The sequence below is a fragment of the Drosophila miranda genome (genome assembly GCF_003369915.1).
Source record: "Drosophila miranda strain MSH22 chromosome Y unlocalized genomic scaffold, D.miranda_PacBio2.1 Contig_Y1_pilon, whole genome shotgun sequence".
Lineage (NCBI taxonomy): Eukaryota > Metazoa > Arthropoda > Insecta > Diptera > Drosophilidae > Drosophila > Drosophila miranda.
Window position 1 is genome coordinate 28010288 of NW_022881603.1, and position 114726 is coordinate 28125013.

Below are 114726 nucleotides of genomic sequence, written 5' to 3' on the forward strand. Positions count from 1 at the left end.
TGTCCGCAGCAACTCACAACGTTCCACATCGTTCGATTCTTGTGTCCCGATTTCTTGTCCGACTAGATCTGGAAAACCCCCTTGGTTTACCAAAGAGTTATCCAGTCTAAAAAACTTAAAATCAAGACTTTATAAAAAATTTCAAGAAGTGGATCTCCTACTTCTCACTCTCGCTATGTATTAGCTCGGTCAAACTTTTCAGTTCTTAATGCTCAATGCTATAAGAACTACCTATCTCGATGCAGGATACGTTTTTCTCAGGACCCTAAACAGTTTTACAGCTTCGTAAACAGTAAGAGTAGAACGTCCGCACACCCATCCTCGCTATCATTTTGTAATACGTCGGCAAATAATGATCCGGCAATTGCCGATCTTTTTGCCCAATTCTTCCAAACCACCTATTCTGAGGAAAGCTACTCTGGTCATCCGTACCCATACGGTTTACCGAGGTCGAACGGCATTTTCAGTCCCTTGTTAAATGAATGTTCCCTACTTCATGATCTTCGACTAGTTAAGCCGGTGTTTTCACCGGGTCCAGACGTGGTTCCAGGTTGTGTACTCAGGTACTGCGCCGAGGCTCTGTGTGGACCTTTGCTTAAACTGTTCACCCTGTCCATTGATTCTTCTTGCTTCCCCCGATCTGGAAGGAATCGTTTATAATTCCTCTCCATAAAAAAGGTAGCAAGTCTGATGCAAAAAATTATAGAGGTATAGCAAAGTTATCCGCTATTCCTAAAATGTTTGAGAAGGTTTTAACTCCGCACTTGCAACATCTCTGCAAGTCACTTATATCTCCAACTCAGCATGGATTTATAAGGCGGCGATCAACCACCACGAACTTGTTAGAGTTTACCTCTTTCATTATTAAAGGCTTTCAATGTAACTTACAGACGTATGTTATTTACACCGACTTTAGTAAAGCATTCGACTCTGTAAACCATTCCCTTTTAGCGCATAAACTTGACCTTTTAGGGTTTCCGCCCAACCTCCTGAGATGGATTTCTAGCTATCTTTGTTCTAGGTCTCAAAGAGTCCTCTTCAAAAACTCCCTCTCTTTACCAGTAAAGGTTTCTTCGGGAGTACCACAAGGCAGCCATCTAGGCCCCTTACTCTTCACACTCTTTACCTACAGTATTAACATACTCTCGAGTACTTATGTATGCGGATGATGTTAAACTCTGTGTCCAGTACAAGGACATTTCATTTCATTCTCGCTTGCAATCCGATCTCAATAACTTTCAGTCATGGTGTTGTGCAAACTTGTTACACCTTAATGCCTCGAAATGCAAAGTTATGACATTTCATCGTTCTAGCCCTTTGTTGGCTCCCTACACCATATTTGGTGGTTCTCTTGAGAGAATTACCCTGGTGGATGATCTGGGTGTTATGTTAGACCCCAAGTTAAAGTTTTCCGAACACATTTCTACCATGGTAACTAAGGCCATGGGCGTGCTTGGGCTTATAAAGAGGTGGTCAAAGGAATTTGACGACCCCTATATAAAAAAGACTCTCTATACCTCGCTTGTTCGTCCGATCTAAGAATACGGCTCCTGTGTATGGTGCCCTCAGTACAAAGTACAGCAGGACCGTATAGAATCAGTACAGAAAAACTTTTTATTCTTTGCTCTGCGGGGCCTTAACTGGGATGCGGGTGTAAGACTCCCATCTTACTCTAGTAGACTACTATTAGTAAACCTCCCATCCTTAGTTAACCGTAGAAAAATGCTTGGTGTGATATTTATGCACAACTTGATTAGGGGTGACATAGACAGCCCTGATCTGTTGAGCCGCATAAAATTCACGATTCCTATTAGACTGACTAGAAATTTTATACCGTTGTTCCTTCCACTTTGTAGATCGAATTATTCCTTGCATGAACCGTTTAGGGTCTTATGCTCGGATTATAATTCCCTCTACCATATTATATCCACCACTAATTCTCTTCCTCTTATTAAATTATTAATCCTTACACACCTTTCTATTAATTAGTAACTGTAGTGGTATTTGTATTTTGATTGCATGCTTAGTTTCTTAGTAAGTTTAGTACTAATTTTCCTCGAATGTTAGTCAAATAGCTATCTTTCTTGCATGTTCGCGTTTGGTTCGGCTACGCACCGCGCGTCATGCGGCAGCGCCCCTCGGTCGGTTGGGCGGGAGGAGGGCTGCGTTTTGCCTGGGATCCGCGCGTAACAGCCTTCTGCTGGTGTCACACGGGCCACTTGACGGTGCAGTAACTGCATCGCCTCTTGAAAGATGCAGTCATTGCATGTCAACGTCCAAAGTAAAAGCGGTTATTAAATTAATTAAATGTGATGTCAGCTGGACGTGTGTGCGCTCTGTGGCACAGTGTACGAGCGGGAGTACGACTCTGAGCACACACGGATGCGAGTACGGACGCGGACTATTGTATTTTAAATATTTATGCTGGACATTGGCATTTTAGCGCTACTTTTTGCTTATTTATTTTTCACAAATTAATTGAATTGGAGCGTCGCGAGCGGAGTGGCAGCTTAATATCGTTCACCTGTCAAATTAGTTGCCACAGGCACCAGACATCAGACATCCATGAAATTGTTATGGAAATAGCCGTCGAAAACGGTCAAACACCACATCCAAGTCGGGCACAGACCACCACAGGACATTTCTAGCTGCCCTACTCCTTTGGAGCTCCCATTAACAATCGATATATTTGCATTGGCCCCAGCCGCAGCCGCGGCCCCAGCCCCAGCCTTGGGAGGGGTCATGCAAGCAATTTGTGGGCAAAGTTTTATGTTTGGTTAGCCCTTTGCTTTGTCTGCTGCCCCAAGGGCAGGAGGAGCTTGAGTGCAGGAGACAGAAGACAGGACTGCAGCTCCTTCGATCCCCCGACTTGCCTGCAGTTTGTGGCTCCTTCCGATGCCGGCTGCAGCTTAGCATAAAATCAAATTTCGTTCTTTAATTAATATGCATTCAGTATCGGGGCCAGAACAAGGATCAAATTATGTAATAGCCGCATTAAAATTGAATTTCTCGAATGCGTGCCTCGTGGATAGTCGTAGCTCTCTCCATCTATATCTATATCTATGCTTGTGTGTTTTTTCATACCCGATACTCAAAATGAGTATTGGGGTATATTAGATTTGTGGTAAAAGTGGATGTGTGTAACGTCCAAAAGGAATCGTTTCCGACCCCATAAAGTATATATATTCTTGATCAGCATCAATAGCCGAGTCGATTGAGCCATGTCTGTCTGTCCGTCTGTCCGTCCGTCCGTCTGTCCGTCTGTCCGTCCCCTTCAGCGCCTAGTGCTCAAAGACTATAAGAGTGAGAGCAACGATGTTTTGGACCCAGACTTCTGTGATATGTCACTGCTACAAGAATATTTCAAAACTTTGCCCCGCCCACTTCCGCCCCACAAAGGGCGAAAATCTGTGGCATCCACAATTTCGACGATACGAGAAAACTAAAAACGCAGAATCGTAGAAGACGACTATATCTTCTAGAGTGCAAAATCTGAACCAGATCGTATAATTATTATAGCCAGCATCAAGAAAACAATTTCATTTTTTCTCGCCCTGTCTCTCTCTAACACACACGTAGCATAGCCGGCTTTGAGTAAAACATTATCGCCTAGATCTCAGAGACTATAAAAGCTAGAGCAACCAAATTTGGTATCCACACTCCTAATATATCGGACCGAGACGAGTTTGTTTCAAAATTTCGCCACACCCCCTTCCGCCCCCGCAAAGGATGAAAATCTGGGGATATTCACAAATCTCAGAGACTATTAAGGCTAGAGTAACCAAATTTGGTATCCGCACTCCTGTTAGATCTCACTATGAAACGTATATCTCAAAGTTTCGCCCCACCCCCTTCCGCCCCCACAAAGGACGAAAATATGTTGCATCCACAATATTGAGGATACGAGAAAACTAAAAACGCAGAATCATAGATAATGATCATATATATCAGATTGCTGAATCTGGATCAGATCAGATCATTTCTATAGCCAAAAGGAACAAATCAATTTGCACTGGCTACGCAGCACCCGACGTCACGCTCAGACTGATTTTCTGTCTCTCTCGCACGCACTCCTTGTCGTGTCGTTTAATATTAGCGGCGTCTGCCGGAGGAGAGCCATACTGACTTAGTATCGGGTATAACTGTAGAGTTGCGGTCTCCGCAGCAACTCACAACGTTCCCCCTCGTTTTATATTTATATACCTATTTATTTGCTCTATAATATATACTATACAATTTATATTTAACTTAATTTAACGGACAAGAGTACTGTTGGGACTAGGGGCCCCGCGGACTGCGGTACTGCCGCAAAGCATTGCTTCGCAGTGGCGTGGATACCTACTCCGTCTGCTCCTTCCGCCTTCTCTCCAAGGACCTAAGCGTTCGCATCACGCTAGAGGCGAACTCCGCGGCCGCTTCCCACACCTTCGGGTCTGCCAGCATCAGCGCCACCAGAGTCTCGGTGCTGACCCTAGACCCTGCTGCTGTCTCCAATGTCTGACGCTCGAGGTCAAACCTGTGGCAGTCGAAGAGGACGTGGCGAGCGTCCTCCTCTACGCCTGTGCCACACTCGGGGCACCAGTCCTCTGTCTCGTGGCCGAAGCGCTTGAGGTAGCCGCGGAAGCAGCCATGTCCGCTCAGTGCCTGGGTAAGGTAGAAATCCACCTGGCCGTGCTTCCTTTCAACCCAGCATGCTATGCTTGGGATGAGGGTGTGGGTCCAACGGCCTTTGGGTGAGTGGTCCCATCGAGTCTGCCATCTGTCCATGCTGGTCCTTCTGGCGGGGTCCTTTATTTCTGCTTTGGAGCGTACCTCGGCTGCACTGTCCATCATGGCATCATGGATCTCCTTCCTCTCCCTTATCAGCTCCCTGAGCGGAACTTGCCCGGCAATGACTAACGCAGCTTCGTCTGAGATGGTCCGGAACGAGCACGCGATCCTAATGGCGCACAGACTGTACGTTGCCTCCACTCCTCGCATGTAGTTCCTCACCTTCGCGGCTTCTGCCCACACCAGTGCGGCGTAGAGCATCTGCGACGTCACGACGCTCGTCAGCAGTTTCCTCGTTGCCTGCTTTTGCCCTCTGGTGTTTAGCAGCATCCTGGATAGCGCTCTTTGAAGGACAGGCGCGTGTCGATGAGGACTCCTAGGTACTTGATGGACCTCTGCGATTGGATCGCGGTCCCACCAACCTGCACTCTGGCGGTCTCGACCACTTTACGGCTGGATATCAGGACCGCCTCCGTTTTTTGGGCCGCCAGCTCCAGCCCCGCGGCGGCTAGCCACGCCTCAACGGCTTGTATGGCGACGTTGGCAAGCTCCTTCACTGCGGCAAGTTCCTTCGCTACCGCCACTATTGCGACGTCGTCAGCGAAACCCCCAGGTTAGTGTTGGCTGGCATCGGGAGCCGTAGGAGCCCGTCGTACATGGCGTTCCAGAGCAGAGATCCCAAAACGGAGCCCTGCGGGACTCCGGCTGAGACTTCGTATGCCCTAGAGCCCTGACACGTGTCCATTGTCAGCACCCTATTGCTGAAATAGCTGCGCGCTATATTCAGTAGGTAGCCCGGGATGTTGAAGGACCTCAGTGCCTCCAGCGTCCGGGTCCAGTCGGCCGAGTTGAAGGCGTTCCTTATGTCCAGTGTCACCACCAGACAATAGGACTTGGTTCCGCCTCTCCACCTAGTCCCAACAATGGCTTCCTCCGCCGTTTGTACGACCCTCAAGATGGCGTCCAGCGTCGACCTCCCTTTCCTGAACCCGTATTGGTTCTGGGAGAGACCGCCTGCTGCTTCGATGGCTGCGCGCAGCCTCGCACCGATCACCCTTTCGAAGACCTTTCCCATGGAGTCCAGAAGGCAGATGGGCCTGTAGGAAGAGGCCACCCCTGGCGGCTTGCCCGGCTTGGTTAATAGTAGCAGCCGTTGCCTTTTCCACCTCTCGGGGAATGTCCCCTCCTGGAGGCATTTGTTGAAAAGGCCCGCAACTTCCCTCGGGAGTAGAAGAAGTGCCAGTTTCAGCGCGCTGTTGGGGATCGCATCCGGACCCGGAGCCTTCCTAGGTATCAGGTTTCTGCCTGCCTGCAACACCTCGGCTTCCGTAACCTCGCAGATGTCGCTCGGGCTATGCTCGAACCGCAGGGAGCTAGGGATCTGCCGTCCTCGAGGAAACAGTGCGCTGACTATTCCCTCCAGTGCCTCTGGATCTGTTGGGGCTTTGCTGCCCGCGTTCAGCCTCTTCACCACCATCCTGTACGCGCCTCCCCAGGGGTCCTATTCGGCGGCATCACACAGCTTAAGGAAGCATTCCCTCTTGCTGTTCCTTATGGCGGTCTTCAGATCCTTCCTCGCCGCTTTGTAGGTCTCGCTGCATCGGGACAAGCGCGGTGTGCCTCTGGCTCGCTGGAGCAGCCTTCTGGCCCGGTGGCAGGTTCTACGGAGAACCGCAATCGCTTCGCTCCACCAGAAAACTGGATCCTTGTGCTTCCGGAACGTCCCTCTCGGTAGCATGCTCTGGTCGCAGGCGCCTTCAAGTGCGTCCGCCAATTTGGTCGCCATATCGTTGGCTCCGTCTGCATCGTTTGCAGAATAGCTCTCAAGGGCGCTTGCGAAGGCTTGGGCCCTCAGCGTGTCCTGGCGGTACGCCTTCCCATGCCGGAACGGGGTACCTCTCGATCGGGCAAGGGTGCCCAGGGTGCATAGTATGGCCTCGTGGTCGCTGGCAGTGTATACGTCGCTGATCCTCCATCGGGCGTGCCGGGCCAGCGTGCTGCTGGCATAGGTGAGATCGATGATCGACCCTACACCTGCCCTGCTGAAAGTGTGTTGGGACTATCGTTCAGAAGGACGACGTCCAGAGAGGCAAAAGCCTCCAACACCGTGCGGCCTCTGGCGTTTGTACGGGAGGACCCCCATTCCAGGGCCCAGGCGTTGAAGTCGCCTCCGACTACGACGTTGTTCCGTCCTCGCAGATCGCAGCTCAGCTCGTCCATAATGCGGCTGAAAGTCTCCAGTGAGAGGCTGGGTGCCAGGTAGCAGCTGTAGAACCATATGCCGCCAACATACCCTCGGACGAACCCGTCTGCCGACTTGGTGTCGCGCAATTGTGGCGCGTCGACGCCACAGAGCCACAGGGCCGCTTTGCCAGTAAGGTCCGTGGTCCAATCGCTGCTGCTGCCCACCTTATGTGGTTCGCTGAGGAGTGCCACATCGCCAAGCTCGCGCGTCTGCGTCAGGAGATCCTGTGCGGCCCTGCAGTGATTCAGGTTGAGTTGGATCAACTGCATGTCGTCCTGGTTTTGCCGACCCTGCTTCGCGTGGCTGGGCAGTTTTTAGTACCTGCCTGGTGCGTGACCTCCTTCTTTCCAGCTGCTGAGCAGATGAAGCACGCAGGCTCTTTTTTGCATTCGGCAACTTTGTGCCCTTTCTCCCCGCATTTGATACAGCAGCCACTCCTGTTCCAGGCATCGGTAGCACCTTGGGAGTCCATCTCTTTCCCGGATACTACATATGGTCCAGCCGATCCTCACCTTGCCGCCTTTCAGGACCGCTTGGCCCAGGGAGAAGGGCAAGCTGACCACCGCCAGCTGGGACTCCGCGTATCCGCGGCGCAGACTGCGGACTCTTACTCGACCCTCGTCAATGTTGAATTGGCGAGTTAGAGCGGCACAGATCTCCTGCTCCGTCGCGATGGAGTCGATGTCCCGTATCTCCAATATGACCACCTTCGAGTCTTCCGTCATGGCGCGCACAGACGCTCCATCGCCGAGGACACGTGCGATGCTGGCTTTCATGCCCTCAGCACTCTCCACGCTGTCTTTTGCCACCTCCAGCAGAAGGTTGCCGTTTATGGTGCGGCTTACCTTGGAGACGCAGCTTCCCAGGTCGGAAAGCTGGTTGTCGTGTCGTCTGGTGACCATTGCCAGAACATCGCTGTACGACTTCCCAGAGGCCTGAACTATGACCGCGTCTGGGCGAGCGCGGCGTGCTGCTCTCGGCCTCTTGGCCACCACGCTCCATTCGCTGTCCGGGATTCCGGGGCTCTTGGGCTGCCTCATGGCGCTGGTCGTCGCCACGTCTCCGTGTGGCCGCAACGGGGCCTTTTTAAGGGTCCTCTTGGTTGGAAAACCTCCTTTGGAAAACCATTGATGATGAAACCACAAAGAGAATCGTTGGGCATACATATGAAAGCCAATAAAAGTTCGAGTATATGTACAGTGTACACACTACATGCATATGTGTACATAGTTTCTTCATTGCATTCATAAATGCAAATGAAAAGTGGCGCTGTCCTGTCAAATAAGTTAACGCTATTAATGCTTGTTAAAAGCGGCTATTAAATTAATTAAATGTGATGTCAGCTGGACGTGTGTGCGCTCTGTGGCACAGTGTACGAGCGGGAGTACGGCTCTGAGCACACACGGATGCGAGTACGGACGCGGACTATTGTATTTTAAATATTTATGCTGGACATTTAGGCATTTTAGCGCTACTTTTTGCTTATTTATTTTTCACAAATTAATTGAATTGGAGCGTCGCGAGCGGAGTGGCAGCTTAATATCGTTCACCTGTCAAATTAGTTGCCACAGGCACCAGACATCAGACATCAGACATCCATGAAATTGTTATGGAAATAGCCGTCACCTGTCAAATTAGTTGCCACAGGCACCAGACATCAGACATCAGACATCCATGAAATTGTTATGGAAATAGCCGTCGAAAACGGTCAAACACCACATCCAAGTCGGGCACAGACCACCACAGGACATTTCTAGCTGCCCTACTCCTTTGGAGCTCCCATTAACAATCGATATATTTTCATTGGCCCCAGCCGCAGCCGCAGCCCCAGCCCCAGCCTTGGGAGGGGTCATGCAAGCAATTTGTGGGCAAAGTTTTATGTTTGGTTAGCCCTTTGCTTTGTCTGCTGCCCCAAGGGCAGGAGGAGCTTGAGTGCAGGAGACAGAAGACAGGATTGCAGCTCCTTCGATCCCCCGACTTGCCTGCAGTTTGTGGCTCCTTCCGATGCCGGCTGCAGCTTAGCATAAAATCGAATTTCGTTGCTTAATTAATATTCATTCAGTATCGGGGCCAGAACAAGGATCAAATTATGTAATAGCCGCATTAAAATTGAATTTCTCGAATGCGTGCCTCGTGGATAGTCGTAGCTCCCTCCATCTATATCTATATCTATGCTTGTGTGTTTTTTTTTATATTCATATACTTATTTATTTGCTCTATAATATATACTATACAATTTATATTTAACTTAATTTAACGGACAAGAGTACTATTGGGACTAGGGGCCCCGCGGACTGCGGTACTGCCGCAAAGCATTGCTTCGCAGTGGCGTGGACACCTACTCCGTCTGCTCCTTCCGCCTTCTCTCCAAGGACCTAAGCGTTCGCATCACGCTAGAGGCGAACTCCGCGGCTGCTTCCCACACCTTCGGGTCTGCCAGCATCAGCGCCACCAGAGTCTCGGTGCTGACCCTAGACCCTGCTGCTGTCTCCAATGTCTGACGCTCGAGGTCAAACCTGTGGCAGTCGAAGAGGACGTGGCGAGCGTCCTCCTCTATGCCTGTGCCACACTCGGGGCACCAGTCCTCTGTCTCGCGGCCGAAGCGCTTGAGGTAGCCGCGGAAGCAGCCATGTCCGCTCAGGTAAGGTAGAAATCCACCTGGCCGTGCTTCCTTTCAACCCAGCATGCTATGCTTGGGATGAGGGTGTGGGTCCAACGGCCTTTGGGTGAGTGGTCAAATCGAGTCTGCCATCTGTCCATGCTGGTACTTCTGGCGGGGTCCTTTATTTCTGATTTGGAGCGTACCTCGGCTGCACTGTCCATCATGGCACCATGGATCTTCTTCCTCTCCCTTATCAGCTCCCTGAGCAGAACTTGCCCGGCAATGACTAACGCAGCTTCGTCTGAGATGGTCCGGAACGAGCACGCGATCCTAATGGCGCACAGACTGTACGTTGCCTCACTCCTCGCATGTAGTTCCTCACCTTCGCGGCTTCTGCCCACATCGGTGCGGCGTAGAGCATCTGCGACGTCACGACGCTCGTCAGCAGTTTCCTCGTTGCCTGCTTTTGCCCTCTGGTGTTTAGCAGAATCCTGGATAGCGCTCCCGCGGTCCCACCGGCCTTCGTGTGGACGTATTCCAGATGCTCTTTGAAGGACAGGCGCGTGTCGATGAGGACTCCTAGGTAGGTCCTTGATGGACCTCTGCGATTGGATCGTGGTCCCACCAACCTGCACTCTGGCGGTCTTGACCACTTTACGGCTGGATATCAGGACCGCCTCCGTTTTTTGAGCCGCCAGCTCCAGCCCCGCGGCGGCTAGCCACGCCTCAACGGCTTGTATGGCGACGTTGGCAAGCTCCTCCACTGCGGCAAGTTCCTTCGCTACCGCCACTATTGCGACGTCGTCAGCGAAACCCCCAGGTTAGTGTTGGCTGGCATCGGGAGCCGTAGGACCCCGTCGTACATGGCGTTCCAGAGCAAAGATCCCAAAACGGAGCCCTGCGGGACTCCGGCTGAGACTTCGTATGCCCTAGAGCCCTGACACGTGTCCATTGTCAGCACCCTATTGCTGAAATAGCTGCGCGCTATATTCAGTAGGTTGCCCGGGATGTTGAAGGACCTCATTGCCTCTAGCGTCCGGGTCCAGTCGGCCGAGTTGAAGGCGTTCCTTATGTCCAGTGTCACCACCAGACAATAGGACTTGGTTCCGCCTCTCCACCTAGTCCCAACAATGGCTTCCTCCGCCGTTTGTACGACCCTCAAGATGGCGTCCAGCTTCGACCTCCCTTTCCTGAACCCGTATTGGTTCTGGGAGAGACCGCCTGCTGCTTCGATGGCTGCGCTCAGCCTCGCACCGATCACCCTTTCGAAGACCTTTCCCATGGAGTCCAGAAGGCAGATGGGCCTGTAGGAAGAGACCACCCCTGGCGGCTTGCCCGGCTTGGTTAATAGTAGCAGCCGTTGCCTTTTCCACCTCTCGGGGAATGTCCCCTCCTGGAGGCATTTGTTGAAAAGGCCCGCAACTTCCCTCGGGAGTAGAAGAAGTGCCAGTTTCAGCGCGCTGTTGGGGATCGCATCCGGACCCGGAGCCTTCCTAGGTATCAGGTTTCTGCCTGCCTGCAACACCTCGGCTTCCGTAACCTCGCAGATGTCGTTTGGGCTATGCTCGAACCGCAGGGAGCTAGGGATCTGCCGTCCTCGAGGAAACAGTGCGCTGACTATTCCCTCCAGTGCCTCTGGATCTGTTGGGGCTTTGCTGCCCGCGTTCAGCCTCTTCACCACCATCCTGTACGCGCCTCCCCAGGGGTCCTCTTCGGCGGCATCACACAGCTTAAGGAAGCATTCCCTCTTGCTGTTCCTTATGGTGGTCTTCAGATCCTTCCTCGCCGCTTTGTAGGTCTCGCTGCATCGGGCCAAGTGCGGTGTGCCTCTGGCTCGCTGGAGCAGCCTTCTGGCCCGGTGGCAGGTTCTACGGAGAACCGCAATCGCTTCACTCCACCAGAAAACTGGATCCTTGTGCTTCCGGAACGTCCCTCTCGGTAGCATGCTCTGGTCGCAGGCGCCTTCAAGTGCGTCCGCCAATTTGGTCGCCATATCGTTGGCTCCGTCTGCATCGTTTGCAGAGTAGCTCTCAAGGGCGCTTGCGAAGGCTTGGGCCCTCAGCGTGTCCTGGCGGTACACCTTCCCATGCCGGAACGGGGTACCTCTCGATCGGTCAAGGGTGCCCAGGGTGCATAGTATGGCCTCGTGGTCGCTGGCAGTGTATACGTCGCTGATCCTCCATCGGGCGTGCCGGTCCAGCGTGCTGCTGGCATTGGTGAGATCGATGATCGACCCTACACCTGCCCTGCTGAAAGTGTGTTGGGACCCTTCGTTCAGAAGGACGACGTCCAGAGAGGCAAAAGCCTCCAACACCGTGCGGCCTCTGGCGTTTGTACGGGAGGACCCCCATTCCAGGGCCCAGGCGTTGAAGTCGCCTCCGACTACGACGTTGTTCCGTCCTCGCAGATCGCAGCTCAGCTCGTCCATAATGCGGCTGAAAGTCTCCAGTGAGAGGCTGGGTGCCAGGTAGCAGCTGTAGAACCATATGCCGCCAACATACCCTCGGACGAACCCGTCTGCCGACTTGGTGTCGCGCAATTGTGGCGCGTCGACGCCACAGAGCCACAGGGCCGCTTTGCCAGTAAGGTCCGTGGCCCAATCGCTGCTGCTGCCCACCTTATGTGGTTCGCTGAGGAGTGCCACATCGCCAAGCTCGCGCGTCTGCGTCAGGAGATCCTGTGCGGCCCTGCAGTGATTCAGGTTGAGTTGGATCAACTGCATGTCGTCCTGGTTTTGCCGACCCCGCTTCGCGTGGCTGGGCAGTTTTTAGTACCTGCCTGGTGCGTGACCTCCTTCTTTCCAGCTGCTGAGCAGATGAAGCACGCAGGCTCTTTTTTGCATTCGGCAACTTTGTGCCCTTTCTCCCCGCATTTGAGGCAGCAGCCACTCCTGTCCACTGTACTCTTGCAGTTCCGTGCGATATGCCCGGTTTCCAGGCATCGGTAGCACCTTGGGAGTCCATCTCTTTCCCGGATCCTACATATGGTCCAGCCGGTCCTCACCTTGCCGCCTTTCAGGACCGCTTGGCCCAGGAAGAAGGGCAAGCTGACCACCGCCAGCTGGGACTCCGCGTATCCGCGGCGCAGACTGCGGACTCTTACTCGACCCTCGTCAATGTTGAATTGGCGAGTTAGAGCGGCACAGATCTCCTGCTCCGTCGCGAGGGAGTCGATGTCCCGTATCTTCAATATGACCACCTTCGAGTCTTCCGTCATTGCGCGCACAGACGCTCCATCGCCGAGGACACGTGCGATGCTGGCTTTCATGCCCTCAGCACTCTCCACGCTGTCTTTTGCCATCTCCAGCAGAAGGTTGCCGTTTATGGTGCGGCGTACCTTGGAGACGCAGCTTCCCAGGTCGGAAAGCTGGTTGTCGTGTCGTCTGGTGACCATTGCCAGAATATCGCTGTACGACTTCCCGGAGGCCTGAACTATGACCGCGTCTGGGCGAGCGCGGCGTGCTGCTCTCGGCCTCTTGGCCACCACGCTCCATTCGCTGTCCGGGATTCCGGGGCTCTTGGGCTGCCTCATGGCGCTGGTCGTCGCCACGTCTCCGTGTGGCCGCAACGGGGCCTTTTTAAGGGTCCTCTTGGTTGCGATAGCTCCTTTTCGCTGCCTTGGGCGCGTAGGTGGGGTTCCCGGCTCCCCTATTGGACCTTCGGCCACGGATGGCTGGCTAAGTCTACGCCACGGTTCGGTTTGCGCTGCGGCATCTTTCCTCCAGACGGTCGTTGTCTGCTGCTCCTTGTCTGCGCTCCGCGTGCTCTGTGAGCATTTCGGGCACAGGCCTTGGGCGTCGGAGCCTTCCTGCAGCGCGCTTCTACCCGCTGCAGCCTCTTGGCTCGATTCGATGATGTTCGAGTGCAGCTCCTTCATGCGCACGAACAGTGCTCTGGTGGCCATGTTGATGTGGCGCGTATTTTTGTCCATCATCCTGGTCTGAACCTCGTCAAGGATTTTTCCCAGCTCCGAGAGGTTCTCTAGGCAGGTAGTCTCCTGGTGGGCCTTGCTCTTCTTGGGCGGCGTTTGCCTCTGGGAACTTCCCGGGCTGGCTGGGTCCCGAACCCTCTTGGGGGTCTCCCTAGAGTCAAGGTCCCGACTCTGCGCCGCTGCTGCTGGAGATGGCTCGGGTGCCGGCGATCGGCACCTTTCCTTTTTTCCCTCCACCAACAATGTGGAAAGTGGAAGTGGAAGGCGCCAAAACAAGGGTTCACCCCCCCTTCCCCTGCTGCCTGGAGCGCACTGATTGTGCCCCTGCAACAGAGCGGGATGCCGGTGGGGCCGGTTTTTATACGCAGTACGTACCGGCGCGACAGCAACCTGCTCTCAAAAGCTTTTCTTCCAGGTAACACGCTCAGCGCGGATGCTAAAAACGGAAATCAGGAGCCCGTGATTCAAAACAACCGCACTTGAAAACGCTCAACTCTGTTGAGCTCTATGCTTGTGTGTGTGTGTGTGGGTGTGTGTGGGTGGAATTGTATTTCTGTGCACGTGGCACGAATGCAGGCACCACCATCATAACATGGAGAGCAGTAGTCCATTGGAAAATGGTCTAATTATCCGTAATTGAATACGACATGGTTAGTCGGTAGTCGGCAGTGGGTGGTCGACAGTCGGTTGCCCCCCGCCCCGCTCTCTAAGTGGTGGCAATGATTTGTCTGTAGCTTCGATTGCAATTCAATTCAAGTGTTTAGATTATCAATTCCTTCCGTCGATTGTCGATTACGCAGTGCGGTCCTAGTGGCAATCAGTGTTCAAGCAATCGTTGCTCTATAATACCCAGCAAGTGCCAGTGCACTCCGTGCACACTTATTGATAGTTTTCGATGATATCAGAAATGAGATTTTTCGGTTTTCATCCGCATGCAAATGAAAAATGTGCAAATATTTATGTACGAGTATTTTGGCTAAAACTGCATGTTTCAATTGGACACTCGAACCGAATCGATTTGCTGACCAAATGAGTACATCTCTCTATCTGCTTTCCACCGGCCTTTTTCCCTTTATCATAATCAGAATGAAAACTTTGCCTTACTTTTACATTTATTGCTTCCTGCCCAGGCAGCCCTTTTGCCTGGCTGCAGTTTTCTTTGAATTTTATGAAAAAGAAATAGAACGTGAAAACTATTTCTTGTTTTCCACTTTTCCGGCTGCTTCTGCTACCTGTGCTCCCTGTGCTGGTGCCGCCAGGCAAGGAGACATTCAAGAAAGTTCTCAGGAATCGCCACAGAAGTAGATGCTATGCTGCACCACCAGAGGCGGGGGGCCCAGAAACCCAAAAACTTCCACTTGTCCGGCGATTGGGCAGTGGGCAGAGGAGGAGGCTGCAACTGCCAGGATTTCCAGAGGCCATCTCTCTTACATATTTAGATAACGAGCGAACACAATTGCCACAAATGTTTGCACAAATGCTGGCAAGATTGTTTAATTTCGTTTAATCAAAGACTATACAATACCAAGATGTCGCATGAGGAACAAATGCTTTTTCAATTTTCGCTTTGACGCTTCAAGGTACGGGCGCGCGGGGCTAGTACTTCAATTCTCTTTTACGCTACCTTCGCCTCCGAAGTGCTACTTGGCTTCGGTCAGCACGAGCTCGAGCCAACCCAGAAATATGCTTGTAGTTGTGTATATGTGTGTATGTCCTAGGTCGGCACGGCCATAAGCCGGTTTCGCCCGCAGCATATACGGCTTTTAGCATCACACACAAGCGCACTGAAAGCATGTCAGTGTTGCGTGCCGAAACCGTAGGGCAGCGTGGTCGCTGATGTCTTTGGCGCGGCACAGTGGGGACTCAGCCGAAATAGTCAAAAAATTGTATGAGTGCTTTAGATAAATTTAATGTACGCATCTAATAGAGAATTTGCCAATCGAATTTTCAAGATAGTTTTAGTTTAGGAGATATAAGCACTAAAAGTTTAACATTTTTTCAGTGTGCAAATATTTATTGACTTACTAACTAATTTAGCAAGCTGAGAGGGCCAAAGGTCCCACTGTGCCGCTCCAAAGACATCGGCGATCCGCGACCACCGCTTCGACGGTGAAGGCATTTCCGAACAGACGAAACCGATGGGCAGCGTGGTCACGGTAGAGACGAAGTACAGGCGAAATGGGAATTGAAACCCCGCGCGCTCCCTCGTGCCTTTTGGGTCCTAATGTTAGGACCCGCCATAGAACAGCTTTTTGGTCGCTCATGCAACATCTTGGTATTGTATAGTCTTTGGTTTAATTAAATTGAAAATATTTTATTGTTGCAACAGCATTTTCCCCTTCTGTACGAGTACGAGTACATATATGCAAATTAAACAGACCGCTTTTATTCGACGGCACATTCTGACATCAAATTTGATTGTCTGCACTGTGCTCCCATCCCATCCCATCCCATCCCATGTATAGTCCCATTCTCTCCATCATTCTATTCCATCCATCCACGGCTTTCCCACAGCCGTATTCAAGCCGGAGTCCCAACCTCTGTGCGAAATCCATACGTGAATGCATATGCATGAAACGGCATTATTTCGATGCTGCAAACAATAGAGAGAAAGATCCGAATCTCTGCTGCCTGGCACCTTCCTGTTCCTACTCCTGGTGCTGCTCCTCCTCCTGCTGGGACATGGACAAAACAACGCGTCATCCTGCCATTGTGCTAAACGCAACGGGTGGTCCACAACCCCATCTCCCCCAGGATGCCTGGGTGGCGGAGTGGAGTGGAGGATTTGGCCACAATTCATACGGCTGCATTTGCCTAAGCGCCAAATATTAATGACGATGCGACGGCGTTGACGAAGTCTGAAATATCATCTTTGAATGCGACGTCGGGTGTTAATTTTAATGAGGGACGGACAGACAAGCACCAGGGATCTCAAGGAGGAGTATGCCGATGGGGACACGACAGGCGACAGGCGACAGGGTAATGCAACCAATTTTTCTTTCTAGTCCTCAAAATTAGGGGTGTTTATTATTTTTGATTGCCGGCACGCGTCTCGTCTGACAATAATAAAGGACGGCGAAAAATAGCCCCTGGAAGGGCTGAAGTGTCCCATTGTTGGGCTTCAAATTGATAGCGCGTGTGCAAATTTCTTGCCTTTTCTTCCTGTGGTACCCTGCCCTCGCCGAGGGTATACTGAAACGGAATAAAGGACGCTGCAAGTAGCCGAAATGCTCTGATGATTGTATCGAAGGGTATCCAAAGTCTCGACCCTTGGCCATCAACGTTCCCTGTCGTTTTTATTGCCTTTGTTTTGTAGGCCTTCGAGGGCTTTGTTTATTGCCTAATGACTAATTTCTTGTCTGCAGAGCCAGCCTTTTGTTTCGCTCACAGACACCTCCTCGCGGAAGCGGACAAGTTGCTGGTGTGAAAAGCCAAACAAACACGCAGCAAATTATTTTGGACCCTGAAAAGCGAACGAGGAGCAAGGGACAGGGACTGCGACTGGGTGCATTGTCTGAGAGTGCCCGAGTATCTGGCCAAATGGCACGTTCTGATTTCTTTCGAGTGGAGTCAGAGCTGACGGTGGAAGTGGACTTCAGTCCACTCACTTGACGACCCTGTCGCCTGTCGTGTCCCCATCGGCATACTCCTCCCTGAGATCCCTGGTGCTTGTCTGTCCGTCCCTCATTAAAATTAACACCCGACGTCGCATTCAAAGATGATATTTCAGACTTCGTCAACGCCGTCGCATCGTCATTAATATTTGGCGCTTAGGCAAATGCAGCCGTATGAATTGTGGCCAAATCCTCCACTCCACTCCGCCACCCAGGCATCCTGGGGGAGATGGGGTTGTGGACCACCCGTTGCGTTTAGCACAATGGCAGGATGACGCGTTGTTTTGTCCATGTCCCAGCAGGAGGAGGAGCAGCACCAGGAGTAGGAACAGGAAGGTGCCAGGCAGCAGAGATTCGGATCTTTCTCTCTATTGTTTGCAGCATCGAAATAATGCCGTTTCATGCATATGCATTCACGTATGGATTTCGCACAGAGGTTGGGACTCCGGCTTGAATACGGCTGTGGGAAAGCCGTGGATGGATGGAATAGAATGATGGAGAGAATGGGACTATACATGGGATGGGATGGGATGGGATGGGAGCACAGTGCAGACAATCAAATTTGATGTCAGAATGTGCCGGCGAATAAAAGCGGTCTGTTTAATTTGCATATACTCGTACTCGTACTCGTACTCGTGTGTGTGCAGCACAGTTCCAGTTTTCATGTTATTCTCCGGCACTCCGACTCTCCCACTGACATCCACCCAGCCATTTGGGCCATCCATTTGCCAAAGCGCATCAAAATAATGAGCAGCCGACCGTAAATATGCTTTAAAATTTGATGAGTTGTCATGAGTCATGACGGATTCATGAGAATATGGGAAGAGTGTGGAAGTAGTGCCACCCCTACACTCCACACAGAGGGAGGGAATGGGTAATTACCAGAACATGTTGCAAGCAGAAGAGTGCCTGTTGGCAGGAACGATTATAGCCACCATCTTCACAAATAGTAATCCTTTTTGGTCATTGAATTGTGAGCAGGACAGTTCCTTAGAGGCCATGCCAGAAGATACCACGAAGGCTCGAAAGGTAGATGGGCAGATGGGATTTATTGAGTGGCTCTTTGGGGTCTGGTCTGTACTGCTATATTGGTTTTCCTCCTCGATGCGTGCTAAAAGTGTTTTTTTTTTTTGGTTCTGTTCTGTTGCCAGAGAAGCCAGAGCAAACACAAATAACGACAACGGCAACAACTACAAGGGGCACTTAAAAGAAGCACGAAGAAAGAGGCGGAGAAACTCAACAAGGAAGAGGGGGAGAAGGGAGACCATCTCCCTCCAACCAAATCCGATGCCGGGGGATTTGTTTTGCACTGCCAAGGTCGTGCCAGGGAGATGACTCTGCTATTCCAGCCACCCCCCCCCCCCCCCCCCCCCCCCCCCCCCCCCCCCCCCATCAGTGCCCCACTCAGAGCGGAGCCAATCAAGTGCTCGTTGAGGTGGTCAAGTGAATTATTGAGGCATGGGGTTACGGACATGGCTGGCAGCGAACTGAATTTGCATTAGCATCAAGTGCCTGACACTCTCAATATTTATAGAGGTGTCGAGGAGTGCCATTTCGATGATTGCTTATCGATTTAGTGGGAATTAGCCATAACCATAACCATAACAGTACTTTTATTAATCACTCGAGTGGATCAAATTCCTGCGTGCATCCTCCCTTTTGTCCCTTATTTTACTTCTATTGGACCTACATTCGAAACTCTTGGACATCTTTGGACTTGGGCTCTCGATATCCCAACCCTTGAATATATCCCCCCAAATCGCAATCGATTCGAGCCCATTCAACCGTGGCAAAGCCTTTCAATATTCAACTTTAACAAGCAGCCTGAAAACTGTTTTAAATGCCACGTGTGCCACACACACACACACACACACACACACACGGCAATTGCAACTGCAACAGCAGCTGTGGTAGTGGCAGTGGTAGTGGCAATGGCAGTGGTGGTGGTGGTGGCATGGGGTGGTGCATATGTTGCCACAGAAAATTTAAGGTCTACAAGGGGAAAATGCTGTTGCAACAATAAAATATTTTCAATTTAATTAAACCAAAGACTATACAATACCAAGATGTTGCATGAGCGACCAAAAAGCTGTTCTATGGCGGGTCCTAACATTAGGACCCAAAAGGCACGAGGGAGCGCGCGGGGTTTCAATTCCCATTTCGCCTGTACTTCGTCTCTACCGTTACCACGCTGCCCATCGGTTTCGTCTGTTCGGAAATGCCTTCACCGTCGAAGCGGTGGTCGCGGATCGCCGATGTCTTTGGAGCGGCACAGTGGGACCTTTGGCCCTCTCAGCTTGCTAAATTAGTTAGTAAGTCAATAAATATTTGCACACTGAAAAAATGTTAAACTTTTAGTGCTTATATCTCCTAAACTAAAACTATCTTGAAAATTCGAATGGCAAATTCTCTATTAGATGCGTACATTAAATTTATCTAAAGCACTCATACAATTTTTTGACTATTTCGGCTGAGTCCCCACTGTGCAGCGCCAAAGACATCAGCGACCACGCTGCCCTACGGTTTCGGCACGCAACACTGACATGCTTTCAGTGCGCTTGTGTGTGATGCTAAAAGCCGTATATGCTGCGGGCGAAATCGGCTTATGGCCGTGCCGACCTAGGACATACACACATATACACAACTACAAGCATATTTTTGGGTTGGCTCGAGCTCGTGCTGACCGAAGCCAAGTAGCACTTCGGAGGCGAAGGTAGCGTAAAAGAGAATTGAAGTACTAGCCCCGCGCGCCCGTACCTTGAAGCGTCAAAGCGAAAATTGAAAAAGCATTTGTTCCTCATGCGACATCTTGGTATTGTATAGTCTTTGATTAAACGAAATTAAACAATCTTGCCAGCATTTGTGCAAACATTTGTGGCAATTGTGTTCGCTCGTTATCTAAATATGTAAGAGAGATGGCCTCTGGAAATCCTGGCAGTTGCAGCCTCCTCCTCTGCCCACTGCCCAATCGCCGGACAAGTGGAAGTTTTTGGGTTTCTGGTCCCCCGCCTCTGGTGGTGCAGCATAGCATCTACTTCTGTGGCGATTCCTGAGAACTTTCTTGAATGTCTCCTTGCCTGGCGGCACCAGCACAGGGAGCACAGGTAGCAGAAGCAGCCGGAAAAGTGGAAAACAAGAAATAGTTTTCACGTTCTATTTCTTTTTCATAAAATTCAAAGAAAACTGCAGCCAGGCAAAAGGGCTGCCTGGGCAGGAAGCAATAAATGTAAAAGTAAGGCAAAGTTTTCATTCTGATTATGATAAAGGGAAAAAGGCCGGTGGAAAGCAGATAGAGAGATGTACTCATTTGGTCAGCAAATCGATTCGGTTCGAGTGTCCAATTGAAACATGCAGTTTTAGCCAAAATACTCGTACATAAATATTTGCACATTTTTCATTTGCATGCGGATGAAAACCGAAAAATCTCATTTCTGATATCATCGAAAACTATCAATAAGTGTGCACGGAGTGCACTGGCACTTGCTGGGTATTATAGAGCAACGATTGCTTGAACACTGATTGCCACTAGGACCGCACTGCGTAATCGACAATCGACGGAAGGAATTGATAATCTAAACACTTGAATTGAATTGCAATCGAAGCTACAGACAAATCATTGCCACCACTTAGAGAGCGGGGCGGGGGGCAACCGACTGTCGACCACCCACTGCCGACTACCGACTAACCATGTCGTATTCAATTACGGATAATTAGACCATTTTCCAATGGACTACTGCTCTCCATGTTATGATGGTGGTGCCTGCATTCGTGCCACGTGCACAGAAATACAATTCCACCCACACACACACACACACACAAACACACAAGCATAGAGCTCAACAGAGTTGAGCGTTTTCAAGTGCGGTTGTTTTGAATCACGGGCTCCTGATTTCCGTTTTTAGCATCCGCGCTGAGCGTGTTACCTGGAAGAAAAGCTTTTGAGAGCAGGTTGCTGTCGCGCCGGTACGTACTGCGTATAAAAACCGGCCCCACCGGCATCCCGCTCTGTTGCAGGGGCACAATCAGTGCGCTCCAGGCAGCAGGGGAAGGGGGGTGAACCCTTGTTTTGGCGCCTTCCACTTCCACTTTCCACATTGTTGGTGGAGGGAAAAAAGGAATTTTTACTCAACTTTTCTTCTTTCTTCTTCTTCTCGTCCGGAGCTTCACACACAGCAGATGATCGCGCCGCCAGACAGGTGATCGCGTGGAGCTGCCACACGGACGGTGCTGCCAGACAGCCCCGATTGACCCAGGGCTGCCAGAGTGCTGGAGAGAGCTGGAGTTGCGCGCTAACGGAGGGAGATTTTAATTTCGAAATTCAAATTCTAAAGTAAACAATAGGAATGGAGAAGGATGAAAAGCTCGCCTTCAGGAAGGATAGCATGCTCGCCCGATCGCCGGCACCCGAGCCATCTCCAGCAGCAGCGGCGCAGAGTCGGGACCTTGACTCTAGGGAGCCCCCCAAGAGGGTTCGGGACCCAGCCAGCCCGGGAAGTTCCCAGAGGCAAACGCCGCCCAAGAAGAGCAAGGCCCACCAGGAGGCTACCTGCCTAGAGAACCTCTCGGAGCTGGGAAAAATCCTTGACGAGGTTCAGACCAGGATGATGGACAAAAATACGCGCCACATCAACATGGCCACCAGAGCACTGTTCGTGCGCATGAAGGAGCTGCACTCGAACATCATCGAATCGAGCCAAGAGGCGGCGGCGGGTAGAAGCGCGCTGCAGGAAGGCTCCGACGCCCAAGGCCTGTGCCCGAAATGCTCACAGAGCACGCGGAGCGCAGACAAGGAGCAGCAGACAACGACCGTCTGGAGGAAAGATGCCGCAGCGCAAACCGAACCGTGGCGTAGACTTAGCCAGCCATCCGTGGCCGAAGGTCCAATAGGGGAGCCGGGAACCCCACCTACGCGCCCAAGGCAGCGAAAAGGAGCTATCGCAACCAAGAGGACCCTTAAAAAGGCCCCGTTGCGGCCACACGGAGACGTGGCGACGACCAGCGCCATGAGGCAGCCCAAGAGCCCCGGAATCCCGGACAGCGAATGGAGCGTGGTGGCCAAGAGGCCGAGAGCAGCACGCCGCGCTCGCCCAGACGCGGTCATAGTTCAGGCCTCCGGGAAGTCGTACAGCGATGTTCTGGCAATGGTCACCAGACGACACGACAACCAGCTTTCCGACCTGGGAAGCTGCGTCTCCAAGGTACGCCGCACCATAAACGGCAACCTTCTGCTGGAGATGGCAAAAGACAGCGTGGAGAGTGCTGAGGGCATGAAAGCCAGCATCGCACGTGTCCTCGGCGATGGAGCGTCTGTGCGCGCAATGACGGAAGACTCGAAGGTGGTCATATTGAAGATACGGGACATCGACTCCCTCGCGACGGAGCAGGAGATCTGTGCCGCTCTAACTCGCCAATTCAACATTGACGAGGGTCGAGTAAGAGTCCGCAGTCTGCGCCGCGGATACGCGGAGTCCCAGCTGGCGGTGGTCAGCTTGCCCTTCTCCCTGGGCCAAGCGGTCCTGAAAGGCGGCAAGGTGAGGACCGGCTGGACCATATGTAGGATCCGGGAAAGAGATGGACTCCCAAGGTGCTACCGATGCCTGGAACCCGGGCATATCGCACGGAACTGCAAGAGTACAGTGGACAGGAGTGGCTGCTGCATCAAATGCGGGGAGAAAGGGCACAAAGTTGCCGAATGCAAAAAAGAGCCGGCGTGCTTCATCTGCTCAGCAGCTGGAAAGAAGGAGGTCACGCACCAGGCAGGTACTAAAAACTGCCCAGCCACGCGAAGCAGGGTCGGCAAAACCAGGACGACATGCAGTTGATCCAACTCAACCTGAATCACTGCAGGGCCGCACAGGATCTCCTGACGCAGACGCGCGAGCTTGGCGATGTGGCACTCCTCAGCGAACCACATAAGGTGGGCAGCAGCAGCGATTGGGCCACGGACCTTACTGGCAAAGCGGCCCTGTGGCTCTGTGGCGTCGACGCGCCACAATTGCGCGACACCAAGTCGGCAGACGGGTTCGTCCGAGGGTATGTTGGCGGCATATGGTTCTACAGCTGCTACCTGTCACCCAGCCTCTCACTGGAGACTTTCAGCCGCATTATGGACGAGCTGAGCTGAGATCTGCGAGGACGGAACAACGTCGTAGTCGGAGGCGACTTCAACGCCTGGGCCCTGGAATGGGGGTCCTCCCGTACAAACGCCAGAGGCCGCACGGTGTTGGAGGCTTTTGCCTCTCTGGACGTCGTCCTTCTGAACGAAGGGTCCCAACACACTTTCATCAGGGCAGGTGTAGGGTCGATCATCGATTTCACCTATGCCAGCAGCACGCTGGACCGGCACGCCCGATGGAGGATCAGCGACGTATACACTGCCAGCGACCACGAGGCCATACTATGCACCCTGGGCACCCTTGCCCGATCGAGAGGTACCCCGTTCCGGCATGGGAAGGCGTACCGCCAGGACACGCTGAGGGCCCAAGCCTTCGCAAGCGCCCTTGAGAGCTACTCTGCAAACGATGCAGACGGAGCCAACGATATGGCGACCAAATTGGCGGACGCACTTGAAGGCGCCTGCGACCAGAGCATGCTACCGAGAGGGACGTTCCGGAAGCACAAGGATCCAGTTTTCTGGTGGAGTGAAGCGATTGCGGTTCTCCGTAGAACCTGCCACCGGGCCAGAAGGCTGCTCCAGCGAGCCAGAGGCACACCGCGCTTGTCCCGATGCAGCGAGACCTACAAAGCGGCGAGGAAGGATCTGAAGACCGCCATAAGGAACAGCAAGAGGGAATGCTTCCTTAAGCTGTGTGATGCCGCCGAATAGGACCCCTGGGGAGGCGCGTACAGGATGGTGGTGAAGAGGCTGAACGCGGGCAGCAAAGCCCCAACAGATCCAGAGGCACTGGAGGGAATAGTCAGCGCACTGTTTCCTCGAGGACGGCAGATCCCTAGCTCCCTGCGGTTCGAGCATAGCCGAGCGACATCAGCGAGGTTACGGAAGCCGAGGTGTTGCAGGCAGGCAGAAACCTGATACCTAGGAAGGCTCCGGGTCCGGATGCGATCGCCAACAGCGCGCTGAAACTGGCACTTCTTCTACTCCCGAGGGAAGTTGCGGGCCTTTTCAACAAATGCCTCCAGGAGGGGACATTCCCCGAGAGGTGGAAAAGGCAACGGCTGCTACTATTAACCAAGCCGGGCAAGCCGCCAGGGGTGGCCTCTTCCTACAGGCCCATCTGCCTTCTGGACTCCATGGGAAAGGTCTTCGAAAGGGTGATCGGTGCGAGGCTGAGCGCAGCCATCGAAGCAGCAGGCGGTCTCTCCCAGAACCAATACGGGTTCAGGAAAGGGAGGTCGACGCTGGACGCCATCTTGAGGGTCGTACAAACGGCGGAGGAAGCCATTGTTGGGACTAGGTGGAGAGGCGGAACCAAGGCCTATTGTCTGGTGGTGACACTGGACATAAGGAACGCCTTCAACTCGGCCGACTGGACCCGGACGCTGGAGGCACTGAGGTCCTTCAACATCCCGGGCTACCTACTGAATATAGCGCGCAGCTATTTCAGCAATAGGGTGCTGGCAATGGACACGTGTCAGGGCTCTAGGGCATACGAAGTCTCAGCCGGAGTCCCGCAGGGCTCCGTTTTGGGATCTCTGCTCTGGAACGCCATGTACGACGGGCTCCTACGGCTCCCGATGCCAGCCAACACTAACCTGGGGGTTTCGCTGACGACGTCGCAATAGTGGCGGTAGCGAAGGAAATTGCCGCAGTGAAGGAGCTTGCCAACGTCGCCATACAAGCCGTTGAGGCGTGGCTAGCCGCCGCGGGGCTGGAGCTGGCGGCCCAAAAAACGGAGGCGGTCCTGATATCCAGCCGTAAAGTGGTCGAGACCGCCAGAGTGCAGGTTGGTGGGACCGCGATCCAATCGCAGAGGTCCATCAAGTACCTAGGAGTCCTCATCGACACGCGCCTGTCCTTCAAAGAGCATCTGGAATACGTCCACACGAAGGCCGGTGGGACCGCGGGAGCGCTATCCAGGATGCTGCTAAACACCAGAGGGCAAAAGCAGGCAACGAGGAAACTGCTGACGAGCGTCGTGACGTCGCAGATGCTCTACGCCGCACCGGTGTGGGCAGAAGCCGCGAAGGTGAGGAACTACATGCGAGGAGTGGAGGCAACGTACAGTCTGTGCGCCATTAGGATCGCGTGCTCGTTCCGGACCATCTCAGACGAAGCTGCGTTAGTCATTGCCGGGCAAGTTCCGCTCAGGGAGCTGATAAGGGAGAGGAAGGAGATCCATGATGCCATGATGGACAGTGCAGCCGAGGTACGCTCCAAAGCAGAAATAAAGGACCCCGCCAGAAGGGCCAGCATGGACAGATGGCAGACTCGATGGGACCACTCACCCAAAGGCCGTTGGACCCACACCCTCATCCCAAGCATAGCATGCTGGGTTGAAAGGAAGCACGGCCAGGTGGATTTCTACCTTACCCAGGCACTGAGCGGACATGGCTGCTTCCGCGGCTACCTCAAGCGCTTCGGCCACGAGACAGAGGACTGGTGCCCGAGTGTGGCACAGGCATAGAGGAGGACGCTCTCCACGTCCTCTTCGACTGCCACAGGTTTGACCTCGAGCGTCAGACATTGGAGACAGCAGCAGGGTCTAGGGTCAGCACCGAGACTCTGGTGGCGCTGATGCTGGCAGACCCGAAGGTGTGGGAAGCGGCCGCGGAGTTCGCCTCTAGCGTGATGCGAACGCTTAGGTCCTTGGAGAGAAGGAGGAAGGAGCAGACGGAGTAGGTATCCACGCCACTGCGAAGCAATGCTTTGCGGCAGTACCGCAGTCCGCGGGGCCCCTAGTCCCAACAGTACTCTTGCCCGTTAAATTAAGTTAAATATAAATTGTATAGTATATATTATAGAGCAAATAAATAAGTATATAAATATAAAACGAGGGGGAACGTTGTGAGTTGCTGCGGAAACCGCAACTCTACAGTTATACCCGATACTAAGTCAGTATGGCTCTCCTCCGGCAGACGCCGCTAATATTAAACGACACGACAAGGACTGCGTGCGAGAGAGACAGAAAATCAGTCTGAGCGTGACGTCGGGTGCTGCGTAGCCAGTGCAAATTGATTTGTTCCTTTTGGCTATAGAAATGATCTGATCTAATCCAGATTCAGCAATCTGATATATATGATCATTATCTATGATTCTGCGTTTTTAGTTTTCTCGTATCCTCAATATTGTGGATGCAACATATTTTCGTCCTTTGTGGGGGCGGAAGGGGGTGGGGCGAAATATTGAGATATACGTTTTATAGTGAGATCTAACAGGAGTGCGGATACCAAATTTAGTTACTCTAGCCTTAATAGTCTCTGAGATTTGTGAATATCCCCAGATTTTCATCCTTTGCGGGGGTTGCTCTAGCTTTTATAGTCTCTGAGATCTAGGCGATAATGTTTTACTCTAAGCAAAGCCGGCTATGCTACGTGTGTGTTAGAGAGAGACAGGGCGAGAAAAAATGAAATTGTTTTCTTGATTCTGGCTATAATAATTATACGATCTGGTTCAGATTTTGCACTCTAGAAGATATAGTCGTCTTCTACGATTCTGCGTTTTTAGTTTTCTCGTATCGTCGAAATTGTGGATGCCACAGATTTTCGCCCTTTGTGGGGGCGGAATTGGGCGGGGCAAAGTTTTGAAATATTCTTGTAGCAGTGACATATCAGAGAAGTCTGGATCCAAAACGTCGTTGCTCTCACTCTTATAGTCTTTGAGCACTAGGCGCTGAAGGGGACGGACAGACGGACAGACGGACGGACGGACAGACGGACAGACAGACATGGCTCAATCGACTCGGCTATTGATGCTGATCAAGAATATATATACTTTATGGGGTCGGAAACGATTCCTTTTGGACGTTACACACATCCACTTTTACCACAAATCCAATATACCCCAATACTCATTTTGAGTATCGGGTATAAAAAAACACACAAGCATAGATATAGATATAGATGGAGGGAGTTACGACTATCCACGAGGCACGCATTCGAGAAATTCAATTTTAATGAGGCTATTACATAATTTGATCCTTGTTCTGGCCCCGATACTGAATGCATATTAATTAAGCAACGAAATTTGATTTTATACTAAGCTGCAGCCGGCATCGGAAGGAGCCACAAACTGCAGGCAAGTCGGGGGATCGAAGGAGCTGCAGTCCTGTCTTCTGTCTCCTGCACTCAAGCTCCTCCTGCCCTTGGGGCAGCAGACAAAGCAAAGGGCTAACCAAACATAAAACTTTGCCCACAAATTGCTTGCATGACCCCTCCCAAGGCTGGGGCTGGGGCTGCGGCTGCGGCTGCGGCTGGGGCCAATGAAAATATATCGATTGTTAATGGGAGCTCCAAAGGAGTAGGGCAGCTAGAAATGTCCTGTGGTGGTCTGTGCCCGACTTGGATGTGGTGTTTGACCGTTCGACGGCTATTTCCATAACAATTTCATGGATGTCTGATGTCTGATGTCTGGTGCCTGTGGCAACTAATTTGACAGGTGAACGATATTAAGCTGCCACTCCGCTCGCGACGCTCCAATTCAATTAATTTGTGAAAAATAAATAAGCAAAAAGTAGCGCTAAAATGCCAATGTCCAGCATAAATATTTAAAATACAATAGTCCGCGTCCGTACTCGCATCCGTGTGTGCTCAGAGCCGTACTCCCGCTCGTACACTGTGCCACAGAGCGCACACACGTCCAGCTGACATCACATTTAATTAATTTAATAACCGCTTTTACTTTGGACGTTGACATGCAATGACTGCATCTTTCAAGAGGCGATGCAGTTACTGCACCGTCAAGTGGCCCGTGTGACACCAGCAGAAGGCTGTTACGCGCGGATCCCAGGCAAAACGCAGCCCTCCTCCCGCCCAACCGACCGAGGGGCGCTGCCGCATGACGCGCGGTGCGTAGCCGAACCAAACGCGAACATGCAAGAAAGATAGCTATTTGACTAACATTCGAGGAAAATTAGTACTAAACTTACTAAGAAACTAAGCATGCAATCAAAATACAAATACCACTACAGTTACTAATTAATAGAAAGGTGTGTAAGGATTAATAATTTAATAAGAGGAAGAGAATTAGTGGTGGATATAATATGGTAGAGGGAATTATAATCCGAGCATAAGACCCTAAACGGTTCCATGCAAGGAATAATTCGATCTACAAAGGGGAGGGAACAACGGTATAAAATTTCTAGTCAGTCTAATAGGAATCGTGAAGTTTATGCGGCTCAACAGATCAGGGCTGTCTATGTCACCCCTAATCAAGTTGTGCATAAATATCACACCAAGCATTTTTCTACGGTTAACTAAGGATGGGAGGTTTACTAATAGTAGTCTACTAGAGTAAGATGGGAGTCTTACACCCGCATCCCAGTTAAGGCCCCGCAGAGCAAAGAATAAAAAGTTTTTCTGTACTGATTCTATACGGTCCTGGTGTACTTTGTACTGAGGGCACCATACACAGGAGCCGTATTCTTAGATCGGACGAACAAGCGAGGTATAGAGAGTCTTTGTTATATAGGGGTCGTCAAATTCCTTTGACCACCTCTTTATAAACCCAAGCACGCCCATGGCCTTATTTACCATGGTAGAAATGTGTTCGGAAAACTTTAACTTGGGGTCTAACATAACACCCAGATCATCCACCAGGGTAATTCTCTCAAGAGAACCACCAAATATGGTGTAGGGAGCCAACAAAGGGCTAGAACGATGAAATGTCATAACTTTGCATTTCGAGGCATTAAGGTGTAACAAGTTTGCACAACACCATGACTGAAAGTTATTGAGATCGGATTGCAAGCGATTGAAATGAAATGTCCTTGTACTGGACACAGAGTTTAACATCATCCGCATACATAAGTACTCGATAGTATGTTAATACTGAAGGTAAGTCATTAATAAAGAGTGTGAAGAGTAAGGGGCCTAGATGGCTGCCTTGTGGTACTCCCGAAGAAACCTTTACTGGTAAAGAGAGGGAGTTTTTGAAGAGGACTCTTTGAGACCTAGAACAAAGATAGCTAGAAATCCATCTCAGGAGGTTGGGCGGAAACCCTAAAAGGTCAAGTTTATGCGCTAAAAGGGAATGGTTTACAGAGTCGAATGCTTTACTAAAGTCGGTGTAAATAACATCCGTCTGTAAGTTACATTGAAAGCCTTTAATAATGAAAGAGGTAAACTCTAACAAGTTCGTGGTGGTTGATCGCCGCCTTATAAATCCATGCTGAGTTGGAGATATAAGTGACTTGCAGAGATGTTGCAAGTGCGGAGTTAAAACCTTCTCAAACATTTTAGGAATAGCGGATAACTTTGCTATACCTCTATCATTTTTTGCATCAGACTTGCTACCTTTTTTATGGAGAGGAATTATAAACGATTCCTTCCAGATCGGGGGAAGCAAGAAGAATCAATGGACAGGGTGAATAGTTTAAGCAAAGGTCCACACAGAGCCTCGGCGCAGTACCTGAGTACACAACCTGGAACCACGTCTGGACCCGGTGAAAACACCGGCTTAACTAGTCGAAGATCATGAAGTAGGGAACATTCATTTAACAAGGGACTGAAAATGCCGTTCGACCTCGGTAAACCGTATGGGTACGGATGACCAGAGTAGCTTTCCTCAGAATAGGTGTTATGGAAGAATTGGGCAAAAAGATCGGCAATTGCCGGATCATTATTTGCCGACGTATTACAAAATGATAGCGAGGATGGGTGTGCGGACGTTCTACGCTTACTGTTTACGAAGCTGTAAAACTGTTTAGGGTCCTGAGAAAAACGTATCCTGCATCGAGATAGGTAGTTCTTATAGCATTGAGCATTAAGAACTGAAAAGTTTGACCGAGCTAATACATAGCGAGAGTGAGAAGTAGGAGAACCCACTTCTTGAAATTTTTTATAAAGTCTTGATTTTAAGTTTTTTAGACTGGATAACTCTTTGGTAAACCAAGGGGGTTTTCCAGATCTAGTCGGACAAGAAATCGGGACACAAGAATCGAACGAGGTGGAACGTTGTGAGTTGCTGCGGACACCGCAACTTTACAGTTATACCCGATACTAAGTCAGTATGGCTCTCTCCGGCAGACGCCGCTAATATTGAACGACACGACAAAGAGTGCGTGCGAGAGAGACAGAAAATCAGTCTGAGCGTGACGTCGGGGGCTGCGTAGCCACTGCAAATTGATTTGTTCCTTTTGGCTATAAAAATGATCTGATCTGATCCAGATTCAGCAATCTGATATATATGGTCATTATCTATGATTCTACGTTTTTAGTTTTCTCGAATGTGCAATATTGCAACAGATTTTCGTCTTTTGTGGGGGCGGAAGAGGGTGGGGCGAAATTCTGAGATATACGTTTTATAGTGAGATCTAACAGAAGTGCGGATACCAAATTTGGTTACTCTAGCCTTAAAAGTCTCTGAGATTTAGGGGATGCCCCAGATTTTCGTCCTTTGCGTGGTCGGAAGGGGGTGTGGCGAAATTTGGACACGAAACGGTCAAGGTCCGATATCACAGGAGTGTGGATACCAAATTTGGTTGCTCTAGCTCTTATAGGTTCTGAGATCCTTGAACTAATATTTTGCAATTGGCAAAACCGACCATGAAACCTGTGTGTTAGAGAGAGACAGAGCGAGAAAGAATTAAATTGTTTTCTTGATTCTGGCTATAATAATTATACGATCTGGTTCAGATTTTGCACTCTAGAAGATATAGTCATCTTCTACGGTTCTGCGCTTTTAGTTTTATACTATCTTTAAAAATGTAGATGCCACAGATTTTCGTCCTTTGTGGGGCGGAAGTGGGCGGGGCGAAGTTTTAAAATATTTTTGTAGCAGTGACATATCACAGAAGTCTGGATACAAAACATCGTTGCTCTAGCTCTTATAGTCTTTGAGCACTAGGCGCTGAAGGGGACGGACAGACGGACAGACGGACGGACGGACAGACGGACAGACAGACATGGCTCAATCGACTCGGCTATTGATGCTGATCAAGAATCTATATACTTTATGGGGTCGGAAACGATTCCTTCTGGAACTAACACACATCCACTTTTACCACAAATCTAATATACCCCAATACTCATTTTGAGTATCGCGTATAAAAATGTGCCAAGAGCATTGTAAACGAGGGGGAACGTTGTGAGTTGCTGGGGACACCGCAACTCTACAGTTATACCCGATACTAAGTCAGTATGGCTCTCCTCCGGCAGACGCCGCTAATATTAAACGACACGACAAGGAGTGCGTGCGAGAGAGACAGAAAATCAGCCTGAGCGTGACGTCGGGTGCTGCGTAGCCAGTGCAAATTGATTTGTTCCTTTTGGCTATAAAAATGATCTGATCTGATCCAGATTCAGCAATCTGATATATATGGTCATTATCTATGATTCTGCGTTTTTAGTTTTCTCGTATCCTCAATATTGTGGATGCAACAGATTTTCGTCCTTTGTGGGGGCGGAAGGGGGTGGGGCGAAATTTTGAGATATACGTTTTATAGTGAGATCTAACAGGAGTGCGGATACCAAATTTGGTTACTCTAGCCTTAATAGTCTCTGAGCTTTTAGAATATCCCCAGATTTTCATCCTTTGCGGGGGCGGAAGGGGTGTGGCGAAATTTTGAAACAAACTCATCTCGGTCCGATATATTAGGAGTGTGGATACCAAATTTGGTTGCTCTAGCTTTTGTAGTCTCTGAGATCTAGACGCTAATGTTTTACTCTAAGCAAAGCCGCCTATGCTACGTGTGTGTTAAAGAGAGACAGGGCGAGAAAAAATGAAATTGTTTTCTTGATGCTGGCTATAATAATTATACGATCTGGTTCAGATTTTGCATTCTAGAAGATATAGTCGTCTTCTACGATTCTGCGTTTTTAGTTTTCTCGTATCGTCGAAATTGTGGATGCCACAGATTTTCGCCCTTTGTGGGGGCGGAAGTGGGCGGGGCAAAGTTTTGAAATATTCTTTTAGCAGTGACATATCACAGAAATCTGGATCCAAAACATCGTTGCTCTAGCTCTTATAGTCTTTGAGCACTAGGCGCTGAAGGGGACGGACAGACGGACAGACAGACATAGCTCAATCGACTCGGCTATTGATGCTGATCAAGAATATATATACTTTTGGACGTTACACACATCCACTTTTACCACAAATCTAATATACCCCAATACTTATTTTGAGTATCGGGTATAAAAATGTTTGTGCCTTTTATGATATCAGTGCACAAGTACAAAGCGGACCAATCAAAATCCCTAATGAGGTTATTAAGCTTCGCAAACTCGGCTTTACGAAAGCAGCGGACACGTTCGGGCAGCCTACTCGACCGATCCAATACAGTTGGTCCTATATCTAGCGACACCTCGAAAGTAGGGTGGTAGGCGTCTTCAGGTATAGTGAGCGGAAGGGCTCGGGTTAACAACACTATGGCCGGATCCGATACAAAGCACAGATCAAGCAATCGACCCAAGGAATTTTTCACATGGTTGACTTGAGACAGGGATAGGTCAAGCAAGCCGTCAACAAAGTCATGTCGTGACATGGGCACTAGGATACTAGACTCGTTTACCGAAGACCAAACAGTTCCTGGCAAGTTGAAGTCACCAAGAACTATCATACGATCTTTATCAAATAGCGAGGAAGAAACAGCGGTTAAAGCGGACAAGTGCTGCTCATAAATTGAAATATCCGAAGAAGGTGGGATATACGAGCAAGTAATGAATATAGCGAAAGCGGGAAGAATCAGTTTTACACACAGGAATTCCAGTTCCTGTTGAACTTGGACTGTGAAGTGTTCCGACGTGAAGTAAGAGTCCACTGCAATTATAACCCCCCCTGCACGTCGAGACGAACGGTCCTTTCTAAAAGTTGTGTACCGACCTGCCAAAACCTCGGAACTAAGAATGTCCGGCTTTAACCAGGTTTCAGTAAACACAATAACGTGGGAAGCAAATGCAACACTATCCCGGAAAAGAATGCTGAGCTTACTACGCAAGCCTCTTACATTCTGATAGGTTACTAAAAGAGAAGTTAGTTTTTTGGAAAGGTGGAAGCAAGACGGGAAGTTGAGGAAGAGGAAGTTGAGGTTGAGGGGGGCACACTGGAAAGATTTGGAAGGGATATGGGGGCCTATTCTTCTTCTTAGCCTTAAAGTCCTTCACCACCAAATGCTCCGGCCAAAATTTGGCGGAGCAAATGGTGTCAAATTGAGTTGGGGAGGTGCTTATCTTAAACGAGGCTATCTCCCTGGCATAAGAGAAGTTAAATTTCTCCACCTTTAAACCCACGGCTTTTATTTTGCTTTGAATAAAATTACAAAATTACAATTACATCATTAGATGTGAGGTCAGGGGCCAGCCGTGAGACAAAAACTTGTCGTTTTGGTGGGACTCCCACCAGTGGCTTAGTCACCACAGGCCTAGTACCTGTGGTGGCAATATCCGGAGGTCCGGAACGTCTATTTACTGGTGGGATCGGGATAGACGGGACAACTAGCGAACTTACGGACACCACGGACACGGACGCTGCAGATGTACTTGGCTGCACATTCTCCGAGGCGATGAATTCGGCTACCGAATCTGCATCGCCAGCAGCTGTCGTTGCCCTTGGAGTGGCAAACGAGATCAACTGCTGCACACTTGGAGTGGTCGGAGTCAGTTTTTCGGCGGCGCACGGCTGAGTGACGGTTGGCAATTGCAGATCCCGCGGAATGACCTTTTTGCGCCTCGGAGACTCATTCAGCAGTTTTAAACCGCTAAACTGAGCCTCCATGGCTAGGAGCCGATCGTATTGGTTTTTAAAACCAACGGTCAGCTCCTTAAAGCCACTCCGCGTCTGCCTCATGAAAGCCACCATGTCTTTCTCCACCGCACGGCATGCCTCGCAACTGTAATGCAAGCCATTACGTTTGGCTATAGCATCACTCACGAGGCCAGAAAATCCAGCGCATTTTGCGTGCACTACGCTGTCGCAGAGCCAGCAGGGGACATTCGGCTGATCGTGGATGATCTGCTTCTTACAGCTTTTTTTGGCACAGACCACAGCGTATTCCATTTTATTATTTATTTATTTACTATTATTTGCAAAACAAATTGGTATCAGACCAGTCTATCAGACCAATTTTAACAAGCATTAATAGCGTTAATTTATTTGACAGGACAGCGCCACTTTTCATTTGCATTTATGAATGCAATGAAGAAACTATGTACACATATGCATGTAGTGTGTACACTGTACATATACTCGAACTTTTATTGGCTTACATATGTATGCCCAACGATTCTCTTTGTGGTTTCATCATCAATGGTTTTCCAATGAGTACTCGAAGGCATTTGCTTTAAAGCGAAAGCAGTAGGACTCCTCTAGGATTACCGAATCTACAATTATCTCTTTGGGCAGGAATCCCTTCAATGTCAATCTATATCCATTTAGTTCAGTCAATTGTTCCTAATTGCCTGCTTATACGCGCAGTAGTAGCCGGGATCCGTTGTCAAATGCATTGTGATATGTAATTGATACAAGATTGCACAATGCCCTCATAATAGTAGAAGCTGACAGATACTTTCAACTGATTGATGCCCTAAGTCTCGTCTCCTGTTGCCAGTGCCATCCATTTATCCCTTTGGCACATCAATTGCAAACGATTAATTTCACTAATTGGCAGCCGTCGATGGAGTAGCTCCAAGCCAAACAAAAGGGATAAGTAAATGGCGGGGACAACTTTTTCCCATTGTTCATCTCCTGATCCAGTGCCCACGTTTATTGGACCCCGTTTCCTCGTTTATTGGACATGGGCTGTGTATGGTTCTTAGATATGCCTCCCCAGAGCCTGGCTGAAATCGCCGGAACAATCCCTTTGCCATTGCTGGTTCACCTTGACCATATCGAGGGCTTTCTGGAGGGGCTCCTCGAACTGGTTCAGGTCCCTCAATTGCTCCTACAGTCTTGCCGAATCTTCGGGTCTGTGCAGATTTCCAGCCAGGGTCTGCAGGAGGCTCGTCAGCTGCCGTTTCTTGAACTTTTCGCTGTCATCAATTATTCGGTTTTCTTTTGGCTTAATTTACCCCCAACTTACGTGAGTCTTTTGGCGTGGGACAGAATGTGGTCGGCCGCCTCGATGGCCACGTGCTCACGTGTCAATGCGGTCTTCACGGCCAGCAAGTAGCAATCGCTGACTTCTTCCTTCTCCGACTGGAGCGTGTAGTCGAGGAACTCCCCAGCAGACTGATGTTGCGGCAGCATCCAAGAGCCGAGTTCCTGAAGAGCTGCATCACATGCTGGAAGTCCGCTTCGCCGCCCTGCTGGATGGCGGTGCAGTAGGCCACCTCCTGCAAGTCGGCGGAAAGCTCCAGGAAACCATTTGAATCTCGCAAAAAGGCCTGCCTGGCCTGGGGCACGCAGTCGTCCACGCGGTAGCGACAAGCGTGAGCGTAGATCAGCCGCGTTAAGGACACCTCCCTGATGGTCGAGGACATACTCGTGATGGCGCCCAGCTTGGGCAGGCGGCTATATGGCGCTGTGAGGAGCTTTGCCATGTAAACCTGGAAGAAACGGTGATAGAATAAAGTCCTAAAATGCCCCCCTTCGAGCCTACCTTGAACTCTGTTGCCTGCCGACCACTCAATAACGTTCCAAGGCGGTCTAAGAGGCTTCTCTTCCAGGGCAGGAACTCCTCCTCCCTCTGCAGATACTCGAAAAGGTCGAATGCCCAGTCGTAGCTGAGGAGTTTTCCCTCACCCAAGGCCATCAGATCATCCATTAGCTGGACTCTGTTGTACACGGGGATGCCCCCAAAGCTTGAATCATCTGCCAGAGTACTGATGATCATCCTCCAGTTGTGCTCGTCATAGTTCACCCGATAGATGACACTGACCTGGGGATTCAGAATGAACCACTCACTGCGTGCTGTACTGAGGGGTAGTTCCACTGTGTGTGCAGAAGTGGGACACTCCAGCCAAGACTGGGGACGAGGGCGCTCAAAGTCGGGATGGTTTTGGGAGACAAAGCTCAGCGGCACCCACCAGCAGTTGCCTCCCCTCTGGCCTCTGGCGCCTCCCCTCAGGCCTTTCTCCAGGTAAAATCTCGTTTGATTGAGGCTCACGCTGCCCGTTTCGTAGTCCCGAACAGCGGTGACCAGTGGATAGCCCCCTGCAGCGTCCACGAGTCCATGGCTCGACCAAGATTGAAGTCAGGGGTAGCACCTTCTCCTCCACGGCTGCCGCCTGCATGGACTGCCACAGATGAGCCTGCTCCACATTCCCGAAGGAGTGTACGGAGATATAGGAGCGAATGGCCAGCAAGAAGGCCTCCTCGCCGATCATCTTGTGCAGCATGCGCATGATCAGGGCGCCCTTCTCATAGACGTACTCTGAGAACTGCCCGAGGATCTGCGCAGGATCCTTCACCTCTCGGGAAATGGCGCGCGCCGGGCTGGCCGAATCCTGAAGAAAGAAACGTTCCAAGTCCTCGCCTATAAATCGCTCGCCGCAACCCCAATCGGGCTGCACGGCCAGATAGGCGAAGTACGTGGATGGGCCCTCCTTCAGCCAGAGATCGTTCCACCATTTCATGGTCACGAGGTTGCCAAACCACTGATTCGCATACTCGTGGGCCAACGTCTTGGCCTTGCCATCCCTTGCCACCTGCAGATCATTCGGGCTGTGCACGAACTTGGCCTCTTTGAAGGTGACCAGTCCCCAGTTCTCCATGGCCGAGAACCTGTGGGTGGGCGCTGCCAGCTGGTCGATCTTTCTCAGCGAAAAGTCCAGCCGAAAGAGATCCTCAAAGTAGCCGATAACTCTTGGGGCCATGGCGATGGAGAAGTTGGCCTGATCCACCGCCTTGGGCTGCAACCAATTGCGGAAGATCACCCTGTTCTTGGTGTCGCTCTGCACGGTGGCCGCGTTGGTCAGATCGTGGACCGCATAGGCCACCAGGTAGGTGGATGTCCTCGACAGTTGTTCGTGCTCGCACCAGACATAGTCAAGGAGGCTTTCACTGAGACGATGAAAAGAAGAGAGAGGCTTAGTGGATCAGTATGATCGTATACTTACTGCTGTCGGCACTGAAGGATCGGCATGTTGCTGAGGCCCGTGTAGCGTTTGTGGTAGCCCAGGGTCACGTTAAAAGTGGCCTTCCATGGGGGTTCATCAAAGCAGGGAAACGCCTGGCGGGCAAACGTCGGAGAGAACTGTGTGACTGCCAAGTAACTAATGAATGAAACGTGTGATCAGGAAACCGGCCATCGTTTGTCAAAGATCCGCAATACTTACTGTTTCTCTTGGGATGCCGCGTCCGTGTAGGAGCTGTTGTAGTAGCCTGACTCTGTTGCATTCAGCGACGACTCAAAGTGCATCGTCAGCTGGTAGGTCTGCCCCAACTCCGGATCCCTACACAGGTGCAGCGTGTAGTAGTCGTATACCTCGTTCAGCTCGATATCCATGTCGGTGAGGCACTGCCTCTCCCCTCCACCAGTAAGCGAAATGCCAGACTTGTCTATCCGCAAATTCCGCGCATGCATCGTGATGTTTCTAGTGGGCTGGAGGACAAGCAGATCGATCCTCACAGCCCCTCGAAGCGCAGGTCGGAGGCATTCAGGTGGGTCAGGATGCGTATATCATAGTGCTGTGGCTCCAGGGCGGTGGGCAGGCGATAGTGATCGTAGACAGCCAGGCTGGCAGAAGGCATCAGCAGTAAAAGGAGGCAGTAAATGGATGTAGATCCGAGCATGCTGTGGCAATGAAACTGGGAGAACATACAGTCAGTCAAACATACTTACATACAGGATTCCCACTGATATAGTCTTTAATAATTGTCCCCAAAATGTTCCTAAATGTTCTACGTGCCCCCACCAAAATTATTCTTGCAGGGAAGCAACCATTTACCCCAACCCCGGCCCCGTGCTGCCGACAGCTTAGCCACGAGCCACCTGTAAAGATGAGCCAGCTCAAGGACCACCTGAACCTGGCTCGGCTATACCTCCTCGGGCCGGACTTCAGCGCAGAGGAATTCCTGGAGGGAACGTGTCAGGCAACCCTCGCGATGCTGGAGGCAGTGCGTCGCATAGACTGGAAGCGCATTCGAAGCTTCTGCACGGAGGAATTCTCCCTGACCATGTACGGAATCGCCCAGAGGGAAAGTGTGTACGCCAACCTGATGGGACCAGAGGGCTTGGAGCTATCGAAACCCGTACATTTGAAGACGAAAGAATGCGACGATGGCAGAAGCTTCTTGCACGTGCACCTGGAGATTGTGTTGCTGCGCTGTTTGGCGCCTAAGCCGGATGAGCTGGTGGAGACTGGGCTCCAAGTGCCTGACCACCAAAAGATTCCCGTAGCCTCTTATAAGATCGCATTGCGCAGGGAGCTGTCCGGTCCAGACGGCACTGATCCTGAAGACGAGGATTGGTTCTTTAGTTCCTTCCAGATGCAATACATGTCTTTGCTGGGCTTCTGCCCCAAAAGTGGCACATGTTGGTTCATTCGGGCCTTAAAACCGTATTAGACATTGAGTGCGCTGGTACCCCGGTTACCGGTTTTTCGATCGACTGCAGTCACGTCCCAGTTCAACGATCGCCCTCTGTCAGCAGCTTCAAATAATCATAACGTTGACGCCGCTCAAAATTCTACCTGCGATCACGTATATACATACATATGTACTCTCCACTGTTCGCAGTCGAAATAAACTGAAAATGCTCTGTTCTTCACGTTCCAATAATGTTCACCATACTGAACGCACTCCGGGGCAGACGGCTTCATTTATGGCCATGCCGTCAGTTGGCGCTCTCTTGCAACGAACGATTGGAGCGGCTCAGGCATGATCAGCGATCACCGATCAGTAATCGGACATTTGTGTATAAGAACCTAAAAAAACCTTTCCTAATTTTGCCATGGCAGGGGAATTGTAATACAAAGTTCACCGAAAAGATATGATAGAACTGAAATCAGACTTGCGTCAAAGTTTTGTTCTTTAATTTTACTTTAACAAGAACATATAAAACGAAGGGGAACGTTGTGAGTTGCTGCGGAGACCGCAACTCTACAGTTATACCCGATACTAAGTCAGTATGGCTCTCCTCCGGCAGACGCCGCTAATATTAAACGACACGACAAGGAGTGCGTGCGAGAGAGACAGAAAATCAGTCTGAGCGTGACGTCGGGTGCTGCGTAGCCAGTGCAAATTGATTTGTTCCTTTTGGCTATAGAAATGATCTGATCTGATCCAGATTCAGCAATCTGATATATATGATCATTATCTATGATTCTGCGTTTTTAGTTTTCTCGTATCCTCAATATTGTGGATGCAACAGAGTTTCGTCCTTTGTGGGGGCGGAAGGGGGGGGGGCGAAATTTTGAGATATACGTTTTATAGTGAGATCTAACAGGAGTGCGGATACCAAATTTGGTTACTCTAGCCTTCATAGTCTCTGAGATTTGTGAATATCCCCAGATTTTCATCCCTTGTGGGGGCGGAAGGGGTGTGGCGAAATTTTGAAACAAACTCGTCTCGTTTGGTTGCTCTAGCTTTTATAGTCTCTGAGATCTAGGCGATAATGTTTTACTCTAAGCAAAGCCGGCTATGCTACGTGTGTGTTAGAGAGAGACAGGGCGAGAAAAAATGAAATTGTTTTCTTGATTCTGGCTATAATAATTATACAAACTACCAGTGTCATTTGTACTGGATGTCCTCCTGTTGTCCTGTACAACGGGACTTGTACTATTGTCCCGAATCAGGGCAATTGCAGCGCTTTAAAGTGCACCACAGCAGGCCACATAAATAAATGCTTGCACATTTACTTTGCCCCGCCTCGCATCGCCATGCCAGAGATCCCTCTGCCAAGGTCCTTCCCTTCCCGCCTCCAGTATGTTCCGGGTGTTGTGTACGCTTCGGTTCCTGCTCCCAGCACGTCCATAACTCAACTCTGGCGTGGGAGGTGTTTCTGCTGTCTGCCAGACGCTTTATTTACTTGCAATTTGAAACGGACTCCATTGCAATTCCGATACAAATCCCGAGCAACTTCTTCGCTCGGATTCTGCACTGTTCCGCCTGTGATTCGCCATTCTCTGGAGAGACATTGCCATAACTTTATATATTGTAATGGCAATGAAATTGGATAAATTTCAGCAGCACACATCACCGGGGAACGAGAACACTTACCTACCCAAAAGGACAGACGATTCTGAGTCAAGTCCAAGCCCATTGCACCCATTAGATGATGGAGGAAGGGACCTCCCTCTTATAGAAACATCGAAATAACCTATAGAAAATAGATCATATATCGCTGTTGCAAACAACTTCCATAGAGAACGATGGATTGACAGACCGCTGTGTAATCGAGACATTGCCGTCCCTGACGAGCAGCCGCAGTCGCAGCTGGAGTGGACTATGCCATGACAATGGTCCAAGTGCGGCAGCGGCATTCGCTCCATTTTCTGGGCAGTTAGCAAAATGTCACGTAGCAAAATGCGACAGCGTGGTCAACATAATGAATGGGGCCTGCCACCCAGTGCGAAGAGTGTACCAACAGCAAGAGCAGAAGCAGCAGCAGCAGCAGCAAAGAGAGCAGGTGCCCATGCCCGTGTTCGTCCTGCCCCTCCGTGATATTCGTGCTTACCGTGCTATCCGCTCCAACACATGCACCCCGGGAGTTCATGTCTGGCGTCCATTGATTGCTTTGGCGGAGACTATTGCAATAACCTTTCTTCATGTCGGGCCCAAACAGGCGTTGTGCTAAACCAAATGTCACGACATCTCCGCTCGGTCTCCGCTCGGTCTGGCCCGGCTTTGGAAGAGGGACAAAGGAACACAGGGAGACAGGGAGACACAGTTGCCTCCAAAAAATGTGTCGATGCACGTGACATTTTCAGTTGCAATTTGCAATCTGATTTTGTTCTCTAAAACGGCTGCAATGCCCCCCCTCAAAGGCATTGCGATGCCAAGTTTCAGTTTGCTGGCTGCATAAGTTCAAGGATCAAATTGATTCCCCCGGATGGCAGCAGGTGTGAGACGGTAACTGGCGTGTGGCACCGCCCCAACCCCCCTCCGAGTCCGAGTGTGGCCAGGCGAGGCGTCTTCACATTGTTACACTTGACCAATTCGGATTGCAATTACACACCTGACTGTTCCCCCCATCGAACATGACTTTGATAGTGTCTCAGTGTAGCCGGGCCAAAAGTGGCCCAGCAACGATTTCGTTTTCCAATCTTCTCCTTGTGCGCCCCACTCTCGGGATTACTAGAGCGGGTACTGAGGCTGTGCCTGGCTTTTAGCTCCTGTAGCCCAACTTCTGGGTAGATGTTTATTAGTATCGTTTCATTCTTCATTAACATTTCTCTATGGCCTGGACTCACTTATATCTTACCTGCTTATTCACTTATCCCCATCCTGTGGCTGTTCCTCTTAAGTAGCTCATTTGATGGACCTTCACTAGAGTGTTCGGTGTCAGTCCTCTACGCCATTTGTTGGATAGTGGTTTATTGATTGGCAGACTTGGAAAAAAAACCCTTCAAGAAGGCTTAGAGAAGATTGTCTGACAGGGTACAACAGTATTTCATCGATTCGATATTGAGTAAACGTGTTCCAGTGCCAGCTAAAATCCGGAATACAAAGATGCCTGCTGATTTGTAAGTGACTTAAGGGGATTAACCATTTGGGCAGCTTATCCGTCGCTTACCTCCGTGCACAGTCTTTCGCTGCTCAACAGCCGCGACTCGTCGCTAATCTCCTCGAACAATCCCATCATCAATGATCTGGTAAAGCCCATGAGCCTGGAGCTGAGCACCGCCGTGCAGTTGATCGTCAAGACGCGACGCCAGCGAATGCAGGAGCTGTTCGACCAGGAGTACGAGTGGGAGCAAGAGGAACTGTCTCGCCTGGGACTGAGTCGTATCAATGACACTTACAACTGCTGCACTCCCGATGGATTGCGCAAGGTTAAGCTATAGGCTTGCTCTGCAGATTTCCCCTCCAAGGATACCAAATTTCTAAGTCTAATCTTTCCGAGAACCCTCCCTGCTGGGGAATTAAATTCATTTTGCTCGTTATGTTCCCCGCAAGCCTTCCGCTTTTGTTTCGGTTTCTCAGTTTTTCCTGCGGTCAACTGTCGGCCGTATAATAAATTGATTTCGTCGGCTTTGTTTGCGGCCATTAATCTATCTATGTGGAGGCAGGCTCCACGGCCACGCCCCCAGCTCAGATTTGTTGTTCATTGTTTAATGAATGGCAGGCAAATTTGGCCGCCTTTGTGTCTGTGCCTGTGGTCGGGTAAAACCCTTTAGAACGGTGGAGATTTGTGAATGGCTTTTTTCGCAGTTTCCCAGATATTTGTGTCTGTTTTTTTCTGGCATGCTCGCTTCGTTGGACAAAACACAACTGATAATCAGGGGCCTACAAGGCCTAGGCTCAATAAAAGCGCCACTTGGCCGGAAAGCCAAAAGCGAGAGAACTTTTTATCCAAAGAGCGAGGCATGTCCTCTGGTCCTCTGCTCCATCATCATTTGTCATTGTCAGCCAACGGAGTGTGATGGCCCGCTCCATTTTGCATTGGGCCTCTAAGTAGATGAGGGATAAGGACGAGAATGGTGCCCGATTCAGATTCTGTGCCGATTTCCGCTCTCGTCTCCATCCCGCGCTGAGTGCACTCGGCTGACTTTTGAGCGCAATTCGACGGCATTATACGAGGGCCGCTCCCTCGTTTTCGTGTGCATTCAGCGATGCGCTAATCAAATTATAAATCGCACCCATTGGAAAGTCGTTCGTTGCAGTTCCCAAAATTGTCATCATCAGCCCAGAGAATCATAATTCTCACAAAAGAAGCAGCGAGTGCCTGTCCAGCCCTGTCCCCCATTTGAGTTGCTGCGGGGCTGCCATAATGGATGTCAGTGGGGCTGCATCTGGGTCGCAGGTCCATTTGCCCCTTAGTTTTTGCCAAATTTTTGTTTTTTCAGCACGTAATTGTGGGGCACAGCCGAGGACTGTGGGCTGTTGAGGTGTTGGCCCGGAACATGCCACATTGGGCGCATAACAATGCCATTTCTTTAATTAACAATTTGCATTTGCTGTTTTTCCCCCTGATATACGAGTATTCATTACTGTTTGCTGTCGGTCGGGCTTTTGTTTCGCTTAATTGCTGTTTACTTTGGGCAACTACGAACACTTGCCGAAATATAGTAGAGTTCCACTTCCACCGAAGTAATGGTGGAAGACGCATGTGCATAAGCAGATCTTTCGATTCCTTTCCGACTATGTGGTCTGCTCCTTTGCTAATGAATCAAAATCCCATCAAATCTTGCAAGCTGGATAGAAATCTGTTTGCGGTGGTTCTTCCTCTTGCTAGCCACTGGCTTCTTTGCAGACCTGAGATAGAAATTTATTTCTTAAAAAGTGAAATCCATTAACACAAATTCTTTTCTTTCTCCCTCTTCCTCGCTGCACCCACTCAGGGATAACTCTTCTCCGTTTTTCTCCCAACACGAAAGAGAGAAATTGCAATCACCTTTGTAATTGTGCTCTGCTACTTTTCAGCTTTATCGCAATGGCAATGCCAACAGCTTTGCTTTGTGCACTAAAAGTATTAAATTTCCTCAAATATTCCGGGCATACACACATACAGACACACTCGTACATAAGCCAGAATGCAACAACGGGGCTAGCAGCCTTTTGTGGGGATTCCCCTTTATGGCTTTCGTTCGGTCATCGTCGTCGCCGTACCGCAGTAAGGCACAACTAAATGCTTTCAATTCCTTTTGCTGCCATTTTCTGCCTTTATCGTGGCCAGCGCTTAACTTTAAAAATAGTTTTGTATTGTTGCTATTCCCATTGTTAATGGAATCGCACGAGTGCACCCAGGAAACCATTTAGTGCTGAAACATCGCTGCAAAGAGAATGTTAGCTACAATGTTGGATAACAGGCCATGTAGAGTGGAACGGATCCTGCCCGTGCCCGTTCATTCCTATGCTAACGATCTTCCAATATACATATGTATCTACCATATATTACGAACTATTTGTGTACCCTCTCATGTGCCCTCTCATCCTCTCGCATCATTCTGTTATGTTAAAAATATTGTTTTCAGTGTATCGTATTTCTCATCTTCCTTTTCTGTCAGCTAAAACAATAACAATGACAGAGTGCAGAACGCAATCGTTTGCCATCTCCTTCCAGCAGTGTTGCCAGATTTTGAGCGCCAAAGTAAGCTAGATTTTACAAAAATACAAGCTAGAACAAGCTAAAAATTGTAAAAAACAGGCTAAAAAATAGGCTAAAATAAAACAACACATAGATATATACATTTATACTTGTGTTATTATTTCATCCAATTCGCTATTGCTTGAATCGGTATATTTATCGCTGGAACGTATTAAATTTAAATATTTCTCCGGTAATTGATAGTTGTGACAACATTTTCCATGACGGCGCAATCCATATCTGTAAAATTCAAAAGAATTTTAGTCATATTCATGAAACAATTAAATATTTCTAAAACAAACCTTATATTTAATATTGAGTTTAAGGACTTAACGGTCATTTTGTTCGTTAGCTTGGTCTTACCAATATTCATTTGACTGAATACACGTTCAATAGCAGCATTTGAGCACGGTAGACTTAAAATGCCAATGGCAAATAAAGCGATTTCTTCAAAAGGCTTGTTTTTGCCAGCATCTTTATAAGTCAGTACTTTTGACCAAAATTGTATCGTGTCATCTGTACTTTGCCAAGGGACTAATTGAATTTTGCCATATTGGGCAAGAATTCCATCTATATTCTTATAGTTAAAGTGTTCCAATATGGAAATGAGATCATTATGATTTTTATTATGTTCGAGTACATTTTCTGCTGCAAAAACTTTCTAATGTTTTTGTGTTTTCTAATTTTCTAAGTTTTTCTAATGTCTCAATATTATCTGGAAGTCTGAAATTAAGCATCAGATTATTATTTATTTTTAATATCAAATCCAATTGAAGCTTACCTTTCTCTGAGTTGGATAATTAGCTCCTTTATAAAATCCTTGCACATCTCTCTGATTTCGTTAACTTCATTATTATAATTTTTCTCTTTAATTTCCTTTTCAAATAAATATCCCATATATAATGAAGACACAGCAAATTCATCCAAGTCATCTTTCAAGACATCAATCTTTGCATCAGGCGGAATTATTTTATTTTTGAGGAAATCGATGCTTGTCGATGAAAGTTTTGTTTGTAAACTGTTTTTGGCATGTTTTACACATTTACACATTTCACGATCACCAACCAAGTTTCTGTATAGACCGAAACTTTTCAACGAAAATAAACCATAAATAAATTCTAAAATACCATGATACACCAAAATATGTACTACAAATATACTTTTTGTTCGATTTGTCTTAAAAAATACCAAAAAATACATGTAGGATATAAAAAGGAAAAAATAAGCAAAGTGAAATTAAAAAAGGCTAGATTTAAAGCTATAAGCATTTTCATAATTTTTCAAGCGTTCCGCTTTCAAATAAGCTAGATCTAGCCTTAAATAAGCTAAATTGGCAACGCTGCCTTCCAGCGCTTGTCTTTTCTGAGCGCAGAGAAAGCCAGAGCGAACGACACATTGCGGTACTCGTGTGAGAGAGGGATTAACTCATACATGAAAAGCAATACTGAGCACGGCGCTCTTCCGACAGCGATAATATGTACATATGTACATATGTATGTTACATATGTGCAGATTTGCAGTTTTCAAATACATGTAAAGGACAGTGTATCAAGCAGTTAGCACTATCCCATCTAAATTAACATTTGAACTTAAGATACCATCGATATCATCGATGGGTCAGATATCAACAAAGCCTGTTGGATACTTTAATGCAGAAGTTACCGTGGATAAGTTGCAGACCACACAGAAGTTTTAAGTAGTCCCCAGTAGCCAGATTGATTTCGACGCACTTTTGGGGCATGATTTCATTAAAAAGTTCCGTTTCGTCGCTGATATGCAAGGATACACGTTTTTGAAGCATGACGCAGATCCTGTGCCAACAGATGAGCATGCTCTTATATATAATGTAACTGAAGAGTCATCCTTTGTAGCTCCGCCGCAATATCGAAAAGACGTTGAACAGATGATAAGAAACAGTTACCAAATGCCCACAGAAGTTGCAAAGCAGTCTCCAATCCAACTGAAGATAGTTCCCGACGGAGTAATCAAGCCGTTTCATCACTCACCGAGTCGTTTATCAACAGACGAAGCCAGTGCCGTAACGAAGCAAGTCGAAGAATGGATCGAGCAAGGAATCGTGCGCAAGTCGTCTTCAAATGTAGCGAGCAGAGTTGTCGTCGTGAAGAAAAAAGATGGTACACTTAGAGTTTGCGTACAGGAAGTTAAACAGCATGGTATTGCTGGACTGCTTCCCAGTCCCGATCATGGAGGAAGTCTTGGAAAAGCTGCAGTCGGCTAAGTGGTTTACCATAATGGACCTTGAAAACGGATTTTTCCATGTGCCTATGGAAGAGCAAAGCAAGTCGTATACGGCCTTTGTTACAAAGGAGGGATTATTCGAGTTTAATAAAGCGCCTTTCGGATTCAAGAACTCGCCAGCTGCGTTCATTCGGTTCGTAAGCTATATTTTTCAAGAATTAATCAACTCTGACATATTGCAGCTTTATATGGACGACATAATTGTTTACGCCGCGTCGCCCGAGGTATGCATGAGGAAGTCAAAGTTGGTCCTGGAGACAGCTGCGCAGTTTGGCCTAAAGATCAAGTGGAAGAAATGTAGCTTCATGCAGCCACGCATTAGCTTTCTGGGCCATATCATTGAGGACGGGAGAATCTGGCCCGGCAAAGAGAAGACAGCAGCTGTCAGTCGGTTTGCTACGCCCAAAGACATTAAAGCAGTTCAAGCATTTCTGGGACTCACAGGCTTTTTCAGAAAGTTCATCCCTGGCTATGCACAAATTGCCCGGCCGCTCACGAATCTACTCAGGAAGGAAGCAGTTTTCAACATTGGCGAAGCAGAGCAACAATCGCTACAAACCTTAAAGAATCTGCTTGTAATCGCACCTGTATTACATTTATACTCACGAGAAGCGCCAACGGAACTCCACACGGATGCATCCAAAGAAGGTTTCGGAGCAGTTTTGTTGCAGCAGTTTGATGGCAATTTCCACCCGATTTACCATTGGAGTAAAAAGACTACACAAGCCGAGTCCAAACGTCACAGTTACTATTTGGAGGTCAAAGCTGTATACCTCGCACTCAAGAAGTTTCGTCACTACCTGTTGGGGATCAAATTTGATCTTGCCACTGACTGTGCGGCGTTTAAGCAGACAACAACGAAAGCAGATATACCCAGAGAAGTTTCCCAGTGGATTCTGTATATGGAGGACTTTACATTCAAAGCAGTACACCGCCCAGGGGACAGAATCAGACACGTGGACTGTCTCAGTCGTTTTCCGCAGACATGCATGTTCGTGACGACGGAGCTAACAGCTCGGATAAAGAAAGCACAGCAGGATGACGATTTCATCAAAGCCACAGTTGAGATCCTGAAGCAGCACCCATATCAAGACTACAAGCTTAAAGGAGGTCTTCTCTTCAAATCTGTAAATGGCAATGACGTATTGGTGGTTCCAAGGCTGATGGAAAGGGAAATCATTCAAGGATCGCATGAAGTTGGTCATTTCTCCACAGCGAAGACAATGCACTCAGTTCAGCAGCAATACTGGATTCCGCACCTTGAACGGAAAGTAAATAAGTTGATTACAAACAAGAAGGGCAAACAAGAAGGCTATCTTCATTGCATTGACAAGGGTGACACACTACTATACACGCTGCACGTTGATCATTTGGGACCAATGGATGCGACAGCCAAGCAATACAAGTACATTTTTGCTGTGGTAGATGCATTCTCCAAGTTTGTGTGGCTGTTCCCAACTAAGTCAACAGGTCACGAAGAAGTTGTGAAGAGGCTGAGAGATTGGTCATTTGTGTTTGGTTTTCCCAAGCGCATAGTCAGCGACAGAGGAGCAGCGTTTACATCCAACGCATTCAGCGAGTTTCTTAACGAGAACAAAGTCGAACATGTGTGTACAACGACAGGTGTGGCGAGAGGCAACGGTCAGATTGAGCGGGTGAACCGTTCAATTTTGGGTATCATCGCAAAGCTCTCAGCTCAGGAGTCAACGAAGTGGTACAAGCATGTGCCACAGGTCCAGATGGCGATTAATTCGCATGTGCATTCTACGTTGAAGTCGTCGCCATTCGAGGTCATGTTTGGGACAAAGATGCACAGACAAGCTGAAAGTCGACTATTGGAGGTGCTCAACGAGGAGTTGGTTACGCAGTTTAACAACGAGCGCCAAGAACTGCGTGACCAAGCGAAACAAAACATTGATAAGTCGCAAGAGGTGTACAAGCGCTATTATGATAAAAAACGACGACCTGAGCACGGCTACAGACTAGGAGACATGGTCGCGATCAAGAGGACGCAGTTCGTCGCAGGACGCAAGTTGGCCAGCGAGTATCTAGGCCCATATGAAGTCACCAAGGTAAAGCGGAACGGTCGCTACGACGTCAGAAAGGTTGCTCAAGTCGAGGGGCCAAATATCACAGCAACGAGCAGTGACAATATGAAGCTATGGCGTTTTGTCTCAGAGAACGATGATATATTATCATCTGGGACAGATGAAGATGAGCAGGAGGGCCGAATGTAAAGGACAGTGTATCAAGCAGTTAGCACTATCCCATCTAAATTAACATTTGAACTTAAGATACCATCGATAAGACCTAACCGATATAACCAGACTTAACCGATGTTTAAAAGACCTAACCGATAAGGGGTTATCGATACGGGAGTCGGTTGTTGGAAGTAGAAGCAGAAAGTTGAACAAAAAGTCGGAAGAACAGACTCATTAATTGCACATCTTAAATCATACACTTTGTACTCTTTTTCGAAAAACACTATTAATAAACGATACATTATTATTAATCTTACATTTGGGGGCTCGTCCGCGTCGAATACAGAGCTCGGAGTGTGTGAAAAAGAAAAACAGAAGAAAGCAGAAGCTGATGCAAGAAGAGGATTGTTGAAAAGTTGTTAAAGCTGTTGTTTGTAGCTACATAAAGTTGTAAAGTTGTTGTTGGTGGCTATAAGCATTAAGTTGAACAATCCAAATTCAGTGAGCATAACAGTAGACACGGAGTTTAATAAAAGATCGGTCGTTTAATTCGGTTGGAAAATTGTGAAGTTCATTGTCGCGCCGTAGCGTCGCCTTGTCCGTGCGCAGTACGTACACAAGCAGAAAAAACACGCACAGACACGTTGTGTGTGATACACACTTATAAACAGAAAAGACAAGCACTCGTCGGGTACACAGACACAAGTCGAAAAGAGCCGCAAAATGATGCAAACACCGCCGCCGTTGCACTGGAAAGAGAGAGAGAAGGAAGAAGCTGTACCAGGAACGTCGCGCCCGAGTGCAAACGAGATGGAAGATTTAGAAAATGCAGAAAACAATACTGATGACAAGATTGATCAAATGATAAAGTTGCTAAGTTTGAAACTGCTTTGCGATGAGCAACGAGAAATGAAGATCGCTCCAGATAATTTTACAAAAGTTGTGAGCGATTGTGATGGAAAATCGGTTCCCATAGAAAAATGGTTTGAGATATTCGAAAAAAATGCCGACGCATATGAGCTTACTGAAAAGCAAAAGTATGTGCAGGCCAGAGGAAAAATGACCGGTGCAGCTAAGCTTTTCCTTGAAGCTGAATGCGTGTGCACCTATGAGGAACTCAAGAACGTATTATTGGATGAATTCACATGTAGCTATAACAGTGCAGACATTCATAAGCTGCTGCAAGAAAGAAAGAGGAAGAGTAGTGAGTCGATGCACGAGTACTTGCTGCAGATGAGAAAAATAGCAGCAGTCGGACATGTTGAAGACGCGGCTGTTATAAGCCATATTGTGAACGGTCTGGACATAAGAAACGAGTATAAGTATGCCATGTATCGCTGTAAGACCTTCAGGGCCTTGAAAGAAGAGTTCGATATCTATGATCGTTTGAACATATCGGAGAAGAAGGGCAATAACGAACAGCATAAAACGAGTTTCAAGCAGCAAAGTGGGCAAAGCGGTAAAAAAGAATATTGCTATAACTGTGGATCAGGAGAACACAAACGCAAAGACTGCAAAGCCGAAACAAAGTGTTTTAAGTGCAATCAGAATGGTCACATTTCGCGTAACTGTCCTTATGAAGCTGATAAAGTTGATAAAGTTCGCGTCATTTTGGATCGCAGTCGCATGAAAAAAATTCAAATAAACGGCATTGTTGTTGACTGTCTTGTGGATACAGGGTCAGATGTAACCATAATCAAAGAGAGTATGTTGAAGACCATGAAAAACGTTAAACTTTTGAAGTGCACAACTATGTTGCGCGGTCTGGGTCAGATATCAACAAAGCCTGTTGGATACTTTAATGCAGAAGTTACCGTGGATAAGTTGCAGACCACACAGAAGTTTTTAGTAGTCCCCAGTAGCCAGATTGATTTCGACGCACTTTTGGGGCATGATTTCATTAAAAAGTTCCGTTTCGTCGCTGATATGCAAGGATACACGTTTTTGAAGCATGACGCAGATCCTGTGCCAACAGATGAGCATGCTCTTATATATAATGTAACTGAAGAGTCATCCTTTGTAGCTCCGCCGCAATATCGAAAAGACGTTGAACAGATGATAAGAAACAGTTACCAAATGCCCACAGAAGTTGCAAAGCAGTCTCCAATCCAACTGAAGATAGTTCCCGACGGAGTAATCAAGCCGTTTCATCACTCACCGAGTCGTTTATCAACAGACGAAGCCAGTGCCGTAACGAAGCAAGTCGAAGAATGGATCGAGCAAGGAATCGTGCGCAAGTCGTCTTCAAATGTAGCGAGCAGAGTTGTCGTCGTGAAGAAAAAAGATGGTACACTTAGAGTTTGCGTACAGCAAGTTAAACAGCATGGTATTGCTGGACTGCTTCCCAGTCCCGATCATGGAGGAAGTCTTGGAAAAGCTGCAGTCGGCTAAGTGGTTTACCATAATGGACCTTGAAAACGGATTTTTCCATGTGCCTATGGAAGAGCAAAGCAAGTCGTATACGGCCTTTGTTACAAAGGAGGGATTATTCGAGTTTAATAAAGCGCCTTTCGGATTCAAGAACTAGCCAGCTGCGTTCATTCGGTTCGTAAGCTATATTTTTCAAGAATTAATCAACTCTGACATAATGCAGCTTTATATGGACGACATAATTGTTTACGCCGCGTCGCCCGAGGTATGCATGAGGAAGACAAAGTTGGTCCTGGAGACAGCTGCGCAGTTTGGCCTAAAGATCAAGTGGAAGAAATGTAGCTTCATGCAGCCACGCATTAGCTTTCTGGGCCATATCATTGAGGACGGGAGAATCTGGCCCGGCAAAGAGAAGACAGCAGCTGTCAGTCGGTTTGCTACGCCCAAAGACATTAAAGCAGTTCAAGCATTTCTGGGACTCACAGGCTTTTTCAGAAAGTTCATCCCTGGCTATGCACAAATTGCCCGGCCGCTCACGAATCTACTCAGGAAGGAAGCAGTTTTCAACATTGGCGAAGCAGAGCAACAATCGCTACAAACCTTAAAGAATCTGCTTGTAATCGCACCTGTATTACATTTATACTCACGAGAAGCGCCAACGGAACTCCACACGGATGCATCCAAAGAAGGGTTCGGAGCAGTTTTGTTGCAGCAGTTTGATGGCAATTTCCACCCGATTTACCATTGGAGTAAAAAGACTACAAAAGCCGAGTCCAAACGTCACAGTTACTATTTGGAGGTCAAAGCTGTATACCTCGCACTCAAGAAGTTTCGTCACTACCTGTTGGGGATCAAATTTGATCTTGCCACTGACTGTGCGGCGTTTAAGCAGACAACAACGAAAGCAGATATACCCAGAGAAGTTTCCCAGTGGATTCTGTATATGGAGGACTTTACATTCAAAGCAGTACACCGCCCAGGGGACAGAATCAGACACGTGGACTGTCTCAGTCGTTTTCCGCAGACATGCATGTTCGTGACGACGGAGCTAACAGCTCGGATAAAGAAAGCACAGCAGGATGACGATTTCATCAAAGCCACAGTTGAGATCCTGAAGCAGCACCCATATCAAGACTACAAGCTTAAAGGAGGTCTTCTCTTCAAATCTGTAAATGGCAATGACGTATTGGTGGTTCCAAGGCTGATGGAAAGGGAAATCATTCAAGGATCGCATGAAGTTGGTCATTTCTCCACAGCGAAGACAATGCACTCAGTTCAGCAGCAATACTGGATTCCGCACCTTGAACGGAAAGTAAATAAGTTGATTACTAATTGTATCAGTTGTATAATTTTCAGCAAAAAGTTGGGCAAACAAGAAGGCTATCTTCATTGCATTGACAAGGGTGACACACCACTATACACGCTGCACGTTGATCATTTGGGACCAATGGATGCGACAGCCAAGCAATACAAGTACATTTTTGCTGTGGTAGATGCATTCTCCAAGTTTGTGTGGCTGTTCCCAACTAAGTCAACAGGTCACGAAGAAGTTGTGAAGAGGCTGAGAGATTGGTCATTTGTGTTTGGTTTTCCCAAGCGCATAGTCAGCGACAGAGGAGCAGCGTTTACATCCAACGCATTCAGCGAGTTTCTTAACGAGAACAAAGTCGAACATGTGTGTACAACGACAGGTGTGGCGAGAGGCAACGGTCAGATTGAGCGGGTGAACCGTTCAATTTTGGGTATCATCGCAAAGCTCTCAGCTCAGGAGTCAACGAAGTGGTACAAGCATGTGCCACAGGTCCAGATGGCGATTAATTCGCATGTGCATTCTACGTTGAAGTCGTCGCCATTCGAGGTCATGTTTGGGACAAAGATGCACAGACAAGCTGAAAGTCGACTATTGGAGGTGCTCAACGAGGAGTTGGTTACGCAGTTTAACAACGAGCGCCAAGAACTGCGTGACCAAGCGAAACAAAACATTGATAAGGCGCAAGAGGTGTACAAGCGCTATTATGACAAAAAACGACGACCTGAGCACGGCTACAGACTAGGAGACATGGTCGCGATCAAGAGGACGCAGTTCGTCGCAGGACGCAAGTTGGCCAGCGAGTATCTAGGCCCATATGAAGTCACCAAGGTAAAGCGGAACGGTCGCTACGACGTCAGAAAGGTTGCTCAAGTCGAGGGGCCAAATATCACAGCAACGAGCAGTGACAATATGAAGCTATGGCGTTTTGTCTCAGAGAACGATGATATATTATCATCTGGGACAGATGAAGATGAGCAGGAGGGCCGAATGTAAAGGACAGTGTATCAAGCAGTTAGCACTATCCCATCTAAATTAACATTTGAACTTAAGATACCATCGATAAGACCTAACCGATATAACCAGACTTAACCGATGTTTAAAAGACCTAACCGATAAGGGGTTATCGATACGGGAGTCGGTTGTTGGAAGTAGAAGCAGAAAGTTGAACAAAAAGTCGGAAGAACAGACTCATTAATTGCACATCTTAAATCATACACTTTGTACTCTTTTTCGAAAAACACTATTAATAAACGATACATTATTATTAATCTTACATTTGGGGGCTCGTCCGCGTCGAATACAGAGCTCGGAGTGTGTGAAAAAGAAAAACAGAAGAAAGCAGAAGCTGATGCAAGAAGAGGATTGTTGAAAAGTTGTTAAAGTTGTTGTTTGTAGCTACATAAAGTTGTAAAGTTGTTGTTGGTGGCTATAAGCATTAAGTTGAACAATCCAAATTCTGTGAGCATAACAGTAGACACGGAGTTTAATAAAAGATCGGTCGTTTAATTCGGTTGGAAAATTGTGAAATTCATTGTCGCGCCGTAGCGTCGCCTTGTCCGTGCGCAGTACGTACACAAGCAGAAAAAACACGCACAGACACGTTGTGTGTGATACACACTTATAAACAGAAAAGACAAGCACTCGTCGGGTACACAGACACAAGTCGAAAAGAGCCGCAAAATGATGCAAACACCGCCGCCGTTGCACTGTAAAGAGAGAGAGAAGGAAGAAGCTGTACCAGGAACGTCGCACCCGAGTGCAAACGAGATGGAAGATTTAGAAAATGCAGAAAACAATACTGATGACAAGATTGATCAAATGATAAAGTTGCTAAGTTTGAAACTGCTTTGCGATGAGCAACGAGAAATGAAGATCGCTCCAGATAATTTTACAAAAGTTGTGAACGATTGTGATGGAAAATCGGTTCCCATAGAAAAATGGTTTGAGATATTCGAAAAAAATGCCGACGCATATGAGCTTACTGAAAAGCAAAAGTATGTGCAGGCCAGAGGAAAAATGACCGGTGCAGCTAAGCTTTTCCTTGAAGCTGAATGCGTGTGCACCTATGAGGAACTCAAGAACGTATTATTGGATGAATTCACATGTAGCTATAACAGTGCAGACATTCATAAGCTGCTGCAAGAAAGAAAGAGGAAGAGTAGTGAGTCGATGCACGAGTACTTGCTGCAGATGAGAAAAATAGCAGCAGTCGGACATGTTGAAGACGCGGCTGTTATAAGCCATATTGTGAACGGTCTGGACATAAGAAACGAGTATAAGTATGCCATGTATCGCTATAAGACCTTCAGGGCCTTGAAAGAAGAGTTCGATATCTATGATCGTTTGAACATATCGGAGAAGAAGGGCAATAACGAACTGCATAAAACGAGTTTCAAGCAGCAAAGTGGGCAAAGCGGTAAAAAAGAATATTGCTATAACTGTGGATCAGGAGAACACAAACGCAAAGACTGCAAAGCCGAAACAAAGTGTTTTAAGTGCAATCAGAATGGTCACATTTCGCGTAACTGTCCTTATGAAGCTGATAAAGTTGATAAAGTTCGCGTCATTTTGGATCGCAGTCGCATGAAAAAAATTCAAATAAACGGCATTGTTGTTGACTGTCTTGTGGATACAGGGTCAGATGTAACCATAATCAAAGAGAGTATGTTGAAGACCATGAAAAACGTTAAACTTTTGAAGTGCACAACTATGTTGCGCGGTCTGGGTCAGATATCAACAAAGCCTGTTGGATACTTTAATGCAGAAGTTACCGTGGATAAGTTGCAGACCACACAGAAGTTTTTAGTAGTCCCCAGTAGCCAGATTGATTTCGACGCACTTTTGGGGCATGATTTCATTAAAAATTTCCGTTTCGTCGCTGATATGCAAGGATACACGTTTTTGAAGCATGACGCAGATCCTGTGCCAACAGATGAGCATGCTCTTATATATAATGTAACTGAAGAGTCATCCTTTGTAGCTCCGCCGCAATATCGAAAAGACGTTGAACTGATGATAAGAAACAGTTACCAAATGCCCACAGAAGTTGCAAAGCAGTCTCCAATCCAACTGAAGATAGTTCCCGACGGAGTAATCAAGCCGTTTCATCACTCACCGAGTCGTTTATCAACAGACGAAGCCAGTGCCGTAACGAAGCAAGTCGAAGAATGGATCGAGCAAGGAATCGTGCGCAAGTCGTCTTCAAATGTAGCGAGCAGAGTTGTCGTCGTGAAGAAAAAAGATGGTACACTTAGAGTTTGCGTACAGGAAGTTAAACATCATGGTATTGCTGGACTGCTTCCCAGTCCCGATCATGGAGGAAGTCTTGGAAAAGCTGCAGTCGGCTAACTGGTTTACCATAATGGACCTTGAAAACGGATTTTTCCATGTGCCTATGGAAGAGCAAAGCAAGTCGTATACGGCCTTTGTTACAAAGGAGGGATTATTCGAGTTTAATAAAGCGCCTTTCGGATTCAAGAACTCGCCAGCTGCGTTCATTCGGTTCGTAAGCTATATTTTTCAAGAATTAATCAACTCTGACATAATGCAGCTTTATATGGACGACATAATTGTTTACGCCGCGTCGCCCGAGGTATGCATGAGGAAGACAAAGTTGGTCCTGGAGACAGCTGCGCAGTTTGGCCTAAAGATCAAGTGGAAGAAATGTAGCTTCATGCAGCCACGCATTAGCTTTCTGGGCCATATCATTGAGGACGGGAGAATCTGGCCCGGCAAAGAGAAGACAGCAGCTGTCAGTCGGTTTGCTACGCCCAAAGACATTAAAGCAGTTCAAGCATTTCTGGGACTCACAGGCTTTTTCAGAAAGTTCATCCCTGGCTATGCACAAATTGCCCGGCCGCTCACGAATCTACTCAGGAAGGAAGCAGTTTTCAACATTGGCGAAGCAGAGCAACAATCGCTACAAACCTTAAAGAATCTGCTTGTAATCGCACCTGTATTACATTTATACTCACGAGAAGCGCCAACGGAACTCCACACGGATGCATCCAAAGAAGGTTTCGGAGCAGTTTTGTTGCAGCAGTTTGATGGCAATTTCCACCCGATTTACCATTGGAGTAAAAAGACTACACAAGCCGAGTCCAAACGTCACAGTTACTATTTGGAGGTCAAAGCTGTATACCTCGCACTCAAGAAGTTTCGTCACTACCTGTTGGGGATCAAATTTGATCTTGCCACTGACTGTGCGGCGTTTAAGCAGACAACAACGAAAGCAGATATACCCAGAGAAGTTTCCCAGTGGATTCTGTATATGGAGGACTTTACATTCAAAGCAGTACACCGCCCAGGGGACAGAATCAGACACGTGGACTGTCTCAGTCGTTTTCCGCAGACATGCATGTTCGTGACGACGGAGCTAACAGCTCGGATAAAGAAAGCACAGCAGGATGACGATTTCATCAAAGCCACAGTTGAGATCCTGAAGCAGCACCCATACTTTACACCGAGCAATGTGCTTCCTTCGAGCACCCAACTCCCCAACAGCATCAATCCCATCCCTGCAGTTTCTGTGGCCGTCACTTCTGACGCGGTGAGTGCTCCTAGTGCGGGTGTGCTGGTTGCTGACGACGTCTTGCCAATTCCTGCTCCAATTCCTGCTGCAATTCCTACTCCAATTCCTGCTACAGCCATTGCTGCCAATTCCTCTGCCCTTGTACCGAGATCTCTTTTAGGTGTGGCTCCACCATCTCGATCTCGCTCGGGACTTCAACTTAAAGCAGTGGTCCCTCGGAAAGCAATATTTGTTTCTCGTCTTATTCCTGAGGCTACAACGGAGGATGTTAAACAACATCTTGCCACTAAACTTAACACTTCGCCTGTTGATATAGTTGTGACTAAATTTTCATTTAAACATAAGCGCAACATATCATCATTTAAAATTCTTCTCCCTGATTCTTTACTATCCTGTTCTCTAGAACCGTCAATATGGCCTGAGCATACAATTGTGCATGAGTTCCTTCTCAAAGATTCGAACTCGAATCCAAGAATTACCGAACATGCTCCAAAAAACTAATGTACTATTTTTCCATGCACTATCAGAACGTTCGCAGTTTGCTGGGAAAGTTGCGTCAAATTCATACTAATAGCGCGTCCTTTGATTTCGATGCCATCGCGTTTACCGAAACCTGGCTTAACTCCTCTGTCAATGATCACGAAATTTTCATTGATAGTTACACTATTTATAGAATGGACCGCCCATCTTTTGCAGGTGGGGTTCTGATTGCAGTTAAATCTGTTTTCTCATCTGAGTTATTCCCATTCAATAACATTCATGGAATTGAATTTGTTGCAGTCAAAGTTCGTGTCGGCTCCGCATTTTTCTATTTAACCTGCTCTTACATTCCTCCCAGGTCTGATGCTGAGCTTTACTTACACCACCTTTCAGCAATTAATAATGTTGTTTCTACATTAGGGTGCAATGATCGAATTATTGTCATGGGGGACTTTAACCTCCCATTTCTTTCTTGGCTGCCTTGTAATGACGCTAACCTGTTGTTTCCCAATTGCCATAATGACTTTATCAATGGGCTAACGGATATGTCCCTTGTCCAAATTAATGCCGTTAAAAACATTAGGGACAGACTTCTTGACCTCGTTTTTGTTAACGATGGTTCTCTTGCTACTGTATCTAGAGCAAGCCCAATATCTCTCCCTGAAGATCCTTACCATCCAACTTTGTTGATATCACTGGAGTGTACACAATCTGGATGTGCTGACAGTTCCATGGCTCCTTGTCACATAAAGTGTTTTCGCAAAACAAACTTTATTGATTTAGATCTACATCTCTCGCGTGTTGATTGGTCGTTTCTTTATTCATTACCGAACATAGATGCAACTGTTAACTCGTTTTATAGTTCTATTTACTCCGCCCTTAATACGTTTGTTCCAGATATCACTGTACCTGTATCGTCCAAGCCTCCCTGGTTCTCCAAGTATTTGTCATACTTAAAAAATAATAAATCCCGGCTCTATAAAAAGTACCAGAAGTCGGGCTCCACGTTGGCCTTAGCTCTATACTCCTCCGCTCGCTCTCTGTTCCTTGCCGTCAATAGTCAGTGTTATAATCATTACCTTTCACAATGTAGTAGTAATTTTCGTAGTGATCCTAAAAAATTCTATTCGTTCGTTAATTCTAAGCGCAAGTCAAACGTTTTTCCTCCGTCCCTTCATTACCAGAACAAAACAGAAGCTTCTGCTGTTGGTATTGCAAATTTATTCGCTAACTTTTTCCAAACAACGTACTCGTCTCATATTTACAACGCATCCACTCCGTATCCGTACCAGCTACCTCAAGCTAACAGTATTTTTCTGCCCTTTTTCGAGGAAAGCGTTGTTCTTGAAGGTTTGTCATCTATGGACATATCGTTTTCTGCGGGTCCAGATAAGGTACCAAGTTGCATCTTAAAACACTGTGCCCAGTCCCTTTGCAAGCCCTTGACCTTTCTCTTCAACCTCTCCTTGGAACAGTCTTGTCTCCCAGTAATTTGGAATGAGTCCTACATCATTCCGCTTCACAAAAAAGGTTCAAGATCAAACATTGAAAACTATCGTGGTATCGCAAAGCTTTCCGCCATCCCGAAGCTTCTTGAGTTCCTGGTCACCCGGCAACTGCAACATCTTTGTTGCAGCTTGATATCTCCGTCGCAACACGGTTTTTTCAGACATCGTTCAACATCGACTAACCTTCTTGAGTTTTCTAACCTAATCCACCGTGGTTTTCAAATTGGTTTGCAGACGGATGTAGTTTTTACGGACTTCAGCAAGGCATTCGATTCTGTGAACCATGCTCTGCTTATTCAAAAGCTCTCCTTATTAGGGTTCCCAACGAATCTTCTAGATTGGATTTTGTCCTATCTCTCTAACCGTACTCAACGTGTTTTGTTTTCTAACGTGTTGTCAAATACTGTTAATGTTACTTCAGGTGTGCCACAGGGAAGTCATCTGGGCCCGCTTCTGTTTATTTTATTTGTGAACGACCTTCCTCAAGTTATAACATACTCTACTACACTAATGTATGCTGATGATGTCAAAATCTGTCTTTCTTACTCTGATTGGTATTTGCACACACGCCTTCAACTTGATCTAAGTGAACTACTATTGTGGTGTTCAACTAATCTTCTTTTTCTGAACCTTTCCAAATGCAAACTTATGACATTTTACCGTCGCGCTCCTCATTTTGTCTCATATGTTCTAGGAAATCATGTCCTTGAGCGAATTTCGAGTTCAAATGACCTCGGAGTCCTTTTTGATCATAAGATGTGTTTCAACACCCATATAGCTGCAACTGTAAATAAAGCTAAGGGTGTTTTAGCGTTCATCAAGCGTTGGTCCAAGGAGTTTGACGACCCGTACGTTACGAAACAACTGTACATCTCGTTAGTACGTCCTATATTGGAGTATTGTTCTTGTGTGTGGAGCCCGCAGTATAAAGAGCAGAAGGCTGTTATTGAATCCGTGCAAAAGCAATTTTTAATTTTTGCCCTTCGGAACTTTAACTGGGACTCGGGTAGAATCTTGCCACCCTACCGGTCTAGGCTAAATCTTATTGACCTGCCGTCGTTGCACCATCGCAGAATATGCAATGGCGTAATGTTCGTGCACAAGCTCCTTCTTGGGACTGTTGACTCCCAAACTCTCTTGGGTCAGATTGACTTGGCCGTTCCATCCAGACCTACCCGTACTTTTAGGCCTATCCGTCTACCCATATGTAGGTCTAATTATGCTGATCATGAACCTTTTAGGGTTTTATGCCATAATTATAACTCCCTCTGTCTAACCCTATCCCCTGAACTGTCTCTTAAACTAATTGCATGCAATATTTATAATCATTTAAATTTAGCTAACTTTTATCTTATCTTTTTCTGCCTTTAGTAACTAAGTACCATTATTAACAGATAATTTGTTAATTTAATAAATAAATAAATAAATATCAAGACTTCTCTTCAAATCTGTAAATGGCAATGACGTATTGGTGGTTCCAAGGCTGATGGAAAGGGAAATCATTCAAGGATCGCATGAAGTTGGTCATTTCTCCACAGCGAAGACAATGCACTCAGTTCAGCAGCAATACTGGATTCCGCACCTTGAACGGAAAGTAAATAATTTGATTACTAATTGTATCAGTTGTATAATTTTCAGCAAAAACTTGGGCAAACAAGAAGGCTATCTTCATTGCATTGACAAGGGTGACACACCACTATACACGCTGCACGTTGATCATTTGGGACCAATGGATGCGACAGCCAAGCAATACAAGTACATTTTTGCTGTGGTAGATGCATTCTCCAAGTTTGTGTGGCTGTTCCCAACTAAGTCAACAGGTCACGAAGAAGTTGTGAAGAGGCTGAGAGATTGGTCATTTTTGTTTGGTTTTCCCAAGCGCATAGTCAGCGACAGAGGAGCAGCGTTTACATCCAACGCATTCAGCGAGTTTCTTAACGAGAACAAAGTCGAACATGTGTGTACAACGACAGGTGTGGCGAGAGGCAACGGTCAGATTGAGCGGGTGAACCGTTCAATTTTGGGTATCATCGCAAAGCTCTCAGCTCAGGAGTCAACGAAGTGGTACAAGCATGTGCCACAGGTCCAGATGGCGATTAATTCGCATGTGCATTCTACGTTGAAGTCGTCGCCATTCGAGGTCATGTTTGGGACAAAGATGCACAGACAAGCTGAAAGTCGACTATTGGAGGTGCTCAACGAGGAGTTGGTTACGCAGTTTAACAACGAGCGCCAAGCACTGCGTGACCAAGCGAAACAAAACATTGATAAGGCGCAAGAGGTGTACAAGCGCTATTATGATAAAAAACGACGACCTGAGCACGGCTACAGACTAGGAGACATGGTCGCGATCAAGAGGACGCAGTTCGTCGCAGGACGCAAGTTGGCCAGCGAGTATCTAGGCCCATATGAAGTCACCAAGGTAAAGCGGAACGGTCGCTACGACGTCAGAAAGGTTGCTCAAGTCGAGGGGCCAAATATCACAGCAACGAGCAGTGACAATATGAAGCTATGGCGTTTTGTCTCAGAGAACGATGATATATTATCATCTGGGACAGATGAAGATGAGCAGGAGGGCCGAATGTAAAGGACAGTGTATCAAGCAGTTAGCACTATCCCATCTAAATTAACATTTGAACTTAAGATACCATCGATAAGACCTAACCGATATAACCAGACTTAACCGATGTTTAAAAGACCTAACCGATAAGGGGTTATCGATACGGGAGTCGGTTGTTGGAAGTAGAAGCAGAAAGTTGAAGAAAAAGTCGGAAGAACAGACTCATTAATTGCACATCTTAAATCATACACTTTGTACTCTTTTTCGAAAAACACTATTAATAAACGATACATTATTATTAATCTTACATACATATGTATAATAATTGTATTCAAAGCCGAAACTACAGTCGCGATCGCGGACAAATCCAATTCGCTTTTCTGCTGAACGAAAGATTTCTTTTTTCTTGACTGCATAAACATTTGCGACGGCTGAGTAAGCGGAAATCTGAAGAACTTCATTTTCATTTAACTTCAACACTTCTACAGCGAATATACGATGCGACTCAAGCTATTTTTGGTGTTTGCCATCCTATTGATCCCACCCGCCCACAGCGCGATTCACAGAGCCGTGGATATAATAGAGATGATCAGAGATGTGACCAACGCAATATTAAAGGTCTGTGATGTGGTAGAGTCTCTAGAAGATAAGGTCACCGGCACCCATGACAAGCAGCGCCAACTGATGAACCGCATCGAGGCGGTGGATGACCACATCCGTAATTTGGAGCAAATGGAATCTCTTCGCACTGCCCTGACCATCGAAACCTTGATCCACCTTGAGCTCCACCAGCAATCCCAGCTACAGCACAAGCTGAATCTGGTCAAAGACCTCACCACAATCGTAAAAACGCGGTACGCACAGTTTGGCGACTATGTCCAGCATAAGGATGCTCTGGAGGCGGCCACGCTTCTCAAATTTGCCGAGTGGAACGTGGACCCAGGCTCCACTTCGTTGGCTATGCAGCTGGAGCTGCTACATTCGGTTCTATTTGAGGATGAGGGACAGGCGGACAACAAGACCGACTTTGTCAACACGCTGCTGTCTCAACTGACGCTTACCTACGAGGAGTCACCGGGACAGATGTGCATGGCCAAACACTCCGCCCAGCAGTTTCCATTTCAGCTCTACACAAGTGTAGCCCTCACCGAGCTCAAGGCCTACAGTATGATGGAGTTTTCCTGGATGATCCAGCGGGAGCTCGGGAAGGGCAACTTCACCCAGGAGATAGCTTTGATGCGCAATAACTACGCCCGGCGTATGGAATCCTCCGTGAAGGTTCTTAGTCAGGTGATGGCTCGCAGCGGGCGTGTCTACAGGCGCTGTGATCCCGGAAAGGATAAGCACGTGTCCGGGGAGACCTACGATCGAGTTACGCGTATCCTGCAGGGCTACGTGGAGAACGAGGCCAACTTGGGCGAGAACCAGGGATGCTGGGGTACCTGTGGCGACTATCCGGACACTCGCTCCAATGGCTGCTACAAGGGAGACAAAGAGTTTTGCAGCAAGCAGACGCCTTGCAACGGAAGACTCTATAACTGCGGCGACATGGACTCGGATGTGGAGATCTGCCCGTCCGAGGGGAACTCTTCTATGAATACATTCAATCTGATGATGGGGCGACTCTCGGCAGGAAGAGCTCCAACGGCAGATGCGAGTCGGCCACTAAAACGGCCTCATCATTCTGGCACTATATTCTCTGGCGCTGCTCCTACTGCTTCTGCCTGTGCGACGAGCAGGGACCTCTCTCTGATCGCTACTTCAACCTGCGTGACTCGCTGTCGGACTTCATGGAGAACAAGGTGGTAACAGGTGTGCGCTTCGTGAAGAGTAATCGCGTCGTTCACTTGCAGCTGCAGCAGGGCGAGCTCTTGCCTCGTGGAGCAATCAATGTGTCCTCTCTAGAATGGCTGCCGCTGGACTCATACCACCTTAACGATGTGGATGTTCGCAACGACTACGACTACCACACTCTCACCGTCGACAGCCGCGCCATGGACCTGGACGAGATAACTTCCGGCTCGAACCGCTCCCTTGTGGTGACTGGGGCCCGCTTTCGCGTCTGGCACAAGCACCTCAACCTGGAGGTGCGGTTCAGCTATTTCCACTTCCCCACTGGACGGCTGGTGGAACCGAAGCGCAACAGCGTCTGGTTGAACAACAGCAACTCTGAGAAAACCATCGAAAAGCCACGTGAAGTGCTGATCGTCAAAGAGGCTGATGTGCCCACTGCCGCAGATCTGCCCTCGTTGCCGCTGTCCACATCGAATCAGTATATGAACTTTTTCAGCTCCAGCAAGGTGAAAGACGCGTCCCAGAACACTTTGCCCTTCATTGATGTGCAGGAGGTTGTGCCCCATCCGGCTGTTCCTCTGGCCGGCCTAGGCATCTTTTACAAGAGTCGTCCTGGTTCCGGAGGCTTCTTTGCCCCCAAGGTTGTTACCTATGATTACTCGCAGTATCTCAGGGAAGTATCTCTCTCAACAATCCAAGATGATAGTTATTAACTTGAAAATTAATATATGACAATAAAAATCGCGCCTAATATCAAAAAAGAACAGCTAACATTTCTGTGAAGCGCATAACAGACGCTTAACCCATTGTCCACCAGTGGGTACTAAAATACCCTCCACGAAAGAATGCCTTGAAGAATTTTAGCAAAGTTTGGGTGAAAGATAGTCGTGGTAATTTTTATCTAAAGATGAAGGATAAGATAGACCTACAAGAGTAATTATTAGTATTATATTCCGCGGCTTAACTCAAGTTGTCGTTCTGTTTAAAAAACGAGGGCTTGAGTAGGCTAAGTTCGTTGTTTCATCGGTATATCGTCCCACGACATTTGACTACAATCTCAACTTGGGCTCGGTGGATCGCAATCCCATCATCGATGTGGCCATCGACGGGGCCGACGAGGTGGACTCGAATATGGTATTGATCAAAGGCGGCGGTGGCTGCCTGCTGCAGGAGAAGGTTGTTGCCTCCTGCGCCAAAAAGTTCATTGTGGTGGCCGACTACACGAAGAAATCGTTGCATCTGGGCGAGCAATGGTGCAAGGGCGTTCCAATTGAGGTTGCGCCCATGGCCCAAGTTCCCATAAAGCTGCAGATCGAGGCCATGTTTGGTGGCGAGGTCGTACTGCGCATGGCAAAGGTAAAGGCTGGACCCATTATAACCGATAATGGCAATTTTCTGCTCGACTGGAAGTTCGTTGGCAAGCGGGAGTACAACTGGGATGAAGTGAATCGCGCCATCACCATGATCCCAGGCGTCTTGGAGACGGGACTCTTCGTTGACATGGCCCACAAGTGCTACTTCGGCATGGTCGATGGCAGTGTTAAGGCTCAGTCCAAGTAAATCTCGTACTATATTTCTATTTTCACAGGGATTCGTTTAAAATTAAATGTTGGCCATTAATAAAGGAATGTGCATCTTGCATTTATCTACGTATGTATACTTGCGCGCTTGTCTGGATTATAGGTAAAAAAAATAAATAATCAAAGGAACTACTCTAGATACTAGATCATTCGCATTCCTATTTGCACACATCTCTGAATATGTAAGTTCTAAAACGCCTTCTTGCTCCGCGCTGGGAGCAGCTGCTCCTTCATATAGTTGAAAAGGGAGAGCAGCCCCTGCTTCTTGTTCCGCGAGAAGTAATTGCTGACCACGTCCGAGCTCCGCCTGCTCTGCTTATTCACCGTGGGCAGGACGCTGTCGTTGGCACTGAGCGAGACGAACAGGGCGAAGGGCACGATCCACATGCAGACGGTGAAGTAGGCAAGCACCTAAAAGCAATAATTGTGATCAGTCGTTTAATTCAGTCCAACTCCCCAAGGCACTCACCTGAGTGAAAAGCAGATAGACGGTGGTGAAATACTGAAATGCTAGGAAATGATTGACCACCAGCATGACGAGGGAGCCCAGGAAGGGCACAGACAGCAGGCGTATGAATGGAAAACCCCCCATTATCGATAGGTGGAAGCCCTGCGCCACAAAGCCGCACAGCAGCATGCTCCAGGGGAACTCCTCGAAAATCATCAGCATGATGTACACAAAGACTGTGAAGCTGATCATGAACAGAATGCACCGCCGTGCCTGTGTCGTGTACTCTTCCGCGAGTTCCGCCAAATAGTAAAGTCCAGCCACTATGGACAGAGTAAGGAACGTGATCTGGATACCAAGGGATATCCATCCCAGAATGTACAGGAAACCCATTACATAAACTGCACTTCATACTTTGATTTGACAAATGAATATAAAGCCGATGGCACCGCCAAAACAAAACAATAGGATTTTGTTTTTCTCTCGATCTGGTCGGTCGTCACAAATCAAACCAGGCGATGCGATGTGGCAGCAGCTTTTGGTTTAATGTTAATAGCTATGTGAGATTAGACTTTGGGAACTGACTAGCTGCAAAAACCATACATATGTATATATACATACGTTCAGTTGGCGATCCAGTTGTTCAGTTTTGCTGGCAAAAATAATGCCTCAAATAGCCTCAAATAGAGGCTACGCACTCTAATTATGGGTTTTTCTACTCTCTTCGCAGCAAATTTATCAAAGTCTAGTGTCGTACAGCCATAAGGGAAATGCGAGGTGTCAACAAAAAAAAAAACATTCGAAAAAATAACAAAAATCAGACCCGACCCGGCTTCATTGTTTCCCCACCTATCGACCAGGGCTGCATGGTTTCAGCATCGATTGCTCAAGTCATCGATATATCGGTTCGAGCGCGTGGTATGCCGCACGATTTATTTTTGCAAGCTGACTAAATTATTTACTAACCGTGAGACTGCTGTGAATCTGTTGGTGCGCGTTAAACGTATTTTCACATTTTGTCCACTTTGACAATGTCAGAGGGCGGTGAAAACGGTAACGAGGCGCTGGCCGGGGCGGCGCAGGAGGACGTTGATGCGGAACCAGAGAGAGAGGCCATCATAGCGATGGCCCAAGCTGTGGAAATCGCATACGAAAGCGACGATGATAATGATGATGAGGCAGCCGCAGAAGAGGCAGGAGCAGAGGAGGATGCCATGAGCGGTGGTGATGCGGAAGCCGCTGAGGAAAACGAGAGCGACAGCAGCCCCCCCGCCGACGATGCCTTTGGTAATCAAGAAGAAGACACAGCCGCCGATAGGCGCTCGTCCACCAAGAAAGAGCTGACGCAAATCATCGACCGCTGGGAGCAGCAGCAGACTCAAAGTGGCTACGATCCCGTGCCCACTCTGAAGAGGTAAGGCGAGAAGTGATGATTCATAATGATAAATTGATTGGCTAATTAATGAACCAATTGTAGTCTGGCGGAGATTTTTGAGCGCGGGAAGGACGCCTACATGCGCAAGGATCCGGATCCCTTGGACTCGAGGCATCCATATCGCGCCGATCCCAGCTGTCAGTATGGGCTGCTCCTCAAGTTGCTCTTCCGCAAAGATGTGTTCATGGGGAAGGTGAGAAGAGCTGTCAACCATTATTTGGCTTCGAATTAAATCGTGTTTTTTACCCATACAGTTGCTAAACGACTATCTGCGCGAGAACTACTTCAGTCGCCAGACCATCAGTCGCAGCTCCCTGGAGCTGAACATCCTGGCATGCCGCCTCATCCTGGAGATTATGCCAGGTCTGGAGACAACTGCCGTCTTCCAGACAGCCAACGACGATGGCACCATCAATCGCATCTACAGCTGGGCGGACGACAGCATCGAGCCGCTCCAGAGCTATGCCACCGGACTTCTTGCCGAGGCCATGGAGGTCAGCGACACTGCGATCAACTATCGCGATCAGAACATGCGCCTGGTACCCAAGATGATCAAGCGCCTGCACATGCTTCTAGCCATAAGCAAAAGCGCCCCAGCGGACCACCCATCGGCGCTAAACTATTCAGCCGACAGCAGCGCCTCTGGTGGACTGCTCTGTTGGATGGCCTGCGGCAACGGAGCGTCGGCTCCGCAGTCGCCACAGCACAACGGAAGCGGCATTGCGAGTTCAAACCATGGCGATGCCTCCAACATGTCGATTTTCTTCGAGAACAGCCGCGATGCTTTCAACAAGTCGCGCTACTACAAGCGGATGTACATACCGCTGCACCCGCCAACGGCCGATGCCAGCCAAAAACTGATCATGCGCTTCCTCACCAGCCTCGGCGAGTATCAGGAGTTCCTGGCCATGGCCTTCGAGAACAACGTGATGCAGCTGATATTCGGCTATCTGGAGAACCTGGATCGCCGCGACACTTGCCTCGCTTACGAGGTGCTCAAGTACTTGGCCTCCTTGCTTTGCCACAAGAAATTCGCTCTGGAGATTATATAAAACGGCGGCCTGGAGGTAAGTGAATCTGCGGGGGGAAACTGTGGGAAAATCTCTGATAGACGCGGCATATCATTGTCCTATTTAGCTGCTGCTGAAAGTACCGCGCCCTAGTCTGGCCGCCACGGGCGTGTCCATTGCCATTTACTATCTGGCGTACTGCGAGGACACTTTGAACGAACTCCTAAATGGAGGCAGATTGAGCTATTCTGTTGTGATATTGCAGATATCCGTGCTGAAGATACTCGATCTCAGCCAGAATGACAGCGACAACGATTCGGATATCAACGATGATGTGGAGTGCGCCTCCCGCCAGATGGTGCGTCACGTGTGCGTGGCCCTCAAGCGCTATATGGAGGCGCATTTCTTCTTCAAGTACAACAGCTTCCTCTCGCAGCACTATGCGACCTCCACCTCTCCCTCGTCGGCGCACTACTTCAACCAGAACCCCACTGTGGCGGCCAAACTCACCTTCGACCAGTTGCACGAGCAGATTCGCACACTCCAGGAGCACACATCGATCCGCGGCCACTGGCAGCCCGTGGACCAGCTGATGAAGCTGGGCGGCATCTCAATGCTGCTGCGAATCATATCCTTCAGCTACGACTGGTTGAACAGCGGCCGCTCGGAGACGGTGGCATTGGATGCGCTAAGCGTGTGCTGTGTGATTCCCCGTGTCTATGTGGTGCTGTGCGAGCGCATACAGATGCTGGACAAGACGACCACCTTGGGCTTCTGCTCTGTGCTGGGAGCGGCAGCCGGAGAAATCACCTCCGACGCCGAGGTGCTGAAGTCGGCTATGGCCGTGCTCTGCCACTGCGTCTGCTCGCCGATCATACGCAAGGACAGCGGCAGTAGCCTGATCAAGTTTGGCAGCTCCTCTAAAAGGAACAAGGCCAACCACAAGTATGCCGAGGAGCTGATCGAGAAGGTGTGGGAGTCAGTCTGCTCCAACAATGGGATTGTGGTCCTGCTCTCCCTGATGCAGACCAAGGGCCCCATCACAGATGCGGACTGCATCAGAGGAATGGCCTGCCGAGCTCTGGCCGGTCTGGCCAGATCAGACCGCGTCAGACAGATCGTCAGCAAGCTTCCACTGTTCGCCGGCGGGCAGCTGCAGTGCCTGATGAGGGATCCCATTCTGCAGGAGAAGAGAGCCGAGCATGTGATCTTCCAGAAGTACGCCCTCGAGCTGCTCGAGCGCGTGTCGGGCAAGACCAAGGCGCTGAACAATCCGCTGGATCCGTCGCTCTCCAACATGCACAAGGCAAACGTGATTGCCCAGACCCGCATCCAGTACAACGAGCAGCAGCTCTACCAGCTGATCTTCGAGCACCTGGAGAGCAAGGGCCTCTCGCAGACCGCCCAGATGCTGCAGCGCGAGGTGGGGCTTCCGCTGCAGACTCCCATCACCAGGAGTTTCCATCAGTCGCCGTTCGACTACAAAGCTCTCTCCAGCGGCAGTTCCATTTCCAGGAGTCGCCTAAGGAGCCGCATGCAGGACGTGAATGCGGCAATCATGTCGAATGGCGAGATGAATCGGAGTTATAACGAGGACTCGCCCTACGGCGGGGCTAGCACCTCCACAGCCAACATACCCAACTTTAGTAGAATCTCCGTCCAAACGCCGATCAAGATACGGAGGACTGAGCGCTCCATCAGCTCTGTGGGCCGCTCCATACAGAAGCAGATTGCCGAGCCCGGCTGTAGCGCTATCGGTGTGCCGGAAGACTTCGCCTCCTCGGTTCCCATACACCCGAAGCGGGTGACCCTCAACACGATCGTGACGGAGTATCTAACCAACCAGCACTCGCTATGCAACAACCCGGTGACGACCTGCCCGCAGTTTGATCTGTACGAGCCGCACAAGTGCCCCGATCCACGGCCCAGCCGCCTGCTCAGCTCAAACTACAATCTGACGAGTCGACACTTCCGCACCCAGGCAGGCTTCACCACGGGACGCTTTGACCGGCGGTATGTACACACGCACTTCTCTCCCTGGCGCACCATTCGGTCGGCTGAGTACGAGGATCTGGAGTTCACCTGCTGCGACCTCGTGGGCAAGTACATCATCGTGGGCACCCAGCAGGGCGATGGTCGGGTCTTCAACATCAACGACGGCGTCGAGCAGTTCTACTCCAACTGTCACAACTTCAGTGTAGATGCGATCAAGGCCAACCGAGCTGGAGACCTGGTCATCACATCGAGCCTCTGGCGCACTCCCACCAGCATCCTATGGTCCATTGCGGACAACGAGTTCAAGTTGAAGCTGACTCTATCCGATGTCACCTACTGCGAGTTCAGTCAGACCTCGCAGGACCGCCTCTTGGGTACACAGAACGAGGTGAGTGTTGCTAAAGGTTCTCCCATGGTGTTCTCCCACTGTGACTCACTATTTCTTTGCAGTGTGCCACGCTCTTCGACATCAACACGGGCTCCAAGCTGTCCACCTTCACCCCCACCATACCCAACCAGTATACTAAGAACCGGGCCACGCTTTACCGCACCGACGAACTGGTTTTGACGGGTAAGTCAATGGCCAGCCGCCCCTTGTTTGAATTCATAATTGATTCGTCCTTCTGCTTCAGATGGTGTGCTCTGGGATGTTCGTTCCGGCAAGGAAATCCACAAGTTTGACAAATTCAATCAGTGTATATCCGGAGTCTTCCATCCAAACTGCCTGGAGGTACCGTATCGCGCAACAACATTCACCCCACTCATCTCCTTTAATGCTTACACTTCGTTTCCACAGATTATATCCAACACTGAGGTGTGGGACCTGCGCACTTTCCATCTGCTGCAGACGGTGCCAGTTCTGGATCAACGCAATTGCACGTTCTCGCCAATGCATGTGATTTATGGGGCCAGCCAGGGAACGGACAGGGACCACGACATGGATACCACCACCTATGATACGAGCTTCAACGTGCTTGACGCCTACGACTACTCGAGCATAGCCACCATCGACGTGAAGCGGAACATCAATGACCTGAGCGTCAGTGATTGCCGTGGTCGAGGACTACAGTGGCTACGAATCGAAGCAGGAGACTTATGTGAAGATCTATGCGGTTGGCGTGAAAAAGAGCGAGCGATCGGAAGAGGTGCGTGCGGTTAAGGATCTAGCCAACGAGGTGGGCGGACGCAATAGCGCCGAGGCGGAGGCACCTGCACATGCCCCACACGCTCATGGCAATGGTGGCGAAGCTCTACTTCGTGTGTTTGATGATGTGTCGCGCCCACCTGCCGGGGGCGGTGCGCCAGAAAGTGCACTGCTCCGTGCCAACAACGAACTGGAGAACAACCCACGGCCACGCCGGGACAGTCCCGCCTCGAACGCAAGTCAGAATCTTTCTCGCCAGCATGCACCCAACAGCTCAATTGTTGGGGTGCGACGTCGAGCACGTACACTGGGTGGCAATGGCAACGGAGTTGGAGTTGGCGGTGGCGGCGTCAACGCTGCCATCGATCTCAGAGCTCTTATGCGGCGTATGGATGATATTGAATTATGCTTGCAGGAAGATGATGAGGAGGTGCCCGAATCTGATGAGGACGGCTCCGATACGGGTTCCGAAAACAGTGCGTCCTCATTCCCACAATTCTATATATCATGAATTCGGGACTACACACAAGTCTGTCTGTCGCTTATTCAGCATTTGCTCTAGGTCCGAATTTTCTGCAATTTCCGATGCTTCGCAATTTTAACTCTTGGAGCAACGATGATGACGGGGATGATATGGATAATGACGGATATGATATAGTCGATCTTCTCGACTCTGATGACGATGATGAGGAGGACAATGATGGTGATGGCGATGGCGATGGTAACGGTGATGACGATATCGATATGGAGCTCTTATCCGATGCCGGTCTCGATGTCGCCTTCGACGACGGCAGCAGTGATGGTAATACCTCGTATTCTTTAGATTCTGTTCGTATAAGACTTGTCTTTTCTCCATCCTTAGATTGAGTATAGCCACCCACCATCCTGCTCCTCCTCCCATTGTCTCGTCTCGTCCCGTGTCGTGTCGTAAAGTTTCTTCGTTTCTTTCCCCAATCTCGTCGCAGCGTGCACGAAACGAACAGGAATTCACATCCAAATCTTCAATAGTCATAATCTAGTTTGTAGACTGTTAAATTTAAAAGAATGTTGTGTTTGAAAATTGTACAAAGCATAAGAAAAAGAACGTTAAAGAAGCTCTCAACTGTAATCGTAAATCTGCTTCACAAAACCATCTGTGAGAAACCAATCTGTAAATTGTAAGCAACCGAATATTGTTAAACAATTTCAACTGTACAAAGCTATAAAAGATGTATAATTTTTCTATTAAACACATGTGTAATCTGGTTAGCATTAAGCGCACGCGTATTGTCCATCGTGAACCCCTCTCAGGGGTTAGCCATTGCCATAAATAGAATGCCACCAGAGACACTTCCCCTCCTCCTAATGGGAGATATCTACGAATGCCTGCATCGCTTAACGTTTATCTTATCGCAGACGGTGGGCTCCAAGTTTGGGAAATGAACTCCCCTTCGGTCTGGCCGTGGCAGGCCTTACTCATTGGCATTGGTGTGACGCCAATCAATTGTGTTTCGTTCGAAGTTTGATTCGGCTATGGCCAGCGCACCGCGTTCAACTCTCGCACCTCCAAAAATCGTAGTGAATCTCGGGCAAATCCTTCATCCTTCATAGATAAATATGGTTATATTCGGACGATCGGCTCGTCGTTTATCTGTTTTGCGGTCAAGTTGACTGCGCTGCGTTCGAATAGCTGTCAATTTAAAATTGCAGCCGATTTGCCAGCCGTACAGAGCGTTTCGATCGATTGCGCAACGGAGGAGTCCCAAGAACTCTCGCCAACGGAACTGCGGAAATGTTTATTAAAACAATAATTGGACTCGTGACCTTGCTGGCGCTTCTTGCACGGCGTTCGAGGAGCACCCCCATTTCTGAATAGAGACGCAGCCTTTGCTCCTCGCCGATATTGATCGCCATGTGGTCGTACCCACTGAAAAGGATCTAAAGTGCCACATTAAGGCCACAACATTGACGACCAAAGAGAAGGTGAACCATTTAGCCCATGGGAATAGCAAATGAAAACAGAACTATAGGATTAGGTTTAGATACATGTATAAGAAGGTAATCGGCTCTTTATCCCACTCTGAGCCTATGTGAGATTCACACTCTATTCCTGCCATAAATAGTTGTTCAATCAAACGATCAGTCATTGGTGGAAACTGGTTTGATGGAGCTACATCCTTAAATGACACCTTCAATGCCAATATGAGTAATAGATCATTCGTCGCGAGCCAAATTCGAGTGGCGCAAGTGTCTGCGGCCTGAAATTCCAAATTGAATTAGCTTGACGATAGGGAGATAATGCGAACAGGGCAGATAAGGGGAACTTTTTGACGAGCACCCAACCCGAGTGTTTCCTCTTCACCATTTTATCTTGCTAGTCCGCAGGAGAGCTTCATCGATACCATGTGCACAGACCACGGCTCCACGACGGTCAAGAGGGACAATCACCACTTCTTTAAGCTGCACAATGGAGAGCTGAGCGGCCGTGGCCCGCAGTCGGAAATATGCAGCAACGATGGCAGCTCCGTGCTCGCCTGGGTGCCCTACCCAATGATGCTCAAGTTCTATGACCCTGAATTGAATCCCAAGGAGCGGCTCACGTACATAGCCAAGGCAACGAGTGTGGAGCGGGAGAAGACAGAGCTGTGCCACTTCCGACACACGGATCTAGTCAACGCCGTCTCGGATAATCTCTTCACCTGTGTGGTCATGATATTCGGAGATAACTTCGTAAGTTGCACCAGCAGTCGTGCTCAATCCGCTTTTAAACAACTTCCTTTCATTTTGCAGTACGGCCTGGAGGACAACATAAACGTGCTGGTTGAGCTGGAGCCTCTGATGTACCAATTGCGGAACATTACGTATATGCCCTGGCGCAATATTACCAACAGCTACAAGATGCATCTGGGCGACAGCGTGCTGAAGAATCCCAGCGGCGAGCGCAAGCCCATCTATGGCAGAATCAACTATGCGTTTGTGGAGAAGATCCACCTGAACACGAGCAGCATATACCAGGATGAGCACCTGACAAAGCTCCCCCTGTTGTTCGAGCATCGTGGTTCCGTCCTGGAGCTTGATGCTGACGGTGTGGGCGGCCTGGACGTGGAGCAGAAGGCCTACTTCGGCCGCAGCATGGATCCCAGGAGCGAAGTGAAGGTGTAGGTGATTGGGCAGTGCGTGGATCAGCACCGGGAGTTCAGTGCGGACATCTACGAGTACTATGGAAACGGTTTGCAGCGCTACAGGCAGCCAATAAGCGGAGCCAGGCTCACCTTTGTCAGAATAGACAACACGGAGCCGGCCTTTGAGGCCCCCGAGTCGAACAATCTCGTGAAGGCTTCGCTATTCCGGGAGCACCAACTATCCAGACTCAGTCTTAACGGATCTGCGGCCAATTTCACTGAATGGGAGAACGCGACAGAGGATGAGGATGAGCCGGGCTTCTACAGCTGGTTTGTGGTCAACTGCCTTCTGGTGGCCGTGGCTGTGATCATAGGCGTGTACATGATCGTCCGCACCCAGAGCAGAAAGAGCAAGAAAAGGCAGAAGTACGATCTGGCCAACAAAAGCGCGCCACCAGCCTGAATTAATTAATAGTAATTTAAGCAAATTTCCGAATTTATTTTGCAATGTCACTTGAGCCGAACTAGTTGGCAACCCAGCTGCCAAATCCTTTGCTCTAGATTCCTCCCTTCCCAATCATAATTTAACTATTTGTGCTGCTGGGAGTGAGTGAGGAGAGGAGTGTTACGTGGTCGGTGAATAAAACGCGAATTTGCTAGTGAGTTGTATTTGCAGTTGAAAATCAAATGTGAAGAAATCAGGGGATCCGCTTAAGGGTGCTGAAAGGAGGCTATTGCCGCTTTTGGATTGCAAGAAAGGTAAACGAATTGCTTTTCAATTACGCAAAAAATGATTTGTGGACTGTCAAACAAATTTGGGCGTATTCCACTGCACTTCAAGACCAATCTAGTCTGAAAAAACACGACAACAATAAGTTTGTGCGATTCCGATTAACCAACATATTATTCCAGATCGACCACAAATATAAAAATCGCATATATGTATTTGTCTCGCTCAACGTTTTTTACATGCTGGTTTTTATATCTGGCTCATCTCACTGCTTTTACTTGAAGTGTAGTGGTATATTACCGCTAGTGCTTTTTTATATCAGCAAGCTGGCAACGCTGCAATCAAACACGCCTATCGTCTCACTCACACACAGAGAAAGACAAACGCAGAGACATTTACAGCTCCTTCACAGCGATTGGGGAAATAGGAAATTCATTCATTAAATTTGTATAAATTCCATACCTACCTGGATATCTAGTTGTTTGATTAGCTTGCCCCAGAATAACCCTCTGGTGTGGCATTCTTTTAAATCGGTGTGTTGTGCGTGCAAAAAAGACAAACAAACAGAAATGTGTGAACTTAATGCAGAAATTGTGTGACGCGGACATCTTTGAAAAATTGTTATATTGAATGTGGTGCGAGCTACGAAAATTATATAATGTAAATATGTATTATATTATGTAAATCTCCAGTGAAGTGTGCATCGAGTACGGGAGCAGGTGAATGAAAGCGCTGCTTTGATATTTCTTGAATTCGGGCCCCAAAACCAAAGATTATGTATTTGTTTGGCTTTTGTGCCTGAAAATAGGATTTTTCGCTCACACCAACACCAAGATGGTAAATTGTGTATAACAGTATGGCTGTCTCTGTCTCGCCCCAGTTGCGGCCGAAGGGCTACCAGACCAGTAGGAAACGGCTCTCAACAGTGCTGTTGTTTCCTAACAGCGGCAGGCTGATTACATTGATTACATTTTTAATTCATGAAATTTGGCACGGAAACAGGCGTACAGACAATAACAATGACCAGGGACAATACAAAAGCGATTGGGCTGGCGCACTCGGCGCATTCGGCGCACCCGTACTCCGTGCCTCTTTTCCAAGATTAGCACAACTTGTAGGCCTTTTTTCACATCGATCTTTTTTTGCAGAATCCTACTGAACACTTAATCGCTTAATCAATGATGGACCGCAAGAAAGCCCTGGAGTTGGACAAAATCGGCCGCCTTTGCATATCTGAGCGAAAGGAAATGCGTCCACTGTTCAGCGAGAAGGTGCCGGAGATGCTGATGGACTGCACCAGCGTGCGAATAGTGCCCACCGAGGGCTGGCCCGACAAGATCTGTGTTCAGTGTGTACACTCTGTGAGTCGGAATCACGCCTTCAATACGCTCGTCGAGCGCAGCGACAAGGAGCTGCGCGAGTACATCACAGGCCTCACAGTGCGCATGGCGATGGAGGAGCAGTCGTCGGCCAATGCGAAGCACCAGCAGCAGCAGGAACGCAAGCAGCAGAAGCTCCTGCAGAAGCAGCTCAAGCAGCAGCAACTGGAGGAGCAGTTCCAGCAGCAAATGGCCCAGCAACAGCACATCCAAAGCAAGCCCAAGCTGAAGCCATTGCTGAAGAAAGGGTCGCGCCAGATCAAGCTGCGGCACCTGGAGTCAGCCGCAGCTTCGCCTCCTGCCCAGCTGCAGCTCATGCCAGAGCCAGCACCAGCCCCGCCACCGCCACAGCAAGCCACGCTGCAGCAGCAACTTCAGCAAATTCAACTGCCAACTCTCCAGCAAGCCCCCACCCACAACCTGCTCTCGACCACAACCGCCGGGACGATGCCCCAGCAGATTCTGCTGCCCAATGGTCAATTTATCACAACTGCCCAGATCGTGGCCCCACAGCTGGCGCAGATCATCAGCACTGCGCCGCACGGAACGACAAACGGAAATGGGGGCGCCCAGCAAGCACAGTTCCTGCCACAGCTCCTCCAGGCGCCCAACGGAAAGACCCTCCAGATAGTCCAGCAACCGAACGGCACGCAGACGCTGCAGCTAGTCCAGTTGGTGCCGCAGAGGAGTATGGCGCCCACGGGCGTGACAACAGTGACCACCACCACATCACCGGTGAACATGGGCAACGGAACCGGCTCCCTGGTAGATGCCGACGTGCATCTCCTGGAAGACGGCTGCGATGTGGAAGACGAGGAATTCGAAGAGGTCTATGAAAGCCTCGACAGCAAGGGTCAATCGTTCGAGACGATCGTCCTGGATGAAGACCAGCACCAAGAATTCCTGAAGGACCACCAGCATCAGGTATTAATGGACGACGACCTGACCCAAAGTGAAGGCCAGGAGCCCGAATACTTCGCTGAATTGGATCAGCAGCAGCTGGAAGACAGCGACTTGAAGACCGAGGATGATGAGGACAGATTTATCATAGAGGAAATCCAGCTGGAGGAAGAGGACCTGATGGATGAGGCCGACGAGACCATAACACCCGACTGTGAATACATCACAGACGACGCGGACCAGCATAATCTGAGCGGAGATATGGAAGATGAGCTGCACTACGCCATCATGGAGCCACCAGACGGCGAGACCCCTGGGGACTTCAGTGTAGATGCGATCAAGGCCAACCGAGCTGGAGACCTGGTCATCACATCGAGCCTCTGGCGCACTCCCACCAGCATCCTATGGTCCATTGCGGACAACGAGTTCAAGTTGAAGCTGACTCTATCCGATGTCACCTACTGCGAGTTCAGTCAGACCTCGCAGGACCGCCTCTTGGGTACACAGAACGAGGTGAGTGTTGCTAAAGGTTCTCCCATGGTGTTCTCCCACTGTGACTCACTATTTCTTTGCAGTGTGCCACGCTCTTCGACATCAACACGGGCTCCAAGCTGTCCACCTTCACCCCCACCATACCCAACCAGTATACTAAGAACCGGGCCACGCTTTACCGCACCGACGAACTGGTTTTGTCGGGTAAGTCAATGGCCAGCCGCCCCTTGTTTGAATTCATAATTGATTCGTCCTTCTGCTTCAGATGGTGTGCTCTGGGATGTTCGTTCCGGCAAGGAAATCCACAAGTTTGACAAATTCAATCAGTGTATATCCGGAGTCTTCCATCCAAACTGCCTGGAGGTACCGTATCGCGCAACAACATTCACCCCACTCATCTCCTTTAATGCTTACACTTCGTTTCCACAGATTATATCCAACACTGAGGTGTGGGACCTGCGCACTTTCCATCTGCTGCAGACGGTGCCAGTTCTGGATCAACGCAATTGCACGTTCTCGCCAATGCATGTGATTTATGGGGCCAGCCAGGGAACGGACAGGGACCACGACATGGATACCACCACCTATGATACGAGCTTCAACGTGCTTGACGCCTACGACTACTCGAGCATAACCACCATCGACGTGAAGCGGAACATCAATGACCTGAGCGTCAGTGATTGCCGTGGTCGAGGACTACAGTGGCTACGAATCGAAGCAGGAGACTTATGTGAAGATCTATGCGGTTGGCGTGAAAAAGAGCGAGCGATCGGAAGAGGTGCGTGCGGTTAAGGATCTAGCCAACGAGGTGGGCGGACGCAATAGCGCCGAGGCGGAGGCACCTGCACATGCCCCACACGCTCATGGCAATGGTGGCGAAGCTCTACTTCGTGTGTTTGATGATGTGTCGCGCCCACCTGCCGGGGGCGGGGCGCCAGAAAGTGCACTGCTCCGTGCCAACAACGAACTGGAGAACAACCCACGGCCACGCCGGGACAGTCCCGCCTCGAACGCAAGTCCGAATCTTTCTCGCCAGCATGCACCCAACAGCTCAATTGTTGGGGTGCGACGTCGAGCACGTACACTGGGTGGCAATGGCAACGGAGTTGGAGTTGGCGGGGGGGGCGGCAACGCTGCCATCGATCTCAGAGCTCTTATGCGGCGTATGGATGATATTGAATTAAATATTATGTCTATGCTTGCAGGAAGATGATGAGGAGGTGCCCGAATCTGATGAGGACGGCTCCGATACGGGTTCCGAAAACAGTGCGTCCTCATTCCCACAATTCTATATATCATGAATTCGGGACTACACGCCACTCCGTTTCTCGCTTATTCAGCATTTGCTCTAGGTCCGAATTTTCTGCAATTTCCGATGCTTCGCAATTTTAACTCTTGGAGCAACGATGATGACGGGGATGATATGGATAATGACGGATATGATATAGTCGATCTTCTCGACTCTGATGACGATGATGAGGAGGACAATGATGGCGATGGCGATGGTAACGGTGATGACGATATCGATATGGAGCTCTTATCCGATGCCGGTCTCGATGTCGCCTTCAACGACGGCAGCAGTGATGGTAATACCTCGTATTCTTTAGATTCTGTTCGTATAAGACTTGTCTTTTCTCCATCCTTAGATTGAGAATAGCCACCCACCATCCTGCTCCTCCTCCCATTGTCTCGTCTCGTCCCGTGTCGTGTCGTATCGTTTCTTCGTTTCTTTCCCCAATCTCGTCGCAGCGTGCACGAAACGAACAGGAATTCACATCCAAATCTTCAATAGTCATAATCTAGTTTGTAGACTGTTAAATTTAAAAGAATGTTGTGTTTGAAAATTGTACAAAGCATAAGAAAAAGAACGTTCAAGAAGCTCTCAACTGTAATCGTAAATCTGCTTCACAAAACCATCTGTGAGAAACCAATCTGTAAATTGTAAGCAACCGAATATTGTTAAACAATTTCAACTGTACAAAGCTATAAAAGATGTATAATTTTTCTATTAAACACATGTGTAATCTGGTTAGCATTAAGCGCACGCGTATTGTCCATCGTGAACCCCTCTCAGGGGTTAGCCATTGCCATAAATAGAATGCCACCAGAGACACTTCCCCTCCTCCTAATGGGAGATATCTACGAATGCCTGCATCGCTTAACGTTTATCTTATCGCAGACGGTGGGCTCCAAGTTTGGGAAATGAACTCCCCTTCGGTCTGGCCGTGGCAGGCCTTACTCATTGGCATTGGTGTGACGCCAATCAATTGTGTTTCGTTCGACGTTTGATTCGGCTATGGCCAGCGCACCGCGTTCAACTCTCGCACCTCCAAAAATCGTAGTGAATCTCGGGCAAATCCTTCATCCTTCATAGATAAATATGGTTATATTCGGACGATCGGCTCGTCGTTTATCTGGCTGCTGATGTTTTGCGGTCAAGTTGACTGCGCTGCGTTCGAATAGCTGTCAATTTAAAATTGCAGCCGATTTGCCAGCCGTACAGAGCGTTTCGATCGATTGCGCAACGGAGGAGTCCCAAGAACTCTCGCCAACGGAACTGCGGAAATGTTTATTAAAACAATAATTGGACTCGTGACCTTGCTGGCGCTTCTTGCACGGCGTTCGAGGAGCACCCCCATTTCTGAATAGAGACGCAGCCTTTGCTCCTCGCCGATATTGATCGCCATGTGGTCGTACCCACTGAAAAGGATCTAAAGTGCCACATTAAGGCCACAACATTGACGACCAAAGAGAAGGTGAACCATTTAGCCCATGGGAATAGCAAATGAAAACAGAACTATAGGATTAGGTTTAGATACATGTATAAGAAGGTAATCGGCTCTTTATCCCACTCTGAGCCTATGTGAGATTCACACTCTATTCCTGCCATAAATAGTTGTTCAATCAAACGATCAGTCATTGGTGGAAACTGGTTTGATGGAGCTACATCCTTAAATGACACCTTCAATGCCAATATGAGTAATAGATCATTCGTCGCGAGCCAAATTCGAGTGGCGCAAGTGTCTGCGGCCTGAAATTCCAAATTGAATTAGCTTGACGATAGGGAGATAATGCGAACAGGGCAGATAAGGGGAACTTTTTGACGAGCACCCAACCCGAGTGTTTCCTCTTCACCATTTTATCTTGCTAATCCTCAGGAGAGCTTCATCGATACCATGTGCACAGACCACGGCTCCACGACGGTCAAGAGGGACAATCACCACTTCTTTAAGCTGCACAATGGAGAGCTGAGCGGCCGTGGCCCGCAGTCGGAAATATGCAGCAACGATGGCAGCTCCGTGCTCGCCTGGGTGCCCTACCCAATGATGCTCAAGTTCTATGACCCTGAATTGAATCCCAAGGAGCGGCTCACGTACATAGCCAAGGCAACGAGTGTGGAGCGGGAGAAGACAGAGCTGTGCCACTTCCGACACACGGATCTAGTCAACGCCGTCTCGGATAATCTCTTCACCTGTGTGGTCATGATATTCGGAGATAACTTCGTAAGTTGCACCAGCAGTCGTGCTCAATCCGCTTTTAAACAACTTCCTTTCATTTTGCAGTACGGCCTGGAGGACAACATAAACGTGCTGGTTGAGCTGGAGCCTCTGATGTACCAATTGCGGAACATTACGTATATGCCCTGGCGCAATATTACCAACAGCTACAAGATGCATCTGGGCGACAGCGTGCTGAAGAATCCCAGCGGCGAGCGCAAGCCCATCTATGGCAGAATCAACTATGCGTTTGTGGAGAAGATCCACCTGAACACGATCAGCATATACCAGGATGAGCACCTGACAAAGCTCCCCCTGTTGTTCGAGCATCGTGGTTCCGTCCTGGAGCTTGATGCTGACGGTGTGGGCGGCCTGGACGTGGAGCAGAAGGCCTACTTCGGCCGCAGCATGGATCCCAGGAGCGAAGTGAAGGTGTAGGTGATTGGGCAGTGCGTGGATCAGCACCGGGAGTTCAGTGCGGACATCTACGAGTACTATGGAAACGGTTTGCAGCGCTACAGGCAGCCAATAAGCGGAGCCAGGCTCACCTTTGTCAGAATAGACAACACGGAGCCGGCCTTTGAGGCCCCCGAGTCGAACAATCTCGTGAAGGCTTCGCTATTCCGGGAGCACCAACTATCCAGACTCAGTCTTAACGGATCTGCGGCCAATTTCACTGAATGGGAGAACGCGACAGAGGATGAGGATGAGCCGGGCTTCTACAGCTGGTTTGTGGTCAACTGCCTTCTGGTGGCCGTGGCTGTGATCATAGGCGTGTACATGATCGTCCGCACCCAGAGCAGAAAGAGCAAGAAAAGGCAGAAGTACGATCTGGCCAACAAAAGCGCGCCACCAGCCTGAATTAATTAATAGTAATTTAAGCAAATTTCCGAATTTATTTTGCAATGTCACTTGAGCCGAACTAGTTGGCAACCCAGCTGCCAAATCCTTTGCTCTAGATTCCTCCCTTCCCAATCATAATTTAACTATTTGTGCTGCTGGGAGTGAGTGAGGAGAGGAGTGTTACGTGGTCGGTGAATAAAACGCGAATTTGCGAGTGAGTTGTATTGGCAGGTGAAAATCAAATGTGAAGAAAGCAGGGGATCCGCTTAAGGGTGCTGAAAGGAGGCTATTGCCGCTTTTGGATTGCAAGAAAGGTAAACGAATTGCTTTTCAATTACGCAAAAAATGATTTGTGGACTGTCAAACAAATTTGGGCGTATTCCACTGCACTTCAAGACCAATCTAGTCTGAAAAAACACGACAACAATAAGTTTGTGCGATTCCGATTAACCAACATATTATTCCAGATCGACCACAAATATAAAAATCGCATATATGTATTTGTCTCGCTCAACGTTTTTTTCATGCTGGTTTTTATATCTGGCTCATCTCACTGCTTTTACTTGAAGTGTAGTGGTATATTACCGCTAGTGCTTTTTTATATCAGCAAGCTGGCAACGCTGCAATCAAACACGCCTATCGTCTCACTCACACACAGAGAAAGACAAACGCAGAGACATTTACAGCTCCTTCACAGCGATTGGGGAAATAGGAAATTCATTCATTAAATTTGTATAAATTCCATACCTACCTGGATATCTAGTTGTTTGATTAGCTTGCCCCAGAATAACCCTCTGGTGTGGCATTCTTTTAAATCGGTGTGTTGTGCGTGCAAAAAAGACAAACAAACAGAAATGTGTGAACTTAATGCAGAAATTGTGTGACGCGGACATCTTTGAAAAATTGTTATATTGAATGTGGTGCGAGCTACGAAAATTATATAATGTAAATATGTATTATATTATGTAAATCTCCAGTGAAGTGTGCATCGAGTACGGGAGCAGGTGAATGAAAGCGCTGCTTTGATATTTCTTGAATTCGGGCCCCAAAACCAAAGATTATGTATTTGTTTGGCTTTTGTGCCTGAAAATAGGATTTTTCGCTCACACCAACACCAAGATGGTAAATTGTGTATAACAGTATGGCTGTCTCTGTCTCGCCCCAGTTGCGGCCGAAGGGCTACCAGACCAGTAGGAAACGGCTCTCAACAGTGCTGTTGTTTCCTAACAGCGGCAGGCTGATTTCGCAGCTGACCATTGATTACATTTTTAATTCATGAAATTTGGCACGGAAACAGGCGTACAGACAATAACAATGACCAGGGACAATACAAAAGCGATTGGGCTGGCGCACTCGGCGCATTCGGCGCACCCGTACTCCGTGCCTCTTTTCCAAGATTAGCACAACTTGTAGGCCTTTTTTCACATCGATCTTTTTTTTGCAGAATCCTACTGAACACTTAATCGCTTAATCAATGATGGACCGCAAGAAAGCCCTGGAGTTGGACAAAATCTGCCGCCTTTGCATATCTGAGCGAAAGGAAATGCGTCCACTGTTCAGCGAGAAGGTGCCGGAGATGCTGATGGACTGCACCAGCGTGCGAATAGTGCCCACCGAGGGCTGGCCCGACAAGATCTGTGTTCAGTGTGTACACTCTGTGAGTCGGAATCACGCCTTCAAGACGCTCGTCGAGCGCAGCGACAAGGAGCTGCGCGAGTACATCACAGGCCTCACAGTGCGCATGGCGATGGAGGAGCAGTCGTCGGCCAATGCGAAGCACCAGCAGCAGCAGGAACGCAAGCAGCAGAAGCTCCTGCAGAAGCAGCTCAAGCAGCAGCAACTGGAGGAGCAGTTCCAGCAGCAAATGGCCCAGCAACAGCACATCCAAAGAAAGCCCAAGCTGAAGCCATTGCTGAAGAAAGGGTCGCGCCAGATCAAGCTGCGGCACCTGGAGTCAGCAGCAGATTCGCCTCCTGCCCAGCTGCAGCTCATGCCAGAGCCAGCACCAGCCCCGCCACCGCCACAGCAAGCCACGCTGCAGCAGCAACTTCAGCAAATTCAACTGCCAACTCTCCAGCAAGCCCCCACCCACAACCTGCTCTCGACCACAACCGCCGGGACGATGCCCCAGCAGATTCTGCTGCCCAATGGTCAATTTATCACAACTGCCCAGATCGTGGCCCCACAGCTGGCGCAGATCATCAGCACTGCGCCGCACGGAACGACAAACGGAAATGGGGGCGCCCAGCAAGCACAGTTCCTGCCACAGCTCCTCCAGGCGCCCAACGGACAGACCCTCCAGATAGTCCAGCAACCGAACGGCACGCAGACGCTGCAGCTAGTCCAGTTGGTGCCGCAGAGGAGTATGGCGCCCACGGGCGTGACAACAGTGACCACCACCACATCACCGGTGAACATGGGCAACGGAACCGGCTCCCTGGTAGATGCCGACGTGCATCTCCTGGAAGACGGCTGCGATGTGGAAGACGAGGAATTCGAAGAGGTCTATGAAAGCCTCGACAGCAAGGGTCAATCGTTCGAGACGATCGTCCTGGATGAAGACCAGCACCAAGAATTCCTGAAGGACCACCAGCATCAGGTATTAATGGACGACGACCTGACCCAAAGTGAAGGCCAGGGGCCCGAATACTTCGATGAATTGGATCAGCAGCAGCTGGAAGACAGCGACTTGAAGACCGAGGATGATGAGGACAGATTTATCATAGAGGAAATCCAGCTGGAGGAAGAGGACCTGATGGATGAGGCCGACGAGACCATAACACCCGACTGTGAATACATCACAGACGACGCGGACCAGCATAATCTGAGCGGAGATATGGAAGATGAGCTGCACTACGCCATCATGGAGCCACCAGACGGCGAGACCCCTGGGGACCTCGAGCAACCCTTCCTGGAACCAGCAGATGGCGAGGCCAGTGCGGACATGGAGCAAGCCTTCATGGATGCGGATGACGTAGAGCTGCACCAGCACCATCAGGACGACATGGAGGGGATGGAGCTGCAAAGCATATCTCTGGAGAATGCCGTGGTCGAGTTCAGTCAGGCGACGACAGACGACAACATGGGCACCCCCACCCTGACCGTCAGCTCCCCCAGTCCCACGCCCAAGCGAGGTAACCAGTCCACGTCCACATCGGCAACCGCCGTCACATTGGAGCTGTGCAATCATCAGAGCAGTCCGCCTGCCATCAGCAGCAAGCTGGCGGCTGCCAATTCCCGACAGCTGGTCCAGACTGCCAGCGTCATAGCTGCTGCCGGGGCGGACGACAACTACGAGATCGACGCCAATCTCGTGACGGAGTTCATCAAACAGCACACCTCCCCGCTGGGCTCGGGGCGGTACGTCTGCCACCTGTGCAGCACGGAGTTCCGTCAGTTCAAGGGACTGCAGAACCACATGCACTCGCACACCAACTGGATTCGGGCGAACTGCAAGAAGCAGCCGCAGTGCCAGATCTGCCTGAAAAGCTTCAAGGGTCCCGGCATGCTGCGCATGCACTTGAAGACCCACGACGCCGAGACCAACACCCCCATCTGCACCATCTGCAATCGCACGTTCAAGTCGAAGGCCATCCTCTACCGGCACCGGCAGACGCACCAACAGCGGGCCTACTGCTGCGGCGTCTCCAACTGCCGCAAGAACTTCTCGTCGGCCGCCAACCTGCGCTGGCACGTGGAGCGCAAACATCCCGACGTGATCGATCCCTTCTACAAGTGCGGGGAGTGCTCCACCCTCTACGACAGCATCGACGGACTCCAGCAGCACGTGGAGAGCACGGACCACAGCGAGGCGCAGATAAGCGACGCCACCAGCAATAGCAATGCCGCCTTCAGTGGCGCTGTCAGCATCGTTAGCAATGGCACCGACATGTCCAACATGATTGCCGCTACCCCCGGGGGCCTCGGCACCAGCGGCCCCGGGGACTCACATGCTGTTGTCGTCGGATCCTCAGGCGAGGTTTATTTTGTGACGCAGGCGTAGCCCGCGGAGTATGCCGCAGTAGGCATGTCCGAATGTCTGCTCGGCCTCTAGACCATATAGATTATGCATATGCCTATACGTATATATAAATATACATATATATATATTTTTGTACTATCCAAATTAGTTGTCGTACTAGTATATAGCACACCACACCAAACCTTCCCCACACACAAACACAAAAACACATATTGCAATCCAAGATTTCTATCGTAGAACTTGTTTACATCGTATGGTAGCCCTTAAGCACAACTACTCGAATTTTGTGAGCGAAAACAAAAGTGTAGGTAACACAGCCCACATATCGATCCCATTCCACATCCCACATCCTTGAAGAGATCGAATTGAATGTACGACCCAAACTACTTGAGTGCAAAGGTCACTCTATCTATCGAAGTTAACTGAATTGAATGTACATACATACATATGTACATATATTACATGCAGGGTACGCAGAATGGGCGCTATACTGGTTTATAGATCCTGTATGAAAACTAGTTCCCCACCTCCGTATGAAAGCTTACTACAATTATCGACTTTAATGGGCAGGCAAGCAGCTCGATCCCTCATTCTCCATATCCCATCCCATCCCGTCCCGTTCCATCCTACTTATTCCACCCTTCTATATGAAAGCTAACTGAATGTAAAGGTAATTTTTGGGGACTGTGTCAGTTGATTTGTTTTTAGTTTTATTTGTATTATTATTATTTTGTTTTCCCGGGAATATCAGACTGGCATTTTAGGCTAGAACTTTGTCGGCTTTTGGTTTTCATTGTTGGTCATTAATTGAACACGGATAAGAAGAAAGTGGTTTTATCAAGCCTCATAACAAATAAATAACAAAAACTTGTGTAAACAAAACGTCTTTCCTTGTCCCATCGATTGTAGAACTATTGCGCGAGTCTTTGGTCTCTTCAGGTCGCAACCCGTTAATGTCAGAGTATTTCTGCTTAAACTTGTAATCCTCCTGTTGCTGTGGTGGGTCTGGTCTTGTTTTGCTCGATTGTTATTCCCTTAACCGGAAAAAACAGACAGAAGCAAAACAAAACCGATCCAAAGAGAATCACAATCAAGTCAAGGTCCATGGTATATTGATTCCAAAGTGCCACGTGCCACGTGCCAGTGTCTGATTGTGGCAGCTCTGGTAGGGTCGTAGATGTATCGGCAATTAGCACAACATATCAAGCAAGCTATGCAACCCGATGAGAGGTAATTAAAACTGGAACCAAGTCGCAGATTGGGGGTTCAGCTTTTCGTTTGGGGCACTCCATGTGCCATCTAGTGCGCAGCACTCGACAATTCAGAAGTTTAGGTCGAAACTTCAACAATATTATGTATTTCCTCGACTAATTGGTTATCCCCCCGCCATCTCAAGTCTCTGGCTGTCATATAAAATTGATAATTAATTAGCAAATAAGTTGGCGAATGTCATAAATCGGAATAGCACCCGGGCAGCGAAAATCGCCTTCCAGGCAATTCATTTTGTTCGTTCAGATTATTTATGGCAGCCCGGCCCAGCCCGCCGCCGAGTGTCGAGTGATAAGATAGCCTCCGCTGCTCTGCTGCTCGGCTGCTACATATTTCGCTTTTCCAATAAATTTCCTCTGGCGGAAAAGCCCGGCCCCTGGCCTGCATTAATTATAGCAAGAGTAAATATTGATTATTCGATGATGACGACCTTCGTTCGTGATAATAACTTAAACTTAGACTCATGCCAAAGCTTCTATCTATGCAACTGAGATTTGATTTCCCCAGGAACTACTTCCTCCATTATTCGGTTGTTGCTGCTGCCATCCTCGACTGGAGGCGTCCTTGAACTTTGGAGCGTCTCTGGCAGAGGGAAAACTTGGCCCAGAACCAAAAAAGTAAGGGGAATTATGTGGATTATGCCGGGCAGAGCAGCGCTAGAATGGTCTTTCATATTTGAAAACTCAAGTATTTCGTATAGAAATTGTTTTGTAACCACAAAACCAAAACAGTTGGCAAATTATATCAAATTTAATTGATTTGACTCTCTGTAGAGAGAGGGAGAGAGGGAATCGAAATAATTGCAAAGAATTTTGAATCCACACACATTTTTGTCCTATTAATATTTCATACATCAATGGGCGAACCAATCTGGGGACCGGAGGTCCCTCGACGTCACGTCACCTGCGACATTAGTCACACTACGGCAGAAATTTCACAGAAAATATATTTAATTTTTAGTGATATTTACGTGCATACCATACATACATATGTACATATGTCGTGCCACACCTTCTGTGAACGGTAACTGTAGCTCTTTCGAATCCTTCTGCCGAGAGACGGGCGAAGTTAGAACGCAATTGGGGAAATTCTGTATAGCCAACGCGCAATGGAACACTTGTATCGTCCGAATGCCTGAGAAAACATTCCACTATTATTCGATTGAATTATGGTTCTCAGCTGCGACGGCTGTTTATAATGCTCGTAATATTCCCGCTGATTGGCAAGAACTCATTTCCCAGAAATAAATCTGAGGATGGAGATCCACTTCAAAGAGCATACCCCTCTGCCCTCTCCCAACGTTGTTGCCGGGCTAACAGTTCTCAGTTTGTGTCATTAAATCGTCTGAGAGTAAACAATCAACAGAAACAATACGTATTCAGCGTCCGTTTGCCGGAAGAAACCGAAAGCGAATAACGCCTGAGCCGCACTGATCTGTTTACTGATCCTATAGCTGATTATGATCGATGCAATTTGTTGCCCCCAGTGTTGGCGTGGCCCAGACATCAGACCGGACCATGAACACACAGACGGACGGACGGACAGGGCCAAGTAAGACAGGCAAATACTTGTTGTCTACCTACACCCCGCCCCTAGCCCAAGATATCTGCCCATTGACGCAATTGAAAAGAATAACAATATTGTTTACTATTTGTGGTCTGACTCTCTGCAAATAATACCCATATTTAGCTCCGATTATTCGTGTATTTCGAGTCAGATACTCTTTTTCGTAGGGCTATGATGCTGTGTGCTATAGCTTGAAATGGGAATACCCCATACAAGGGGCTCGTTAAAACTGAAGTTGTCATTACTGGTGGGTGATTCGCCTTCAATCTTTGATGGCATGACCAGTGAGTGAGTCATTGCACTTTCATTTCCTCAGATTGTAAGCAATCAACTCTGAGACTTTCTCTGCATAAAAAGGGACTGCCAAGACCCGATACGAGTAGATATAGTACATAGGGTATACGGCATTCTGCTATCCCCCGACCAGTGGCTGCCTTCCAATTGTTTTGCTTTGGAAGCATCACGAATTAGCAATTCACACTTCGCATCGCATCGCATTTTGTTTTCATTTCTTGACACATTTGTGGAAAGAATTTGATGGAACTTCGGTTAGGCCCTTGGATAACCTGTTCATGGACATAAATGTAAGTGCGATTCGTCTTTCCAGGTTAGTGAATTCCCACTTCGTCGATTCTGTTCCTTTGGATTGTTGTAAGCGTTCTATCGCTTATCTTTGGCATTAAATTAAACTTGATCTATATATCCATATCCCCCGGCGACAAATGCCAGTACAAAGAGTACACAGTCGCCGGGAGGCACACACATAAATCCGTGCAAATGCTATTGCCGTTGAAATATTTATATAATTCATACAATTATAGACTGGCTACGGACCGTGGCAATATTTATAGCGAGAGACCGATTTTCTTTTTCTGCTTGCGGCGCAATTTCAGTTCATTTCCGATACCAATGCTTGAAAAAAGCGAATTTTATTTAAAAAATCATGTCCACATATATTTTGATGTGGGGCACACGTACTGATCTCTGAGAGGGTTCTTGCTCTTCTCGGACTTCAGCATCTGCCATTGACATTGGTCATTCGTTTGGTCATGACTTTCTCTGGCGAGTGCTGCCTGAACGCAGACAAACGGCTTCAAGGATCCCCAATAAACTGGGTTAGCGATACGGATAAAAGACCATTGTTACATGTTGCACACTTTATGGGTTAAATCGATGAGTAAATGGGAAATTCCCAAAGGGTTTTCACTCTTTTCGCTGGGGCAGGCATGAAGGGTGCGATGGCATTTATCATTTTGCCGGCATTTTTGATTTGGCAATGGGCCAAAATATTTTACCCACCCATAGCCCACCGCCCACCGCCCAAATCCCACAACCCACATCCCCGTCTGATGGCAACAGCTGGTAACGAGACACGACCCACAATTTGGCGTGGTCAGTGCTAGCCGCCGAATCGTTTGGAACACCGATGGCATGTGGTACGTGGTCAGTGGCCAGTGACCACGTTCTTTCGAATTGCCCATGAAAAGCCCCCGGCAAACTTTTTCTTTGTCATGGGCAAACATTCCTTGGTTCGCCTTGGGCCAGTCCTTTTGGGCAACGCCTTCTCTTGGCCGCCCCTCCGTCAGACCCACCCGTCAACGCGGAAACGTATTCTAAGATTCGGTCATCAGAGCGCCAGCGATCACGGCGGGGGCTCGTGGCCATTGTTCCGGTAACCGGTGACATCTCGTCTTCCCCACAAAAAACGAGGGGGAACGTTGTGAGTTGCTGCGGAGACCGCAACTCTACAGTTATACCCGATACTAAGTCAGTATGGCTCTCCTCCGGCAGACGCCGCTAATATTAAACGACACAGAAAATCAGTCTGATCGTGACGTCGGGCGCTGCGTAGCCAGTGCAAATTGATTTGTTCCTTTTGGCTATAAAAATGATCTGATCTAATCCAGATTCAGCAATCTGATAGATATGGTCATTATCTATGATTCTGCGTTTTTAGTTTTCTCGAATCTAAAATATTGTGAATGCAACAGATTTTCGTCCTTTGTGGGGGCAGAAGGGGGTGGGGCGAAATTTTGAGATATACGTTTTAAAGTGACATCTTAAAGGAGTGTGTGTACCAAATTTGGTTACTCTAGCCTTAATAGTCTCTGAGATTTGTGGATGCCTCAAATTTTCGTTCTTTGCGGGGGCGGAAGGGGGTGTGGCGAAATTTTGACACAAAATGGTCAAGGTCCGATATCACAGGAGTGTGGATACCAAATTTGGTTGCTCTGGCTTTTATAGGTTCTGAGATCCTTGAACTCATATTTTGCATTTAGCAAAACCGACCATGAAACCTGTGTGTTAGAGAGAGACAGAGCGAGAAAGAATGAAATTGTTTTCTTGATTCTGGCTATAATAATTATACGATCTGGTTCAGATTTTGCACTCTAGAAGATATAGTCATCTTCTACGCTTCTACGTTTTTAGTTTTCTCGTATCGTCGAAATTGTGGATGCCACAGATTTTCGTCCTTTGTGGGGGCGGAAGTGGGCGGGGCAAAGTTTTGAAATATTCTTGTAGCAGTGACATATCACAGAAGTCTGGATCCAAAACATCGTTACTCTCGCTCTTATAGTCTTTGAGCACTAGGCGCTGAAGGGGACGGACAGACGGACGGACGGACGGACGGACAGACGGACAGACGGACAGACGGACGGACGGACAGACGGACAGACAGACATGGCTCAATCGACTCGGCTATTGATGCTGATCAAGAATATATATACTTTATGGGGTCGGAAACGATTCCTTCTGGACGTTACACACCTCCACTTTACCACAAATCTTATATACCCCAATACTCATTTTGAGTATCGGGTATAATAAAAGAGAACCCGTCGATACTCAGAGCATCTCGATTTTAGATAAATCGGATTCCCGCCCATTGGCGAATGCCTGGCATAGTACGAACGAGGGGGAACGTTGTGAGTTGCAGCGGACACCGCAACTCTACAGTTATACCCGATACTAAGTCAGTATGGCTCTCCTCCGGCAGACGCCGCTAATATTGAACGACACGACAAAGAGTGCGTGCGAGAGAGACAGAAAATCAGTCTGAGCGTGACGACGGGGGCTGCGTAGCCAATGCAAATTGATTTGTTCCTTTTGGCTACAAAAATGATCTGATCTGATCCAGATTCAGCAATCTGATAGATATGATCATTATCTATGATTCTGCGTTTTTAGTTTTCTCGTATCCTCAATATTGTGGATGCAACAGATTTTCGTCCTTTGTGGGGCGAAATTTTGAGATATATGTTTTAAAGTGAGATCTAACAGGAGTGCGGATACCAAATTTGGTTTCTCTAGCCTTAATAGTCTCTGAGATGTGTGAATATCCCCAGATTTTCATCCTTTGCGGGGGCGGAAGGGGGTGTGTCGAAATTTTGAAACAAACTCGTCTCGGTCCGATATATTAGGAGTGTGGATACCAAATTTGGTTGCTCTAGCTTTTGTAGTCTCTGAGATCTAGGCGCTAATGTTTTACTCTAAGCAAAGCCGGCTATGCTACGTGTGTGTTAGAGAGAGACAGGGCGAGAAAAAATGAAATTGTTTTCTTGATGCTGGCTATAATAATAATACGATCTTATTCAAATTCTGCAGTCTAAAAGATATGGTCATTCTCTACGATTCTGCGTTTTTGGTTTTCTCGTATCTTTAAAATTGTGGATGCCACAGATTTTCGTCCTTTGTGGGGGCGGAAGTGGGCGGGGCGAAGTTTTGAAATATTTTTGCAGCAGTGACATATCACAGAAGTCTGGATCCAAAACAACGTTGCTCTAGCTCTTATAGTCTTTGAGCACTAGGCGCTGAAGGGGACGGACAGACGGACAGACGGACGGACGGACGGACGGACAGACAGACAGGGCTCAATCGACTCGGCTATTGATGCTGATCAAGAATATATATACTTTATGGGGTCGGAAACGATTCCTTCTGGACGTTACACACATCCACTTTTACCACAAATCTAATATACCCCAATACTCATTTTGAGTATCGGGTATAAAAAGAGACCCTGAATAAAGGCAAAGCGAGTTAACGAAATCAGAGAGATGTGCAAGGATTTTATAAAGGAGCTAATTATCCAACTCAGAGAAAGGTAAGCTTCAATTGGATTTGATATTAAAAATAAATAATAATCTGATGCTTAATTTCAGACTTCCAGATAATTTTGACATTAGAAAAACTTAGAAAATTAGAAAACAGAAAAACATTAGAAATTTTTTGCAGCAGAAAATGTACTCAAACATAATAAAAATCATAATGATCTCATTTCCATATTGGAACACTTTAACTATAAGAATATAGATGGAATTCTTGCCCAATATGGCAAAATTCAATTAGTCCCTTGGCAAAGTACAGATGACACGATACAATTTTGGTCAGAAGTACTGACTTATAAAGATGCTGGCAAAAACAAGCCTTTTGAAGAAATCGCTTTATTTGCCATTGGCATTTTAAGTCTACCGTGGTCAAATGCTGCTATTGAACGTGTATTCAGTCAAATGAATATTGTTAAGACCAAGCTAAGGAACAAAATGACCGTTAAATCCTTAAACTCAATATTAAATATAAGGTTTGTTTTAGAAATATTTAATTGTTTCATGAATATGACTAAAATTCTTTTGAATTTTACAGATATGGATTGCGCCGTCATGGAAAATGTTGTCACAACTATCAATTACCGGAGAAATATTTAAATTTAATACGTTCCAGCGATAAATATACCGATTCAAGCAATAGCGAATTGGATGAAATAATAACACAATTATAAATGTATATATCTATGTGTTGTTTTATTTTAGCCTATTTTTTAGCCTGTTTTTTACAATTTTTAGCTTGTTCTAGCTTGTATTTTTGTAAAATCTAGCTTATTTTGGCGCTCAAAATCTGGCAACACTGCTGGAAGGAGATGGCAAACGATTGCGTTCTGCACTCTGTCATTGTTATTGTTTTAGCTGACAGAAAAGGAAGATGAGAAATACAACGATACACTGAAAACAATATTTTTAACATAACAGAATGATGCGAGAGGATGAGAGGGCACATGAGAGGGTACACAAATAGTTCGTAATATATGGTAGATACATATGTATATTGGAAGATCGTTAGCATAGGAATGAACGGGCACGGGCAGGATCCGTTCCACTTTACATGGCCTGTTATCCAACATTGTAGCTAACATTCTCTTTGCAGCGATGTTTCAGCACTAAATGGTTTCCTGGGTGCACTCGTGCGATTCCATTAACAATGGGAATAGCAACAATACAAAACTATTTTTAAAGTTAAGCGCTGGCCACGATAAAGGCAGAAAATGGCAGCAAAAGGAATTGAAAGCATTTAGTTGTGACTTACTGCGGTACGGCGACGACGATGACCGAACGAAAGCCATAAAGGGGAATCCCCACAAAAGGCTGCTAGCCCCGTTGTTGCATTCTGGCTTATGTACGAGTGTGTCTGTATGTGTGTATGCCCGGAATATTTGAGGAAATTTAATACTTTTAGTGCACAAAGCAAAGCTGTTGGCATTGCCATTGCGATAAAGCTGAAAAGTAGCAGAGCACAATTACAAAGGTGATTGCAATTTCTCTCTTTCGAGTTTGGAGAAAAACGGAGAAGAGTTATCCCTGAGTGGGTGCAGCGAGGAAGAGGGAGAAAGAAAAGAATTTGTGTTAATGGATTTCCCTTTTTAAGAAATAAATTACTATCTCAGGTCTGCAAAGAAGCCAGTGGCTAGCAAGAGGAAGAACCACCGCAAACAGATTTCCATCCAGCTTGCAAGATTTGATGGGATTTTGATTCATTAGCAAAGGAGCAGACCACATAGTCGGAAAGGAATCGAAAGATCTGCTTATGCACATGCGTCTTCCACCATTACTTCGGTGGAAGTGGAACTCTACTATATTTCGGCAAGTGTTCGTAGTTGCCCAAAGTAAACAGCAATTAAGCGAAACAAAAGCCCGACCGACAGCAAACAGTAATGAATACTCGTATATCAGGGGGAAAAACAGCAAATGCAAATTGTTAATTAAAGAAATGGCATTGTTATGCGCCCAATGTGGCATGTTCCGGGCCAACACCTCAACAGCCCACAGTCCTCGGCTGTGCCCCACAATTACGTGCTGAAAAAACAAAAATTTGGCAAAAACTAAGGGGCAAATGGACCTGCGACCCAGATGCAGCCCCACTGACATCCATTATGGCAGCCCCGCAGCAACTCAAATGGGGGACAGGGCTGGACAGGCACTCGCTGCTTCTTTTGTGAGAATTATGATTCTCTGGGCTGATGATGACAATTTTGGGAACTGCAACGAACGACTTTCCAATGGGTGCGATTTATAATTTGATTAGCGCATCGCTGAATGCACACGAAAACGAGGGAGCGGCCCTCGTATAATGCCGTCGAATTGCGCTCAAAAGTCAGCCGAGTGCACTCAGCGCGGGATGGAGACGAGAGCGGAAATCGGCACAGAATCTGAATCGGGCACCATTCTCGTCCTTATCCCTCATCTACTTAGAGGCCCAATGCAAAATGGAGCGGGCCATCACACTCCGTTGGCTGACAATGACAAATGATGATGGAGCAGAGGACCAGAGGACATGCCTCGCTCTTTGGATAAAAAGTTCTCTCGCTTTTGGCTGTTGAGCAGCGAAAGACTGTGCACGGAGGTAAGCGACGGATAAGCTGCCCAAATGGTTAATCCCCTTAAGTCACTTACAAATCAGCAGGCATCTTTGTATTCCGGATTTTAGCTGGCACTGGAACACGTTTACTCAATATCGAATCGATGAAATACTGTTGTACCCTGTCAGACAATCTTCTCTAAGCCTTCTTGAAGGGTTTTTTTTCCAAGTCTGCCAATCAATAAACCACTATCCAACAAATGGTGTAGAGGACTGACACCGAACACTCTAGTGAAGGTCCATCAAATGAGCTACTTAAGAGGAACAGCCACAGGATGGGGATAAGTGAATAAGCAGGTAAGATATAAGTGAGTCCAGGCCATAGAGAAATGTTAATGAAGAATGAAACGATACTAATAAACATCTACCCAGAAGTTGGGCTACAGGAGCTAAAAGCCAGGCACAGCCTCAGTACCCGCTCTAGTAATCCCGAGAGTGGGGCGCACAAGGAGAAGATTGGAAAACGAAATCGTTGCTGGGCCACTTTTGGCCCCGGCTACACTGAGACACTATCAAAGTCATGTTCGATGGGGGGAACAGTCAGGTGTGTAATTGCAATCCGAATTGGTCAAGTGTAACAATGTGAAGACGCCTCGCCTGGCCACACTCGGACTCGGAGGGGGGGTTGGGGCGGTGCCACACGCCAGTTACCGTCTCACACCTGCTGCCATCCGGGGGAATCAATTTGATCCTTGAACTTATGCAGCCAGCAAACTGAAACTTGGCATCGCAATGCCTTTGAGGGGGGCATTGCAGCCGTTTTGGGGAACAAAATCAGATTGCAAATTGCAACTGAAAATGTCACGTGCATCGACACATTTTTTGGAGGCAACTGTGTCTCCCTGTCTCCCTGTGTTCCTTTGTCCCTCTTCCAAAGCCGGGCCAGACCGAGCGGAGACCGAGCGGAGATGTCGTGACATTTGGTTTAGCACAACGCCTGTTTGGGCCCGACATGAAGAAAGGTTATTGCAATAGTCTCCGCCAAAGCAATCAATGGACGCCAGACATGAACTCCCGGGGTGCATGTGTTGGAGCGGATAGCACGGTAAGCACGAATATCACGGAGGGGCAGGACGAACACACGGCACACACACACACACGGGCATGGACACCTGCTCTCTTTGCTGCTGCTGCTGCTGCTTCTGCTCTTGCTGTTGGTACACTCTTCGCACTGGGTGGCAGGCCCCATTCATTATGTTGACCACGCTGTCGCATTTTGCTACGTGACATTTTGCTAACTGCCCAGAAAATGGAGCGAATGCCGCTGCCGCACTTGGACCATTGTCATGGCATAGTCCACTCCAGCTGCGACTGCGGCTGCTCGTCAGGGACGGCAATGTCTCGATTACACAGCGGTCTGTCAATCCATCGTTCTCTATGGAAGTTGTTTGCAACAGCGATATATGATCTATTTTCTATAGGTTATTTCGATGTTTCTATAAGAGGGAGGTCCCTTCCTCCATCATCTAATGGGTGCAATGGGCTTGGACTTGACTCAGAATCGTCTGTCCTTTTGGGTAGGTAAGTGTTCTCGTTCCCCGGTGATGTGTGCTGCTGAAATTTATCCAATTTCATTGCCATTACAATATATAAAGTTATGGCAATGTCTCTCCAGAGAATGGCGAATCACAGGCGGAACAGTGCAGAATCCGAGCGAAGAAGTTGCTCGGGATTTGTATCGGAATTGCAGTGGAGTCCGTTTCAAATTGCAAGTAAATAAAGCGTCTGGCAGACAGCAGAAACACCTCCCACGCCAGAGTTGAGTTATGGACGTGCTGGGAGCAGAACCCGAAGCGTACACAACACCCGGAACATACTGGAGGCGGGAAGGGATGGACCTTGGCAGAGGGATCTCTGGCATGGCGATGCGAGGCGGGGCAAAGTAAATGTGCAAGCATTTATTTATGTGGCCTGCTGTGGTGCCCTTTAAAGCGCTGCAATTGCCCTGATTCGGGACAATAGTACAAGTCCCGTTGTACAGGACAACAGGAGGACATCCAGTACAAATGACACTGGTAGTTTGGATCCCCGCAAAGAGTTTGTTGTGAGACTTTCAGTTTGCTTTACAAATTCTAATTTCAAATTGTTCGGAAAACACACAGAATGGCACTTTATCCATCTGCTCTTGAAGTTGCAAAGAAATGTGTGGCAAACACTTTGGGCATTGGAGAAAACTGGCTAAAAGCTCAATTTTATGGTAAACTTTCGGGTCAAGTGAACACCAAACAATGGACACGAAATGTATACTTAATAAGTACTCCCTACCCCACCAATCTATAAATTTATCAATCGAATTGCTGTTGAATCAAGCCGAAACTTTATCCACCTGGTGGCTGGACCTGCAGGAGCCCGACACACCCGAACACGCATTTCAATTTTAATGAGCACTCGACAGAGGGAGAGAGAGAGGTCCTGCTCCTTTTTGGCCTAACTTTAATTAACAACAAAAGTCATGGTCCCTGCAAAACAGCACCAAAACGAGAGCTAAACCTGATGAAAAACCTTAATTTGTGGACAACGAGAGCGGAGCAACAAAAGAGATGACATAAAAAGACACATGAGACCAGAAGCGCATTTCGTATGGCAGTGGGCTTCCAAGGAGGGCACAAAAAGTCGCTACCATGTGGTTTCACTTCCATTTTTGGTCTTTTGGTCCTTTTCCCCATGCTGCATGCGCGTGCGTGTGTGTGTGTGTGTGTGGCACGTCCCTGGCCATCAACAAGGGGTTTTTTATACCCGATACTCAAAATGAGTATTGGGGTATATTAGATTTGTGGTGAAAATGGATGTGTGTAACGTCCAGAAGGAATCGTTTCCGACCCCATGAAGTATATATATGCTTGATCAGCATCAATAGCCGAGTCGATTGAGCCCTGTCTGTCTGTCCGTCTGTCCGTCCGTCTGTCCGTCCCCTTCAGTGCCTAGTGCTCAAAGACTATCAGAGCTAGAGCAACGATGTTTTGGATCCAGACTTCTGTGATATGTCACTGCTACAAAAATATTTCAAAACTTCGCCCCGCCCACTTCCGCCCCCACAAAGGACGAAAATCTGTGGCATCCACAATTTTAAAGATATGAGAAAACCAAAAACGTAGAGTTGTAGAGAATGACCATATCTTTAAGACTGCGGAATCTGAATTGGATCGTATTATTATTATAGCCAGCATCAAGAAAACAATTTCATTTTTTCTCGCCCTGTCTCTCTCTAACACACACGTAGCATAGGCGGCTTTGCTTAGAGTAAGACATTAGCGCCTAGATCTCAGAGACTACAAAAGCTAGAGCAACCAAATTTGGTATCCACACTCCTAATATATCGGACCGAGACGAGTTTGTTTCAAAATTTCGCCACACCCCCTTCCGCCCCCGCAAAGGACGAAAATCTGGGGATATTCAAAAATCTCAGAGACTATTAAGGCTAGAGTAACCAAATTTGGTATCCGCACTCCTGTTAGATCTTACTATAAAAAGTGTATCTCAAAATTTCGCCCCACCCCCTTCCGCCCACACAAAGGACGGAAATCTGTTGCATCCACAATATTGCACATTCGAGAAAACTAAAAACGCAGAATCATAGATAATGACCATATCTATCAGATTGCTGAATCTGGATCAGATCAGATCATTTTTATAGCCAATAGGAACAAATCAATTTGCAGTGGCTACGCAGCGCCCGACGTCAAGCTCACACTGATTTTCTGTCTCTCTCGCACGCACTCTTTGTCGTGTCGTTTAATATTAGCGGCGTCTGCCGGAGGAGAGCCATACTGACTTAGTATCGGGTATAACCGTAGAGTTGCGGTGTCCGCAGCAACTCACAACGTTCCCACTCGTTTTCGTTATAATTATACCCGATACTCAAAATGAGTATTGGGGTATATTAGATTTGTGGTAAAATTGGATGTGTGTAACGTCCAGAAGGAATCGTTTCCGACCCCATAAAGTATATATATTCTTGATCAGCATCAATAGCCGAGTCGATTGAGCCCTGTCTGTCTGTCCGTCTGTCCGTCCGTCCGTCCGTCCGTCCGTCCGTCCGTCCGTCTGTCCGTCCCCTTCAGCGCCTAGTGCTCAAAGACTATAAGAGCTAGAGCAACGATGTTTTGGATCCAGACTTCTGTGATATGTCAGTCCTACAAAAATATTTCAAAACTTCGCCCCGCCCACTTCCGCCCCCACAATGGACGAAAATCTGTGGCATCCACAATTTTAAAGATATGAGAAAACCAAAAACGTAGAATTGTAGAGAATGACCATATCTTTAAGACTGCCGAATCTGAGTTGGATCGTATTATTATTATAGCCAGCATCAAGAAAACAATTTCATTTTTTCTCGCCCTGTCTCTCTCTAACACACACGTAGCATAGCCGGCTTTGCTTAGAGTAAAACATTAGCGCCAAGATCTCAGAGACTACAAAAGCTAGAGCAACCAAATTTGGTATCCACACTCCTAATATATCGGACCGAGACGAGTTTGTTTCAAAATTTCGCCAAACCCCCTTCCGCCCCCGCAAAGGACGAAAATCTGGGGATATTCAAAAATCTCAGAGACTATTAAGGCTAGAGTAACCAAATTTGGTATTCGCACTCCTGTTAGATCTTACTATAAAAAGTGTATCTGAAAATTTCGCCCCAATAAGAGCTAGAGCAACGATGTTTTGGATCCAGACTTCTGTGATATGTCACTGCTACAAGAATATTTCAAAACTTTGCCCCGCCCACTTCCGCCCCCACAAAGGGCGAAAATCTGTGGCATTCTCAAATTCAAAGATACGAGAAAACTGAAAGCGCAGAATCATAGAGGATGACTATATCTTCTAGAGTGCAAAATCTGAACCAGATCGTATAATGATTATAGCCAGAATCAAGAAAACAATTTCATTCTTTCTCGCTCTGGCTCTCTCTAACACACAGGTTTCATGGTCGGTTTTTCCAATTGCAAAATATGAGTTCAAGGATCTCAGAACCCATAAGAGCTAGAGCAACCAAATTTGGTATCCACACTCCTGTGATATCGGACCTTGACCGTTTTATGTCAAAATTTCGCCACACTCCTTTCCGCCCCCGCAAAGGACGAAAATCTGGGGCATCCACAAATCTCAGAGACTATTAACGCTAGAGTAACCAAATTTGGTATCCGCACGGACGGACGGACGGACGGACGGACGGACGGACGGACGGACGGACGGACGGACGGACAGACGGACAGACAGACAGGGCTCAATCGACTCGGCTATTGATGCTGATCAAGAATATATATACTTTATGGGGTCGGAAACGATTCCTTCTGGACGTTACACACATCCACTTTTACCACAAATCTAATATACCCCAATACTCATTTTGAGTATCGGGTATAATAACGAAAACGAGGGGGAACGTTGTGAGTTGCTGCGGACACCGCAACTCTACGGTTATACCCAAAACTAAGTCAGTATGGCTCTCCTCCGGCAGACGCCGCTAATATTAAACGACACGACAAAGAGTGCGTGCGAGAGAGACAGAAAATCAGTCTGAGCGTGACGTCGGGCGCTGCGTAGCCACTGCAAATTGATTTGTTCCTATTGGCTATAAAAATGATCTGATCTGATCGAGATTCAGCAATCTGATAGATATGGTCATTATCTATGATTCTGCGTTTTTAGTTTTCTCGAATGTGCAATATTGTGGATGCAACAGATTTTCGTCCTTTGTGTGGGCGGAAGGGGGTGGGGCGAAATTTTGAGATACACGCTCAAATAAAAATGATCTGATCTGATCCAGATTCAGCAATCTGATAGATATGGTCATTATCTATGATTCTGCGTTTTTAGTTTTCTCGAATGTGCAATATTGTGGATGCAACATGTAGTGTATTGACACTCAGACTTAAGCACGCGGTGTCTTCAAGATTCTCTTTTATTCTATCTCCCTTGGATGGTGTGACCGTATATAGATATTAATATAATACCTAACACGCCTCTCCTTAGATGTTTAATATACATGTCATTTACAAATCTATTTTCTTATAACAATTTGATTTGTGTACTTAATCTAATTAGCGTATATAAAATTTATGTGATTTCGTATTTTTCTTTCTTCTTAATCTGTTTAGTATTTGTTTCAGTGTTTAATTTGTACATAATTTGATTTCATAATTCCTTTCTTTATATTATTTTATTGTTAAATACGCTTTACTACCTTCCCTGCCTCACGAGGACACAACTCACTCCTGGTGGGTGTTGGTTGAGAAACTATTTGTTCATTGTTGGTTTTGGAATTGTCATCTACTGAACAATTGCTTTCGACATCAGGTGTTTTCGCATTATGCGATGTATGATTGTTAGTGCTTTGGTTTCTAATTTGATCCAGGTGACGTTTTATTTCTCTGTTATTGTTCGCCAAAATACAACAATACGAACGCGGGCCCAGTTGTTGTTTTACAGTTGCCTGAGTCCAGCTTGCTTTGTTAGGATTTTTGTAGTCCCTAACCATAACTTTTTGACCCTTTAAAAATTCTGTGCTTCGTCTACCTTTGTGATTTACAACACACTCAGTCTGTTTTTTATTTATTATGCTTTCGACCGTAGGTGGTTTTAACAACGAAAATCTTGTTTTTAGTGTACGACCAAAAAATAATTTAGCAGGAGATTCGCCCGTAGTACAATGAATCGTATTTCGGTAATCGATCAAAAATCTATTTAAAATTGTATTAAAATCTTGTCTTTCATTAGCCTTTATGTTTGCATATAGTGATTTCTTAACAGTCTTTACAAAATTTTCTGCTTGACCATTAGTCGCTGGATGTCCTGGAGCAGTAAAAATGTGATTAACACCATTGTTTTTCATAAACGTTTTAAAATCATCAGAAGTAAACTGTCGTCCATTGTCACTAACTAACACGTCTGGTAAACCATATCGACAAAATACTTCTCTAAGCTTGTTGATAGTAAACAATGAAGTTATTTCCTTCGTTTTGAATACTTCTGCCCATTTTGTATAAGAATCTATAATAACCAATAAATGAAAACCTCTAATTGGTCCTGCAAAGTCTATGTGTACTCGACTCCAAGCCTTTCCTGTGGATTTCCACGGTATTAACAGACTCTTTTCTGGACTTGATTGTAGTTCCTGACAAGGAATACAATCTCGAATTAATTTCTCAATTTCAGAATCCATGCAAGGCCACCACACATAAGAACGTGCTAACATTTTGGTTTTTACTATTCCCAAATGCGATGCATGAAATTCTGCTAAAATAGCTTGTCTCAGTTTGGTTGGAATTACTGCTCTGTGTCCCCATAAGATACAATCATATTCCACTGAAAGTTCATTTGTTTTAGAGATGTAGGCAGAAAACTCGCTGCCTTTTAATCTTGTCTTCGAACCAGTGTTAATTGCCTCACAAACTTTTGATAATATTGGGTCACGTCGTGTTTCACGAGCTATTTCTTTGAAGCTAATTTTGAACACCTTTTCGGACTGTATAAAATGTATGTAATTATAGTCTTCGTTTGGTACAGCCGTTTCCCATTGAGGCATTCTTGAGAGTCCATCTGCTATATTTAAGGTCCCCTTTATGTGTTCAACTGTATATTGAAAACCTGACAAAGTCAGTGCCCATCTTTGCATTCGTGCAGAGGCCATCAATGGAAGTCCTTTCAGGTCTCCAAATATGCTTAGTAATGGTTTGTGATCTGTTCGAAGGATGAACTTGTTTCCTAAAAGATACTGTCTTAATTTACTCACACAGAACACTATAGCCAGGGCCTCTTTCTCGATTGTACTGTAATTATGCTCGCTTTTGGATAATGCTCTTGATACAAATGCTATTGGTTTGATATCTTCATTGCATTTATGTGATAAAACACCTGAAACTGCATGACTGCTAGCATCAGTCGTTAATACTAACGGTTGATCTGGGTTGTAGTGAACTAAAACTTGTTCAGAAGTTACTTCTTTCTTTACCTCTTCATATGCACTCTGACATTCGCGTGTCCAATTAAATTTTGTATTTTTCTTTAATAATGTATATAAAGGACTCATTATCTGAGCGAAATTATTGATAAACTTTGAATAATAATTTACCATGCCTATGAAAGCTCTAAGCTGTGATACGTTTTCCGGAGCCGGTGCAAACAATACACTCGCAACTCTATCATTGTTTTTGCTCAGTCCTATCCTGTCAATTGAAAATCCTAGGTAACAAATTTTGGATTTAAAGAACTCACATTTCTTGTCATTTAATTTAAGTCCAACTGATTTCAGTTTTCTAAGTACAGCTTTTAGGTTTGAAATATGTTCTTGAAGATCTCGTCCTGTAACTGTTATGTCATCTTGATAAACCACAACTCCTCGCATACCCTGAAACAACCCTTCCATTGTTTTTTGAAAAATAGCTGCTGCAGTTTTTATACCAAATGGTAAGCGTTTAACTTTCAATAGTCCAATATGTGTGCTCCAAGTACACAAATTTTGAGATTGCTCATCTAAATTTAGCTGATTGTAAGCATTTGACAGGTCAAGTTTTGAATACAGTGTACCCCCTTCAAGCGCTGCAAAAATGTCGTCTATTCGAGGTAGTGGATACTTTACGTCGACTAAAGACCGGTTTAATGTAACCTTATAGTCACCACAAATTCGTATGTCACCGTTTGGTTTTAAAATCGGTACCAAAGGTGTTGCCCATTCAGAACTAACAACTTGCTCTAAAATTCCATCATCTATGAATTTTCGTAACTGCACTTCAATCTTTTCTTTCCATGCTAATGGTACTGACCTAGGCTTGAAAAATATTGGTTTTGCATCTTCTTTTAATAGTAACGATATCGTATTCGTAGTATATGAACCTAAACGAGGCTCAAAAACTTCAGCAAACTCCGATTTAATCTGTTCTGTAATTACAGAATTTGGTTCATTTACGTACACATTGTTCACCTGCATTAACTCAAAATTAAAAGCTCTCAAAAATGTTCTACCTAGCAAAGGTGGACTCACTGCATTGGTTACAACAACAACAATTTGTTTTTTTTAGACCTCGATATTCGATCGTTGCATCGTACTCACCAATAACTTTGATTGAATCTCCATTGTAATCTACATATGGAACTAGACATTTTCTAAGTGGTCTGCTGGTATTTAAGCTTTCGTAAAATGTTTTTGGAACCAATGTGCACGGTGCACCAGTGTCGCAAGCAATTTTCGTTATGTTTCCATCAATTTTTACAGGTAAATAATATACTCCATTAGTTGAGGTTGTATCAACGCTATAGATAGAAAAGTTATAATTATCATTATCAAAATTATTATCAGAATAGGTGTCATGTTTTGTTTGAGATACATAATTTACGGATTTTTTTGATTTATTTTTACAAATGCTCGCCAAGTGACCTATTTTTCCACAGCTGTGACATTTGCATGCCTTATACTTGCAATTGTTTGAGTTATGATTTCGCCAGCCACAGTGTGTGCATGGCTGCTGCTTCTTTTCTCTGCCAGCGTCGCAGTCGTTTTCGCCGTCGCCGTCACCGTCGCTTCTGCCGCCTCTGTAACTCACGTTTCGGTTGCCCTTGAAATGACTTCTGCCGTTGCTCTTTGCTTGATCTCTGTTCTCGCCTCTTTGCCTCTGCCATTGACTAGTCCCGTTCTTTTGATGCATGTAGTTGACGTTGTGTTCTGTCTTCCTTGTGCTGATCTTCGTCTCCATGATCATCGCCTTCTTGAGTGCATCTGCCAGAGTTAGATTTTCGTCTTCTTCACATATTCTTTCATATATAGGGTTGGGAAGGCTCATCACAAATTGGTTTAATACAAACGCTTCCAGATTTGAGCCAAATTTGCATTCCAATGCCAATTGTTTAACTCGAGCATACCACTCCGCTACAGTCTCATCTTCACTTTTTGTGGACATGTGAAATTTTTTTCTTTCTCTGAATATGAGTGTAGGAGGTGTGTAGTGTGTTTTTAAAATTTCACATAATTCTTTGTATGATTTTGATACGGGTGATACCGGATTGCACAAACTATGTAGTACAGTGTAAGCCGCTGTACCGATCGACTTCAACAAAACTGCCTTTTTTGTGTTTTCCTCTTTCACATTCAATTCGCACAAATGTATGTCGAATTTTTCCTTCCAAATGCAGAACGTTTCTTGGTGTGGCGAAAACTCAGCAATTGTTGCCATTTGATAGAATGTTGGTGCTTCATTTTTCGTCATGTTGCTATTCATATATTATATGCACTTTTAACATGTGTATGTATATTAATACGTTTTATTTTATGCTCGTCGCCAATTATGTAGTGTATTGACACTCAGACTTAAGCACGCGTTGTCTTCAAGATTCTCTTTTATTCTATCTCCCTTGGATGGTGTGACCGTATATAGATATTAATATAATACCTAACACAACAGATTTTCGTCCTTTGTGTGGGCGGAAGGGGGTGGGGCGAAATTTTCAGATACACTTTTTATAGTAAGATCTAACAGGAGTGCGAATACCAAATTTGGTTACTCTAGCCTTAATAGTCTCTGAGATTTTTGAATATCCCCAGATTTTCGTCCTTTGCGGGGGCGGAAGGGGGTGTGGCGAAATTTTGAAACAAACTCGTCTCGGTCCGATATATTAGGAGTGTGGATACCAAATTTGGTTGCTCTAGCTTTTGTAGTCTCTGAGATCTAGGCGCTAATGTTTTACTCTAAGCAAAGCCGCCTATGCTACGTGTGTGTTAGAGAGAGACAGGGCGAGAAAAAATTAAATTGTTTTCTTGATGCTGGCTATAATAATAATACGATCTTATTCAAATTCTGCAGTCTGAAAGATATGGTCATTCTCTACGATTCTGCGTTTTTGGTTTTCTCGTATCTTTAAAATTGTGGATGCCACAGATTTTCGTCCTTTGTGGGGGCGGAAGTGTTCGGGGCGAAGTTTTGAAATATTTTTGTAGCAGTGACATATCACAGAAGTCTGGATCCAAAACAACGTTGCTCTAGCTCTTATAGTCTTTGAGCACTAGGCGCTGAAGGGGACGGACAGACGGACGGACGGACAGACAGACAGGGCTCAATCGACTCGGTTATTGATGCTGATCAAGCATATATATACTTTAAGGGGTCGGAAACGATTCCTTCTGGACGTTACACACATCCAATTTTACCACAAATCTAATATACCCCAATACTCATTTTGAGTATCGGGTATAATTATAACGAAAACGAGGGGAACGTTGTGAGTTGCTGCGTACACCGCAACTCTACAGTTATACCCGATACTAAGTCAGTATGGCTCTCCTGCGGCAGACGCCGCTAATATTGAACCACACGACAAAGAGTGCGTGCGAGAGAGACAGAAAATCAGTCTGTGCGTGGCCACTGCAAATTGATTTCTTGCTTTTGGCTACAAAAATGATCCGATCTGATCCAGATTCAGCAATCTGATAGATATAGTCATTATCTATGATTCTGCGTTTTTAGTTTTCTCGAATGTGCAATATTGTGGATGCAACAGATTTTCGTTCTTTGTGGGGGCGGAAGGGGGTAGGGCGAAATTCTGAGATATACGTTTTATAGTGAGATCTAACAAGAGTGCGGATACCAAATTTGGTTACTCTAGCCTTAATAGTCTCTGAGATTTGTGGATGCCCCAGATTTTCGTCCTTTGCGGGGGCAGAAGGGGGTGTGGCGAAATTTGGACACGAAACGGTCAAGGTCCGATATCACAGGAGTGTGGATACCAAATTTGGTTGCTCTGGCTCTTATAGGTTCTGAGATCCTTGAACTCATATTTTGCAATTGGCAAAACCGACCATGAAACCTGTGTGTTAGGGAGAGACAGAGCGAGAAAGAATGAAATTGTTTTCTTGCTTCTGGCTATAATCATTATACGATCTGGTTGAGATTTTACACTCTAGAACATATAGTCATCGTTTACGATTCTGCATTTTTGGTTTTATCGTATCTTTAAAAATGTGGATGCCACAGATTTTCGTTCTTTGTGGGGGCGGAAGTGGGCGGGGCAAAGTTTTGAAATATTTTTGTAGCAGTGACATATCACAGATGTCTGAATCCAAAACATCGTTGCTCTAGCTCTTATAGTCTTTGAGCACTAGGCGCTGAAGGGGACGGACGGACGGACGGACGGACGGACAGACGGACAGACAGACAGGGCTCAATCGACTCGGCTATTGATGCTGATCAAGAATATATATACTTTATGGGGTCGGAAACGATTCCTTCTGGACGTTACACACATCCACTTTTACCACAAATCTAATATACCCCAATACTCATTTTGAGTATCGGGTATAATAACGAAAACGAGGGGGAACGTTGTGAGTTGCTGCGGACACCGCAACTCTACGGTTATACCCGATACTAAGTCAGTATGGCTCTCCTCCGGCAGACGCCGCTAATATTAAACGACACGACAAAGAGTGCGTGCGAGAGAGACAGAAAATCAGTCTGAGCGTGACGTCGGGCGCTGCGTAGCCACTGCAAATTGATTTGTTCCTATTGGCTATAAAAATGATCTGATCTGATCGAGATTCAGCAATCTGATAGATATGGTCATTATCTATGATTCTGCGTTTTTAGTTTTCTCGAATGTGCAATATTGTGGATGCAACAGATTTTCGTCCTTTGTGTGGGCGGAAGGGGGTGGGGCGAAATTTTGAGATACACTTTTTATAGTAAGATCTTACAGGAGTGCGGATACCAAATTTGGTTACTCTAGCCTTAATAGTCTCTGAGATTTTTGAATATCCCAGATTTTCGTCCTTTGCGGGGGCGGAAGGGGGTGTGGCGAAATTTTGAAACAAACTCGTCTCGGTCCGATATATTAGGAGTGTGGATACCAAATTTGGTTGCTCTAGCTTTTGTAGTCTCTGAGATCTAGGCGCTAATGTTTTACTCTAAGCAAAACCGACCATGAAACCTGTGTGTTAGAGAGAGACAGAGCGAGAAAGAATGAAATTGTTTTCTTGCTTCTGGCTATAATAATTATACGATCTGGTTCAGATTTTGCACTCTAGAAGATATAGTCATCTTCTACGCTTCTACGTTTTTAGTTTTCTCGTATCGTCGAAATTGTGGATGCCACAGATTTTCGTCCTTTGTGGGGGCGGAAGTGGGCGGGGCAAAGTTTTGAAATATTCTTGTAGCAGTGACATATCACAGAAGTCTGGATCCAAAACATCGTTACTCTCGCTCTTATAGTCTTTGAGCACTAGGCGCTGAAGGGGACGGACAGACGGACGGACGGACGGACGGACAGACGGACAGACGGACAGACGGACGGACGGACAGACGGACAGACAGACATGGCTCAATCGACTCGGCTATTGATGCTGATCAAGAATATATATACTTTATGGGGTCGGAAACGATTCCTTCTGGACGTTACACACCTCCACTTTACCACAAATCTAATATACCCCAATACTCATTTTGAGTATCGGGTATAATAAAAGAGAACCCGTCGATACTCAGAGCATCTCGATTTTAGATAAATCGGATTCCCGCCCATTGGCGAATGCCTGGCATAGTACGAACGAGGGGGAACGTTGTGAGTTGCAGCGGACACCGCAACTCTACAGTTATACCCGATACTAAGTCAGTATGGCTCTCCTCCGGCAGACGCCGCTAATATTGAACGACACGACAAAGAGTGCGTGCGAGAGAGACAGAAAATCAGTCTGAGCGTGACGACGGGGGCTGCGTAGCCAATGCAAATTGATTTGTTCCTTTTGGCTACAAAAATGATCTGATCTGATCCAGATTCAGCAATCTGATAGATATGATCATTATCTATGATTCTGCGTTTTTAGTTTTCTCGTATCCTCAATATTGTGGATGCAACAGATTTTCGTCCTTTGTGGGGCGAAATTTTGAGATATATGTTTTAAAGTGAGATCTAACAGGAGTGCGGATACCAAATTTGGTTACTCTAGCCTTAATAGTCTCTGAGATGTGTGAATATCCCCAGATTTTCATCCTTTGCGGGGGCGGAAGGGGGTGTGTCGAAATTTTGAAACAAACTCGTATCGGTCCGATATATTAGGAGTGTGGATACCAAATTTGGTTGCTCTAGCTTTTGTAGTCTCTGAGATCTAGGCGCTAATGTTTTACTCTAAGCAAAGCCGCCTATGCTACGTGTGTGTTAGAGAGAGACAGGGCGAGAAAAAATTAAATTGTTTTCTTGATGCTGGCTATAATAATAATACGATCCAATTCAGATTCCGCAGTCTGAAAGATATGGTCATTCTCTACAACTCTACGTTTTTGGTTTTCTCATATCTTTAAAATTGTGGATGCCACAGATTTTCGTCCTTTGTGGGGGCGGAAGTGGGCGGGGCGAAGTTTTGAAATATTTTTGTAGCAGTGACATATCACAGAAGTCTGGATCCAAAACATCGTTGCTCTAGCTCTTATAGTCTTTGAGCACTAGGCGCTGAAGGGGACGGACAGACGGACAGACGGACGGACGGACAGACGGACAGGGCTCAATCGACTCGGCTATTGATGCTGATCAAGAATATATATACTTTATGGGGTCGGAAACGATTCCTTCTGGACGTTACACACATCCACTTTTACCACAAATCTAATATACCCCAATACTCATTTTGAGTATCGGGTATAATAACGAAAACGAGGGGGAACGTTGTGAGTTGCTGCGGACACCGCAACTCTACGGTTATACCCGATACTAAGTCAGTATGGCTCTCCTGCGGCAGACGCCGCTAATATTGAACCACACGACAGAGAGTGCGTGCGAGAGAGACAGAAAATCAGTCTGTGCGTGGCCACTGCAAATTGATTTCTTGCTTTTGGCTACAAAAATGATCCGATCTGATCCAGATTCAGCAATCTGATAGATATAGTCATTATCTATGATTCTACGTTTTTAGTTTTCTCGAATGTGCAATATTGTAGATGCAACAGATTTTCGTTCTTTGGGGGGGCGGAAGGGGGTGGGGCGAAATTCTAAGATATACGTTTTATAGTGAGATCTAACAGAAGTGCGGATACCAAATTTGGTTACTCTAGCCTTAATAGTCTCTGAGATTTGTGGATGCCCCAGATTTTCGTCCTTTGCGGGGGCGGAAGGGGGTGTGGCGAAATTTGGACAGAAAAAGGTCAAGGTCCGATATCACAGGAGTGTGGATATCAAATTTGGTTGCTCTGGCTCTTATAGGTTCTGAGATCCTTGAACTCATATTTTGCATTTAGCAAAACCAACCATGAAACCTGTGTGTTAGAGAGAGACAGAGCGAGAAAGAATGAAATTGTTTTCTTGATTCTGGCTATAATAATTATACGATCTGGTTCAGATTTTGCACTGTAGAAGATATGGTCATCCTCACCGATTCTGCGTTTTTGGTTTTATCGTATCTTTAAAAATGTGGATGCCTCAGATTTTCGTCCTTTGTGGGGGCGGAAGTGGGCGGGGCGAAGTTTTGAAATATTTTTGTAGCAGTGACATATCACAGAAGTCTGTATCCGAAACATCGTTGCTCTAGCTCTTATAGTCTTTGAGCACTAGGCGCTGAAGGGGACGGACGGACGGACGGACGGACGGACGGACGGACGGACGGACGGACGGACGGACGGACAGACGGACAGACAGACAGGGCTCAATCGACTCGGCTATTGATGCTGATCAAGAATATATATACTTTATGGGGTCGGAAACGATTCCTTCTGGACGTTACACACATCCACTTTTACCACAAATCTAATATACCCCAATACTCATTTTGAGTATCGGGTATAACGACGGGGAACGTTGTGAGTTGCTGCGGACACCGCAACTCTACGGTTATACCCGATACTAAGTCAGTATGGCTCTCCTCCGGCAGACGCCGCTAATATTAAACGACACGACAAAGAGTGCTTAATTGCTGTTTACTTTGGGCAACTACGAACACTTGCCGAAATATAGTAGAGTTCCACTTCCACCGAAGTAATGGTGGAAGACGCATGTGCATAAGTAGATCTTTCGATTCCTTTCCGACTATGTGGTCTGCTCCTTTGCTAATGAATCAAAATCCCATCAAATCTTGCAAGCTGGATGGAAATCTGTTTGCGGTGGTTCTTCCTCTTGCTAGCCACTGGCTTCTTTGCAGACCTGAGATAGTAATTTATTTCTTAAAAAGTGAAATCCATTAACACAAATTCTTTTCTTTCTCCCTCTTCCTCGCTGCACCCACTCAGGGATAACTCTTCTCCGTTTTTCTCCCAACACGAAAGAGAGAAATTGCAATCACCTTTGTAATTGTGCTCTGCTACTTTTCAGCCAACAGCTTTGCTTTGTGCACTAAAAGTATTAAATTTCCTCAAATATTCCGGGCATACACACATACAGACACACTCGTACATAAGCCAGAATGCAACAACGGGGCTAGCAGCCTTTTGTGGGGATTCCCCTTTATGGCTTTCGTTCGGTCATCGTCGTCGCCGTACCGCAGTAAGTCACAACTAAATGCTTTCAATTCCTTTTGCTGCCATTTTCTGCCTTTATCGTGGCCAGCGCTTAACTTTAAAAATAGTTTTGTATTGTTGCTATTCCCATTGTTAATGGAATCGCACGAGTGCACCCAGGAAACCATTTAGTGCTGAAACATCGCTGCAAAGAGAATGTTAGCTACAATGTTGGATAACAGGCCATGTAGAGTGGAACGGATCCTGCCCGTGCCCGTTCATTCCTATGCTAACGATCTTCCAATATACATATGTATCTACCATATATTACGAACTATTTGTGTACCCTCTCATGTGACCTCTCTCCTCTCGCATCATTCTGTTATGTTAAAAATATTGTTTTCAGTGTATCGTTGTATTTCTCATCTTCCTTTTCTGTCAGCTAAAACAATAACAATGACAGAGTGCAGAACGCAATCGTTTGCCATCTCCTTCCAGCAGTGTTGCCAGATTTTGAGCGCCAAAATAAGCTAGATTTTACAAAAATACAAGCTAGAACAAGCTAAAAATTGTAAAAAACAGGCTAAAAAATAGGCTAAAATAAAACAACACATAGATATATACATTTATAATTGTGTTATTATTTCATCCAATTCGCTATTGCTTGAATCGGTATATTTATCGCTGGAACGTATTAAATTTAAATATTTCTCCGGTAATTGATAGTTGTGACAACATTTTCCATGACGGCGCAATCCAAACAAACCTTATATTTAATATTGAGTTTAAGGATTTAACGGTCATTTTGTTCCTTAGCTTGGTCTTAACAATATTCATTTGACTGAATACACGTTCAATAGCAGCATTTGGTTTTCTCATATCTTTAAAATTGTGGATGCCACAGATTTTCGTCCTTTGTGGGGGCGGAAGTGGGCGGGGCGAAGTTTTGAAATATTTTTGTAGCAGTGACATATCACAGAAGTCTGGATCCAAAACATCGTTGCTCTAGCTCTTATAGTCTTTGAGCACTAGGCGCTGAAGGGGACGGACAGACGGACAGACGGACAGACGGACGGACGGACAGACAGACAGGGCTCAATCGACTCGGCTATTGATGCTGATCAAGCATATATATACTTTATGGGGTCGGAAACGATTCCTTCTGGACGTTACACACATCCAATTTTACCACAAATCTAATATACCCCAATACTCATTTTGAGTATCGGGTATAATTATAACGAAAACGAGGGGGAACGTTGTGAGTTGCTGCGGACACCGCAACTCTACGGTTATACCCGATACTAAGTCAGTATGGCTCTCCTCCGGCAGACGCCGCTAATATTAAACGACACGACAAAGAGTGCGTGCGAGAGAGACAGAAAATCAGTCTGAGCGTGACGTCGGGCGCTGCGTAGCCACTGCAAATTGATTTGATCCTATTGGCTATAAAAATGATCTGATCTGATCGAGATTCAGCAATCTGATAGATATGGTCATTATCTATGATTCTGCGTTTTTAGTTTTCTCGAATGTGCAATATTGTGGATGCAACAGATTTTCGTTCTTTGTGTGGGCGGAAGGGGGTGGGGCGAAATTTTGAGATGCACGTGTTATAGTAAGATCTAACAGGAGTGCGGATACCAAATTTGGTTACTCTAGCCTTAATAGTCTCTGAGATTTTTGAATATCCCCAGATTTTCGTCCTTTGCGGGGGCGGAAGGGGGTGTGGCGAAATTTTGAAACAAACTCGTCTCGGTCCGATATATTAGGAGTGTGGATACCAAATTTGGTTGCTCTAGCTCTTGTAGTCTCTGAGATCTAGGCGCTAATGTCTTACTCTAAGCAAAGCCGCCTATGCTACGTGTGTGTTAGAGAGAGACAGGGCGAGAAAAAATTAAATTGTTTCCTTGATTCTGGCTATAATAATAATACGATCCAATTCAGATTCCGCAGTCTTAAAGTTATGGCCATTCTCTATAATTCTACGTTTTTGGTTTTCTCATATCTTTAAAATTGTGGATGCCACAGATTTTCGTCCTTTGTGGGGGCGGAAGTGGGCGGGATCCAAAACAACGTTGCTCTAGCTCTTATAGTCTTTGAGCACTAGGCGCTGAAGGGGACGGACAGACGGACGGACGGACAGACAGACAGGGCTCAATCGACTCGGTTATTGATGCTGATCAAGCATATATATACTTTATGGGGTCGGAAACGATTCCTTCTGGACGTTACACACATCCAATTTTACCACAAATCTAATATACCCCAATACTCATTTTGAGTATCGGGTATAATTATAACGAAAACGAGGGGGAACGTTGTGAGTTGCTGCGTACACCGCAACTCTACAGTTATACCCGATACTAAGTCAGTATGGCTCTCCTGCGGCAGACGCCGCTAATATTGAACCACACGACAAAGAGTGCGTGCGAGAGAGACAGAAAATCAGTCTGTGCGTGGCCACTGCAAATTGATTTCTTGCTTTTGGCTACAAAAATGATCCGATCTGATCCAGATTCAGCAATCTGATAGATATAGTCATTATCTATGATTCTGCGTTTTTAGTTTTCTCGAATGTGCAATGTGTGTGTTAGAGAGAGACAGGGCGAGAAAAAATTAAATTGTTTTCTTGATGCTGGCTATAATAATAACGCGATCCAATTCAAAATCCGCAGTCTTAAAGATATGGTCATTCTCTACAACTCTACGTTTTTGATTTTCTTGTATCTTTAAAATTGTGGATGCCACAGATTTTCGTCCTTTGTGGGGGCGGAAGTGGGCGGGGCGAAGTTTTGAAATATTTTTGTAGCAGTGACATATCACAGAAGTCTGGATCCAAAACAT

The 114726-nt window shown here is 47.3% G+C and overlaps 8 protein-coding genes, 3 long non-coding RNA genes and 3 pseudogenes across 13 annotated transcripts; 10 read left to right on the forward strand and 4 right to left on the reverse strand.

Annotated features, from left to right (window-relative positions):
• Positions 1-35726: 35726 nt before the first annotated feature.
• Positions 35727-37785, reverse strand: LOC117191572 (aminopeptidase N-like). The gene is made up of 5 exons (XM_033396400.1): positions 37493-37785; positions 37274-37429; positions 36242-37217; positions 35838-36180; positions 35727-35761 (listed from the first exon to the last, which is right to left on the reverse strand). The coding sequence occupies exons 1-5, from the start codon at positions 37738-37740 to the stop codon at positions 35727-35729; spliced, it is 1758 nt and encodes a 585-aa protein (XP_033252291.1). The 5' UTR covers positions 37741-37785.
• Positions 37786-41731: 3946 nt separating this feature from the next.
• Positions 41732-42351, forward strand: LOC117190041. Its single transcript, XM_033395130.1, has 2 exons — positions 41732-41842; positions 41905-42351. The coding sequence occupies exons 1-2, from the start codon at positions 41829-41831 to the stop codon at positions 42161-42163; spliced, it is 273 nt and encodes a 90-aa protein (XP_033251021.1). The 5' UTR covers positions 41732-41828; the 3' UTR covers positions 42164-42351.
• A 2154-nt stretch (positions 42352-44505) lies between these two features.
• On the reverse strand, positions 44506-45363 carry LOC117190045. The gene is made up of 3 exons (XR_004473630.1): positions 45188-45363; positions 44709-45129; positions 44506-44646 (listed from the first exon to the last, which is right to left on the reverse strand). It is a non-coding gene; the product is annotated as an uncharacterized LOC117190045 (long non-coding RNA).
• A 16561-nt stretch (positions 45364-61924) lies between these two features.
• LOC117190031 lies at positions 61925-63531 on the forward strand. Its single transcript, XM_033395119.1, has 2 exons — positions 61925-62062; positions 62116-63531. The coding sequence occupies exon 2, from the start codon at positions 62126-62128 to the stop codon at positions 63434-63436; it is 1311 nt and encodes a 436-aa protein (XP_033251010.1). The 5' UTR covers positions 61925-62062; positions 62116-62125; the 3' UTR covers positions 63437-63531.
• A 372-nt stretch (positions 63532-63903) lies between these two features.
• LOC117191573 (ribose-5-phosphate isomerase-like) lies at positions 63904-65074 on the forward strand. The gene is made up of 2 exons (XM_033396401.1): positions 63904-64098; positions 64427-65074. Exons 1-2 carry the CDS (start codon positions 63904-63906, stop codon positions 64979-64981), a joined length of 750 nt encoding a protein of 249 aa, XP_033252292.1. The 3' UTR covers positions 64982-65074.
• Positions 64973-65972, reverse strand: LOC117190038 (protein TEX261-like). The gene is made up of 2 exons (XM_033395126.1): positions 65471-65972; positions 64973-65412 (listed from the first exon to the last, which is right to left on the reverse strand). Exons 1-2 carry the CDS (start codon positions 65840-65842, stop codon positions 65191-65193), a joined length of 594 nt encoding a protein of 197 aa, XP_033251017.1. The 5' UTR covers positions 65843-65972; the 3' UTR covers positions 64973-65190.
• Positions 65973-66480: 508 nt separating this feature from the next.
• LOC117191574 (protein mahjong-like) lies at positions 66481-71502 on the forward strand. Its single transcript, XM_033396402.1, has 8 exons — positions 66481-66863; positions 66927-67077; positions 67139-67876; positions 68022-70277; positions 70340-70460; positions 70522-70619; positions 70686-71034; positions 71449-71502. Exons 1-8 carry the CDS (start codon positions 66481-66483, stop codon positions 71454-71456), a joined length of 4104 nt encoding a protein of 1367 aa, XP_033252293.1. The 3' UTR covers positions 71457-71502.
• A 13-nt stretch (positions 71503-71515) lies between these two features.
• On the forward strand, positions 71516-72288 carry LOC117190040 (pheromone-processing carboxypeptidase KEX1-like). The gene is made up of 2 exons (XM_033395129.1): positions 71516-71835; positions 71896-72288. Exons 1-2 carry the CDS (start codon positions 71541-71543, stop codon positions 71898-71900), a joined length of 300 nt encoding a protein of 99 aa, XP_033251020.1. The 5' UTR covers positions 71516-71540; the 3' UTR covers positions 71901-72288.
• Positions 72266-74784, forward strand: LOC117191575 (annotated as a pseudogene).
• A 451-nt stretch (positions 74785-75235) lies between these two features.
• Positions 75236-79648, forward strand: LOC117190028 (annotated as a pseudogene).
• A 552-nt stretch (positions 79649-80200) lies between these two features.
• Positions 80201-82018, forward strand: LOC117190030 (annotated as a pseudogene).
• A 183-nt stretch (positions 82019-82201) lies between these two features.
• LOC117190027 lies at positions 82202-86159 on the forward strand. 3 transcript variants are annotated; one of them, XM_033395114.1, is made up of 2 exons: positions 82202-82289; positions 83420-86159. In XM_033395114.1, exon 2 carries the CDS (start codon positions 83450-83452, stop codon positions 85976-85978), a length of 2529 nt encoding a protein of 842 aa, XP_033251005.1. In that variant the 5' UTR covers positions 82202-82289; positions 83420-83449; the 3' UTR covers positions 85979-86159. The 3 variants fall into 3 exon arrangements, with proteins under 3 accessions (XP_033251005.1, XP_033251008.1, XP_033251007.1); XM_033395117.1 differs by lacking the exon at positions 82202-82289 and adding an exon at positions 82628-82979; XM_033395116.1 differs by lacking the exon at positions 82202-82289 and adding an exon at positions 82628-82920.
• A 1074-nt stretch (positions 86160-87233) lies between these two features.
• Positions 87234-88677, reverse strand: LOC117190046. The gene is made up of 2 exons (XR_004473631.1): positions 88214-88677; positions 87234-88146 (listed from the first exon to the last, which is right to left on the reverse strand). It is a non-coding gene; the product is annotated as an uncharacterized LOC117190046 (long non-coding RNA).
• A 4110-nt stretch (positions 88678-92787) lies between these two features.
• On the forward strand, positions 92788-93577 carry LOC117191846. Its single transcript, XR_004474086.1, has 3 exons — positions 92788-92897; positions 92956-93374; positions 93437-93577. It is a non-coding gene; the product is annotated as an uncharacterized LOC117191846 (long non-coding RNA).
• The last annotated feature ends 21149 nt before the right edge of the window (positions 93578-114726 follow it).

Coding starts and splice junctions, on each gene's coding strand:
- LOC117191572 (XM_033396400.1), bottom strand. CDS start 37,740: ATGCATGCGCGGAATTTGCGGATAGACAAGTCTGGCATTTCGCTTACT. Junction 37,218..37,273: donor ATCCTTCAGTGCCGACAGCA/GTAAGTATACGA, acceptor TCATCGTCTCAG/TGAAAGCCTCCTTGACTATG. Junction 35,762..35,837: donor CCTTGGAACGTTATTGAGTG/GTCGGCAGGCAA, acceptor CGTTTCTTCCAG/GTTTACATGGCAAAGCTCCT.
- LOC117190031 (XM_033395119.1), top strand. CDS start 62,126: ATGCGACTCAAGCTATTTTTGGTGTTTGCCATCCTATTGATCCCACCC.
- LOC117191573 (XM_033396401.1), top strand. CDS start 63,904: ATGAACTTTTTCAGCTCCAGCAAGGTGAAAGACGCGTCCCAGAACACT. Junction 64,099..64,426: donor ACTCGCAGTATCTCAGGGAA/GTATCTCTCTCA, acceptor GGGCTTGAGTAG/GCTAAGTTCGTTGTTTCATC.
- LOC117190038 (XM_033395126.1), bottom strand. CDS start 65,842: ATGGGTTTCCTGTACATTCTGGGATGGATATCCCTTGGTATCCAGATC. Junction 65,413..65,470: donor TCTATCTGCTTTTCACTCAG/GTGAGTGCCTTG, acceptor TATTGCTTTTAG/GTGCTTGCCTACTTCACCGT.
- LOC117191574 (XM_033396402.1), top strand. CDS start 66,481: ATGTCAGAGGGCGGTGAAAACGGTAACGAGGCGCTGGCCGGGGCGGCG. Junction 70,461..70,521: donor CGACGAACTGGTTTTGACGG/GTAAGTCAATGG, acceptor CTTCTGCTTCAG/ATGGTGTGCTCTGGGATGTT. Junction 70,620..70,685: donor TCCATCCAAACTGCCTGGAG/GTACCGTATCGC, acceptor TCGTTTCCACAG/ATTATATCCAACACTGAGGT.
- LOC117190040 (XM_033395129.1), top strand. CDS start 71,541: ATGAATTCGGGACTACACACAAGTCTGTCTGTCGCTTATTCAGCATTT.
- LOC117190027 (XM_033395114.1), top strand. CDS start 83,450: ATGATGGACCGCAAGAAAGCCCTGGAGTTGGACAAAATCTGCCGCCTT.